The 115,622-nt window shown below is 40.7% G+C and overlaps 5 protein-coding genes across 9 annotated transcripts; 3 read left to right on the top strand and 2 right to left on the bottom strand.

Annotated features, from left to right (window-relative positions):
• The first annotated feature begins 3,103 nt into the window (after positions 1-3,103).
• On the top strand, positions 3,104-5,669 carry LOC111227272 (sphingosine 1-phosphate receptor 4-like). Its single transcript, XM_022752736.1, has 2 exons — positions 3,104-3,172; positions 3,846-5,669. The coding sequence occupies exon 2, from the start codon at positions 4,003-4,005 to the stop codon at positions 5,245-5,247; it is 1,245 nt and encodes a 414-aa protein (XP_022608457.1). The 5' UTR covers positions 3,104-3,172; positions 3,846-4,002; the 3' UTR covers positions 5,248-5,669.
• A 37,255-nt stretch (positions 5,670-42,924) lies between these two features.
• On the top strand, positions 42,925-56,179 carry ncln (nicalin). Of its 4 annotated transcripts, none has more exons than XM_022738033.1 (15): positions 42,925-43,222; positions 43,975-44,165; positions 44,916-45,060; positions 45,280-45,374; positions 46,806-46,886; positions 47,122-47,225; positions 48,506-48,594; positions 49,042-49,181; positions 49,596-49,774; positions 51,101-51,188; positions 51,279-51,317; positions 52,036-52,196; positions 52,405-52,458; positions 52,708-52,786; positions 53,655-56,179. In XM_022738033.1, the coding sequence occupies exons 1-15, from the start codon at positions 43,048-43,050 to the stop codon at positions 53,715-53,717; spliced, it is 1,683 nt and encodes a 560-aa protein (XP_022593754.1). In that variant the 5' UTR covers positions 42,925-43,047; the 3' UTR covers positions 53,718-56,179. The 4 variants fall into 4 exon arrangements, with proteins under 4 accessions (XP_022593754.1, XP_022593746.1, XP_022593739.1 ...); XM_022738025.1 differs by having other exon boundaries at positions 52,033-52,196; XM_022738018.1 differs by having other exon boundaries at positions 49,596-49,822.
• On the bottom strand, positions 45,086-86,919 carry cers1 (ceramide synthase 1). 2 transcript variants are annotated; one of them, XR_002664920.1, is made up of 8 exons: positions 85,786-86,919; positions 67,317-67,476; positions 64,020-64,200; positions 63,130-63,291; positions 62,778-62,925; positions 62,464-62,624; positions 60,194-60,372; positions 45,086-45,108 (listed from the first exon to the last, which is right to left on the bottom strand). XR_002664920.1 is itself a non-coding variant. In XM_022738040.1 (7 exons), the coding sequence occupies exons 1-7, from the start codon at positions 86,032-86,034 to the stop codon at positions 60,330-60,332; spliced, it is 1,104 nt and encodes a 367-aa protein (XP_022593761.1). In that variant the 5' UTR covers positions 86,035-86,919; the 3' UTR covers positions 58,955-60,329. The 2 variants fall into 2 exon arrangements, 1 of the variants encoding a protein (XP_022593761.1); XM_022738040.1 differs by lacking the exon at positions 45,086-45,108 and having other exon boundaries at positions 58,955-60,372.
• A 1,240-nt stretch (positions 86,920-88,159) lies between these two features.
• Positions 88,160-95,396, bottom strand: cope (coatomer protein complex subunit epsilon). The gene is made up of 10 exons (XM_022752635.1): positions 95,279-95,396; positions 95,034-95,096; positions 94,785-94,885; positions 94,250-94,402; positions 93,681-93,734; positions 93,309-93,390; positions 92,644-92,799; positions 90,315-90,383; positions 89,045-89,119; positions 88,160-88,505 (listed from the first exon to the last, which is right to left on the bottom strand). The coding sequence occupies exons 1-10, from the start codon at positions 95,378-95,380 to the stop codon at positions 88,452-88,454; spliced, it is 909 nt and encodes a 302-aa protein (XP_022608356.1). The 5' UTR covers positions 95,381-95,396; the 3' UTR covers positions 88,160-88,451.
• A 1,648-nt stretch (positions 95,397-97,044) lies between these two features.
• Positions 97,045-112,417, top strand: LOC111217258 (tumor necrosis factor alpha-induced protein 8-like protein 1). The gene is made up of 3 exons (XM_022739038.1): positions 97,045-97,344; positions 108,204-108,483; positions 109,508-112,417. Exons 2-3 carry the CDS (start codon positions 108,212-108,214, stop codon positions 109,794-109,796), a joined length of 561 nt encoding a protein of 186 aa, XP_022594759.1. The 5' UTR covers positions 97,045-97,344; positions 108,204-108,211; the 3' UTR covers positions 109,797-112,417.
• Positions 112,418-115,622: the final 3,205 nt, after the last annotated feature.

The raw sequence follows: 115,622 nt of genomic DNA, 5'->3' as shown, positions 1-115,622 counted from the left end.
GCTGAATGCGATCCTCTTGACAGGAAAATGGCTGTAATACTGCTTGGTGGCCACCAGATGTTGACTGCTCACTGCCAAGCAGGTCAGTCATTGTTACTTCATAGACTGTAAGTTTAGACTCGTACAACCCCCAAATATCAAACCAAATAGGTTGGTTTATAAATTGCACCAATTGGCCAGATGGTGTCATTGTATATTCATATATCATATATTGTTACCAGTAAACTCAACCATGATATTTGAATCACCATTTTTCCATTCAGGTCGCATCAAGTCAGTTTTTCAACAAATTGCACATAATTGCAATCACATTTTTACACAGACCATTTTAACTGTCTTATTTATCCCTTTACTACGCAGTTCTGATATTAGTTTGTTGCCTACAACACACAATAGGAGTTGAAAGATCCACAACAGGAAGGGTGGTGTCCCCAAATGTTTAAAGTTCAACTAATCAATGTTTTTATATTAACAATGAATCAAGTGGCTGTGTGTATTGTGAAAGGGCTGATGGTGCAGTGGATGCAAGTGAGAAATTTGTTTGCAAATTCAAACCATAACAGCTTATCAGTTATTGGAAGTTTTGGTTGCAATGAAAACCTGTAGACTGTTGTTTCTCCATGAAACATGTGCTTGGACCTAAGCAGCAACTATCAAAGCTGTACTCGAAGGCAGATATGAATCTCGCAGATTTCTTGATTGCTTTATGCATAATTTTCATAAGTCTGCAACGCTGCAGACATATGGATGTATTGTTTGACATATTACTATACCCACAATTTATAGTATTTTTGTGTTAAAAATAGGGAAGTCTGAAAATAAACAAAGTGCTGGAAAGAATACAGTTCCACATACACACAGTGGCAACATTTTGTCTAGTTCTTTACTCTGTGAAAGCAAGATCATCTAAATTTTTCATCTGATCAATCAAACATTGCTGAATATATATTGTAATATGATTCTATTAAAAACAACCACCGAAGCTACTAGTTACGCAGCCACCTAGTTTTATTAAATTATACATCAATAAACTTTCTGAGCCCCCACACCCCTCTGCATTCATACATTTCACGGGGGGGGGGGTTTGAGTGGAGTTTGCATGATGGCATATGTTCCCTCCCTCTGTCCAAAGACATGCAGTGCAGCTAAATTGCCTGTATGTTGGGTGACCTGTCTTCATGCTCTCTCACCGAGAGCACACCGGTATAGGCTAAGTCAATATAAAAGACAATGGTGACAGTAACTTGGTGGATGTGACTGGACTGACTTGAGGGCACAAGCACAATATGGTTCATAGCCCCTACAGCAAAAGCATACAAGGCCTGCTTATCACTTTAAACACCAACACACACACACGCACACGACACACACACACACACACACACACACACACACACACAGACATTTGTGGCTTAGAGTACGTATTTTGTGGTTACAATTTCATTTGAAGTTATATTTTCAGTGTAAGGGCGTTTTCAACAGTCATGGGTGTTGTTAACACCTCCTTGCAAGAGCTTGTTTTTCTTTTTTATTGTATTTGTCTTTTTCCCCATTTCATTTACAAAAGGCGTCACTAGATTTAGATAAATATCATACCTGTATCAAAATGTTTACTATGTATATGATTTATTGATGCATGAATGCTTTTTTATTTCAAGACTGAAAAGGAGAAGTTGTGTTAGAATTAGCTACTCTGTCTTCATGGGGGAGGCACTTGAATGTTATGCCCTCAGTACAGCCACACACAATGTAGGTCAAGTGTCTCAGTTTTATCGGCTATGCAATGTTTCTGTAAATTTACATGCAAAGCCTTGTCTTGCTCTTGAACGGAGTCACCATGCAAACTGGAAAACTGTTGAGTAAAACCACAGAAATATATTTGTGATGGACATATATGGATGATGATAGATAATACCCACATGCAATTTTTCTTATTACTACAATAATATTTGCCATGAGCATGAAAAGCATTATTTTCTTATGAAAACATTTGGGGCACTGGCATGATTACAGTTATATTTTCTCAAAGGTTTCATTTGACCTTTTTCAGACCACACTAGCATACTTTTGAAGTGAAATGATAATTATAGTGCAGTGATACAATTAGAGCCTACTTTGCTGAAAGCTTGAAATATATAATCATATCTCTTTGAAAACTGTACTCTGAAGGGCCAATGTGTTCAGCCACGAGCTCTGGTTTTGCTCATATTTGAAAAGTGGTTTCTTGATTTTGGGGTCTGCGCTGGTACTCTGTATATTATGTGTTTATGGTTGACTTGAAAGTGGTTACGGGCTCAGTCACACTGCCTATATGGCATGTGGTTAGGGTCTGCTGGCACATGGTTGGAGGTTTGTTGAAGTCAAGGTTGCCACATATGGTGACTATAAGAGCACGGAGTGGATAGTGTAACTGTGTCCTCTCTATACCTAAACCCACAACCACAGCTGTGTGATGAGGCGTATGAAACCTGTATCTGTAGGGAGGGGTTGCCTTCCATCTCATTGGGAGTTCCTGTTTTTCTGTTGTAGTCTGCGAAATATTGAGAAAAAAATAAATTGTAATTTGAAGCTTTTGTAATAAGGTGGCATGGTCTCGTAAGTCCAAGTGAAAATTCTTGCCACATATCCTTCAAAATATTGAGTCACGTTGCATTTACAACTGGCTTAGTGTGCCACATGTCTTGAAAGAGCCTTTCCCGTATAAGTTATCATAGGGCAACTTGAGCAATACCATTTAATGTGCAGTAGTAGTACAATTTGCATGGAGTTCCTGGAAATGTACCAGAAAAATTATGAAAAATTTTGTTTTGATGTTTCAATTAGAATAAGAAGAGATGTTCTCATATAACTAGCAAATAATCATCAAACAACATTTGACGTCTTCGACTGTGAAATTCTAAAATTGTAGACAACTGTGAAATTGTCACAGTTGTTTTTTCTTCTTTACAAGGTGATGGAACAAATGTGATGGCAATCTTCTATGTTGCACATCACATGTGTGTGATGTGTGTGTGTGTGTGTGTGTGTGTGTGTGTGTGTGTGTGTGTATGTGTTTATGTGAGTGTTTGGGTGTGGTGTGACTACCTAACCCTTACTTCCCTATCTAAAATGTGCAGTAAAATCTGTTGTCAGTCATCTCCTCACATGCTCAGCATCACCATCAGCAGCCAGAGTAAGTACTCTCCAAAGAACTGCATTCACTTCACTCTACAGCTCAGATAAAAACTACATTTTTTAAAGAACATAAAATTAGAATAAAATGTATTCTAATTTGAAATTTAGAAATTTTACACAGATTTCAGAATTTCCACTTAATTCCTGTGTTACGGCATGCACTGCTCAATGTGCAAACATGAATGTGTTTTTTAACCTTTACATCAGTTTTCATTAAATTTTACTTTATATACTTTAATTTACTTTATAAACCTTGTAAAAAAAACCTTTATGTTTCTCAAGTCTGTTTTGATCTGAATTGATTTTGATTGATTTCACTGAAGAGAATTAACTTTTGCTATTTTGCAATTATTTATCATAATGCAGTTGATATCGCTGCCTAGGAATTTTAAGAAAGAAGTTTCCAGCTTTCTTATCATATGGATATTTCTATCATGTGGTGTTTTAAATGCCCTTGGCAGCTGCTCACTCATCCTGTGTTAACCACAGCTGGGTGGAGTTTTGTAGTACACGAGGGAGGCATTTAAATGATGCCTTTTAAATTGATCGAAGCACCGTAATGAGCATGCACACAGTGCAGTTATGAGAGGGGACTTTTCTTTTATTGTTTTTGTTTTCATATAGATGCCATATTGAAATTGTCCTTATTTCTTCTTCCTTTGTCTACCCAGGTGTGTGTTGAGCACAGGCAGAGAGCTCCAGTGGTTAGAGTGTGATGTTAGCCTGTTTAAACTCAGGAGTGCCACACTAATTCCCGTGCAGCTCATACCAGCTCAGCTCATCCTGTTTGCACCCAAAGCCTTGATCTTGACCATCCCAGACATTGCTATGAATGTCATCTCCTCCCTCACCTCCTCCTCCTCCTGCCCCCATTTGTACCACTCACCCAGTTACCCCAGCAACGCCACCATATCAGATGCCACCACCACAGTCAGTGGGATCAGCCAAGTGATTCTGAGGCATTATAACCACACTGGCCGCCTGCAGAACAGGACCATCTCAAACACCCAGAACCACATCAGTGTCTCCATCGCTTTCTTCCTCTTCTTCAGCGTTTTCATCATTCTGGAGAATTTCCTGGTGCTGGTGGCCGTCATCTCCCGCATCCGCCACAGCCGGCGGTGGGTTTACGTCTGCATTGCCAACATCACACTCAGTGATCTCCTCACAGGTGCTGCCTACCTGGTCAACATCTGTATGTCTGGCAGCCAGACATTCCGCCTCACCCCTGCTCTGTGGCTCTTCAGGGAAGGGATGCTGTTTGTGGCCCTGGCAGCATCCATATTCAGTTTGCTGCTGATTGCTGTGGAGCGTTACACCACTATGATGAAGCCACTCCCCCAGAAGTCAGCCAGGAAGACCTACTATAGGATCTATGGCTTGGTGGCACTCTGCTGGGTTTTTGCGCTAGTGATTGGCTTCCTCCCCTTGCTGGGCTGGAACTGTGTGTGCAGCCTGAGCGGATGCTCCACCCTCCTCCCTCTCTACTCCAAGACCTACATCCTTTTCTCTCTCCTCATCTTCTTCCTCATCCTGCTTGCTATTGGGGTGCTCTATGGAGCCATCTACTGCCACGTGCACAAGAGTGCACAGCTGGGCCCCCATCGCAGTCGCAAGCGCTCCTTGGCTCTGCTTAAAACTGTGATCACTATCGTTGGGGTCTTTATGCTCTGCTGGGGGCCACTGTTCCTGCTGTTACTGGTGGATTTCTTCTGTGTCTCCCGTCAATGTGCACTGCTGTTCAGCGCTGACTATTTCATCTCCTTGGCTGTCCTAAACTCCGGCCTGAACCCCATTATCTATGCCCTGGGCAGCAGTGATATGAGGAAGGCTATTGCTGAGTTGTTGTTCTGCTGCTGCCTGAAGGCCGGCCTGTGTAACCCGGACACATTCACATCCAAGGACACCAGCAGCACCTCCGAGAGCAGGCGGGACAGTCTGAGGAACAGCTTTAACAAGGTCAGAAATCTTAGCGTGGCCTCCCCTCCATCAACCCCAAGCAAGCCTCGCAGGGCCCCCAAAAAATACAGGCTGAGTTCCACCACCAGCTGCCTGTCAGTTTCAAGTGGTTAAACCACAACGTGCTCCCCTCCCAAGCAAACAAGACCTGTGTGCACTGATACACATCTAACCGTTTCCTCTTAGTTTTGTTTTGAATGTTTACTGCTTTGCCAGCAGGTATTGGACTGATTATTATGCATTGTCAGAAAATCTGATAAAAAAAATAAAGTTATCCTTGCGAAAGTATCACAATAGGGATTTTTTTTTTTTTTGCATTTCCAGATGTTCATCTATGCATTTTACACATTTACTGTATTAACGCGTTGTTGCACTGTACTTATTTACCTTTACCAAGATATATGTATTTTTGAGCATTTTAAGGAAGATTATTTACTTAGATTAAGATTAATGTATATCGCATTGCATTGTAACATTTTGTATTGAATTGTATACAGTCAAGTGATGAAAATATGAATAAAGTTTATTTTGCCTTATGTATGTGCGTGCTGTTTTCATTAAGTATAGTACCCTGGCTTTCCTCTGGAGGGAGACACGTCACTGAAGCGTTGACTGGCTGCTGCAGATGGATCAGGTGATTCAAAATGCTTTAGTTTTCCCCAGCCTGAAAATATACACTGAACGAGCCTCGACACAAATGCTTACTAGTTTTCTAGATTTACCATGTTTCAACATTACATATCCCACCACATTAAAATTATGTATTCCTTATGTAATCCTTGCTAAAAACAAGATCCGTGTTCATTCATCAGTTTAATGCAGAAAACATGAAGCTGTACATGAGAGAAAATATTTCTTATAGTTTTATTGAAGATTTGTCTTCTTTGTTGGACCTAACAGACTTATCAAAAGGCCTTTTCAAGACTGCTATTCCCTCTTTGCTGTTCTGACAGGATGACTGATTGAAGTTCAGTGCAGAGGAGGTGAGGGCTGGGACTGCAGCCCCAAGGGCACACACAGCCCGGGCTAATTGATAAATTCATTATGACTGTCTGGCAGGCTAGATAGATAAGGTTTAGCAGATAGTATGCACCCATAAGCTATACAGGCTACTGTACTGTACTTCTACTGCTGCACACCAGAACTACTTGTTTTGCTGTGATAATAGGGGGTATGGTCACAAACCAAAGGTTTGACACTCTGCAAAGGCAGAGTATGTAAAGCGAGTGTCTCTGTCAGTTTCACTATGTCTTTCATGAAACTGTGACTGGAATAGATCATAGCCATAAGGTGTAGTCTCACTAACTGTGAGAACTCATTACTACTGTATGTATGCTATTTAAAGGTTAGAAGAAGAAGTAAAAGTTCCCACTTTCAGAATAATGTGTTTGCCTAACTTTCTTGAGTATCTGTTCTCACACTGAGGCAGCGGCTTAGTTCATAAAAAAACATCCACAATTTTTTTTTTTTTTTTAAGCTTTTAGTTCCAAAAAACTCACCTAATTAGTTGCAGGGTGGGGTGATCAGATTTTATTGACCGTGACAATGTGAGCAAACACCCCACCAACTGTCACCACGTTCAGATTCAAATGATGCTAAATGCTGATTGGTGCTTAGAAATGAGTGACATCACCACAACTTAATGCCTACCCACTAAAACAGTGGGGAAAAGGCACAGGCAAAAACACAAAAAACTGAAATCGCTCATGTAAGAAAAAGTGTGTTCATGGCGCCACAAATCACTAAAGTTAGGTAAAAGCTGATTGAGAAAGTAGGTTTCAGGTCCTTTAACCTTGAAGAACCTATTTTGTCCCATCAATATGTTTTTTTTTGTTTTTTTTACTTAACTAACCATTAAAATCCTACATGGTTTACTTCCTACGTGGGTAGAATGAAAACCTTAAAATAATAATGTGCCAGTGGACATTTTGAAAAATAATTGATGCATTATGAATGATTTTTACAAATTACAGTTGACAGATACAGATAAGAGTGTTTGTGTGTGTGAATGAGTCATGTTCACAAACCTATGCTGACGATAAAACAGATTAAGCAAGATGGTAAAATGGTGGAAATATCCTTAATCCTTTTCCTCAGCCACAATTTGAAGAACATTGCTTTAAATACCTTAAATTGTCCCCGTGGACCAGAACACTGAAGCCCCATCACCTCTTCAAGTTCCATTAGCCTCCCCAGGAAGTGTATTTTCTCATAGAGGGGTTTTTTAAAAGCTCAAACATGATACTGGGATTTTCTGTCCATTGTCTCATGAGTATTTATTTACTCCTGTACCAGCTAGTGTATTGTAATTTTCAACACCTTTCATTTTAGCAGAGATAAGAAAAAGCCAATATCTCATAAAACAACATATCCCATGAGCCTTAGTGACAAACCTCATATTAAGTTTCCATTTTTCAGAAAGGACAGTGAAAAAAGAAATTACACTGCAGTGTATGAAAGAAAGTGCAACAGAAGCTAATCTGGAAGTTAGGTGGAACTTAAGATCTACAATAAACTGTGACAAGCAGGCAAGACATAATAACGTCTATTAGAAATATAATGCAATTCAACTTGGTCCCAAACAAAACAACAATTGCAGGTCATCTTAACTTTAAAAACAATTGACTTGCTTATCAATAATGACTTTTGAGATGTTTTACTATCCTGCCAGCCTGCCACGTAGGCATTCCTGTTCATGACGTGTGTGAGCTGCACGGGCTCGTCAGTGACGAGTGGAAAAGGGAAATGAGGCGTTGAGGTGAGAAAGGAAGAACTCTCCTTTTGAGCTTTTACCTGAAATGGCCGCCCACGCAGCGTCTGAGGTGATTGCACCCTGCCATAGCAGCAGGAAAGCGCACACACACACACACACACACACACACACACACACACACACACACACACACACACACACACACACACACACACACACACACACACACACACATTTATTGCATATAACAGTGAAGCAACTCCAAACTCCAAACTTAGGAACATATAAATACAGACTAGAAATGTACATCCATAACCTATGGGCCCACACATACAGTACATGCATTCACAGTAAGATGCATGTGCACACACTCAAAGACAAACATGCCCATAAACACACACACACACACACACACACACACACACACACACACACACACACACACACACACACACACACACACACACACACACACACACACTCTCTCTCTAAAGCCGGTCCTTGCAGTTGTTTATGAGATTTCTTAGAAGCAAGGATCTCCGAAGGTGGTTCACCTCAAAATCTTTTCCTGTTTTTTGTGGCTATGGAAGCAAACAAGTCATTGCTGGTTGTGTGTGTGTGTTTGTGTGAGTTCCCCTCTTAAGAATTCCTGCATCTTTACGGTTAAGAGTAGGGGATAAGCCTCCCTCATCCTTGGTCCTGGCACATCTCCAGGTCCGGTGCCTGATGAAAAAGCAACAGCAAATTCCAGGCTTTATTAGCTCTTGGCTCAGAGACATTCGTTGTATCATATTTGACATGTCAGGGGTTGATCACCAATCCACATTGCTCCCTCTCCTTCTCCCCTTACAACAACAAGGTCTTTTCTCTGTTCTAAATGAGGTACGATGGGTTAATGATGGTTGCGTGCAGACGTGGCTATGCCCTCAATAATTACCTCGCTGGCTTTGCCTCCAGGTGTTCAGCAGACAGCTAATGATGTACTGTCTGAGGAGAGGGGAAGGCAGCGGGTGAGGCACAGAGTAGCTACAGGGGGAGAGTGTGATACTTTGCCATCAGCACTGCGACAACTCGATGGCACATGTGCTGCACAAGTACTCAATGCACCATAACAGCCTGGAAAAAGGAAAAAAATGTTAATGTCTTAACAGATAAGTGAGATTTTTTGTTTTAAGCCTGTTCAAAAACTGTAGTCATCAGTTCAAAGCATTTTTTTATTTGTAAAAGTAAAATTTGATTTTTTTGGGTGTGTGTGCGTGTGTGTGTGTGGAAATAACCCAGATCTAATCTAATTTTGTATTTTTGGCCATCATTCCCATCAGTTAACATTTTACAAGCTTCATTGTGGAGATACACTGACAGACACAATTTAAAGATATACTCCACGCAAAACCTTGTGAGTATCAAGTGCGTCGTCAGGGCGGAGGCCAACATATTTTCAGGCCAGTTACAATATGACCTATCTATCTATCTATCTATCTATCTATCTATCTATCTATCTATCTATCTATCTATCTATCTATCTATCTAACCACTATATAAACCAACTAACCCACTCCTTTAGCCTAATCTACATCTATGCAGTCTAACCACATGCTTACTAAATAAAATAAAATAAAATAAAATAAGATAAATAAAACAATGGGAAACTACACAGCTTCTGCTTCCAGTGCTCATACACAACCCTCTCCAGTAAGTGCGCACATTAGAGTGATTCCTCTGATTTCTTTAATCCCTTCACCTCAGCAGCGTCCACCAGTGTTTCACAGAGTGTGGAATTAAGATCAACTGTGAAAAAAAGTGATGTATGTGCAACAAAGGTGAGCTAAGACAAAGGTGAGGTTGAATTAAAGGAATTAGCTGAATATTTCTCCAAACCCCTCATTATAAATGTCCCCTCCATCAGCTCTTGAGGAGTTTACTGAGTGTGTTTGGGATTTAAAATAGTCCAGCCTTAGCCATTCTTTCATCCCAGCAAAAAACTCAGACTACAGGATATATTCAAATATGGATTAAACACAATTTTGCTAGGCTTAAACTGCGGAATCAGCTACATTAAATTTGAAGATTAAAAAAACTTAATGCTATTTTGTTTGGACACAAATGTTTCCAGTATTATGTCTATGGCTCTTAAGTCTTTGTGGAAAGGGTGATCACAAACCACTTGAGTCTGTTATGAAAAATCCCTTGCAGTAACAGCACCGCAGAAGCTGCAGAAATTGGTCCCTCACCCACAGCAAAGAATGAACACTCTGACTCTGACTCTGTGACCCAGACAGTAGCCAAAGAGAAGGTATGAACATAGTGTATATAAGCTCCATAACCATGAGCGACACCACACTTAAAGAAATCAGACTGGGAGTGATGAAAGATACAGCTCATAGCATTGACAGAAATGACAAAAATTTGGGGTGGGGGTTAAAAAAAAAAACAACAGTCCCACAATGAAATAAACATCTGAACTTACAGGAATGTATTGACTCAGATGAGTGACACTGTATTCAGTGGGGGAAAGATTATCATTCCTGTTGTGCTGACATGTTGACACACACAGATGCAGATCACATGGGAGTGGAAAAATGCAGTAGAGAGAGCTTGTGACATATTGTTCAGGTTTCTTCTGTACCTCCTGTGGCACACGGAAAAGAGGAGGGAAAACATGTAAGAGCAACATCTAGTTGGAGACAGTCTAACTGTCAAGCCATTTGAGTTTGCTCTGCCGTGTTGCAGTCCACAGCAAAATATGTAGGTAACTGAAAAATAATGACTTGCCTAGATTCCTAAAACTGTAAAATTGATAATATTGTGGGACTTAGGAACTTGTCTGCAAAATTACCTGCACCTTAATGGATTTAATGGAATGAAAATAAATTTTGTTTGCATAGTGGACATGTTATATCTATCACAATCATCATCTATTTACACAGAGCTGTTGTCCTTTCCGTTTATATTTTCCACATGACAGGAAAAAAACACAATAATTGCACACGTGCACCCGAAAAGTCTGTCAGCCTGTGTATATGGTGTATGTATTCAAGTGTGTGTGTGTTATCTGTGCGCTTTCATTGATGTACAGTAACAGTGATCCCACAACAGAGCTGATATAACCCAGACAGTAACTGCCAGGTGTCCGTTGGGGCATGCAGTCATTATCTGGTCTTTCTCATTCACAGAGAGGATGATTTCATGAACTGGCAACATCAGGAAACTCTATTTAACCCAGCCGGCCCGCTCCCTGGGAAGAACTCCCCAAGAATATATTGCATTTATTTGGCTACCTTACAGCATCCCAGTCCACATTCAGACATCAATAATGGCTGTGCAAATACTCAGTGTTGTCGTTATAGTTATACCCAATCAATCAATGCGTTTGCCATTTTCCTTTGGGCAGCTTACATCATGCTCTTGCCAACAAGGAGAACAAAAGAACAGGAAGGGCGTACCCGCTTCATGTCCACACGAACAAATCAAAGATTTTCAGCTAAGACCCTGTCTTCCTCACGTGTCGGTTTCTGTCGACTGCACCTGGTTGAGGAATCCTCTCTGAAAAAGCCAGCAGCACTGTTGGATCTTATTTAGGATTTATGTTCTCTCGGCTACAGTTATGCTTGTCTCTATAGCTGTGCATAAACACATATCAAACATGTCTGTTATACAACGAATATACATTGGGTTTTTAAACTGAAGACTTCAGGAGGAGAATAAATGAAAGTGGAAAAATGAAGGATGAGAAAAAAAAAGGGCAATTCTGTTCAGTTTTTTTTTTTTTTTTCATCTTTAATTTCTGTATCCCAGAGGTAAACCCAAGAACCCCTTCCTGGTGACATTTACTCCAATGCCAGTTTGAGTACATGTAGATGAGGCAGGGCTCCTAAAATCTACGCCATCTCTGGGCCCAGCTGTTTCCTCTTTCTCCGATTCTAGATAGTGGAACAGCGGAAACAAAGGAGAACAGGCCAGCGGTGTTCGAGGCAGACACTGTCAACACAAATTCTCGTATGATAACCTTTTTTAAAATAAAAATTGATAAATAGTCTTACATTTTCCAACAAGTTGAAAAATTGCCACAAGCACACAAACATGTTTTTCATCCCTCTTTCATTGTGAGCGTAGAACATAATTATCAAAGACAACACAAGTTTTCTCTTGAGGGCTGGATGTCAGCCATCTGCAGTGACTTAGCTCTCAACCTTGGGAATGTATGTGAGCATGTTTTCTCTCTTTTCTTAATCCCCTCTCTCATTCTTGCTGTGCTTTGGCTGAGCGGCGTGACCACTTAACTAATTGTGTTGTGAAAGATGTTCCAAGGGTGATGATTTGGCTTTGGTTTCCAAAAGTTTCCAAAGTGAGGATGCAGGTTTTCTTGAAGATGGAATCTGCAGGGTACAAGGCTAAGAATCAACAGGTATGCTAGCTGCTCTGTGCTCAGGTGCTGTTTTGTAAGCTAAATGCTAACATCAGTATCATCATAATCGTGCTCACATGTGACCGTTCAGCAGGTAAAATGTTTACCATGTTCACCATCTTAGTTTAGCAAGTTAGCATGCTAATATTTGCTAATTAGCAAGAAACACAATAAGTAGGCCTACAGCTGAGGCAGATGGGAATGTTAAAATAGCAAACATTTTGCAAGTATTTAGTCCTAAAACAAAAGTATAAGACAAATTGAAATTCTGACATGATGATGAGGCTAGAAGAAAAGTCAAAGGATCACCAAAGTTATCACAGGTCATCTGGTCATTAATGATACTCATAAGTATTAATAATACGTGAAAATCTTTTTCATGATAATACATTTGTTTTTAAAATTAGTGTTCAGTCAAAATGAATGACAGAACACTAACAATATTTAATGTCATAACTGTACATAGTCTGTATTCACATCATAAATCTGTTCTATGGGAGTGGGCTGACTGAATGAAACACTTTGTCCCAGTTTAATCCTCCTACTGTACATATGAAATCAATTAAGCATAGTCTTAATCACTGTCACTTCACAAATTTGAACTCTGCTTTTCCATTAGCTGTCACTCTTCTTCTGTCACTGCTGAGATTATTACTGAGAGGGTTTGGACTCGAGGTTGTGACTCGCAGGTTTGGAGGACCTGTGCTGCAGCAGTGGCCTCACCGCCAGCCTCGGTTTTTTTCCATGAGGCCTGAGGAACGGAAGGAGCTGAGGCTTTGTAGAACAGATGTTCCCGCTCAGCTCTAAACCAAATTACGCACGCAAGCTCACAGCCACGGGCCAGAACCACATGGATGCTGATTGAATGGCAGAGGGGGCAACAAAAGCAGATCAGGCTCAATAAAGCAGCCGCATCATGAAATCTGGTCAGCCTTTGAGGCCTGAAGATGAAAGGGACATTGACATCGCTATGGTGACTAAAAGGAGAACTGGAGGCTTTGGTCTGGGTATCCATCTCTGGCTCTGTGGATGTGTGAGTGTTTTTTCATGAAAACTAGAGACTGTGTTTTGTCAGTATTGATTTCACTGTATATAACAGACAACCGGATGTAACTCAAATAGAAAGTTGAGGTTTGGACTTTTTGCAGTTAACTGCCAGTCGTTTGCTGCAACAGTGACAATAAGCAGCAATGAGGTCAAAAGTCCAAGTCCCCAGTTACAGGTTCAATTTTGGATTTTTCTTAAAACATTTTATTTTTTTTCCAGTTAACTGGTCATTTATATTGTCTGTAAATTTTATTTTCCACCATTTAAGCCCAGAAAAACAAAACCATGTATTGCCACAATATCAACATTTCTTAGGGTTAAAAGTCCTATTTTAGGGGCTTTTTTTCAAACCAGTGGGGTTTTATAATGGCTTAAAGGACCTTTAAGTAGGAAAATATTCTCAACCCATAAACAACATTTTGTCATTAAAAGGGCAGTACACCAATTTTATACAATAAAGTCTTTTCATAGGTCTTGGGGAGTTCTACAGCATGTATGAAAAATACTTGAGTTGGGTCTGAGGACTACAAGTTTGAATTTCAAGTTGCATTGTGGGTAATGTAGGTGACAGTTTCTGACAAGGAAGAAGAAATGGCTGCTGCATCAATTTTGATCCCTTTTTTTTCAGCTGTCCATAAAATTCAGATTGGGAATAACGAATCTTTTATTTATGAATTGGCTTAATAGCAGTCAAAACTGAATACACTGAGAATAATCTTATCAAATATCCCCCCAGTGACAAACATGAACTTGCGGTTTCTTAAACCACCTCAACTGACCTCATGACCTCAGCCTCCTCAAGACTGAGGTCACTCTTTTAAAGACACAGCAACCCAAAAACACAACATTGTGGTAATTATGTGTAATTAAAACCATCTTTTCTTAGTTTCTCAGCACCACAGAGATGTTCTCACACTTTGATGACCTTTTTTGTTTTTGTCTCCACCTTTGGTCTTTCCTGTTGCAACATGTTTGCCTCTTGGGGATAAATGATGTTATCTTACGGTACTGAATAAAAAACAATGCTACTTCTTTGTCAGGCTCACTCAAACTTTATTGCATTAAATTGTAGCTAGATTAGTAATGGAATGAAATATTGGTTACACTGGTATATTCAAAATAAATCATACTCCAAACGGTTGGAAGTAGTTAGAAACCTACTGACATTTAGAATTACTCACTTCATGCACCGTTGTCCTCCTCATTCAATTTTAATCAAATGCTTACACAAATCATAGGGAACTTTTCAGTGGCACCACCTGGCTGAACAATGACCTGAAGACAATATCACACCGCTGACACAATGAAAAAAACAACTTTCTAACAATTCTTGGGGTAATCTCCTCAAGGGTTTGCGTGGAACATTTATCTGCAGAAATTCAAAGTAACAGAAATATAATTTTGTGGTGCCAACCACGATCAGTGGAGTTGCTGGATAAGAGCAGATTCATCATGCTTGCTAACGAGCTTCCATTTTCCTGTGGGTATGAATATCTTCAAGATGAAGCACTTCTCCTTTGGTGGCTGAGTTATCTGGAGAGTGGGGAGGAAGGAGCATTGCACACATTCCCAATCACTGATAATGGGGACTGCTGGGTGACATCAATTACACAGGCATAGCAGACATTTCACTGGGATTACCTCACAATGAACTCCAGTCTCAGTCTGGCCTTTGACAACATAGAAAGACAGAACCGGAGAGGGAGTCAGAGAGAGAGAGAGAGACATAAGCGTGAGAGAGTGAGAGACGTGTTTGTAGCCTTGTTGAAGGAAGAATGCTGAAATAAACATGAAGGCTGAGCAGAATAAGATTGACTGCATCAGTATGTAACAGTATTCACACAAAGGCTCAGGACGCCAGGACCTACCTATTACGCAAAAAATGGTAAATCTGCTTATGAAACATTCATATTTTAGCAAAAGAAGGGACAGTCATCGCACTCAAGCTGCTCTGCTTTGCATACACTTCAGGGCTCAGTGGCGTCGTCTGACAGGTTTGAAGGCTCGGGTTTGATTTTCATCAGGGCCAGTGGCTTGAGGCTAACATCCCATGCAGCTCTGTGTTGGGTGTGGTCAATTGAATACAGCAACCGAAATGCTGAATCTGGGCTGGGCTGTCTTGCCACGTGCTCACTGGGAGTTGGTGAGAGAACACGGGACAGGATCTTGCTAGAAAGAGGGCTCCACTCCTGTTCCTGCTGAACTGAGCCAGTTTTCAGGTAAAACACTGATACCAGTTCAGTAGGCACGGGAGGGCTCAGCCCAGACATCATTTGACAATGCAGGGTGCCGTCTGCATGCTAAAATAGAAGGCATTTTTTAATCCAACAAAAAAGATTACATGGTATGTAACATGCAGTGTAAGAACTGTGACAACAAACAAGACAACAACCTCTGGCAGAGTAAATTGACCGTTATGCCCCGTCTTCCCTTCAATTACTGCTGCTAGACCTTGCACTGCACAGAAACGGCTTACAATGAGAATCGTGACAAACTTGAAATTCTTAGTAATTTTTATAACAATGGTTCCTTGATTTCAGACAGAGACTTACAAAAGCAGACTTATAATTTCTTGCTGACAACCAGATGACAACTGCCACAGGGCAGATTTGATCAACTTAATTAGCCACCTAGCTAATTAAGCTAAACATTAGTTCCATTTCAAACTGGTTTTCAGCTGACTTGTGTCCATGTGACTCCTTTTAAAACTATAATCTTGTAAAAAAAAAAAAAGAAGTTTATCCATTTGTCCATTTATTGGCAACTTAGTATATTGTACTAATTGGCTAAGGTTACTGTCCAAGTGTATGCAGGGTTCTTCTATAACACGTGAGTCCAGGCTACAGTATGGCACTGATATACTGGTCCTGAGCTAACATAGTTTGGATATAAACTGGGCATGCTCATGCAGAGCTGACATTTAGCACCACATTCCTAAAATCTCGGTGCAACCTGTGGCATTTTTAAGTCCACATTAAACCTGGGTCAAACTGTCTCATTAAAATGCTTTCAAATATATTTGGCATGCATGATAATTCTTTCCAGATGCATAAGGTTAGATAAGACAGTTGTTGCTTCAGGCAAACAAAAAAAAATACGCAGCTCGTCTCACGTATGAACTGTATTGCACAATCAAGACCTACATTTGGTACACAGAAACACATTTAACTCCACGTAGGACCTTCAGTCTCTCTGTCCTCTCACCTCCCAGCCTCCCTCCCTCTTTCTCCACCTAATGTCTCGTCACTTTTCTCACCCTCCTTCTCCCTCCTCCTTTCTTCATATCCGAGATCATCAGGTTCTTTCCATTCACCGGAACAAATCCCCTCCGTCGAATCAACTATTTCACCTCAGGCACTGAACTTAGCCACTGTGAACAACACATAGCAGGGATCAATGCTCACCAATTAGCTAAGCTCTGTGCCTTTAGCAAGTGGGTGGCTGGCTTTTGAGGAAACAGAGACTCATGCAGACCTTTACGTGACTGCTCAGTGGTGAAGTTTGGTGGGTTACAAAGTCTGCAATGCTTATGTTGCTGAGGATTGCTTCGCCCTCAATAGGGCTCACTCCTATGGCGTGTCAATGTGCTGCCAGCGGAGGATCCTAGTCTTAATTGTAAACATCAAAATTGTCTCCTTGTTTATAAATTTAAAATCCTAGAGCTGAAACGTGATCTCCCTGCAAAAATGTGCTCTATCGTGTGATGCTGTGTGGCTCTCATATGCATTTACATTGACTCCCTGGCTGATTTAAAAGGAGAGAACAGTGAAGACAGTATTAATTCCAGACAGCTGCGCATTTAACTGCAGCCTCAAATGCATTTTGACACTTTTTAAGGGAGACGTATTCTTTCGCAGTTTTCCGTGTGACAGTCTGATCCCACAACTTAACCTCTTGAAGTCCACTGAGAGAGTTGATCACAATATCCGTCTAACCTCTCCAATATTTATTCCTTTGACTCCATAGCAACATCCCGAATCAGATATCAACTGAAAAAACAGAACAGCGAAGGAGACTAAAGACAAAAGCATCCCACAGTGGAAATATAACGATGCGGCCGGGTCATCTGCTGAGCTGTGAAGGAGTGGAAATCCCTGGCAATGTGATTTTTGTTTCTCTTTGTGCATCAAATCACGGTGCCAGGAACCCTCCCCACCACAGCCGGTGCAGAGGCTGGATCCACTCTGCACCTCTCCTGCCCTTCCCTGCCCGCTGTATCTTCTCCGACATCCTCCTGGATTTCAGATGCTTTCTTCCATAGCAGCTGTGAAGCACCTGTGACCTGAGAGAAAGAGAAAGAGAGAGACATGTGGGGTACATTACTCCTCAGAGAGCCTAAACAAAACCTTTACATTCAAACTTGAACTGATCTGATAATAATCTGTATCCCTGGGATGAAAGATGATACAATTTATCTGTGTAACAAAAAAAAAAAAGAAGGAATTTGTGGGATGTGAAGAATGACTGCAGACTTTTCTGTTTCACAGATCAGCAGGATGCAGCAGATGTGGAGTCTAGTTGGAACATGCAGAGCCAGCTACCTGGTCAGTTTGTTTAAAGCAACTCAGGGGCAAAAAGAAAACACTGCTTGTTTGAAATGGCAAGAGCAATGCAAACTGTCTGTTGCTCCTGGACGTCAATACTCTCACTATGAAATGTCAGCCGAGGAGAACGGGCACCACAAAGAGATCTTTGTTCCTTTTAGCAAATAATGAGCAAGCTATGACAAATGTACATGGGTCTGTTTTGTCTCTGTCTCCCATTAAAGGAACGGTTTGCAGGTCTGTTTCGTTCGTTTTCCCACTGTAAATGGCTTGATGCTGCTGGGTGGATCACAAGGGGAGACATAGAGAAAACAAACTCCTGCTCTTTTTTTACAACTTCCTTCTTGCAAAATTAGAACGTCACCGTGTATTATTATCTTTTGTTGTTGTTGTTTTGTTCTGTTTTGCAGGGAAAATTCCAGGCCCACCATGGTGGGGAAGGAATAATGACAGGATTGTTGAGCGGTGAGGAGGAGGTTAGGGCTGAGTCTCAACAGTCTATCCTTGATCACTTTTCATACATGGTCAGCGTCCCCCTCTCCCTTAATTTGAGAGTCAAAATGTTTGGAGAACCATATATTTTGGTTTGTTTGTTTTGTTTTGGAGTAACTTAGGAAGTTTTTGAATATGTTTTTCCATTTCAAGTTTTTGAAACACCATGATCAGATGTTCTATTGCTACATGCAATTGTTGTCTCAAATTTCTGGAATAGAGACATTTTCATTTGTTTTCTGACAGAGAGTTAGATGAGAGGAGTGATATCACGCTCAAGCTGCAGCCAGCAGCCGGGTAGCTTAGCTTAGCACAAAGACTGGAAACAGGGGCAAACAGCTAGCCTGGCTCTGTCCAAAGGGAACAAAATCCTTCTAATTGACCTGAACTCTCTGATTACGATGTCACAAAAAACTCACAAAACAGTGGCAGACCATATCGTGGCAGGGAGCAGTGACTTCCTGTACGGTCCCCTGGTTGACTAAGGAAATAGTGCAGCACATAATCCCTTGTAAAATGGTGAATTGTCATTTTTGCTCTTTGCGTTTTTGTACAAAATGTTTTATACAAATGTTAAAAATTAGATATAAATCGTTAATAAGTGAACTTTAAAGATGCAGGTTCGCAGGTTTTCTCACCTTAGAGAGAGCCAGAGTAGCTGTTTCCCCCTGTACTCAGTCATTGTGCTAAGATAAGCTAAGTCAGAAGATTGGCATTAATCTTCTCATATAACTCTCTCTCTTCTCTCTCTCTCTCTCTCTCTCTCTCTCTCTCTCTCTCTCTCTCTCTCTCTCTTGTGTGTTAATTGTGTGTGTCAACTGTGTGTTTTTTGCTGTATTTCTTATTAGTGTATGTGTTTAAGATTACCTAACAACGTGTGTGCCAATTCCAGTGAGAAGTTGACGAATGAGAGTGAAGGACACACTGTAGAGCTCCGTCTATAATCAACACTGCAGACACACTGAAAGCACTATCATTTTGAAATCTTGATAATTACAAAGAAAATACACAGAGACTGTCTTTTCAAGTCACAGCCCTCTTCTTGTCTACACTTGAATGTACGTAAAATCATTACAATGTCTGCTGACAGGATGTCATTGGCATCCGAACATCATTTTATAAAGGAACTGGGCGTCTACAAAAGCCCTGGTGTTTATGGGCAGAGCCACAGTACATGTTGTACAACCGAACGCAGGCGTGCACAATCCATCCAGACACAGAAATATGCCTGTCCTGTCAAGCAGCGTTAGCAGTCTGCCCCTCCCTGCTCAGGAATCATGAATAAATATGTTTGTCTAGGTTGTGAGATGTGGAACTTAAAGTTGTGCTTCACTGAGCAGTTGTAGGAAAGTGCAATGAGGGATAGCCTGCTTGTGTGTGTGTGTGTGTGTGTGTGTGTGTGTGTGTGTGTGTGTGTGTGTGTGTGTGTGTGTGTGTGTGTGTGTGCGCGCGCGTGTGTGTGTCTGCCAACGTTGGTGTTGTTCATGTGCATGCATGAGTTGATCTGCTTTGTGTGAAAGAAAAGAAGAAAATGGTGAGAGTGAATCAAAGGGAGTGGTCAGCGTTTGTTTGCAGGGTGTGGAGGCTCAATATGGGAAATAATTGACATTATTGTAAGGTTGTCACACATCCAAGCAACAATCAAACAAAAATGATTTTCAAAATAATTGCAAAAGATTCAAGTTAGTCCAATAACTGTTCAACTCTACATTAGATACTGCAGATATCTACTGCATAATGAGGAAGTATAAGGATAATACTTTCTCTAGTACTATTTTAAAAGAACAAAACTGATATTCTAACCTGCTGGAGGTTAAGTATTCATTTGACATCATTTCCATATGTCCATAGCAACTAAGCTTGACTCTCACTGTCATTTGTTTGTGGTTTGTGGAAGCATAATGTCATGTCTCCAGTTTGTGTGAGTCCAGATGAACATATTTTACAGCCTGATGAAACTTATTGTTGTACACACGGCTGAAGGTGCGAACAAGTCTCCACATTTAGAAAGCGCATGGTTTGCACTCTCAGCCGAATAAAATGACCTCATTCACGCAGCCTAGAGGAACTGCTTGTTGGGCAAAGGGCCGAAGGAGAGCTAGAGTGGAAATAACACAGAGCTCAAGTGGCATTCAGTGCCCTAAAAACTCAAAGCGGCAGCTACAAAATTAACTTCATAAACCTTTCTATGTAAAGATAAAAATCCACAAACGTTCCTTGCCTCTCTCATCATTTTCTTACAAAGATGACAAAAAACACACATCATTTGCTGATAAGCAGTTTCTCATGTAATTCTGCTCCTGGCAGCTGGCAGGAGATGTTGTGATATATGTGGTGTTGACCTCGGGCGTAAGATTCACATCTGAACCCAGACGTTCAGCGCTGACGTCACCCTGCATCTCACACATCGGTGCCACTGCGATTTGTTACCCTGCTCTCACAAAACACAGGCAAAGTGTTGAGAGAGAGAAGGAGAAACAAGAGGTGGAGAGAAATGTAAGTGTGTGAGAACGTGTGTGTTTGTGTGTGGGAAAGAGAGAGCAGTATCCAGCCTAAGTGCATTCAAAAAGCCTCGGTTTATCAATGCCATACCATCACGCTGTTCCAGTCTTTAAGTGCGCAAAGCTCTTATGAAATATGAAAATCTTTTCAATCCACAACCTTTGGAGGAAAGGCTTTGAATGTTTGCGCCAGTATGCTCCAGTGCATGTTGGGTAGTTGAACAGCAAATTGAACCCGCCGTTCGACAATTTCTGTGAATTTACAAAACCGCCAATCACGCCCAGTTCACGCAGTGATCGGTCAGGTGTGTGGAGGTGAAAAAGAACGCAGGGTTTTAACTTCTTTTCTCTCTCTCTCTTTTTTTATTCTTCACCAAAAAGGAAAACACTGGCCGTGCCTTCTGAATATGTTGCTAAGCTGTTTTCAACTACACAAGTATGTAACGACAACTAAAACCTCTTCCACCCGTACATACGTACGTTGAGGGGCTGCAGCTGACAATTTCTGTAACTTCCAGTAACTGACAATCTGACAATCTGACAATCTGACATAATCACATAGTGAGCTGTGCAAAAACAAGCCGGGGTTTGAACTTCCCTTTTAAGATCACTTTTTTCATTCTTCATGAAATTTTTTTCTGTGGCTTTTTGTGTATACAAACGTGCAAGATTGTGAATGCCTCTGAGGAAAGATAGTCCAAAAATGTGCACCATTATTATTATCATTATGTTCCCAGCTATAAACATTTTTGCCATCCAACGTGTTTGGAGCACCCCACCTTTACACCGTCATCAAAAAGAGATGGCCCGGAGATGTTATGTACAACCATTTCCTACAAATAAGCCACACTTGATCAGAGAGATAAAACATGGACCAATCTCGACCAATCACACCTCTGTAGGTAACTAAAGATCCCATGAGCATTAAAAAGTCATTACCAGTGTTTGTTGGGTCTGGGCTTCATTATTTAGCTCATTAGATCACTCAGTCTCGATAAACCAGACCTCACATGTGACTGATGAAGGGAGCAGGCATCAAGCAGGAGCTTTTTCACATGTCCCATTAACAATAATCCACTTTGCATAGCGTTAATGCAATTTGGTGGGGATGTAATTTCATGCAAAATCAATCATTACCAATCTTTTCTTAGAAATGAACCAATGAATGAGACATATGAGACTAAAGGGATCTGGGAATTTTATATCAAAAAGTACTTCATCATGTGATTCATATGAATGTTACCTTTATGGAAGCACTGACTCACCTCTTATAGGAACAATGAAATGAAAAAAATGATCTGGCTCTCTGCTCTGACAGGAATATGATCGATTATAATGCATGAGGGGAAATGGCACAGCTGCATTAAAGCCTGGCATAGGCTATCTCTGAATCTGATAGTTGTAGCTATCTCAGCTATTAGCTAATAGCTGGGGCTATGCTGATAACATTTTGTCTAGAAGGGAAAGACTCTCAGCAAGAACCTGGGATAAGCTGATGAACAGGAAGACGGAACAGACTGCCAGGTTCATCTGAGGACACAGGGATGTATCAGCACTGCTATTAGCAAACCTAACTCCAATAAAGTCTTATACCAGACTCGACTAAACCAACCGCTTTTTATATTTGTGACACACCCTGAACACAGCGTTCCTGCAGTTTAAGCCACCACCTATAAGAACAAAAGCCAGCTAGGGGGCATTTCCTAGTTGCCTTTATTTGATCTGCATTATCCTTCTTTTTAAAAAAAATTTTAAAACAACAGGTGATACGTGCAGCAGAGGCTGGAGCTACAAATTCCCACTTAATTCATTTAAAGATGAGGAAGGAGTGAAGGAGGTTTGGGAGGGATTCCTGACTGACTATTGAGATGCATCCGTCAGCATGGCGTGTGAGAAGGCCAGGAGGAGTTGGCGTGTTCGGATCGTGACCTCTGTAACCGGCAGGCTCCCTCCCACTCCAAGCATGCAATCTCTCCACAAACTGAGGCCTGTTTTTCCACCACACATGGCTTCAATTGGAGGCTACTGCTGCTGCTGCTGCTGCTGCTGCTGCTGTGTCTGCAGCTCAGAAAAAAAAAACCAAAACAAAAAAAAAAACAGCACAGGCATAGCTCGACAAACCTGATTATGAAATCAGTGACTGGCAAACAGAGCTGGCAGTGTCACTAAGTACGAGGGTATTTCTGTGGTGTTCACTGACTTGGCAGAAGAAGAAATGGATGTGGACTTTTCTTTTTATTTCTTGAAAAGTCTTTGTCCATTTGTGTGTGTGTGTGTGTGTGCTTTCATGCATGTGTGTGTGTGTGTGTTTATTTGCATGTTTGTGTGTGAACAGGCCTATATTTAAAGTCTCACTCCAGCGCCAACAAGGCAAGCTGTTTACTACTTGGTTGGTCGTAAAAAGTAAATATGCATCAGTCGGGGCCTATCAAAGGCTCCTTCATTTGGTTCCTGGCTACGATGGCTTTGGATGTGTGCTGTAATTGCCACGGCTCAGACAGAAATTCTCTGTGGTAGACGCATGGCCGGGCTGAAAGAGCCGAGGGAAACCATGCTGTCCTGTACACTTAGACACCCGGCAGCTGATCTGAGGGGAACCAGTGATCACACAAAGTGCAGGGAAACCATGAGAGAGGAGGAGGCAACATGGCTGCACACAGGACACACACACGGCACACACAAGAAACTACGGTGGAGTCACTCAGGTGCACGTCTTGCAGGGGAACACGCAACACACAATGAGACATGCGCTCACGCTCACGTAAATGAGATTGATGACAGCAAAATTAGCAGCCAAACCTAAATAACAAACATCTGTTCACTGTACTCGAGACAACGCCCATGTCAACATCTGCCACAGATAGCGAGTACGCAGAGTTTGGCCTTTTCGGAAGAGTTTAGATTTAAATCTGAATCACATGATCTTTGACCACTAGAGGGCAGAAAGATTCACGCACGAACTAAGAGAAAAACAGCATTAACACACCGTAAGTTTATTAAGTTGTTATGGCTAATACGTTAAGAATATTTAGTAAACTTCTAGAAGAAAGTAAACAACATCGGAGTCAAATTTCTTGCAAACCAACAAATCTAATTTACCTCTCATTGGCTCTGGTTTGACTTTCTTACTCCAGGTTATCTTCCTACATGCTAAAGATCTCCATTTATTTTGCTTCTGCGTCTTGTTTACATTTGTGCATTGTAAATGGCTGCTCATGGTTTTATACTGGGAAGTTGATGAGAGCTGTGGGACTCAACTACAAAGTTTCTGTGCCACAACAAAGAAGCAGAAGAAGAAGAAGATGTATAGAGCTGCCTAGTTGGGTGTGGATTCTTGGTCTGCTTGTAATAACGATGAACCCTTTTCACATTACACAGTTATTTGAGTGTTAATACCAAAATATCACTAAATGCAGCTTCAAGCTCGCATATAGAATCCTCCTTGTCATTTACACTGCTGCATCTAATGCCCACAAGTATAAAAGCTCTCCTGAAAGCATTCGCCTGTCCTTGTGTAACATGTCTCTTATACATGGGAACAACTTACTGATTTAGCAGACCCAGATAAAGCCTTGGAGCACGCTCAAATATTTGAACTATTTGTCCAAAAATGTTCTGTTGCACTTGACTTTAGGGTTAGTTTATCAAACCAAACTCCTTTTCCAAACAGTGGTGAGATTATGGCGTTCTACAAAACCCCCCACAGTCATGAGTTTGCTGAGAAAAAGTGCTGGTACAGCAGCCAAAAGTCATGCAGGTGTGTGTGTGTGTTGTGTCGTGTGGTGTGTGTGTTGGTGCTGTGTGTGTGTGTGTGTGTGTGTGTGTGTGTGTGTGTGTGTGTGTGAAATGCTATCTGTTTTTCTGTTCACAGAGATCAAAACCAAATACGGGTTTATTCAACTTTTATGAGGTTTTATTGATATGGCACTACAAAAATCACAATGTGAAGTAGCCTCGAGTGAATAAAGATTTGACCCTCATGAACAACAAGATTAAACCACCCATGTGAAATATCTTTGGAGAGCCAATGATGGCTGTTAAACCGACTACTTGTTTGTCATACAATCAGATGCACTGTCTTCCCAAGTGCCATCACCAAAAGATCAAAGCGAGTCTATGACAACTGGATAAACTCCGTAACATCACACTGATGCTTTGATCAAATCTGTTATCTTGAGGTTGTGACAAGTCAGCTGCCAGCAGAAGAAAGGATGGAGAAATAAGGAGACACAACGGAGCAAAACTAATAAAATTTGGAAATGAAATGCTACACCCACATAAGGAGAAGACTCAAGGGAAAAAATGTGTGTGAAAAAGCATGTGAGAGACAGAGAGAGAGGGTTTGCCACTCACCATGCCCACAGGTCCGCTTTTGCTACTCGGGAGGTCTGAGTCACCTCAGAGTTCGGATGAGGATATGCACAAAGTGGAAGAGTTGACCCTTTGGGAAGGACCCCGCTGACCGATCTGCTGGCTGACTAACTAACCATCTGACTGCCTAATGACTGACTTGACAACTGCATGGCTGCCATGACTGGCAACCAGACCATTTCACTGTGCCATTTCAGATCCAAGAATCAGTCGGCAGTGCAATCCTCAGAGCCGAGGTCTCCCGCTGAGGTCTCCCTGCCAAAGCTGTCCTGTCCTGTCATGTCCTGCTCTGTTCAGGGTTGGTTCCCTGAGCTCGACAGCCCAGCGAGAAGCCGAGTGAAGGGTAAAAATGAAGATCTGTCCACCCTTGTTCCCACAGCCTGCCAGGAGGAGAGGAGTGGAGGCTGCTCTGTTCCCATAGAGGTCAGCTGTGGAGTTAACACACCCAGCCAGCTGGCTGGTAACTGCTGCCTGCCTGCTACCGGAGTTGTCTCCCCCTCTCTCCCCCTGTCTCTCCTCCCTGCAAACCTGACAAATCACTCTGGAGACACAGCAGAGCAGCGACCCACTCAGCCACTCACACACAGCCAAGAGTAACAGTAGAGACAGAGAGAGACTTTCAGCCAGTTGTCCCAAGAGATCCACTGTCCATATGAGAGTCTAAAGGCAGAGCTGCCAGTTCTACTTCTTCCCTCCCTCCCTCCTCTCTATCCCTCCCTCCATTCCCCCCCCCCCCCCTCTTCCCTCACCCCCCCCCTGCCTCTCCTCCTTTCACTCCCCTCTTGCTAGTTTTTTTTTTTTTTGCAGCCTCCGCTGAGACACTCTTATTGTGGCAATTGCATTAGCCTTTAGCGAGTGAGGAATGGCTCTTAGTGCCTAATGCAATGTTGTGTCTCTCCGTCTTTGTCTTTCTTTCTCCTTATCTCTCTTTCCTCTCTCTCTCTGTCTTTCTCAGTCTCTCTCCCAAGTGTCTATCAGTTTGACATGTACACGTACACATACACACCTCCTCTCCTTCCTTCTTTGCAGCTTTTCTTCTTCCTCTGCGAGTTATCCCTTAAAGGGACACTGTCTCTCTTTTTGCATATTCGTGGAGGTGCTGAGGTTCTTTGAAGGAGTCCAGGTGCAGGATCACGTTTCTTGAGGCTGAGAGGCATCGATTGTGTTTCTCTGTTTGCCTTGTGACTGTCTCAAATGTTCACCTGCCATTACAGAACTAATGGTCTACTGTACCACTGCGGGAGATGTGTATGTAGAATCAATGAAACAGCAGAAAACACATTTAGCCACTTAGTATATGACTGTAATAACAGTAAGAAGCATATTATCACAACATATCATGATTTCAACACATAGCATGTTTGTTCTAAAGCAGGTTTCAGTGGATTAAAGCACATTAAGATGTTACACTTTTTTATTTCAAACCGAGGCAGAAGCCCCACCGCTCTTAGCTTTCTGTGCTTGAACATAATCAGCCGGACGTCATCATCTTACAAAATTGTTTTATACATTTTGTAGCAAAGAAATGTATGAAAGTAAATGTTAGAGGTTACAAAGTCCCATCCACTCAAAAGCCTAGACGTCAATATGTTCAACACAGAAAATCACTCTGTCAACAAAGCCAGTGGAGGGGTGGCAGTGTTTCAGCAGCAGGCACGTTGCAACAGCTTTGGACTTGGCCTTTAAATCTGACACTGGAGAGTGACAGGAGGCCCAGCGGAGAGACTGTCCTGTAAAGCCACAGATTTTATCCCCACAACAAAACAGCTTTTCTGTCCTGCTGAGGTCTTTGAAAATGCTGAACCCTCAAACTCAATGTACAAAATAAATCAGTCTGAATAAAATAACTCCAGTCGGTTAAAAAAAAAAAGGAACAGAATATGTGAATAAAAAGTAAAGAAAACACTCAGCAGGGACATCCTAATGATGTCCCTCTGAGGTAGCAACATGGCTCCCGGTGGCTCCAACTGCTCCCTGCTGTAAATCTAAAATGATTAGAGGGCAGCAGCAAAGATTAGACTGTATTTCAAAGAGTATTACATGTCCAGACATAACATTCATTAATTAAACTCTTGTGTTCTCTTTGAAGTTAGATAATATCTTACAAAAGCAGTTTGGGGGGACAAGAACTGCAGCCCCTGCAATGTTCTTGGAGCCGTCTGTCCGTCTCATAACTCACAGCTACTTTATCAGTGCAATCTATCATTTCACTGCACAAAATTAGACTTCACTGTCTTTTTCCAGGCTTGGTTTTCTCTGTTTCTGAGCTCATAGCAAAGGAAGCTAATGATGTTTCTCTCAACAAATGGCCTGAGTGTGATAGACACCTCAAACTACAAAAAAAAACCCATATTTTCTCAAAAGCTGCTAATGGTATCTGGCCAGGCTGATAGCTCAGGTGTTGCAGGCTTTAAAATATCCATCTCTAAGAGTGCTGCCTCTACCCCCCATGCAATGAAGGTGAGTGGAATTAGGTTTGTGGTGCTTAAAGCTGCATTAATTAATATTTTTATATGATAGTAACATCTGATTAATTGACTGTGAAGTCACGAAACCATGGAGAATTATCAGCTGATTTGGCAGTTTCCTTCAAAGTGCTTCAGCGTCTTTCAGCTCAGAGTTTTGGGGTTACGACCCGCAACTTTGCTGTTTTGGTTCACTCTCGCTACTCTCATCAATCCCATTTCCATTTGTACACTAACTAAACACCAAAGAGCAGACAGACAACATTAATGACTGGTGAACATAGTGGAGCACTCAGCAGCTAAAGAGAGCCAGATATTTCCCCCAGGAGTTGGTGGAGACCAAAAACAGAGTTAAAAGGAGAGTGAAACATGGCTCCGACCAAATGTGCATGATGCTCTGTAACGGCTGAATGTGTAAAGAGGGAAATGTTTGATAAAAACAACAGCTTCATAGTTGATAATGCCAGTGTTGTGGTGTTCTTGCTTTTCAGCTGTTTCCCTAACCAAGGAAACAGCCTCCAACAGGCACAATATCAGATATATTTCAAACAGAAAAAAAATCTAAGATTGGAGCAACGCTTCTGACAGTTTATTCAGTGGATTATCCAGAATAATATAGGAGCGATATTTCTGGAAAGAGGTGTAAAAGTAATTTTTCAGCGCTTTGATCACCATAAATAAAAATCCATTCACCTCCACTGTATTGGCGAAGGAGGCAGAAATCTTAGAGCAGGATATCTCACACCCCGGGAAAATAAACCTGACTGTAAGAAATTACTGCTCACTCACTTATGAGAGAAAAGCTTCACGGGATGAAAACAGTCGTGGTATGACAACATTAATCATAGATCATCTGGGCCTAGGTGATGCTGTCTCAGCGCAAAACAAGCCATCTTTCAAGACAGTAATGGGTGCTCATTACTCAAGCCAGGGTGCTGATGTTTGCCTGTATTTCTCATATTTTCCCTCTGGGGTTATTTGTTTGTTTAAACTAGTCTGAAGCGTTCAGATTTTCCAGCAGACTGAGCCAGGATAAAGCAAAGAGGCAGGGTGACCGACTGGGATCATACCCTCATTTTCAGTGACTAAGACCAAACATTCACAAAATACCAAGCAGAGTGGTTTCTCCGCATGCAATGTGTTTTGCTCTGTTTCACATTTGTATGTCGAAGCTTATACACAATGTCACTTACTGTTTGTATGATGTGGCCTTGTTTGAAGAAAGAACATACCGGTATATTAATATTTTCCTTTTACACCATAAACCAACATTATTGAGACATTGTGCCATGCAATGAAGTTTTCTTGCTTCCAGTGTGACGTGAAGTGGCATCATCTTCATCCTAGAAAAGAGGTCAGCCTCTTTAAAGGTAATGTCGGCACATTGATTTTTCAGTCAGTACTGTGTTTACCCACTTCTCAGTCCCTTCAGATGCACATCATTCAGTTGCCTGCTGCAAGCCTTTTTTTTGTCCTCGGATGGTGAAGGCATGACAGGCCCTACTCTGCCTCTGATTGGCTAGTACTTTTATCCTTCATTGGTTGGGTTCATTATGTTTAGGCACGAGGAGTGAAAAGTTCTCCAATTTCCACGTGTGGCTAGACTAATGAATAAGGAATAGTTCACTCAAAATGCATAATTAAGTAGTTCTCTCACCCTATAGTCTGTGGGCCAGTATTGATTGCAAAATCTGCATGTCTTCTATGGCAAATGTCAATTCCATAGTGATCCGTACTCCCTGAAGTCAAGCAGCAGATGTTAAGTGACAGTGTGTGAATGCTACCGGCCCATTGTGGGTGAATTAAATAGGCACATGTCACTGATTATAACACAGAACTTTTACCCTTTGCGGTCAGCTTTAAAAATAATAATTGGGTATACCCACTTCTCCTGGCACAACTATACTGCTCCCGACCATTAAGAGGAGACTTGACTCCAAGCCCAAGAAGGTCACGAGTGTTTTCTAATGTATTTTATGGCTTAAATAGAGATTTTTGAGATGACAGCAAATTAAAGGGACAGAGAATGACATGCAACAAGGTCGCTGGCTGGACTTGAAATGGAGAGATTGCAGTTCAAGGTGAGTGCTTTAACCATTATAACACAATGACAAAAACAGAGCAGCAGCAGCTTGAGTCCTCCATCAAACTGCAGGTCTTCTTCAGATCCCTAAATGCTGACACATAAATAAAATGAACATTTTTTTTGTTCTGTTATGTTCTATTAACAAAAGTGTTTTTTGTTGTTTGTACACACAGTAGATGTGTATGTGTAGTAGATGATTAAATAATCAAAGGGTAAGGCTTGAAAAAATGTTTTGATTTTAAATGAACTTTAAATCTTAAGTCACTCACAACAGTCGAGCCCAGGTCTCATGTCCTAATTTTTGTAGGTCTGTCTGGAGTCCCGATCTCTTATCTTCAGTTCTGTAATCAAATGGGTTGTTGTGTTTTTCTGCCAGTCGTTGCTGAACGGGTTGTTTTCATTACAAGACATATGATGCTTGCAAGTCTCAGAACAAGATTTATGCACTTGTTAGGGTAAATATTTTTGCTGCATGTTGCTCCTGTCCTGACCGTCGTGTTCATGTTTTGATATTGAACCGCACGCTGCCAGAGCGGAAAGATCATGAGGTGAGGCTGATGACAGACTGAAGGAGACAGACAGCCTGGCTGCCTGTCTTTGACTTTTCCAGGGTGGGCTGAAGACAGTGCCAGCGGGGATGCCATGCATGGTGCTGTGCCGGGAAAAGAAGCCTACGCAAGAAATGGGGGAGGGAACACACACAGACACACATTTATGCACGCACACAACAAACACTTGTTATATACAAGCATTTCACTAAACAGGGGCATGAACCCAGAATTTACAAGCGCACACACACACACGCACAAACTGACAATAACACAGACGCACATGCACACAAGGATTTCCATGGACACCCAGCCACAAACTAAACTCTTATGCAAACACTCACACACATGCACATACATAACCTATGCAAATGAGCTCCAGAGGCTCCATGGCATGTGGCAGATGCCCAGTTCTCCTGCCCACATCCTGTTTCCAGACTGAACCAGCGTTCGCCTCTTCACACAGGGCGGCATCATGGCCACAGATGAAAAATGACACTGATGATTGAAAGTTCTTGAACGTTTATCTATTTGTTTTCCTCTCTAAATATAAAAACTTTGATGACTTCCAATTCCTTGTAACTCATGCGTGGCTCTTCTACCAGACTGAAAGATACTTTTTTCTCTTCTCCCTGTAGGTGAGAGAGCCTGGTTAAGTTTGATGCTCAAGGGCACTTTAAGCATGGCAGAGGTTTGCTGAGACAGGACTTACATCATATAGCTACAGGCTGGTTTCTGGAGGTCCAGTTTTTACAGTGCTGAACCTTTTGGTTGCATCAATAGCTTCAGTGACCGTTAGAGCACCCTCTCTGCAGCTGCCCTCAATTGTTGGCCAGATATAACGAGAAAAAGTAACTCAAATAAGAGCCAACAGACACACACACACAGACACACACACACACACACACACACACACACACAGATGCACACACACACACACACACACACACGCTCACACTCTTGAGTGAAAATAGACACATATGTTCCCTAAAGCTCAGGCACTTCTTGCTGTAAGCCGTTAAAGAGAGGGATTGTGTGTGATGCATGCTGCCTGGAGGGCTCTCTGTTAGAGTTCTCACTCTGTTCTTTCCCATACTTCTCAAGCACAAGGTCATCTGTAGCTCGGCTTATAACAGCCACATGCGTGTTCATTTTCACCTCTCCAGTCTGTCTAATGCGATGGATTACACACCTTTTTTCAATTTCATGAGATCATTTTTTGTTTGATTCAGTTGTTTTTTTTTCCACAACAGACATTTTGATTTGTCATAGTAGGAGAAGCACAGGTGTAAGTAATAACATTAACAATGGCTCAGTTACATTTGTGAGCCATGACAGTGAGCCAGCGTGCACAATACCACAGCCCTGGGCATTATAAATGTTTTTAATTAGACCTGTGCTTCTCCTGCTATGACACGAAAAAAAAGAGCTGCTAAAAAAAGGGGCAGGAAATTGATATAAATTGATGTTGATATAATGAATGTTGACTTCAAAATAGGACAAAAAGAAAGACACAGTTAAGTGAAGCAAATTAGCCACAGGAGAGAATCCTGAAGGTTTTGCTACCCCTAATCCAGTAGATTAGATCTTCATATGATAACAAATTGCAAATCAGCTGCAGTCGGGATGAAAAAGAAGGGAACAGCAGGTACGATGAAGGAGTAGCAGAACGTGGAGGTGGGAAGTAGAGTTGCAGAAGAGAGAGTCATACAAGAGTGAAAGGGTAAAGAGAGGGAGATGGGGGAGATGGGGGAGATGGAGGAGCGGTAAGGAGCAGTAAGCCAGTGAAGACACACACACATATGTCAGCTGTATGGCTCATCCCAGCGGCCCTGCCTGTGCGAGGGGCTCAGGGGGGAAAATCCCCAGGGACTAACTGAACTCTTCGCTCCTCTGCCGCCACATCTGGATGACACACCACCGCCCAGCATCAAAGGAAACAACGCAGCAGACAGACAGATAGGTGGCTGGGCAGTACAACTGGGACACACACATACTGTATATATCCATATGAAAACATTATGCAAAGACCTCCAGACACATTTTACACACCTGTGACACAAAAACATGCATGCACCGATACTATCAACAAGAGTTCAGCTCTTTTAAACCTTATGGACTGGCATCAAATACAAATTAAAAATGCACATAAGAACAGGTGGATAGAAACCCACCAACCGAGAGGGGCAGGATGCAATAATTGTTCTAATGGTGGCGCACACTGTTGGATATTGTAAGGAAGAGAAATGGTCTGAAGCAGCCCCCCCCCCAGTTGATTCAGGAAGGCGGGGTGGGAGGGGGCTTCGGATACTGCCTGAACATTTTTTGAATTAATACTTTCAACAAAAGGTTTGGTGATAAATAATATCGGAGGGGAACCACATTACCTGACAATAATAATAAATCAAACAAGATTGTTGGAACTGCTGTATTGACAAACCGAACTTCTCCCTGCGACTGATCTCTCTTAGAAAACAGAAGCTCCTCACCTGAGGCCTCCTCCACTTCTTCTCTCTTTTTTTTTTAATCTTCTAATTTTACCTCATTTCATTTCTTAGATCAAAAGGTAGCAAAGTTAGATAATCAAAACACAGACTGAAACTCAATCATACTCAACTCAGTCCTATAAACTGTAACTGTCTGATTCATTTCTCCCACCCTGGATTCATACTGCACCTTTCTGCCTGTGAGATGACATTAATAGATCATGCTGTAACCGCTGCCTATTTTCTCTTTTTTAACCAGTCTATCACCTCAACACGTGGACATGACACAGGCTGAACTAATCACTGCACCACAGGAAGCTCTCTGAAGCACATGTTGGACTGCAGCACCCAGTGGGGCACTCGGAGCAGAGTCCGGAGCTTTCACCCAGCCCAGCGCCTGCCGCTGGTGATGGATGACCTGTGAGGGATGATGAATCGACTCCTGTCAGGTCCTCAGCACATCCTCATCTGGGATTCAGCCGTACGGAGAGAGGAGCTTCACCTTCGGCCCGCATTGTACTTTTAAATACAACTTATATCTCCTGAGGCGAGGTGATTATCACAGTAACACAGGGAAAGATTTCTGCTCCTATCATGTTGTATTATGCACTGTTATGTAGTACAGTATGAATGTTGTGGGATTATCATAGGAGGGTTCCTGGTTACTGGTTTCTTCAAGCCTGTGAAATGATTCTACTAAAATCACAAAATGTGGACATTAAGTGCATCTAAATGAAGGCAAATATATATTTTTTCTCAGAATCTGACCTCTACTTATGGGAGAAGGATAACTTTCCTAGATGCAGTTCAGCCACTCTACATCCTAGGGGTTTAAATGTGGATTTTAATATGAGCATTAAATGGAGTTTGCTGATGGGTTTTGTAGATACTGCACTTTATGGCCGCTTTCCTGGTTCTTGTGCAATATTAACAATATTTCCTTCTCTTTTATTACTCTGGATATATCTTTCCATTATTTAGATTTCCTTCCGTTGTATTGATTTATCTTCAGTTTTTGTATTATGTTGTCTTTGTGGAGTACGCAAAGGATGTAGCCAAAGCACGGCTGGCACCGTGCCCCCGTGAACTGGTTGGTTTCCATCTCAATTCTGTACACAAAATGGCATATGCAGCTTACTGTATGCCAGCTCGAATTGACAGTTCTACGTGGCACGTACAAAAAAAAAAACTACCACATGTAATGACAGCATCATGAATGATATAATTAAAACATATTTTACATGGCTTGTAGTGGCTGAATCCAATCAGAAAGGCATTGCACTGTCTCTGCCGGCACTTAAAGACACAGTGAAAAGATCTCCACCACCTGCTGCTGTTTTGATTATCATCTGAGAGAGATTCAGCCTCATCTGCCACCTGCACTCCATCTTACCAGGTACTCCCACCCTCGTCACTGCATCTCCCATGTGTAGTTGTGGAGTGCTGTATTTGTTGTCATTTTTTTTTTTGATCGATTTGTTTGATTTTTTGAGATTCTGTTTTCTGAAATATTTGCCCCGATGAAGATCTATTGACTGAAAGCTTAATGGCTTCATCATCACAGTAAAAACCTGCATTTAGCTGAACTGTAGAGAGCCTTCTTTTCTCTATATGTGATGTTTTTAATCATCTTGCACCTCGGCATAGCGTTGTGACTGTAGAAGACCTTATCTGTGTATTCCTGAAGTGAAACAACATTTCCAGTTCTGTAAGCTAACACTTAAGCAAACTCTCATATGCTGTAGATTCACTGTGGTAAAATGAGTCATCACTCCACATCAGTCCACAGCTCACACAAACCCTGTTCATACACCAGGTCAGCTCTGGTTTTAACTGTTTGAAATTCACACTCTTTGCTTTCCTCACTCATTTCATCACGTTTTCTTCATTTCCTGTGTGCAGCAAGCAGATGGATCTGAGTTTTTGGCTAAGGTCTGAGTGTTATCTGTGCTGAGTGAGAGAAGGGCTTCCTGGTAGCTTCAAAGCCAGCAGATTTATTTCAGCTCCTTCTCTGCTTTCTTGAATATACAGTTTCTCACTGAGGTGGTCAGTCAGCTTTATGAGAGTCAGCAGCACAGATGTTTTGTGTTTGTGTGGAGAGATCAGGTTAACGCCCCGTGCTGATATCGTGTAAGCAGCTGGATCGATAAGCTGTGGGTCAGTACTGAGATATCCACAGAGACAGATACAGAAAAAAGTGTGGGCCATGTGGCAAAAAAGTCTCATTTCACACAAATCTCAGTGCAAACAGAAGCAGACGGAAACCATTCGCTCTCTCCTGCGTGCCCTGGTCCAGATTACTTCCTGAAGGTTCACTAGAATTTCAATCATGTCCCCCCTCCTCCTTCCTCCCTCACTTGTGCATCTGGCAAATGCCAGCCAATATTTATATTCATAACAAACAAAGAATCCACACGGAAAAGAGAGAATGATATAGAATAACTCAGGCAGTGCGGCTCAGAAGGCAGATACCACGCTGTAACCATGCTGTGATGGGCCGCTGGCAGATATTGGACTTCCCTCATAAACCTCCACCAGCAGGCTGCATGGAAGACAACAAAGCCTTCAACCCTCTGCATCATCCTTAGCAGCACGGCCAATTACAAACCAGATGTGGTGAAAGCCGAGGGATCAGGCCTTCCTGATTGGACCTGATCAACATCTCATGTTTGATACTGTCTCTTGATTTGAGCTTTGCTCTTCAACAGAGAATAACTCTATAAGTGTCATCCTGTTGTATGGTTGCGCTCTTATGTTGCTCAAAAACATCTTGAAGGAATAGTTTGATGTTTTGGTAAATACATTTATTGTATTGTTGTATTGTACTTGCTTTGTTGGGGAGAGTTAGATGAGAAGATTGATATTGCTCTCTATGGTAAATATGAAGCTGGAGCCAGCAGCTGGTTAGCGTAGCTTAGCTTAGCACAAAGACTGGGAATGAGGGGAAACAGCTTGGCTTGCTCAGTCCAAATGCAACAAAATCCACCTACCAGCACCTCTCAAGTTCATTCATTAACTTGTTATATTTTGTTTGTTTGAAACAACATTTGTACATTTCGTTTCTTCATTTTGATTTTGATTAAACAAACAAAATATAACAAATGGTGGGCTATAGAGGAGCTGTAGGTTACAAAGCCAGGCTAGCTGTTCTCTGTTTCCAGTCTTCACTGTATGTAAGCTACGCTAACTGGCTTCTGGCTGTGGCTTCAAATCGAACGTACAGGCATGAGAGTGGTACCACTTTTAATCAAGTACATTCCTTTAAACAGAATAATTAGGATGACAAATACTGCATATATGTCGATGCAAAATATTTGTATCTATTTTGTCCAACACTTTGAGATTACTATTTACCCCTTTCAAACTCATATATATTATCAAATTGTGAGGTTTAATACATTACAGAACTTACTGGAATTAGAAGGAAAGTAGTATAATTTACTTTTGTTGCACCTTTCTTTCAATTTGCCAAATCATACTCCAGAAAGTGAAGTCCTACATGTCCCAGAGTGCCTTTCAAACGTTCAGTTGTTGGTTTTATGATCACCTTGAGGCAGCAAGGAGAACAGTAAATGAGATGAGGTGGCATTATAAAGTGTTTTTCTTTCATCAGATGGAAGAAGATTGATCACAGAGCAATCTTTTTGCAAGGAGAGGCGACAGCCTACTGTACTAACAATGTATGACCAGCTTTAAACACAAAGAGCACAAAGCGACATTAAACCCCCTCTTGATTCCTGTTTCTCTCTCGCCTTCTGAACGACCTAAACCTGGCTGGCAATCAGTCAGCAATCAGGCCAATCAGGGCGGCAAACAACCAAAACAAACAGCAGGAGGGTGAGCGATGGTCGAACGGTGCTCCTGTGGGCCCGACGTGACCTCTGGACGAGGCAGCCTCATGACTAATTGGTGTTTAAGCTCAATCACAGTCAGCACACTTCCTACTCCTGCGAGCCTGCTAAATGGTTCTATTCTCTCTGTCAACCCCCCCAATTCTCTCTCTCTCTCTCTCTCTCTTTCTCCTTTACCTCCCTGCTCTCTCTCCCTATCTCTCCCTCCTGGGTCTTTAACACCCCCCCTTCAGTCTGCCTGTCTAGGCCAAAGGGAGGCACCGTGGGAGTTTAATTGCCTCGTATTTCCATGAAGCCAAGTTCATTACATTAACAGCTCGGGCCCACGCTGCATACTTCTAACCTGCTGCAATTTGTTTTTTGTATTTATTAGGCTGGCAGAGAGGCAGCTTCCCACTCAGCTGGGAGAGAGAGAGAGCTGGGTGAGGGAGAAGGTCAGAGGGGAGCCCGGCAGGCACAGGCATCCATTGTGATGCACCAGCCGGGCAGATGAAAACTTGACAGGGAGGTACAGACGAGGAGCGCAAGGCCTACCCCGGTCTAGGAGAAATCAGGGTCGCTCGGGTGTGGATGCAAAGGAAGGAGGCGGTGAAGGAACGACGGAGGGGAAGGTCGGACGCGGTGTTGACTCAAGATGTGAACATCACTTTAAGAAGGATGGAGGAAACTTTTAGAATAATTTGTCACCAATACACCCTGATAAGCAAGACAGAATATCTCGTTGTTTGGTAAGGATAGGTCAGGATCAGCCACAAAGTAACTTCATTATTTTGTGTCTTATAGTGGCTGACATAGTCTTGAAGCTGGATCAGTCAATATCTTTATATTAGAAATGAATCAAATCAGTGTAATGCAATATGAAAGATGTTGCTCGTAGCCCTGGAGAATTATCACCAGACTCTGCAGTCACCCTCAGCTCCGCAGAGCATTTTAGCATCTTTCTGCTCATTGTTTTGCAACTTCACTGTGTTGGTTCTCTCACTCACTGCTCTCATCAACCTGCCCAGCACCAAACGCCTAACAGACAAAGTTGCTGGTAAATATTGCGGAGCATTTTAAAAAGCCAGATGTGTCCCTCAGAGCTAAGAGCTAACTAGAGACTAACCTTTTCTCGAGTGACCGCAAAGAAACACCGAATGAATCATAATGTTGTTGTTTGTGAACACATTTTCCACAACAAGTTTATAAGGTGATAATATGTCAGTGTTGTGTTCACATTCTTGTTCTACTGCCCCAAAGTTTCCAGAAAATAAAATATCAAAGCCTCTTTATCCAGTGGATATCAAAGTAAGAACAACTGAACATATGGTGGTAATTGTTTAAATCTCAACCAGATATGAGCTACTGGTGACCTGGAGCCTCCCCTCCACTAGATAGATAGATGGATAGATAGATAGATAGATAGATAGCCATTAGGCAAGATCCTTCCCCCTCATGATACTTACATTCCCAGCATTATGCGAAAAGCGATTGCCACATACAGTACATACACACACAAGCACACACCCATGACTCCATTCATGAATTTCTTTATGTCCCACCCACTAAATGTACAGTTCACTCTGTACTCACACATGCACCTCTTTCACAAGCCTGAAGTTCCCAGTTTGCCACACATGCTGCACTGACATGCTCGTACAGCATTGGAGTAGCACACAGGTTTAAAAATAAGCTTCTAAGAATTCCGTATTGCAAAAGTGTGAATCCACCGCAAATCCCTCTGCGTAATAATTCAGAGACGATGTGTACCTATGACTCTTATGCAAGGACTGTGATGACACTGCAAGAAAACCACCAGCTAATCTAAAACAGCAACACTAAGTGGATCTTCTCAAAACCTCCCAAGCATCATGGGACAAAGGGGAGAGGAATGAAGACAGAAAGAGGGAGAAGGCAGGAGAGAAAAGGATAGAGAGAATAGTGTAGAAAAACAATAAGAAACAGATGTAAAGCATAAGAGGAAGTTAAGAGTCAAAAGCAAGACAATAGAGAGAGCAAAAGGAAGAGCGAGAGATAGGCTGAATCCAGCGGCCAGCATGAGTGAGCGTCTCTGAAAGTGGATATGAAGGCGGATGAGCCACGCCAACCTCCTCTGACCGCATTAACAAAACCTAATGGAACGGCTGGCTCCACGAGGCCTCGTCATCCATTATCTGACGGTTGCCCTGCGCAACCAAATAGGTTCACGGTCTCAGTGGCTGCAGCTCAGCTGTCATACACTATGTTCTCCCCTTTTCTTTGTCTTATTTCCACCGGCCCTAATGAAAAAGACTGGTAAATCAATTGCCTGGTACGTAAAGAAGCCAGGGTAATATTGCCTCCACAGGGCCTGTGGCCACAAATCACTGTAAATCAGCAGGAGAAGAAAGGAAAAGGATGGTCATACTTCGTATTGAGAGGCAGCTGCCATCTCAGGACACACGCCAGATCCATCGTTACCAGGTCATGTTGAGAGAACATGTACAGTTCAAACCCTCAGACTGAATCTTCCGGTGTGATTTAACAACTCACAAATAATATTTTCTTAATCTTGCATATTCTTTTATGAAGTGAGTAGCAGCTATCCACTAAAACACAGAGACGTTCCAGGTTGTGCCTTCCTCGGTGTGTTGATATATTGATGATTATAGAGTGGTGGTAACTGAACACATTTACTAACACTCTGGACTAAAGTTCACTTTTGAGGTGTTTGTATTTTACTTGGGTATTTTAATTTTATGTGATTTCACACTCGACTTCACTACAACTCACACAGACATATTACACTTATTACTCCACTGCATTATATTTACCTGGTTACTAGTTACTTTATACGTTTATATATTTTATATATAAAAAATAAGACGAGCTCATAAATATGACAATTACCCTTCTACAAATACAGTGGGATAAATTAGCTCCATTTTGACCAGCTACAAAATTAAATGAGTGCTCTTTTTTAATTTCAACGATAATAGTTCAACACTTTTACTTGAGTAACATTTTGAATGCAGGAGTTTTGCCATATTTCTTTTGTGGTTTTGGCACAACTTAGCCCATCAAGAACATGTAATACACACTGTTTAAACACATAACACACAAAACCTGTATATCCTGTATACCTGATGAGGACACAATGTAATGAGGCCAAGATCCAAGCGACTGTTCATATGATTTACAAGCTCAAAAAGTGGATTTAGTGTGAAATTACTCTCTTCAAACTCTCATATTGAAATGACTCACACAGTGTATTGTCTGACCGCTCTGTCACCCCATCGCTTGTTCATAGATCTATCCATCAAGCAGGGTTTAGTTGTTTTTCAAGCTTCTGCTCATTATCAAGGGTGGGTGGTGTTTTAAGGAGTGAATGACTCGGTAGACCTGCTCCATAGGTCTTAGTTAGAAAGACCACCATTGTGTGGTGACAGTGGTGTCAGTGTGGAGAGCTCAGGCCGGAGAGCACTCCCTCTTACAGTACATGTTTGGTATTCTGTGATTCTGACCGTGTCGCTGAGCGGTTTGAGCACTTCAGTGTGGCCAGTGTTTGAGCAACCTGCCAGTGTGGTGAGAAAATGACAGCATCCTCTAAGAATGGGAAGGGGCAATAAACCGAGGAGGAGGGCGGGGGGGGCTGCTTACATAGGCATGCTACACAGAAATTGCTTACTTACTGCTAGGTAGCTAATCTCTCGTTAATCCATGGTACTTACCCACAAACACACTGACTGCACCTTTTGTGTGGTGGCACAGAGAAAGTGTTTTTCTGTGGCCGCGGGTCAGGAGCAAAGGCTGGTCTGATTCAGGACATTCCCAGGAGCACTGGAAAGAAATGAGGACACTGAACAGCTCATGCATTGTGTGTGTATGTGTGTGTGTGTGTGTGTGTGTGTGTGTGTGTGTGTGTGTGTGTGTGTGTGTGTGATTGTCTTTGACTGTTTTTGCATCACATAGTCGTCAGTGTGTCATACACACAGTCATGTTTAGTAAAGATGTTAATGTTTTCGGACATCAAGTGAAAAACGTGACACGCTTTCTTGTGAGCCACTATGTTGGAAGATCCTGTGATAACAGGATGTTATGAATTTTGAGGAATTAGATTCATGTGACACGACTGCTGCCGTGCCGCTCATGTGCACCATCCACACAAGAACATTATTTTCCTGTTGAAACAATTATTCTTTTCTACTTGTGTCTTTATGTTGAGCAGTATGCTTCCCTCAGACCAGACAGGGAGTCATCTGAGCGGATCTCCAAATGATCTCAATAATGTGTAATCATTACAATGAGTTTCAACGTCCACGCTAAATTGGTTTTGTGCTTTGTGTGCTGCTTGCCCTCTCACCAGCCTGGGCATGGATTACTCATACAACAGGAAATAATGACGCCAAGGTCCATTAAGTGGGATGGCAGGACATCATATCAGCATTAATCTCCTACTTAGCAGAGCAGCCCCAGGAGAGAGACGGGGAGGGAGGAGAGGAGAGAGAATATGATTTTCAGCTCTTCCCAACTGGACTCAGGCTTTTAATTTTTATTATTTTTTTTTTTACTATATAAAACTTTTGTCAGAAGGTGTGCTGGTGATCTCGTTACTTTTCTTCTAGCGCCACAATGAGGCCAAATTTTCCTTTTTCAAATCTCTTCATCTGGTAGTTCTAAACAAACTAATTTTAATATAGACATTAATGCTCCCAAAAAGAGAAGAAGAGCCTTTTGGATCTTTTAATAATCCTGCTACCTTTCCCTCAAAGTAACACAATTATTCAATTTGATTCGATGAGTTAATCTACATGCCCCCAAGAGCAAGATGAGTCAGCAAAAAATATTTTACGAGATGGGAAAGAGACTATTTATATGTATAAATAGTTTCAATGTTTTTTTCATACTTAATTGACATATGCCAAGAGACAGCAGGACACTTAAGACACAGACACTGATGGAAAATAGTCTAAAGAACCTAATCTGGAACAAAATATCTCTTCTCTTGTTTGAGATTGATGTTTTTGGACATGGTCTCTGCCAAAATAAATAAATAACATTGAATGTGTTTTGTTTTCCACTTTGCCTTCAATGCCATCATTGAGCCAAAATGCCATTGCCACAGACTGCGCTGCCATACTTAGTTCAGTAATGACAAACCAGAGAACTGAATTTAAACTCTCTGTGCTCATGGCTGTAACTACCACTGGGGTCATTTGCTTGTTTTTTGGGGGAATGTGAGGGTTTCAACAACTTGTTAGCATGTGTAACTTACAATTCTTGTGGACATAATCCTCCTGGGAAATGATGAGCTTCAGATTTTAAAATTTTGGCTTTGGCTCCAACGTCAGCTCCTGATGGGCAAACAGAAGGACAGAAAACAGAACAACTGAATTAGGGCTGCAAACAACAATTATTTCCAGAAAATAGTGTAAATTTCCCACAGCCTGATTCAATTCTTCAGATGTCTCATTTTGTCTGACCAACAGTCCAAAATCCCCAAAAATAAGATTAACATGATATAGAATAATATATTGGTTCAAGGGTCCTGCTTTTTTGTTTCTATACACACTTTTTTGGATTTATTTTAAAAAATGACATTTAAAAAAAAAAAACTAAAATAAAAATCGTAAGCCTGTTGTTGGTCATTGGTGTGACCTAACATGCAGGCCACAGTATTTCTAAAATTGTGGTTATGGCCCTGTATGTGCTTCACCTGAGTGCTTTTGTGTGTGAAAAAGACACTGAAATTATCCAGAGCAATTAACTTTACATGAGGAGATTTATGGTTGTAAATGCTGCCAGCAGTTTTAACAAAATACCAGTTCATTATAATCCAGTCCACTTCCACAATCCTAAGAGAAAATGGACTGACTACAAACCAAATCATGGACACTTCATGACACAGAAGTAGTCTACTTCAATTTGGCACCACGACTGACTAGCCTTTTAGCCTATATGTATATATTTTAATTTATTTATTTGCATAATGTTTTGACAGTTTATTAACAATAATAATAATAATAATAATAATAATAATAATAATAATTCAGCCGATATTAATACATGTGTGGTGTACTGCGCCATCTAGTGACCATAAAGGAATACATGTCCCTGTATTTATAGCTGTCCTGTAAGATCCCTGGAGGACCGTCGGTTATTCAGCTTAGAAATATTTGATTTTCATACTAATAGTTTAAATAAATACGTACCTTTAAATACACAATAAAATGTGCTGATCTATTTTCAAAAACTAGCAATAGTGTTGATTTTGTTGGTGTCCCAGTCCAGAGTAAGAGATGGTCCAGTTTATTCGCCTGATCAGAATCATGCAGCTGTAGCTCTGGTCGGTTAGCTGAACTCGGTCCCCGGCTGTCAGTTACTGAGAGCAGTGACAGCCAAGTATATTGTTTCATCCCGAGCTGTGCGTTGAATACAATCGCCAAAATGTTCGAGGAGGCCAGCGAGGTGTTCGACAACATGTTTAAATCTTCGTTTCCCCTAACCTTTATCGTGTTTATCCCCGCGGTGCTGATCCTTGTGTCACCGCTCCCGGCTGAGGCGGCACATGAGTTCACGGTGTACCGCATGCAGCAGTACGACCTGCAGGGACAGCCGTACGGTGAGTCGGCTCTTTCTCCAGTTTGTCACCCGGGAGTTAATCTAAGCCTCACTACTATGACTTGGCCAGTGATTAGATCGGTCTCCAACAGCTAACTGAAGCTAGCCTCGCTAGCTAACGCGTCAAATGACAGCAGTGAAAGGTAGCTACAGCTAACTAGCTCCTAATGTAGCTTAGCATTAAGGACCAAATCAGGATCATTGCTCCTTAAAATGAAGTCCGTGTGCAGTGCTAAAGCGTGTGTCCCCCATGGATGTTCCATAAGATAATACATCCATGGTGTCCCCACAATAAATTGTAACTGTAAGTATTAATTCACCATTAGCCTAGCAAAACTGAAAAATCTAACTTACATTGGAGAGGGACATAACATAAGCTAACAAATGTGTTTACTCCGCTTCCTTTTAGAGTTGTACTCTGAAAGGACGTGATAGTTTACCTTTTCTTATTTGACAGTTTAAATGCTTTCTAGTCTGAAGCACAGTGGGGAAAGCAGTATCTCTTCCTCTCTCCCCACTTCACACAGTGTGACAATGTAGGTCACATTTTGTCCAGTGTTTGTGATGAAAATGAATGGAAACTATTACATTTGATAAATAGATAAATAACCCCAACCTTTCGTTTATGATCTTTGTCTAGCAAGATGGTGTGATTCAATTTATGTTACTATTTTTTTTTTGCCAGTTCCTGTTGACTTTAATATCAGGAGTCCATGTTTGAGAAGTGATGATCAGTGTATGTGGTATCCTCAGGTACCAGGAATGCCATCCTGAACACTGAGGCCCGTACTGTGGAGGCAGAGGTACTAAGTCGTCGCTGTGTGATCATGCGGCTGGCAGACTTCTCCTACGATAAGTACCAGAAAGCCCTGCGCCAGTCAGCGGGAGCTGTGGTCATCACCCTTCCCAAGAACATGTCTGCTGTGCCCCAGGACATAGTACAGGTATTGACACAAACGCCATTGTCGCAAATAAAATGTTTTTTTTTTTATCTCTTTAACCCTTGACCGTTTCCACTCTCCACTATATGTTAGGTGGTATCGCGGTACAAAATGTAGCTCTTCCTCTCTACCGTCAAGAAAAAGTAAGACACAGTATTGAGGGAATACCTGTGACACGTGAATAAGAAAAAGGCCACAAAGAATGCTGGTGATTCAACATTTAAGTGGATGTGATCTACAGATATAAAACATGAGAAGAAATATAACAGCCATCCACATTTTTTGTACAGGTCACGAGTAGCATCCCCAGTTTGATTGCTGAGCGGTGCCCTGAACCACAGTCACAGTCAGCCGTGAGCTTATCTGCTTTGAGATGATTTGTATGGGATAAGTGTCTGGTTCAAAGGCACATCCACAGTGGTAAGAACGAAAAGATGAGTGGTGTCTCAGGTCACAATTGGTAACCCATAGTCCTATCTCAGTGAACCACATTGCACAAGTTGTGACTAATGAGACTTCCCACTCTGAGTGGGATTAGTAATCTCTCTGGAAAGCAGCAGTAGTAGGCATTTGATGAGTTACTCATTTGGTTACACAAGTTAAAACCATGTTTGGCGCATTTCAAATTCCACTCAAAACAAGTATGTGCAACACTGAACTCCAATTTTAATCTTTCTGTTTCTAGATCAAACAAATGGAGCTGTGTGATTTATGTTGTTAAACATGATGTTCCCCTCTGTTCACCCTGTGTAGCAGTTCATGGAGCTTGAACCGGAGATGTTGGCCACTGAGACCATCGTCCCTGTGTACTTTGCCATGGAGGATGATGAGCTGCTGTCCATCTACACCCAAACCCTGACCTCCTCCTCCTCGCAGGGCTCCTTGTCAGCAGCTGAAGGTAGCGACTAATCCCGCTAGACTGCACCTGCTGGTGTGATCCATTTGTCTGCATAGTAAACACAAAACCAAGTGCTTGTTAGTATTAAAAGTCTTCCGATGATAGAGAGGATAGGACGTGTGGGATCGGCATTCTGCTTGACATGAAAATACACCGTTAGTCCATTCGATCAACATTTAAGATAAGTGTCATTGTTTTTTTGTTTGTTTTTTTCTGTAGTGCTGCTGCACACGGCCACAGCCAACGGCTTCCAGATGGTGACCAGTGGAGCTCAGAGCAAAGCCATCAGTGACTGGGCCATCACCAGTTTAGAGGTGAGAGACTCGAGTGTAAGATTAGGAAGGCTTTCCAAGTTGGTGGTTGATTCAACACACTGATTCCAATACTGTAAATGAAAAAAAACTTTAAATATTTATCTTATGTATATGGGTATTTAAAGTTTGTTTTCCTCTGGGTGCTTGATCCAGATCCTCCCATAGTCAGACTGTGTATTATGATTCATAATCATTTGCCAAACTTTGAAACGTTGCTCTTTGTTCGCAGTTTCGAACGGCTTCAGTGTTTAATTACATTTCTGTATTTAATTAAATAAAAGATCAGGTTTTTAGTAGATTTTGCTTGTTGCATTTGCTCTAAGACACTGATAAAAATGCAAGTGTTACCTATCATTCGTGTCTGTAGCCTAAACTGTGTAGCATGCAGTCTCTACTAGCCCCAGTTTGTGCCTCTCATGAATCACCATTACATTCGAGTCACGGAGCTCAGCATCTGATTTCTGGCAGTCATTGAAAACCCCCAGAAGGTCAGTTCACAGGATTTAACGCTGTTCTGAAGGTGTTGTCTTAATCCTTAAAGACCCGTTTTTCATGTCGGATGTTTTAGAGAGGGGTTAAAAGGCTCTGTGACTCGACTGTAATGGTAAGATATTCAAGCACAAACCTCCACTCGTTGTCAAGGCAAGTAATGTAAATTTGGACATTGATAACTAGACCTTCAGGCCAATTCTGTGGTTTAAACCTCAGGCAATGTACAACTAATACTTGACATTTTGGGTTGGCTTTGCTTAAGAAAATGGTTTCACAAATGAGTCATGTGTCTAAATTAGGAAGTATGCACTTGTGAGGTGGAGGAAGAGAGAGTAAAGAAAGTCTTGAGGTTTGAAATCTCAGATGAATTCAGGAAGGCCTACTACACCAGTTTTATTTAGTGTTTATTCAGTGTTTGTGTTGTTACACAGTGAAGAATTAAATCAACTGCAGTGTAACATTTTTCAGATTAAATTGAGACTATATTTGCAGTTTTTATTTATATGCGCAAACATTTACACACGTTCTGTAGCCTAGTGGCTGACAGCCTTCTCTCATAATGCTTCGTGAAGGGATTTGAATGGCATTGCTCACAGTTTTCACATGGATTTAAATCAGTCAGTTTGAGTGAGAAAATAAAGCAGCAGAGAAGTGTCAGTTCAGGACTTTCTAATCTGAGCTTTGTGTTGAAACCAGAAGGAGAAAGTGGTTTAGTCATACTGCAGAGGATTAGGAGACAGACTGAGGTTTTTCTCGGAGGTCTGTGGTCAGGAGGTCGACTGTGACTGTAACCCACTTCAGCTCTGCACAGTCATGCTGCCAGACAGTTTAATACACGCAGCGGTGTTGGTTTAGCTGAATCCAAAGCTACAGATTTTCTCTTTCTGCTCTGTTTTTATTTCTGCCCAGTCTAATGGCTCCGTTGTTGTTATTCACCAGGGTCGTCTGGCTGGAGTTGGAGGAGAGGACCTGCCCACTATTGTCGTGGTGGCTCACTACGACTCCTTTGGTGTTGCTCCAGTATGTTCACTGCTCCTTCTTTCCTACAAATCCTCAATGACATCTTCAAATTATTCTGGAAATTTAGCAGCAGAAATATATTTGTAGGACTTTGGATAACTTATTTAGCCGCCACACGAGTCCAAAAACTCAACCCTCCATAAAATAACATCTCAGGAAGTAACATTTACACACAGCTGTCATTAACAAGAGAGCAGACCAGGAAAGTAATCTGACTCTATGTTGTTGTGTCCAGTGGCTGTCTTATGGAGCCGATTCGAACGGTAGCGGAGTGTCCATGTTACTAGAGCTGGCTCGTCTCTTCTCGAAACTCTACACCTACAAGAGAACTCACGCTGGGTGAGTAATGACGCCAACACTCGCATTCAGATTGTTTTTTGGATCATTTTGTGTCTCATGAATCTCAAACAGCTCTCCCAGCAGTTTTTATTGTGTTGTAGCTGAATCAAAAGCACCATATCGTAATTTTTCACTCATTCATGTTAACACAGACACCTCAGCGAAGCTCTTTTCAGTTTACCTATTGCATACATGATGAAACAGTAGAAGCAGTATTGATTGCTGACCCCAGCGGTTCATCTTAGCGTAAGTCTATTTGTTATGTCTATCACATTTGTTATAGTAAGTGTCCCGCTCTTAATGCTTTTTGAGAACTATGTTGAACATTATCTGTGCACTTTGCTGGCTAGAATGATCACATCCGACTGTGTTAAACACTGGAAGCGGTCAGTAATGAGGTACAGGCTCATTCTTATGTCTAGATGTACTTCACCGTAGTTGAGTGGGAGGAAACACTTCGTTCAGAGACGGAAAGCGGTTACTAAAAGAGTAATGGATTTTACTGTAACTGCACTGAATCAGATAAAGTTTGTATGGGATCTAAGTCAGCACTACTCACTTGACATGTCCATCATTTCAAAGTATGCCTGGTCATTTATTTGTCCACAAACACAGAGACAATCCCTATGCCTGTTTATCCTAAGCCGTTTTCTCATTTGAACTCCAGACAGTGTCCAGAGAATTATGTCCTGACATTGTCCAGAGTTGCCCTCTTTAAACGTGAAGCACACAACAGGAGATTGTCCTTTTCAGACCCGTTGTCACCCGCTGGAAATACTCGGTCCTCTCTCAACATTCATTTTGGTTTCTTATCGATATCTACTTTAGGTAATTTCTTTACCTAAAGTTTGGTTTAGGCGATGGGTGGGGCCTGGGTAGAGCATGCAGGAGTGTTTCACAATGTTTACATCATAAACAACAGAGTGTCTTCACTCTCAGATGTTTGTATTCTTCTTTTTTCACACCGGTCACATAATAGAAATGTCATCCACCCCTCACTGTGAGTTCTCCTGACAATTACTGGCTCTATTCACACATCAGCCCAATTAGACATTACACAGACTTTGTATTAGGGCGCTGGCAGGGTAAAGTCTGTTTTAATGTCTGGTTCCAACTCATTCGGACACTTGTGTTCTGACATACAGCCTCTTCAGGAGTTCAGGGTTGCAGTGCATGTCTGAAAGCAGCAGCTCTACTATCACATATTCTCCTCTACCAGCTTCTCTCAGGGGATTTCCCTTGCAGCGTTGCCTCATTTGAGCATCCTGTTGTGTTTTCAGATACAACCTGCTGTTTTTTGTGTCTGGTGGAGGGAAGTTTAACTACCAGGGCACCAAACGTTGGCTGGAGGAGAATCTGGACCATACAGGTACCGTTCAGTATTCATACACAGAACCTGCAGAAGAGTATATACATATTCATGAAGCTGGATTTTGTTCAATATTCAATTTTGGGTCCATGATTCAGTTTTAATGAAATACTCATAGTCTGAATTGGTATGGTCTTAAAAAGTCAAAAAAATAAATAAATGGATACATTAAAATACATCTGTTAACCGTATATATAGTAGACCAAACAGTTGCATGTTGAGGCTTCTTGTTGAAGCAGATCAGAACAAAATGACACCATGGCTTTAGTGTACTGGGCTGTTTGTGCCAGACCTAGTTTTTTTTTTTCGGTATACAATATTTAATTATATGCTTGTTTTTAAATGTGTTATGTGCCCTTTCTTTTCTTTCCCTATATCTTTTTTTTTTTTTTTAATTAATTTATTAACTTACTCCTCTGTTATACGTCTCCCTGTCTTTGGTAATAGACTCCAGTTTGCTACAAGACAACGTAGCCTTCGTGTTGTGTCTGGACACTCTCGGGAATGGAGACTCTCTGCACCTCCATGTGTCCAAACCACCTAAAGAGGGAACTCCTCAATACTCTCTGCTTAAGGAGCTGGAGATGGTAAGTATTGTGAGGCCTGATACACTTGAGTCTGATTTCCCACTTTCCTGTCAGTGAGTCACTTGTATAATTAGACTTTGATCTCTCACTAGAACCTAAAACAGCAACAAAAATTCCCTCTTATTTGGCAGCATATAAGACAATCCTACATAGAAATGTAAATGGCCATGCAAACTCAGAATATGCCCCTTTAAAGTTGCAGATATTTCTGTAACACAACAGCAGTTTTACTTCTTTCTTAAGTCACATCATGTGAGTTGTGAACCAGAGCACATGTGCTGCTCAGCTTTTGCCCGGTACGACCTCTTTGAATGATTATCAAAGTTTCAGGCAAATCATCACACCTGTAGGATAAACTGAGCGTATACTGTTTAACCGCCACTATGTTTTTCTGTCCCTCTTACTTCCTCCCAGGTGGTGAGTAGTCAGTACCCGGAGGTCAAATTCTCCATGGTCCACAAGAAAATCAACCTGGCCGACGACATGCTGGCCTGGGAGCACGAGCGCTTCGGGATCCGCCGGCTGCCGGCCTTCACTCTGTCCCATCTGCCCTCGCACCGCCTGGCTCAGCGCTCCAGCATCATGGACGTGCGGTCAGTGTCCCCCTCCTCTCGCCACGGAGCGGGAGAGCCCCCTGCTGGGTGGGTTCATTACTGCAAGTCTCTGAATCACCAAAAGAAAAGAGTTTCCATTCTAGCTGCTTTCATTCATGTCTGAGGTGTTATTGACCTGTTTGTACCCCTCCCGTGACAGAGCTGAAGTGTTTTAGGGGCCTGACCAGTTCATAATTTCCATCATCAATGACAGTTTTTATGTCACTTTTTGTCAGTGTTGCAGTGTTGGGGGTTTTGTTTGGCATATGAGGTTTACATTTGAAGCCTCTTCGGTGTGGTAGTAAAACGTTTGTCCTCTCTTTTCTACTATCCATTCTTTAATCCTCCTCTGCTTCTGTACTGTGTCTGTTAGTAAAGCACTTATCTGTTCTGTGTGAGTATTCTACACTTGATCTGTAAGCAGTGTTTCCCATACATCGGTTTATTTGTGGCGGCCCGACACAATATCAACATTGACTGCCACATTGATTTTTTTTTTTTCTCCATTATTTCAAATGAGTAAAATCTGAAATCTGATGTCGCTGTAGAGCTGTGCGCAGCGATTTCTCCCCCCCCCTCTCTCTTTCTCTCTCTCTCTCTCTCTCTCTCTCTCTCTCTCTCTCTCAAACACATAAACACTTAACTGTGATGCTGAATGTTTGCTGCCTCAAACCTCAAAGGCACATGAATATTGAAAAAATATTTACAGACTCAAAAAGGCTCTACCTGAGGATGTGGAAAGACAGTCTGGACCAGAGGTATTAGCAAAACGGAGTACATAAAAACTTAAGAAAACCAAGGTGGGAAAGCTCGAGAGTTCGACCAGTGTGATTATATAAATAAATAATTTGTTTAGAATATTTCCGGGCTTCACCTAGTGCTGCTGAAGAAGAGAAGGTCAGGAAGAGATAGCTGTAGATAATTAAGAGAGAGGTGTAGGAAGAGAAGAGGAGGACATCAGCTAACATGCTGCTGTGAGAAAGCCACCTGGGGCAGAAGCAACAGGCGAGGTTAGAGTTAGAATTAGAAAGCCTTTATTGTCATCGTAAGCTCTGCATACAACCAAATTAGGAGCGCTGCTTCTCAATTGGTGCATAGGAAAAGCAACGTCAAAAAAACACAAGACACATTTGGCAAAGAGCTCCTGCACTTGTGACAGCAAGCACAGAGATAGATTTAATTATTAATTTAAGAAAGTCCCCCTCAGGCCTGTGTGGCTTTGGATGCTCTTGTGATGCGTCTCTCTTCGGGGTTTCTGGTTTCTCCTCTGACGATGAGCTTCTCTGTTTCTCTAACTGTCTGCAAACTTGTGTTTGTGTCTTACAGGCCTCACGTTGATGTAAAGAAACTCGGTAGGAACACCAAGGTGGTAGCAGAAGCACTGGCCAGGGTCATCTACAACCTCACAGAGAAGGTATAAAACGGATGGAGAAAATCTATCAACACTACATGCAGTTCCTTTTTTTTCCTGCCTGTGATGTGTGATATTTTTGTTCCTGTACAGGGCGCCCCTGGAGACCTGCAGATCTTCACTGAACAAATGGTAAGTCACTAAACTTACATGCACGTGTCATGAGTCTGAGTGATGCAGTGATGGAGGTTTAATCACTGGCAGTTGTGATTCTAAGGTTTTAGCAGTAGCAGAATCAACTCTCTGTGAATGACGACGACCAGAGATTAATCCATGTCAGCTGATTCATCTGAATGCATCACAGCTGAACTGAAAACAAAGTTCACTAGACCTGTGTCATATGTGCGTGTCCTGTATATTAACAGAAAAAGATGCCATCGTATTATGCTCTTTACTTCTTCTTCTTCCCCATGGGTCGGTGCCAACGGTTGACACTTTGTTGGCGCCTATTTGCTCAATCGCTGGAATCAGTGAAAGATATTCTGTGCCAAGGTTTTGTGCAATCAATGCTCAGTCTTCCATCATCTTTCATGTAATCACCATATTTTTTTGTCAATCACAAACTCATCTTAGTATCACTGAAACAACAATTGGGTTTTTTTTCAGGACATAATTTGCGTTGCCATTCAAAATATTTATAATTTGGTTAGTTGTGAAATCTGAACACAAATGGACCAGGTTACTCCAAAAAAAAAAAAAGAGTATTGCTCAATCTAATAATTATTTCCAATTTATTTATCTGTATGTAACGCTTTCCACCACAGGCTGATGGTGAATCTGTGCAGCTGTACAAGTGGCTGTGTTCATTCTGTATGCTGTTGTTGTAATATGGTTGGCGTCACATCAGCAGGTCCAGGAGGAGCAGTTATCAGCGGTGGTGGACTGGCTCACAGCGCAGCCGCGAGCCGCCCAGCTGGTGGACAAAGACAGCAGCGTGGTATCCACTCTGGAGTATCACCTCGGACGCTACCTCAAGGATGTAAAGAGACACTACGTCAAAGCTGACAAAAGGTAATTACATGAGTTTTAAATTTGACTGTAACATCAGCCCGTTCTTGATCATCATGAATTAAACCAGTGACGCTGGTTGAAATATGTTGTCACAAAACTGCAACTAGTAATAAGTCTTTCCAGTATATTCCCAGAAATGACAGATCTAATAAAACTTGTAGATTGTGATCTGGTTTCTTGACAGTTTTTTACCGTTTCTCCTCCTCAGGGATCCAGAGTTTGTATTCTACGACCAGCTCAAGCAGACTATGAACGCTTACAGGTATGCTTTAATGAGTTCCTCTTCCTTCCTCTGAGAGGCTTTAGTGTAGCTCATGCTGATTTACAATAGCTTTGTGAAAGCTCTCCAGCTCACGGCTATCTGTAAAGTCATGAGGCCGTCTCCTCTGGTTTCAATTAATCCTCAGTTTTCTAAATTTCAGAGTAAAAACAGCCATCACATATAGAGAAAGATCATCTTTGACTTTCTTTTCTCTTTTGATAATCACTCCGGCGATTTTCTCTCCCTCAGAGTGAAGCCTGCTATTTTTGACCTGCTACTGGCTGTCTGCATCGCAGCCTACTTAGGGATGATGTATCTGGCTATCCAGGTAAGTCACTGTATTCATGCAGCAGTTGTTAGCTCCTTTCAGACACGCACCGTGTTAATGCACCACATAAATGCACAAATGTGTTTTCCAGTTCTACATGCCTGCTCGATTTGAAGTGCTCAAGTCTCTTTTATGTAAAAGTCATGATGGCAGATTAAACGAATGAATGCTGTCAGATTAAAGTAACGAGAGAAAGGTCCAATGCACATCTTGTTCCACCACTGTCATAAATTCATAATTTGATTATCACCTCCTGTTCACAAAGAAAATAAATTCACTTTAATAAAAGACGAAGTGAATGTGAATGAGCTGCTTTGATGTTGCAATGGGGATCTTCTCATGTCAGCCACAATAACCAGAATTCTCCCCCTTTAAACTTTAATTCATACAGTCGGTTAAAAGAACTTCCTGTACAATGATTTACATGCAGCACGTGGGCACATGCGAATTAAATGAAGAGTAGGGACTTAATTTGCAGTCATTCTGGGCACCGTTGGACATTATTTATTGCAATTTATATTAATAATAAACTTAATGAGGAAGTTAAAAAGGGGGTTTGCAAGAGGTCAGAGAACGTGAACATCCCTTCCGCTCACAATGATCATTAATTGAGGCTTCAGTGTCTAAATACGTTTTAAAATCTATCCCTGATGTAGCCTGTTACTTTACAACTCAGTGCTCCCTCTCACAAATGGCACACATCATGTAGGCATCGCGGTCTCTAACTGTCCTGTCAGCATTATGTTTGAGCACAAAACATTATTATGTGGCCGGTATTAGAGAAGAGCTTGTAAATGTGCAGATGTTTTGTTTTCTTGTTTGGAAATATGAAATGAACACCGTCTCTGGTCTTGTGGTCTCTCTACAGAACTTCGGGGTCCTCTACAGTGTTGTCCGTAGAATCACCCAACCCAAGGCGAAGGTCCACTAAACCAACCACCAACACCTTCTCTTTTCCGGACTCTGCTGTTGTCATGATGGTTTTCAAACCAGCAGAATCGCTTCCATTTCCTTCATCCTGATCCACAAACTATGATGTCAGATCCTGTCCTGCTGCCAACTTAATCCATTTGGTCTCAGCGACCAGAATAATCAGGAATCATTCTTCTCTCCACAGATGTCTTTGTCTTTCATTTCTGATAATCCCTCGGATTGGAAATACTTCATTATTTGACTCTGGTGATTGATTTTAAACCATTTGTCCACACCTCAGAGGTCTAGACGAGATTAAGTGAGTTTGTGATGTTGCTGTGCCACTGATCGCTTCATTCCTCTCCTCAGTATACTGTACAAGTGATCATTCAGCTAAACTGACGTCACATGTTTTCTCGGGCAGCTAGAGGGAGAAACTGACCAGACAGAGTTTAGCCCAGAATTTATTTTGTTGAGAGACGTGTTCGCCAACCGTGTGGTAAAAAGGACAGGTTCGCATTTTGTCAAGTCTGTCTTAATACAATACTAACGCTCCCTAAAGTTCAGCTGAAGATGAAATGAAGCTTCAGCAGAGTTACAAGTATAAGTCGCAGTTCCCTCCTTGTGCTGATATCCCTGCTCCGCAGCTCATCAAAGAAACACTGTCCATGGAAACACAGAGAGAATGCCACATTAAAAAGACTGTAATATCAGACGATATCCACTGGGCTGACTCAAACTGCTGAAGCCTCACCAACTTCAGAGAGGACAGTGGCCTTTTGTCTTTTGGACCTTTAGGGCTGCAACTTACAATTATTTTAATTACTAAATCATTTGTCGATTAACTTCTCAACTAAAACATGTCAACTAGTGCACGAACGCCCACCGCAGGTTGTCAGAGCCAAAAGTGACATCCTCACATATCCTTTTCTGTCAACAGTCCGATGTTCAATTTACAACAGTATAATTGTAGAAAAATCCTCACAAAGCTCGAACCAGCAAATATTTGTCCTATGACTTCAATGATTAATTGGCGTTTAATTTTCTGTTAATTAAGTGTAGTCATGCAAGGAAGGGAGCACTTCATATTCCAGTATGGACATGAGGAATGATCGCAGCGGCCAATAACTGTGTGCAGATATGAGTATGTGAGTGTTGTGTTGAGGCAGACTTGAAAAATTCTGAACTCGTCCTTTAAATGCTGAAAGAAAATGACTCCTCAAACACAAATACAGTTTACGGAAATGACAAGTTGTCTAAATACAATGTGAAGTAGTGTGTGTATAATCCTGATGTCAGTGAATTTATTAGAAGAAACATTGAGCTGAATGGGACAAAAATCCTTGCCAAATAATTAGTGTATGTATGAAATTCCCCCTTTCTCCACATTTAATATATATAGTTCTATAAATCTAAGCAGATTCCACCTTGAAATGTTTCCTCCTTGCTCTTTGAGTCACCTTTTTAAAGGTTTGTTTCTCTGTCGCTGTGTGACTTGATGTCTTATTTTCATCGCTCAAGTCTTTTTAAACCCTGATTTGATTAAACAAAAAAGTCATGTCCGTGAAGTGCTTTCATCTGAAAGCTCGTTACAAAAGGTCACATGCAAAAAACATGTTTTCTTGTCTAATCGGAGCATGTACGTGTCTAGTGTGTAAAGAGTACAACGCCAACACATCATGACAAGATAAAACTCCCCCTTTACTCCTTTTTTATCAGTAGAAAACATGTTGTGCTCTGCGTGGACTTTTGCTGACTGCGGCAAAACTGTGACCTAATCAGAAATTCTTAAAGCCGTGTTAAGATATTGGTCAAGCCAGCACTGCAGCATTGGATGTCTTAAAATGGGCAGCAACACAAAAGGTGTTGGATTAAATGGGAAAAATATCTTAGACACATCCAGAATATTAGTTCAGTGAGAATTTGCTGTGAAAATTACCGTAGTGTTTCCTTGACCTTTCTGTCTTAGTCTTGCCTTGTTGTGGGTGAATGGTGGTTTTTTTTTGTTTGTTTTTTTTTCCCCCCACAGTTTTGTATTTTCCAAACGTTGCTGCATGACCAGTAGCCTCCCCATCACCGTGGTAACATCGACAGGACATTTTATTTACCGACACGAGGGAAATACTGTGTGGTACATATGAATTTTTAATTTATTGAAGCAGTTTTTGTTTGTGCACTGAGATGAACTCTCCTCTGGTCTGAACTCTGTTTCGCCTCATCCACAACACTTGATCTTTGCAATGAAAATGATATCAGTTGTGATTAAAAAAATTAAAATAAATAAATGATGAAAAGAAAATACAAGGAACACGTGTCTTGTTTACTGACATGTTTTATTTTATGGGGAAAATAATGAAACGATAACATTGGCTGAATGGTATTAAAATTGTATTACAAAAGAGCAAGTCTTTATCAAGTGGTCTGAATTTAGAAAGTGATCAAATTTTAAAAGAGCTTGGAAAAAAAAAAATGGGGCAATTTGTACAGCTTACAGTTTATATCAGTGGTCCAAAAAATATGTATCATTAAAATACACTTTTAATGAAAGATTTGGTTAATGATTCTTCCCAGAAAGTCATAAAAATTCCCAAATTCTCCCTTCCCTTTTCTAAATTTGATCTACTAATGAACAATAAAAATAATACTAATAAATTACAGTGCAATTTATAAGAAATACCTGCAGGGCTTTTTCGCCCGTCAGTCTCTGCTAGCTCTCCTCTTCACTCATCACCAGCTCCCACAAACACTTGCTTCTTAATTTGGGTGGACATTTTGGCACAATCGACACACTGATGGGAGATATTTTGTGTCATAATGGTGTGGAGCCTGCGAGCCGGTTCAGACAGACAACTTCGTCACATTTAGTACAAAACATCCAACACAGCCTTTTCAATAAAGTTGCTGCTTAGTTTTATCGTCACTCCCTGATCTTTTCTGTGCTGATTTTAGTGTATGCAAATGGGAGTGACAAGGTCAGAGCCTGGACACCAACTACATCATACTCTACTCACTGCTACACGAATCCACTACAGCTTTTGCATTAAGGTGTTCCTATCAGTTGAACTAGTTTACTGATGCGTTCACAAAAACTGTCACTTTTTACAGTCACTCCCTGATTTTCTCAGCGCTGAGCTTAGTGTATGCTAACAGGGAGTGACGAGGTCAGAACCTGGACACCAAATGTATGATATTCTACACACTGCGACACAAATCCACTGCAGACTTTGCAGTCAGGTGGTCCGGTGATCGCTGCTGTTTTACTACTCGGTTTGCAAACATATCGCCACTCCCTGATTCTCTGTGCTGAGCTTAGTGTATGCAAATGGAGAGTGACATCAAATATCAACTCTGAAGAATACATTCCCAGAATAAATCTTCCCCAGGTGAGTTGTCTGACTGAGTGAGCTTCACAGGCAACATCCTTCCAACAACTTAAACCAAAGACAACCTGAACTGTCAAACTGCCAATGTCAAACATTTTAATAAGAATTAGCCAAATCCAGTCAGAAAGAAAAATAAACTGACAATCTCTAAATCTTCCTTCAATTTCCAGATAGTTTTGTCAGTTCTGGATAAAAGTTAGGGGTGAGCAATATGGATAAATTCCCCTTCACAATACATGTAACTTCATGTAATATTTATACACAGGGTAATATAACAAATTTCAGTTGCATCACCTGTAGACAGGTGTGTAGGAAATACTTTCATGTGAAAGAAAAGGTTGAATTCATACACACTGAGGTTATTAGAGATACATTTTAGTCATGGACATTGTGGGGCATCCATCAAGACACATATCTCCAATAAACTCAGTGCTGACAGTGTGTGGGAATTCAAAGTTTTCTCTTGCATCGAAAATCGAATGAGAAATGCTAAAATTTGCAAAGATACAAAAACAAATCTTGCCAGAAAAGCAGCTGATTGATTTAAAACACTGTTCATAAAAGCTGAATACAGCCTGAGATGTTTAAATATGTTATAGCAGAAACTGATTGTAGGCTTTACATTATCATATTGCCCACCCCTAGTAGTAGTTACTCACACATCACGTTTATAGTACGACACAGTGGGAGAGAGGTGGAGAAATTGTAGGTGCACCTTTTGCACATAGTACCATACCAGATTTTTGGGATGAGTTGCACCTAATCCAGATCACAGTTCTTTGTGGGGTTACTGCAAACTTCACTCACCTGTCACCTGTCATCATATAACAAAAGATATCAGCAAACTATGGATGCTCTAGTCTCACAGTTGAGCAGGCAGGACCTCAGAGGTCACAGAACACCATGCTAGTAAAGTCAGTCAGCCACGGGACTCTGAACATCTGATATATTACACACAGCAACATGTTTGATAAAGCATGTTACTTACAGTACAGATGTGTAAAGACTACAGTAAAACGGGCGTGAGCCAGCATTCAGATTAAAAGGAAGAGATCTGACACTAAATCTAGATGTTCGTAATGTAGATGAACAAACAGCTCTCCCTGGTCCCTGGAAATATCTGATCTGAACAGACTATCAGCGATTCATACACAGCAGAAAAACAACAACTGGAATACAAGCAGTGCTCTCAGAGAAAAAAAAAAAAAACAGCAGCAATTCCAAAACAAATCAACAATTATAAATTGGACTACAGCAATAATAATGATAGCTGAATGTAAAATAAAAAGTTAGTTTCAACTCCCCAAGTTGCTGATGTTGGGATCATGGAAGACAAAAATAAACTAAAACAGAACGGACGCTTCTCCTAAGGACAGACGTCATCTGCGGCCTGCTCCAGCAGTACAAGCATGCTGTTCATCGAAACAAGCTTGAATTTGATCGAGAAGGTAGGAAGAAATAGAAATATCCCTTATTTTCTACAGGTGCAGCAGCTGTTTTCCACTAAACACACGTATAGTAAAGCAGTGGGATACAGGTAAAGCAGTCAAATGAAATAGTTCCCTTTCAGTGTAGTTTTAACATCCTCCCATATGTGGGTTTTCTTAGGACAAAATAGACTTCGGTATCATTCCTTCCTCACATTTAAATGCCACAAGAAGGTTTTGTCACCCACTGGTTTGTATGTATTTGTCTGCCAACACTATGTGTGTTCAGTGGTCACTGCTGCTTCAAAAAATATCACTTTTAGGATGAATTTTAGACATTTATAAAGACATTATGATTACATAGTTAGTTTTTTTCTTCATTGTTTGTTTGTAAGACAATTTCATAGCATATTTCCAAAATCATTCCGATGTCATGCATTCCTGAATACCATAATGTGTGCATACATATTGTTTTTTTTTTTAAATCATACTGATTTTTATCTTTACACAAATTCTGGGCTATTGTTCTGATTTTCTGTGAACCTGATAGCCGCCACCACCCATGAACTGGTTATAAAGGTAATTCAGATCCATATCGGTTTTTAACAAATTAAATCATGAGGATGACACTTAAACCCAGTCAATCAATTCTAGCTAGTTGCTGTCATTAAACCAGCAATCAGCTTGTATGCCTTCATGTCAGTGCAGCAACAGATGCTTTGCAACACACACTGGGGAAGGGCCAATAAAAGAAAACAAAAAAAAAAGAAAAAGAAAAGAAAACCTTTTCCGTACAGGAATGCCAAGTGAATATTGAAATGTCTGTTGATCATCAGTAAAAGAGAAACTGAGAGGTGAAATGTTGTGAGTTTAAAAGACTCGGCTACATCCATACTCTCCCCATCCTGAAACACCTAACACACACACACACAAACACACACACACACATACACACACACACACACACACACGCACACACACATACCTACACACATCAATGTGGCTGTTCAATTCAAACTAATGGACGCAGGGGGGCCACAGCTATGCGGTCGCCACCACTGACTTGTGCAATGATATGAAAATCAATACATGTGGTGAAACAGCACCAGACAATGCTAGACAAGCTCTCCGGCATCACTGCAGCCCGAAGAGCAGTACTCGGAACAATGTAATGTTTCCCTCTGATTCGATTTTTTTATTTCATTTATTTATTTTTATTTTATTTTTTTATCCTCTTCTCCTCATGTCTTGAATCAGAGAGAATGGACGGAGTTTGAAGAGGGGTGAGGAGGAAAGGAATTGATTATATTTGACTGATGGCAAACGCAGCTCACCCCTACTGAATCAGCATAATGTCTGTTACTGCAGGTTACTGCAGGTCTAAATGTCTACAGACCCACAGGTCTAAACCTTTTTCTTGTCTGGGTGTTGTGCTGCTGTTAAGGGTGATAGTGATGAATATGACACCCTGCACTACTGTACGTGACAATCACAGTCCAAGTCTCACTCAAACTGGTTTGTTTCTACTGAATCTATCGAATGTAAAGTTATCAACAATAAGACAAAAGTCACCTGAAATAACATTCACAGTGCTCTAATAAAAACAAGACCGAAAACAAAATGACAGCGATGAAATGAAATGTTCTAAAACAAATAAAAGGAATAAAAACTCATTGCGCCCTAACTTTGTATTTTCTTTCCTTTTCTTTTTGTGACACTCTTCCCTTCAGAGCCACGTTTTGAGCGCGAGCCATCCCAGGAAGGCGTCTTGTCTTGCTTGTACTTGTAGCCTAGTGCCTGGTGGTGGCGACGGAGAGCCCGTTATAGATGTTTCTCCTTGGTGACCCCGTTTTGCACGTGCTTCCTGCAGAGAGAGAGAGAGAGAGAGAGAGACAATGGAGAGTGAAGCTAAGGAGTCTCGGGAACGGAGGAGAGAAGGAATAAGCTTGTCTGGTGAGGTGATCAGCAGATGTGAGGCATTAGCAGGCAGAGGGGATATCAGCAGTGTTCAAGGCCAGGCAGATAAGGAGCGCCACATAATCACATCTCCATATGGTCTCAGGCTCTTTGATCCCATCTGTCTATGAGCGCTGCGTGTTGCACAAGCTCAGTGGGCGATCTGCTCTTTCCGCATCTATACCCGCCTTGAGGAGGGGAGGGAGAGCCGAAAGGGATGAACTCTTAACCTGCTCGAGTTATCACATCTTTGGACTGTACCACAATAGGACAAGTTTTTTTTTTTTTTTTTCTGTGACTATTCTGACACTAAGAGGAGAGACTGGGGTATAAAGTCGTCAGCAGTTTCAGGGTCTTCAGAGCTGGTCAAAGGCTACTATGATAATGATCAGAAGACGATAGGGGGTACACATGACGGGAAGATACAAGGCTAAAGGCAGCTCCACAGATAAAAACAGATGAATCCACAACTTCAGATAAAAGGCGCAAACAGATACACTTTGGTTTTAGTCAAGTTAGCATTTTCTGGTTTAAAGCTCACTATTGAAAAGTGCTGAGTACTCATTCACACATTAGTAGAGACCTCTGTATTACACAATGCAGTGGCTTCATTGGTAAAAAAAAATAAAAAATAATAATAATTGCAGTGCCCCATAATATTCTACTGCCTGCCCTCTCATAGAGCAATGATAATTATCCACCGACTGCAATGACTGGCAGGCTCCAATGTTGATCACATCCACCATTTTTTAGGAGTGCTACATGCACCATTTTCCAACATCAATGTTTAATTGTACATTTAACTGTAACTGTTACTGTGAGCACATGAGACCAAGTTAAAGAGGCTCTGACACATGCCACTGGCACTCAACGTCTATTCCTAAATGAGTACCGCAGTTCCCCATTAAGGCCACAGCTTCCTGTCATGTTAAGGATAAATTCAAATGTGATTTCAGCTAGAAAATAGCACAGTATTTAGTTGTGCTCGTCCTTTGGCTCCTGTGCTAGAGCTCTGTATGTCTTTGTAAGCAAGTGTTTGATATTTTAAACAAATTCAAATTTTTCTAAGGCCTGCGTTTGTTATTTTTACAGGCATACACTGTAAAATAATGCAATGCACAGTTGCATTATGTTGATAGACCATATAAATGCAGAGTCGTTTGTGTTGGCCAGTGGTAGTGGCTAATGACAGCTGTACTTTTTGTTCAGTGCTGTTTAGCAAAAGTTATCATGCCAAACTAAGATGTGAACATTACACCTGCTGTTACATCAGAATGTGTGGTATTAGCTTACCACAGGTTCACACGGTAAACTAGACTTTATACTACACCGTTTTACACTTGCACAACAGGAAATGAAACAATATGTGTCAACTGTCAATCAAACTGCGATTTTGCAACTGGCATTTTAATTTCTCAAATAGACATCTTTTGTTTTCCAATATTTGGGTCACCACCACCACGAACAATTTATTTAATTTTTGTTTTGTTTTGTTTAGCATTCAGTATACTCTCTGCAGCTTCTTACATTTAAGAGCATTTTTCAATTTTTTTCAAATGAAGTTTGATAAATAGTTTTTATTCCTAAGTTTGTGATTAAGAGTAAAAGTGAAAGATTTTCTATTTTTATCTTTCACTAAAGTCCAAAATTTAACTTTCAGCAGTTTGATAAATACAGGCCCTGGTTCTCCGTCTCATAGCATTAGTTCAACCATAAGTACAAGGCAGTGCTCTGGGAGAACTTAACACTGGTGTGAAAACCTTTCACTGCAACCGTCCTGCTCGTTACATGTAAATGACCTCTCGAGTAATAATGCAGTGATGTGGAAACTCTACAAATACCACCTCAAAATGCTGGGTTTGGTTTCCTGCCAAACTGCCTGCTACTCGAAACAAACTCACCATTTACAGTGAGAACCTGCCAACAGTTGGCTGATGGTACTTTTCTACCCTGAGCTGTAGCCTCTTAAACATCAACAGCATCTGAAGGTGTCGCTCACCCCTGGGCAGAGTTGTGATGTCCAGCATCATCTTCGTTGTTTGCTGCCTGAGGGTTTCTGTGCAGGCCTGCTGCTGTCTTGTTGCCATCCTCATCCTCGTACTCTCTGACGTCATTCACCTCCTTCATCTTTAGCACCTTCACTACGAAAATAACAATGAACTGAAAAAGAGAGGGAGGAAAATTGGAAACAGAAAAGGATCAGATTGTGTCATTGTTTCATTAAGACAAACAAACACTGGCCATAAATGCTTTGCAAGTTTTCAATAAACTTAAAATCCTTTTTTGTATTTGTGTATCTGTGTGTTTCCTCACCAGGAACCAGTAGATATTCATGAGCAGCAGGGCGAGGAGAAGAGCATTAAAGAAGAAGTAGAAGGGGATGTTGGGCACAGACTGAAGGCTGGACACACATGTGGCATACAGCACTTTGAGAGGGAACCAGTAGAGACGGAACCAGAACCTGACAGACAGAAACACAGTGGAGACCAGAAATAGAAATATTATACATATCTATTCATCTTCAGTATGTTCATGAGTGAGTAAGAGGCAGACGGAAAAACACTCAGCTGTGATACTGAATGAATGGGGCGAGAAGAGACGGAGAGAGACAGTAGATTAGTCAGTGTATGTGTGTGTGTGTGTGTGCGTGTGTGTGGAGCCTCACCAAGTGATGCTGAAGCTGACGGAGCCCATGTTGGACAAAATATCATTGAGCAGGTAATAGCCTCCACCTCTGGACTTCAGGTAAACGTTGAGCTTGGTGAACTCCAGCTGGATGTCATTGATATCGTGGAGGAACAACACCAGGATCCCTACGTTGTGGTACCTGAGGGGCAGGAACATACAGCACACTATTTGTACATTTCATCTTATTTCTAATAGAAGAAAAAAAGTGTTAAGGCCTTTGTAGTGGCTGTAATTTTAAATTAGATATTATAAATGAGATATTATACAGTCAGCAAAAACACAACCAGTAGTGGTGTCTCACTTCCCACATTTAACAATCAATTTCCTTTCAGTTGCTCTGCATTTTATTTTTATTTAATGAATGTAAATGAACACACTGAAGCATTTTTGATTTTGGCTTTATCAGTTTACCTGCTTCTATTCTAGTTCTCACTGAACTCTGTCAACTGTGGCTCTTATCTAATTTTTTTCTGTAAAACCCCTGTATTTGCAGGCAGAAAGCCGAAAACCCCACGTGCACACGCTGTTGTGTATTATATTCAGTTCTAAAATAAATTAAAAAAATCAGCCAACCAGATAAGTTTCTGTTCTACATTTTCTTGGGTGCAATAATGCATGAAGCAAGATTTAATGCTGCCAGGTGCTGACAGCGTGTTAATGAACTACAATGACCAGAGTGTAATTCATCACTATATGACGCATCTGTGCCCCTTTCTCAGTGATAGGACACTTTGAACAGCTGCTGCTTTACATTCCTTTGTTTTGTGATTAACAGTTTTATGCCCATCCAACAACTATAAAAGTCAAAAGTATGTTGTTTTTTTTTTCGTGACTTGACAAGCACAAGAGTAAACTGAACAAAAATACCTGAAAGCGTAGGAGAAGCAAATGAGTGCCAGTGTGATGATGTGGTGCACCACCATGACAGCAGAGTCCTTCCTCCATGCGTCCATGTAGACTGTAGCATAGATGGAGTGGCCATAGAAGCTGCCCTGGATCAGGTAGGCGATGGCGATATCTGTAGGCACTGGCATACCGCTCTTCCAGTCTGTGGAAGACATGGGGAGCGGTTAGGAACAGATTCATAACATTAAGCATCTCAGCTTTCACTTTAAAATCAACTGATAAAGCAGCTCCAGGAGAGATTCCTTCCTGTGATGTTTGAGGTTTTTGTTTTTGAGGCATATCCTGATACAGTGCTGCATGCTACTATGTGGACATTTGTAAGCCACTTTATTTTAGCTGGGAACTGCTAGACTGCAAAGCAAAGATTTTATCTAGATTTCTGGGATTAAGACAAATATATCTGTACAGGCCATGCCATGATTTTTTTTTCTTTATGTTGTAATCATGGCGCATTTCATTTTAAGATCCATAAATAAATGTAACAGCATGCTGTCTATAGGGGGCACTGCAGCAACATGATAAAGTTAGGCTCGAAGTCTGTTAAGTCTTACTCATTTTGCAGTCCTTCAGCCAGACACCATAAATTGCAATCAATATGTGCATTTTAATACAGATCTGCTTCCAGATTCAGATTACAAATGAAAAAGTTTTTGTCATAATAAATTTAAGGAATTGCAGAGGTATGAACTCTCTTAGAGCTTTCGGGAACAGACTGTAACTGTGTTACCCTCGTTTCCTGTTGGGGATCTCAGACTATTGTTCACACTGTACATTGGGATTATCACAGAGTTGGAAACAGGCATGCCAACAGGACTTTTTACTTCAGACTCACTGCGTATTAGCACACGCTGAAGCAGAGGAGGCACTTTCTGTCTCTGCCAAAATGTGGTGTACTGGGTTGTCTCCCTCTTTCTCACGTAAGATCAGTTTTTGCAGTGAGGTTAAAATCCCCAAAAATCTTAGATATGCACTAAATCAAACATTAAGTATTAAAATGACACCACTCAATGTCTCAAAGCTAAGCCTGATTCAGCAACTGTATGGCCTATTTGTAATAAATTACATATTGCAAATGACTGTGGAGGCTACAGAATAATGTTAATGATCATTTTTAAGGCTAGTAAATCTGATGCAATTCAAAAACCTACTGAGTGTTTTATGTGAAGTTTTGATATCCAAAGGAAGATATATTTGCGGTTTTAACTACCGTCTTTAAAACCATCTCAACATAGTTTTACATCTCCTCCCTCACGCTTCTTCCCGGAGCTCCTGACATCTCAATTTAAGATTGTTCTGATGAAGGGCTGTGACTGGGTCTGCTTTATAATCAAAACAGGCATGGAAATGTCTATCATGTGGGATCTTTAAGTTATAAACTGATTAAATGTTAAACATCCAAATGAATTCATTATTATTATTGTTCAGTGATTTAATAATAGGCCATTGAATTTTGAAGTGGATTTGAAAAAAATAACTTAAAAATATTCAGTTTTACAATGAATGTGTCTCCTGCTCTATCATTTAGTCTTTCAGTTTTGTCCACATTTGAATTCAAATATGGTTGCATATGGATACATGCAGTTTATGTGCCACAAGAAAAAGCTCCATCACATAGTGATGTAACAGAGTATTCATCTCACACAGACGAATATCTTGTATATACAGCAGTATCCTTGTTATATACACCCATTTGGACACAAATACAGTATAACCATTATCTCCAGATACTGAACTATATACAATGACTTCCGGTGGGTGGTGGTGGTGGTGGTGGGGGTTAGTATGGGAGGAGGCTGGACGGATTGGGTTTACCCTCGAGAGAATCAGAGCAGGTTTCTGAGGTACCACAGGCGAAACAGGCCAAATGTATGTTAAGGCTGCTAGGCCAGCTCACTTCTCTGAAACCTATCAGATGTTGGATGGAAACTTTCTCCTCCGATGTTTGAGTAAGGGTTGTCTCTTGTGGGATGGGGTTACGTTTGGGCTGCGTGTAATGTTTATTGATTGGTCCTTCCGTCATTAAACATTGAGAAGAAGGCTGCTAGATGGATCACAACAGAAGAGCTGCCAAGGGGAGGCATGGGAACTCAAGCCCCTTCTTTTCTCCTGGAGACTTAGGCTTTTTTTTTTTCTCCCCCTCTTTTCTCTTCAGGACACACTAACCCTCCTCACTTATGCCACACTGTTACTTTGATTTCTCCTCCTTTTCCACATTCTCACCTTCTCTTTGTAGCTTCACATCTCTCTCTCCCTCTCTCTCTCTCCCTCGCTCCCTAACAGTCCAGCCACATTACACTGCTTCTGTACAGATCTCAGGCTGACTGCAGCTATGAAAGATGAACCTGGCAGCGTTGCTAGCTCCACTCGGAGCAGTGGAGCTAGATGGGAGCCCTGACACCTCCATGTCTGATGGGAGAGGCAGAGAAACTATAAAAGACATCCCTGGATTATAAGTGGAATCCCCATTACACATCTATCCTCCATTATCAATGCAATGAGAGTCATCAGAAAAACATTCTAATAGTGACTATTCTCCATTAGGCACAATTATACAGATCATTCTGTCTTAATGTATAATGTATAATTATAAACCGTTGCTTTACTGTTGGGTTGATCATTCCTATGCCTTTCCATGACTACAAAAACAACATAACACAACTGCAAATTTCCCCAGTGTGGGACTACTAAAGGACTATCTTATCTTATCTTATCTTATCTAATTGACACTTTCTTCTCTAAATGTTGGATTCAATTTGGTGAATAAAAGTTTTTGTATCAATAACCACGTCACTGATTAGTGTATGACAGACAAACGGGATCAACTCAAGGCTCAAAACATATATGAACCACCTGTTATAAATATCTATCCATTTGAATAGTCAAAGTGACATTTCACCCCCCACAGAGTCTCTATAGGATTAGGCTGTGCTGCCTGCTGCTTCATTATAAATAAAATGACTTCAGCTTCTTATCTACCCTTAAAGGTTAGGTGAGAGACCTATTCTGTTAGAGTGCTATAAAATATGCTTTTCCTGATTATGGTATTTATCTAATATGGACCAACTTCAAACAATGAATTGAATACATACAATCAATTTCTATTCAACATGTTCAGAAAATAGATTTAGTTTTATTTCTTTCATTTTAAGTGATGAAGAGGAGCAACAATTTAACAGGTCCAAAAGATGAATGGTGCACAAACTGCTAAATAAATGAACTACAAATGACATTACTTTATCTGTTTGTTGTGTATCTTACTGTAGAAGACAGAGGGCGGGTCATGGAAAAAGGAGTAGGAGGTGAAGAAGAGCAGGTAGGTGCTGTAGGACCATGACATGGTGTAGAAGACCAGCTTCCACGTGCTCTCCGGCATCTTGGCAGCATCTTTGGGCAGCAGCCTGCACCACTGTGCTAGAGGCTGCAGCAACAGAACAGAGAGAAGGACACGAGTCAGACAGGGGATAGGAAGTGTGAGGAAGTCACACTCAGAATACATTTAGCTGTTTCTACAGGCCTGCAGCTGGGGGAACTGCAGGGAGGTCTCTGGACAGAGTAACTGATTAATTTAGATGGTGTTCTTTCTCACTATTGTAGATTCAATATGAGGCCCTCAATTCAATATGTGTGCTGAAGCAAACAATTCACTGTGCATATTGCTCACAGTCTGTTAATGCACTTTTGTGGATTCTGAGCTGAGAGGAATAGTTGTTTTCTGTTGTATTGGAAAGAGCTGCCTTTGTTTTTTGCTGTAGTGCCAAGCCTAAAACAAACACATTTTTATAGATTTTCTTTTTTTCATATATAGTTTTTAGAAGTTTCATCTTATGAAATGGAGATGAGGACGGACATTTAGAGAGAGGTCTGAGAGCGAAGGCTGGTTGGAGAACAGATGTTTTTTTTAAAGAGTTGTAACAATTCTAGGGCACATTTTTCTGAACTAATAAACACTGGCAACAGAAAACTAATGGGCCTAAATGGGAGCTGAAATCACAAGAGCACTGTTAACATATTAAAATACCACAATTTAATCACGGAGTATTCAAGACAGAAAGAAGAGAGCTGACAAAAAAACATGAAGTGATACAAACAGAATGGAGCAGCGAAACTAATACCACTTTTGGGCTTTTAGTCTTGTCAACTCAAACAACAATCCTCACACTCTAGTAGTATTATGAATAATCTTCATTCATTTTATAGTGGTTTATATTGAGATGTCAATAGAAAGTGTAAGATGATCCACTATTTGGCCACCTGCTGCCAGTACTACTAACATTGTCAGGATGTTGTTTAAACATATATATTAGTATTTATCATGTATCACAACATTCGCACATACTCTCCATTATCCTCTGTATGTGGTTCTCTCCCTGACACACACGTGTGCATGCGCTAATCATCAGTAAGCTATAGTATATTACAAACATGTGACTGCCCAAAGACGAATGTCTTTCACAAGTCTGCTATAGTTTGCTATGCAAGCAAAAATGGAGGAAGTTGGAGAGAAGACGTGCTGATGTCGCCTGATAACTTGACCCCACCCACTTTCTTGCTATGGGTCTGTGTTATATTCCTCCTTCCCCTCCCCAGTCTTACTGCCTCTTCCTCCCACCTTTTTCCATTTTTACTTTTCCCTCAGATTCTCTCACAGCTGTGCCAGCAGATACTCTGACTGACAATCATTCACTTTAAAGAAATGAGAAAAAAAACAACTAATAATCAAGGAAATGCTGAGGATGTGACATTTATAATTGATTTCAAACACAGGCAGACATGTAAAGTAAACACACATAGACACACACAGAGGTTAACAGATAAGACCAGCAGGCAGACAGGTAAAATAAGTAAGATAGGTACATCCGTTGGGTTGTGAGACAGGCAGGTGTTCAGTGTTTCAAAGCTGTGCCAGACAGGAAACCCAAACCCAGCTCACCGCCTCATAAACAAAATGACACAGACACACACACACACACACACACACACACACACACACACACACACATGCCCTTGGAAAGCAATGAAACCATGTAACTGGAGGCATGAAAGTGAAAGTGGCCTGTGTCAGTGATACAGTCCATCTCAATCACTTGTTACTAAGCAGCTAGTCTACAGGACATGATCCGACAAGGCTCAGTGACCAAATACATGACAAATTAATCGAGGGAGTGCGACTACGGCTAAATGTAAACCATGTAGACTTACAGTCACTCTCACAGGAATTCTGTTTGATACTTTTCCTGTCTGTGTGATAAAAAACATGACACCAGTACTCTGTCCTGTCTTTGATCTGTTGCTTCTGGCCTAACTTTTATTTCTTTTGCTTCCTTTTTTTTCTTTTTTTCCCTCTTTGTTTTCTGGATTTGATGAGCTCCCTGCGTCACACACAAAGGATTCAAAACAAGACACGGAAGGAAGCTGACAGGGCAACACTGATGTGAGTTAAAATGTACCAGCAATACACTCTGCAGTTCTCAGTCGTTGACACATTTAGAGAAAGAGAGGCAACATGCAGGGAGCACATGACCCCACTGGGGGCTGCTGATTGGTTGAGACTGTGGGGACATGTGCTGCATGTTGAGTAAGTCAAGACTGGAGTGCAGGACACTCACCACAGTCTTTTAAGTCCTTCAGTACATCTGTATCAGTCTCTCTCTATCAGCCCCCCCATCCTCTGTCTTCTCCCTCTGTCCCCCGTCCTCCCCCCTCCCTCCCCTTTATGTCTCATTCTTCCCAGCTCCCTCCTTCCTTCTCTCTCTCTCTCCGCGCTCATGCCCCACCCCCCTGCCTGCGACATTTATTTATAGAGGCCAGCTGTCAGTACACAGCCATACCCCCCCCCCCAAGTCTTCCACCACATCATCTGCCCCCCCAACACACAAAAACATAAGCCTACGCACACTCATGCACGCTCGCACAGACTGAAATACAACAGAGGCTGATAGAGGTTTCTGCAAACACCAGCCATGCCTCTGCAGCTCATGTCTTTACTGCCATCTCGCTGCTGTTACATGTCTTACTAATGCTCACATATCCGCATCCTATCGTTTCCATCTACCTCATTATTCTTCTACCCACTGTTTCTCTCTGTTCTGTTTGCTTCTGACATCACATCCATGCTATTTCCTGTATCTATCTAAAGTATCTCTGTGGCAACGTCTACACTGCATATGAACTTGCATGAGAAGTGACAGTTTGTTTATGAAAGAGTTTCAAACATGTTTTACAGCTAAATAGGTAATCCAGAATTTTGGTCTGACCAACAGTCCAAAATTGTCACTATTTAATGTAAGAAAAAGAAAAGGAGCAAATCCTCATTTTTGAGAACTTGCCTGGCATTTCCGTTTTGAAACATGGCTTAAACAATTAATAATAACTCAGCTCCACTCCAGACTGTACTAGAACTTGACAACTTGCAGTTTGCAACATCATCATTGTGTGACATTTACCATGCTGGCTATTGCTAATTATTGCTTTCTTTGTGTAGGGAAGGGATTTCAAAAGTAGTGTTTTAAAATACTGGTAATGAAACTAGTAAACTGTACTATGGTTACAGCCATTTTTCATGGCAACTGAAAGTTTAGCCAAAGAAACAACTGTGTTTATTAATCTGCTTAAACTCATTTCAGATCAGCATGAGTTGATATTGTCTCACATTAGTAATCATAGCTGAAAGTCACAGACACCAACACTACAGATGCAGCCTGTAAGGCCATGTTCAGACTGACATTAGCACTATGTAGAAAAAACTCTGCACCCCGCTTACCCATTTCTATGGACCCACAGCATTCATGCAGTGAGTGTGCCAACATAGAGGGTCAAAAGAAACGAAAACAACTAAACATTTTTAATTCAGGAAAAAGGTGAACCCAGCTCAACTTTTGCCACAAACCCATGGCAAAAGTTTGGACGTCATTCCTACAAAGAACTGCATTGGCCAATCGAATACATACAAGTGCAGTCGTGCTAAATTACTTTGAAAAATGAATGGAAAATTCTACAGTTTACTCTGTCGTGATAACTTTCAGAGTTTTGAAATCCCTCCTCACAGTGTTACACTGTGCAATGTTTTAGTTTCTGATTATCTGTAGAACTCATGAACCCATTACAATCTATCCATATATATATATACGTCTATATATATATATGTATATATATACGTCTATATATACATACATACATATATATACATACATATATATACATACATACATATATACTGTATATATAAAATCTGTATATAAAATCTATATATAATTTCTTCTTGATTGTCCATTCTGTAAATGTACTCTAATTTGTACTCTTTACTGCTACTTCTGTACCACACCACCATTCTGATATGGCATCCATGTCATAAAGTTTTTCCTTATCAGAATCGAGGTGCTAAGGACAAAGGGTGCTGTATGCTGTAAAGATTGTAAAGCCCCAAGAGGCAAGTTTGTGATTTGTTACATATGGTTTTATAAAAAAAAAAAACTGGTTTACTTTTCAGTTACTAACTGGCACTGGATTGTATTTTATGTGCTGATCAGTACCTGTTGCAACCCGTCCACAGCAAAGCAGCCCCTTGCATTTCTTAATGCAGTGCTGGTTCTGGAATAACATTTAACATTTCAATCACAATAACACTTGTTTTTGAAGAATAGATAAAAAGTCAAAGTCAAATCTGAGCAAAGGATGATATTCACAGGCAAATACTTGGACGCTAAATTTAAATATTAAAATATTTGTTGCTGGCTGGCCTTCATTGCCAGGTGATATCACTCTGACTGATGTGAGTGATATGACCTGGTACTAAGGAGAGCAGATTTGTGTTTTAGGTTTAGTTACTCAAGGTGTTTATTGGTGAAATGTGTTGTTTTTTAAACTCCCAGTTCTGAATAGAGTTGGTCTCTCTATATTCCAGTCCCGGCCCAAAGACCACAGCAGGGACAAATTCTTTGTTTCAAATGCAGATTCTGAGATTATATAACAGCCTGCCATCCATTCTTGTCTCTGTGTGCCACACAGCCCACCATCTCTCTGGGTCCTATCCACCCACTCCATCCATATACCCTTTAGTTTTCTATGCCAGCATTACAGAGTGGGGGTATAGTGGGTCAAGGACACTGAGATAATCCACTTGTCCTCTGTTGGATAAATGACAGGGCCTTGAATTACACTCAGCTGGGACCTACGACCATTCAGCGCCTCCCCTGCTCTCTTCCTTTCTCTCTCTGACAGACAGACGCTGGCTGAACTCATTCTCTAGCTCAGGGCATCACTAGCTTTCATTTCACTGTCCGCTACCATCTCTTTCTCCCTGCTAAGGAGAAAGAAGCAGCCTTAAAAGAGGAGAAAATAAGAAAATGGAAGAGAAACAGTAAAGTAATTACAGAGTCAGTGTGAAAGAGACTTGACGACAAATAAGTGGTTCCCTTAGCAACCATGCAGGGATGCTGGCAAAGCTCTATGTGGCTCTGTTCCACTTCAGTCCTACCTCATCTGTCCTTTCCCCTCTTTCCTCTCTTTCCCTGCTAATCTGCAGCTGCACCAACACTGCTCTCCCTTTCACCCTCCACTCTCTAAAAAGTTCTGTTTCTCCCCCTCCTCTGCCCTTCCTGGAAGCAAGTGACGAGCGAGGAGAGAATGGACTCCATTGGCCTGTTGCGTAAGAAGATAAACTGGGCCAGTGAGTCAGGATGCTGGCTCATGTGTGGATCTGTTCAATAAGGCTCGATCTCTCACTAACCTTCTTTCATTCCTTTAGCTCTGTCTAGCTTCGAGCTTTCTTATTGGTTCTGACATCACTCTGTCCGTCTTGGCGTCACGTTTAAACCAAGTTCTGATATGGATGCTCTCTTCGCATGTTTTTCCAGACTAGGGGAAAATAAGCTTGGCTCTCCAATGGATGGCCTGTATATATGTATATAAATAAATACAGCCTATTTGTCTGTGACAACAGTCTGTGACAACAGTGTATTGAAACACTATTTGAGGTGTCTTCTTCTGCTCTTAATTAGGTTATAATCAACTGTTTTTACCTTAGTCTGCTATTTTTCCTTCCTAACCAAATATCCTCGTCATTACACTTGTATTTTACCTCAACCTGAACAGAATATCTGCCACTATATAAATAAAAGGATCTCACCCACCCCACCCATCTACCCCCTTGTTCTTAACAAGCGGACAGCTGTCATTGGGGATGAAGATCTTGCTCCAGACGGAGGCGGAACGATCCAGAGGATCCTTTGGCGACTGTCTATATCTTTGGGAACCCTGACTTGTGCTCCTTTTCCATATGGTAGGAATGATATTGTGATAGGTGATCTCTGTCTTAATTATGTGATGCAGGAAGTGTCTTTTCCCTTTGTTTTCCTATTTCAGTTTTTATTTTCAACGATATCCAAATGTTGCTCAACACAGAAACACAGGACTCTTTATGTTATGGCCACCAGTTTCAATCATTTCAGCTTTGTTTCTGAGAAACTGTGTTTTATCCATCATTTTGCCATGGCAAATGGCTCTACAATACTTCAATACCCAAGAGCCTCATGTTGCCATGGAGAAAAAGCTGTCCAGAGGTGCAAACCTGAGTGGTCATAGTTGTTAACAAAATGCAGTGCAATGGTTACTGAATTCAACCACAATAGACCCAAAAATTAAAAGTGTACCGTTTTAATCTGCCGATCGTAAAATCAGTTTTCTGAGTATTGTAATCCTCAGCATTAGCAGTGCACGTAACATAGCTAGAAGTCTGATGTTTTTCACTGAAGTGCATCTTGAAAGTCTTGGGAGTTATCTTCAGGCCTTTAATTTCTATTTACACAACTTGTACCTTTTTATCAAAGGACTTATATTAACTCAGTTGTTAATATTTGGGACTAATGCATTCAACCAGTTTCATGATGATGCAAGCTGTAGAAGAACTTCAACTGTCATGTAGGCCCAAAATTTTCTATGGGAAAAATAAATGTGACTTTTCCAGAACCAGGTGCACATGAAAAAGCATTATAGTGTTGATATAAAAACTATTTCTGTATGTGGACCTTAAAAAAAACTCATCCACACTTGTCCCCATTTTTCTGCCACTATTCTTTATGGATGTACCACGGTAGCCAGATAGCCATATAGGAAAGTGACACGTCCATACATGCAGTGATTCTCAGGTCTGGAACCAGACTACATAATTAGCAGTCAGTCACTAAAGTTTTCATAAGAAATTGTTTATAAGTTCGTTCACTAGTGAAAGGCTTTTAATGTGAAGCAGCAACAATAAACAATAATGTCGCAGCGAAGTCACATGAAGAAGCATTAAAAGCATGAGACACATTAACCAGAGCCAAGGACTGTGAAAAATCAAGTATTCTCCTCTCTGTCTCTCTGAGATGAGTCCGCTGTTAATTTGTATGTGGCTCAAAGAAAAAAGAAAAAAGAAAAAAGAAGAAATGGACTACAGGTAAAAGATGTCCTGTGAGGGCCTCCGACCAATCAGAGGAGAAACGCAAACTCACTCACTAATCTAATAACATTGAGGAACACACACACACACACACACACACACACACACACACGACATGTGCCAGTCAGATCAGGGACACCAGATGGTTTACAACCAGTTTTTTCATTTAAATATATTTGATGTAGCTACATAGCTGCAGGTGAATGAACTTGATGAAGTCTGGAAATGAAATATTTTTGCAGGGTGAACTGAAAAGCAAGAAACAAGCATATATAGGCCCTCTCTTTTGCACCTATATTGCAGGTAATAGCCACAGCTGATCTTTATCATCAGGGTGAAGCTTGTGTGCCTTCACCACAGGAAATTCAAGTTTAACAGTTATGTGGTGAAGTTTACTATCTTATATGGTATATGGGAGGAAAACCCCTACAGTCCCCACATGTTCATTTGACAAGGTAACATTTAATGTACAATTTATTATCAGCTTGGAAAGTGAAAGGTAAAACACACCGTCATGAAGTTTGCAGCTAAGTTAAGAAACTAAGAAATTAGCCCCATCATATAGACCTTGAGGGAAAAACTTTTGTTTCCAGAGGATCATGGGATTTGATGAATTTATAAAGCACATCTGGATAAAGCTATTCTAATACATGATCAAAAACGTGTGATATTTTTTGTCTTTCCATATGGATGTTGCTGGCTGAAAACTCTCATGACTCAGGTGGCCAGTCCAACACTGAAGGAATACTGATGTTGAATCATGAGTCTGGCTGAACATTTGAACCTGATTTGATTAAAAACACAATTATACTAGCCACTCTTGCCACTGAGCAAACTAATTTGCACATAAGTAGTTGAGTGGACAGGCACCGGTGACCTGCCCAGCCTCCACAAGTGAGTAAGTGAACACAGTTTATGCTTGAACATCTATTGCAGCAGCCTGTAATGGTGTGAGAAAAACACTCTCTGAAATATTTGAATTTGCTGACTTTACCTCACTGGTTGCAACTGACCATCACCGATTAAGTAAATTTTCAAGCCCACTTTCTTTTTCAAAAGTGATCAAACATAGCTACTTAACAGACCACACCGCACTACAAATGACAATAAATTCGGGGTATTTAACCTGAGGTTCTCAAAATATCTTCAATAATGAAAAAGAGCATTTAAATCTTTGAATCTGTTTTAAAGCCTGTTGATTGGTGTAGCAAATGCAACTAACACACATATTCACGTCTTTATCTGGCTCTCATAGCAAGAGATGCACCAAAGACCTAAGCTACACCTGCAATGGTTTCAGTTCCTGCCGCATAAATACATTACTTATTCAAATAAGGAAAAGCTTTGAAGCTTTTCTGTCTTTAGTGTGTGGGAATGTCTGTGATTTCCCAGCATTTATGTCAGAACTGTGTGTGTGTGTGTGTGTGTGTGTGTGTGGGGCAGAGAGAAAGAGCAGCTGCACCTGGTCTAGCCTATTAGTTGATCCCAGTGGAGGCATTAACGCCACACTTGGTTCTCAAATTAACTCCTGGAGCATCAAAGATAATGAACATGAACGTCACAGCAAAAGACTTTTCACTGGATGAAGTGTAAACATACATTTACTTCCACTACAACAATTTCACATTCATTTTTTGTTGATTATTTCACAGATTAGCAGCTTTGTTCATTGTGTCATAGCTTTGGAAGAGGACTATTAATGTCCACATTTGGACATTAGACATAAGACAGAGTTTTTAAAAAAAAATTGCTGGCCTTGGTTAGAATCAGCTACAGCACATTTTACCATCTAAGTCAAAATAGAACAGAGACCTGTTAAGCAATCACATACTGTGCAACACTAACCCTCATCTACCATAGTGTCATAAGGAATTGTACATAATGACATAACAGCCTCTTCAGCTCTTAATATTTCATTCCACTCTTTAGTTTTATTTTCATTATTTCTTCATTCCCTTATCTTGTTTACCTGTGGTTGCATATACTGTAGTGAATACAAAAAAAATCAACATGAATTTTTGGAGCTAATAAGAAAATGTATCCCTTACAATTTATAATGTTAATATTAATTATCATGACTATTAATTCGTTAAACATGCTGTGAGATTTTGGCTGAAGATTGTACAGTTGTCCATTCTGCACAGACAAAAAGTCCTTTTCTACCCTGCTATATTTATTCCACACAGAGCAGAAATGGTGTACAGACACACTGGAGCAAATAAGTAGCATCAAATACCCTTTATTTGATGCAGTTGCACATCTACTGTCTGTTCACATCAAGCTTGTGATGTGCAGTCATGTGGTTTTTATTTGTGTCTGATTACCACCATACTGAAATATATAAAAACTATAGTGGTGTCTCAGTCTTCATCTCTGCCATTATATATATGTTGCTACTCTCCGCAGGGAACAAAACTAACATGTGAGCAGTAAAAGCAACAGAAAGAGAGTAGGAAAAATAAGATACTCAGGTTCCGTCTCAGTGAAGTGTGAAGATATTCACTCAAGCTGCTCCCTGTCCAAACTGACAGCTAGAAGACATATGGCTGTCATTCATAATGCAGTATCTTTGCCATAGGCAACACACAGAGAATGAGGACTGACTGTGTGCATGAGTATAAATGCATGTGTGCATCTTCAACAGGCCAATCTACTGTACTATGCAACAACAGACGCGGGTTCGTGAACTCACCATAATTATTCACCCACAGATAATTTAAAGCTGTCTTAAAACACACACAGACACACACACATACACATAACTCTATAACTAATACTTTTAGTCTGTGTATTTAAGTCATGTTGTTTTTGCTTTTAGTTCAAAGTGGGTAAAATGAAGCTGACTCTTTCTTTGTTTACGAGTACAAACACATGGGATGGAAAGTGAAAACAAATGTTCCGCTTCAAGCAGCAACTGACTTCGCTGAATCCGAGCTCTTAATAATCAGAGCTGTTTTGAAACCTTGTCATCACAAAGTCATATATTTCTGCAATATAAACACCACAGTATCTGGCTTCACACCATATGGAGCTGAATAATCCGGAAACCTGCCCATAAATTCCATCTTTTCCCTTTCTTTCCGATGATATTGATTCTCATTGACGGTATCAATCAACACTTCCACATCAAAGATCAAAAAAGTAGAAATCATAAAAGTGGTGATACTGAATTTCAATGATAAATATACACACTGTACATCAAATGTATGTTTATATCTCAATATAGTATCATACTGACAGATCCCTCTTGATGCCTCTCCCTGCTGATCACTAATACTATTAACACTGCTTACTAGGCCACATGACACTACAGGTGATACCTTGTGTGTGTGCACTAGCCAGAAACTTCTACGGGTTAGAGAAGCTGAGCTCAGGCTGATGATTATAGCTCCTATATTGCAGTTAGGCCTCATTACAGTAACAGTGTAATGAAGTTAAATGGTGATCAGATGTCTGGATTAAGGTTAGATTATTGGTTCAGGTTTGGGAAACACCTAGAATAAGGCAGACGCACAGCCCTGGGTTCTGTGGTGTGGTCATACAGTGGGACTATAAACCGGAGCAGCTAATCAAACAATGTCATCCTGTATCAACTTTAGCTTTCATTCACTTTGACAATCAAAACATTTGAATCTAACAATTACCTTTAGAATGACTAAAAAAAGAAAAAACCTAAGTAAAACATAAACATACACATTCTGTATAAAATGTATTATAACAATTTAATTCTAATGTCCTTAAATTTATATAATTAAATATTACCTGCCTTTCACAGACTTTCAAATACTGTATATACTGCACTATGTGTCTGATCTTTGCCTCTAACTAAATTTCAAGGGATTTTAACAGGTTGGAAGTTTTGCACATTAATCATCTCCACTGGAAGATATTTGTCATTCTCTGCCAAGACTCCATGTGTTGGAGGGAAAAGTCAGCAGTCTGTGTAGTCTCTCACTAGTCATTTTGTGACGAGTTAGCCTCTGGTTCTACTCTCATCCTTCAGGTCTGGGCTAACTAGCTATGTGGCTTTGCAAACCCAATACCACATTGTGGGTGGGGACAAGACAGAGAAGAAGAAATGAGAGGGCAAAGCACAACTGATAAAAATTAGGTCAAGCCTAAGAGAAAGAAATATACAGGAGAAAGAAAGAAAGAGGAGAACGAAAGAAAGGTGAGATAAGGTGAATTTAGGAAAGAGGACAAAGAAGAAAGCCAGAGGCAACTATTCTGATCACATTTAGTATAGGAAAGTGCTCCCTTTCTGATTGTGAGACCATGCGGATCTAACAGTCTCTTCCAAAGACAGACAGAGAGAGAGACAGAGACAGACAGGGAGAGAGACTGGGACAAAAACTGATCTAATTGCATCCCAAGAATGCTTCTGATATCCTGTCCATAACTAAAGTAAACAGAAGCATCCTCGTCATTACCAACACCGTGGACATCAATGAATCACACAGGCAAGCCTGCAAAGACATACACGCACACTCACAAACAGATATGAAATATGATGGGTTATCTTTGCAGACAAAAATGAGCTTTGGTTTCCTCTGACACACACACTGTTACAGAGCAGCCTTGTTAGAACAGAGACAGCTGCCAAGTGTGAAGCCTACAGTGACAGTGTGTTCTTGTCTTATCACAGCCTGTCCACTGTGTCTATCTGGAGGAAAATAAGTGAGACAGAAAGAGAGAGGAAGAGGGAAAAGATTGAGAGGCCGGCCGCAGTGGTTCTGTAGCAGTGAAGGCCTCACAGCACATTCCTGTTGACCAGCAGAGTCTGACTGTCACAGCCCGCAAACAGAGCTGATTCATGATCCTGCTTTGTAGCTGGTGGTATACATGGCTGTTTCAGCTATGATTCACCATGTTAAAGAGTGCTCAACCATTCTCCAGTCTCTTCTTTTAGTGTTAGTTTTATGTTCAGGATTACAAGCCCAGGCACATACTACATTAGGGTGTGTGAAAGAGGCTTCATAAACTATTTAATTACTTAGTTTTTGTGTCTTTGTTTAGTCTATGAAATGTCAAACAGAAGTGAAAAAATGCCTGTCACAGCATAAAAGAACAGCTGTCATCACACAATTTGTTTGTATACATGGCACCAGCAGATGACATGATGTGTATCATACTCATGCTAAAAATCTGTATATGCTACTTCTTCACAAAAGAAATGTGGTGTATTATTCCTAATTTTACATGGATTACAGAAAACAAGACTTTAATTTAGCCTCTACAGTTAGCCATGATAATCGTCATCTCACACACATTAGCATGGAAAGAACAAAGAAGAGCTCATCTGGCTGCTCTGTTCTGTGCACTTTGAAGTTTTCTTAAGATGTTTCTCAGCAGCGCTTGACCAAATAACTGGGCAGTACTCCACGTGTGACAAAACAAGTGACTGAACAACATCAATCATGACCGGGAATTAAAGAACTTTTTTATGCGAACATTTCTTTGAAACTGCAATACCCTTTTCCATCATCGACCCATAGACTTATTGATGTATATTAACTGTCTACTCTCTTGACAAATAAAATTTAATTTGCTGATGTTGCAACATGTTTGTTCAACTAACATATAAAATGCACAAAATGGCAAAATAGTTAACACAAAGGGTCCAGAGGCTTCAAAAAGGCTGCATCTCTATCAAAGTTTCCTAAAATCCTGTGTGTTTTCATCAAATTGCTTGTTTTGTATTAACAGTCAAAAGCCAAAACCACAAAAGATAATGGCTTAAATGACTTAAACGGTCAATCATCATATCAGTTGCCTATTTCTGTTCATTGACCAATCGATTAATAGAGTAATGGTTTCAGCCCTTGGCAAGTATAGGGAAAACAGCACGCCACCAATTACATCATTGAGAAATTTGAACTGGTCAGCTTGATCCTGAGTGCATTACAAGCTGGAACAACCCTGCAGGCAGCCAATCCCACAAGTGCACAAAGCCCAGCATCAGTGCAGAAAGGCATCAGACATTCAACTTTCTGCAGACCCGCAAGGTCAGGAACAGAATGTGGTGCTGGCTTTAGGCATAGTATAATATAAATATAATCAAAAATGCTGTATGTATACAGTATATGATGCTACAAATATGATACAATTACACTTACAAAGCTGCATCTATCAAGGCGACAAATTATGATTAATAGCAGTGCAAGCTGTCAGAAGCAGCAGGGCTGACAGTTTTGTGGACCCTTATGTGCTCTGTATTTATGATGTATGACAGGTTGAAGGACATAGAGCCATAGATCACATATCAGGTGATAGTGAAAGTGCTGCTTGCTTAAAGGCCATGTGATGATGAATTAGATAGCTGAGTCACAGGAGGAGAGGAAAAGAGAGAGGTGAGTGTTTTACAATAACCAAAGCTTATTGCAATCAGCGTCAAAATTACAAGCAAGTATCACCTGAGTGGGCACTATTGGCTGAATGGATAACACTTCCCCTTAACCACAAATCCAGTATCAGGTTTCTCTCTCTGGCTCTAATGCACAACAATGAGCAGGAGCTTAGTGGAAGGTGATCTGGGATCTGTGGTTGGGGACCTTGTCAAACCTCAGGCTGCTTTCACATTTAGAACAACAGCAGTGGATGAGGTGCTGCTCAGTTCTCTGCAGGGAGATAAGCTCTGCAACACGGCAGGAGCTGGCAAGCACACTGCTGTTCTCCTCTTTGAGTGACTGCTTCAGTGTGTGCAAGTGTGTGTGTTTGAAGGGGGTATGGGAGGCATTTATGAGGGCAGTTATAAACTGCTGCTACTGAGAGGGTTTGACCACTGCCTGCCTTGTTTGTCTGTACTGAGCAGATAGCGTGTTGCCTCTTTCATATGTGCCTTGATGGTGCTGGATATATAAGTTTGGCAGTTGACAGAAGTTGCTCGTGTGTTTGAGACAAACCACATGTCCTTTTACCAACAAATACACATATGTGGTGTGTGAGTGTGTGCAAATTGTGATGTGAGGATTGGGTGCTGAATGCTGAGTCAGCAGGCTTGGGCCAAGAAAGACAACCCATTAGCCCACTTCTCTCCTCAGCTCCTTCCTTTCTCTGACTCCCCCTTCCTTATTTGCTCCTTCATCCTCTCTGATTACACCATCTCCTCTTTTTCCACCTTCCTGCTCTCACCCCAGTGGCATTATTTTGTCTCAGTTCTTTTTAAACTCTCTTTTTCTCACTACTGTCCCATTGCCTTCTCCATACTGATGCCCTCTCTCATCCTCTGAGGCCCTGCACTGCTAAAGAAGGAAGTGGCACATGTATGCTTTTGACTGACAAAATATAAGCACACAAACATATGATGTATCAGAAACCTCACACACACATGCATATAAATGCAATTTACAACTCATAAACCACCAGATGAACACCCATTTAAATCATGCAGGCAAACAGACAAAAATCCGCACACACTCTTATAGGCATGTTTGTGCAGAGAGAAGTTAAAAAGAAAATGAGGAACGAGTACAGCTACTTTCACAGTTTCCTATGTTTTGACATAACATTTTTAGAAGATTACTAGGTACCATTTACAACAGCAAAGAATTTCAAAATTTCTCAATCCAATTTCCTGAGATGAATGGTAAGCTTTTCAACACTTAGCTTAAAAGGACACATTTACCTTTGTTTAAATGTTAAAAGCGCCAATGGATAAGTCAGGACATTATGATGCACCACAGTGTATTTATGTAACAGCAGAGCTCAAGTGGCTTATCAACAAGTTGTGTTTATTTTAACCTGAATAGGTTCTGCTGTAATACATTCAATCACACATCAAAATGAATGTGAAATGAAATGAAAACCATTCCCTCAACCACACAGGGCTGTGCATAGGGGTTATCCCCACCCCCAACACTCGCATTACTTCATTCTACAGCATGCTCACTGACATGTGAAATGATGCTGCCATGTGGAATCTGGTTTCCCTTCTTTGGGTAACATAAATAGATAAAGGTTGAAAAACATATAGAGCCCAATTCGGACCAAAAGAAGATCCGTCCAACCCCCAGGTTTGCAATGTTGACCTCATTTCTTAGATCTTGGACAGCCTTTTTCATGGACCAAGTTAAATCACCACAAAGGCAAGTGTCCATATATATCTTCATCATATGTCCCAAAGTGTGCTTGAGAGCTTTAGATGTGATTGGATTTGTCACCTGTATTTTTTCTAAAGATAAAGCTCCCAAAATGAAGAAGAATGTATATCTCTTGCAGAAGGTCCAGCAAAGAGGCTCTACCAAGAGTCACATGTCTCAAACCACAGTTCAGCTACTGTCACTGTGGTGAAACTGACATAACACACAAAGTCTAAAAAGGCAGGTATCACTTGGGCTTCTTCCACAACTGGGATCTGTACAGTGGAAAATGCAGACCAGAGTAAGAGATTTTAAGTGGGTCAACTTTCATTCTTCAAACGTGACTGCGAGTCCTGTAAGTAACAAAACAGGAAACTAATTATTTTTATCCATCAGCTCTCGTGGCAGACAGATTCTTAATTGCCCCAGCAACTTCTGCTAGTAGAGCTTGGTTTTAGACAAGAAACAACTTTGTAAAAGAGCCAAAGTTTACCATGATCTGACAAATATCCATCTCTTTAACTGACAGACCTATTGATGTATAAATAATTTCTTTGTTACACCATTCTTTCAAGTCCTTAAATGGTGTTTTTATAGCATGTCAGAGGAACAAACATTCGTTTCTCACATTTCAGATCACACCAGTCTACACAAAATCACAAAAGGATAGGATTACACAGTACTTTGTCCACTGGTATCTACACAAACATTTAACATTAAAGGGTCTCATCAGCCCTGAATCTATTTAAGTATGTGTGCTTTTGATTGTGTTTGCTGTTATTTATTGTCCTCTAATTGCCAATTTACTGCAAATCTGAGCCCAAAGCAATTGTTTCCCTCAACACTGAAAACCACACACTCAGTCATTACTGACACAATATTAATTGCACTGTAGTTTACTTAACATTAGACTTGACAAGTGACAAAGCATCCTATTGTGTCCAGGTCAGTGGTACACGCTGTACTCAAATAAGACTTCAAATACTGTGGTTGTACACTTCTGACAAGCCACCCCAGCTTTTGTGATGTATAACAACAATAGTCATATTGCATTAACTTAGCTTGGCTGACCTTACACTGAACTCATCCCCTTTATCCATAATGTAAGCACTGTAAAGGTGGAATTACACATGCACTAAATAACCACGGGCATGCTGGCTGATTCTTAATTGGCATAGATTTAAAAAACTCAAATCGTCTTTCACAGGCCTTCAACAGGGTCCATTCCATACTGTTCTATAGGCGTCAGTGCATCTCACACACACACACAAATATAACGTAAAGGGGGAAACAGGCCTCATTCTTTGCATTCTCGGGCCACATCTGGCTTCACACATGGGGCCCTGAGCTACAGCAGGCTGCTATAGCATCATCATAGCATGTACCACGTGTAGACACTCCACCCCCACCCACGATGATGGCAGAATAACAAGCCTGAGGCCACATCCTGGCTATGTGTGGAGAAAGGGCCCCTCCCTAAGAGCACCAACTGGGTGGAGGTACTCAGGAGTTGGATGGATGATGGGAATATAGGAGACCTGGGCATAGGGCCAATCTGTCAGAGCATAGCCTGAGCATCTGCCCTTTCAGTGACATATTGTGGTTAGAAACAATATAGTGATGCTGCTTTTAGAGACACTGCAGTTTTGTAAGTGCACTCTTAAGGTCCTTTGTAACTTAAAGAATGTCATTATTTTTCTTTACCCTTGCATTAGCAGCATATTTCAAAGGTTTCAGAGTCTCATTTCTGAAAATAAATGTAGTAAAATGAAAATAATGTAGATGCAATAAATGCATATTTGTAAATCATTGGCCAATATGACATTGATACTGTGGGATGCTATAAAATTGTTTAGCAACAACAATGGTAACTAAGATTTTCCTAACTATTTAAACCAAAGTAACCATCCCTTGACGCAATATCGCTGTGTAAGAAGCTGTTGGAGGAAATGTTGCAAATCAATGCACAAAAGTGATTGATGGCAATAATTTACTTCTATATTATTTTTGCATAAATGTGATGAAACACTTTGATTTCTCAGGTATTTCATTTAGGCCTACTTGGCCAAAATCACATGCTTGTCTAGTTGTATTACAGTTTATCTATAAATTTTTCCACAAAAAAATATTGTTTTACAATATACTGATGTTGTGATATCAGATTATATACACCGGATTTATGATGGACATCTGCATCAGTTGCAATTTGACATAACTGCAATTAATGATTTAGCTGCCATGTCTCAAAAAGCACCTGAAAGCACTAACAGAAATCTATAAGCTTCGATATTATTTTGACTGTTAAGAAGGGATAAGATGGAAAAGAATATAGAAAGGCATATTTGGATAATATTCAGTATTTATCATAATAAAAAAAGCATACACAAGAAATAGATGCTGCTTTAATATATAAAATTTATGTGGGGAATTAAGCTAGTTCAATTACATGTACTACAGAATATTGTTCCAAAGTATCCACACCAAAAATGTGAATACTATATAAAAGATTTTTTTACTTTCATTTTTATTTGTTACACCTTATCAGTTCAAATGTTTGCCTAATATAGGTTTAGAACAGGGTGTTGTCCAACATGCACACATTTCTTCCCCTAGGAGTCCCCTGTCATCCTTGTCAGCCCCCTCCACACACACAGACAGACAGAGAGAGAGGGAGAGAACATGTCCATGGTATCTGCCTTGAACCTCATGGCTGCTACCGTACACAGTATATTTGTTAGAGCTGAGTGGGTTACATTTGAACACTTCCTTACCCTACTTGAACCTGCCACCATCTTGAATGACTCACAAGACCCAAATGAGAACCTATCGGAAACTGTGTGTGTGTGTGTGTGTGTGTGTAGCAGCTGTTTGTGCTAGACTCTGGGTCAGGTTAATATTTTCTGACAGTGGTTGTGGTTAGGCTGTCTGACTGCTCCTCCTGACTTTTTCTTTATCTTAAACCTACAGCTGGATCCATTGCTAACCAATGTTATACCCACTCACCAGCTTACACTCACTGCCTCACATTCAGACTGCTGTGCACAGAGCATGTGCCTTCAGTAACAAGTCCTGAGAGATGGGAGGCACAGAGGCCACACGTCTACAGGGGCTCTAATTGGAGAAATTAGCTACTAAACCCATTGATTAAGGATGCAATTAAATTACCCTTGTGGTACTGGGGAATCTGTATGTGTTGTGATTCTGTGTCACCCACCTTAAACAGACTTTCTGTCAGTCCCCGCCTGACCTGCGTCCACAAAAAGGCGCAAAAAAAGAACAGGGCGATTTCCGTCCAGGTAATGTAAGCGTTATCCAGGAGAGTCCGTTTGGAGAGCTCCAGACCGCAAGTGCTACAGTCCCTCCATGCGCGCAGCATGACTGAGGAGGCTCTGGTGATGAGGTCCAAGTACCCCGGCATGGGCTCCACTTCAAGCGACCCGGCGTCTCCGGTTTGACTGCTCATTGTGGTGCGGCGCAGAGACAAGAAAAACGTGGAAACCGGGGGGGGAAATAACTCCAACCGAGGGACAGAGCGAGTCCGGGGAGCAGTTCAGTCCAGGCTGTGTGACTAATCCGTCAACCAGCTTGCTAGCTCACCTAAAAACGATAAAACAAGCTTATCTAACCAGCTTACTCTCTTCAGTAGCCTAATTCTTTGTTTTCCACACTACGACATGGGCCCATTCTTCGCGTTAAGGATAGTTTTATGAATGATAGCAGGGCCCACCAGGTCTAACCAGACACACCGCCTTTGTGGCGAGATTTGATAATCATACAAACCAATTACTAAATTGACAATTAATCTGAGCCATTAGCGCCTGTCTGTTGGAGGTTTCTTCTGACCATCATTCCGCTACGCACACGGGATCGTCAGCGGCAGAAGCGCGTCCTGGTTAGCCGCCTTGCTAAGTTAAATCAAACGCACACAATAGTGAATGGACCAGCATTGGCAGCAGCTCCCCAAGCTAGCTCGCTTCTTGAATAAATTAACACAAAACGTGATGAAGCACACATACATCACCGAATTCAAGTGAAGGTCTGACGGTTTCTGTCGCCCTTAAGCGCCAAGCCCAGTCAGCACATGCGGTTATTGTGCCGCTATGCTGTAACGTACGGTCTCATCTCTGTCCGTTATTCGCCTTATATAACGTCTCTGTGCCGCCTCATGAGTTAGAGCGGCAGATTCTAGACAAGACAAGTTATTCCAGCGGAAAGAAAGAAATTCATGTGAAGAATATTATCCTCTGAAGAAGGTTCTCTCCGTCGCTTCTCCCCCTCCTCCGCCGTTGCCGCTGTTCCTGGCTGGTCAACGTATTTAAGGCTGCGTATTGACAAGCCGCTCTCTGCGTTCAATAGGAATCAACTGGTCCGTTGAAACGGGGACAGCGCACGTTTATGAGAAAGGAAGGGAAAAAAGCCGAGGGGGCGTGACATAATTAAGACCGCTATCTTCTTTTTGAACCCCCTGCTGAAGCATTGAGGATTATAGAGGATGACTTAAAGAGACAGTACCGACGACCACTGAACAGAAGACTACGCACATCATCATACAAATGTGTCAGAGAGCACAAAAAAAAAACAACATTAATGGCTTATTATTCATTATTGGCTTAAATCATGATTTACCTCCTGAGGGGTCCTAAAGCAAAAATCTGCTGTTGACTCCAACTATTACATTGTAGTATCATTATTTCTCCGGGCACCCAGGAGCCAGCCAGTACTCTTAAGCTGAAATGAAATTAGTCATTTGACAGAAAATGAATTGGCAACATTTTTCGATAATTGAATAGTTGTTTAAGTCATTTTTAAGCAAAACATGGTACCAGCTTTTGAAATGTGAATATTTGTTAGTTTGCTTTAACAGAAAATATCTTTGGGTTTTTGACTGCTAGTCAGACATTAAGGATTAATGATAGGAATGTCTTTCTCTATTTTCTGACATTATATACACTAAGCAATCAATCAGTTAATAAAAAAAATTGTCAGATATATTGACAATTAAAATAATTATCAGTTGCAGCCTTATAGTACTTCTATGATAGACTAATACGACCTTACGCAAGGGTTTCTGAGTGACACACAGAAAGAATGAAAGCAACTTCTTAAAATACAACTACACAATATATACTAATACAATATGACAATATAAACGAAAACAATTAATGTCTTAAAACTTGATTTGCACACAGTTTTTTCAAAAAAAGGCTACAAGACAGAGGATGAAGGAACTGTTATAATTAATAGTGCACAATAGCACCATTTGAAGTGGACTTCAAGGAGTAAACCAGGGACTTCTGGGGCCCCTGGGCAGTTTGCCTTGCCCAGTTGGTAATCTAGTTTTGGGTACCATATTCTCAAATGTGAATATTTGCCAGTTGTCACAGTTTTCTATGACAGGAAACACAGCATCTCTTGGTTTTTGACTGTTGGTCACACAAACAAGAATATGTTCACTTGGACTTGGACTCTGTGGATCTAGGGTCCCTGGGCAGCTGTCCATTTTGCCCAGTTGGGAAATCCAGCCTTGACTTAAAATCGTGATGTCTGCATGTACAGCCGTTCTGTTTGTTCACAAACCCACAATTCGAAGACATGTATTAAACATTTATTATTTTTCAAAGGAATGCTTACATTAAACAGATGTGTTGATTTCCATAAGAGAAATGCAAATTTATAAAGAATGGATATCAAATCAGACATGTTTGATCTATGCCCAAGGGAAACAATGACCTGTAGTCTGGTTTAAATAATACAACCAAAGTTTTAATTAAGCACATTTTTTCTAGTAAAAATATCAAAACAACTATAGTTATGTGTGTGTGAGAGAGACAGAGAGTGTTTTAAGTCCATTGTTGACACATCTGAGCAGAAGCAGGTGTCTTAGGCTGTAGCAGTGGGAGCATACTGCATGGATAGTCTGTCAAACTCATTCTCCTGAAGAAAAACAAAGAACAGAGGAAACAGTTGAACACCAGGAAAAACATCTGACTATAGGAACAGCTGTGCATCGCATGGTTTGTTTGGTAACAGCATAACCCTGTTTCAGCATGTTTATGTACATCTGCACACTTGTATACTTTTGACACAATGTGTAACAAAGGCTAACTATAGTTTAATGCTCTAATTGGCTTTTCTCCAAGGTCACCTCAGCTTGACCATCAAAACAACCAAGCCTGGTAGTAAAATTATAAACAGAGTAAAGGTTATGAAGGCTTGTTAACAACTGTGAGTGGTTTTTGTGAACCCAAATAGCACTGGCCACCGGTCAGAGGTGTCCTCATATATTTTTTGAATTTGTGTTGTTTTTTTAATCAGTAATCACTCTACTCTATCAAAAGTTCAAAAGCAATAATGGCAGTACAGTTGCACAGCAGTCATGAATGGATGGTTAAAAGAGAGCAATTAGGAAAGTCTACCACAATTACAGTGTAACAAAGCACACTGAATAACACATCCTGACATAAGCAAGTTACCTTGGCTAAATAGTCCTTGAGGAATGGGTGAGCTCTGTGTGCATCTTTCAGCTGGGAGAGGTACCGATTGGTTACCTGAGGATAGAAGTAAATAGATCACACAAAAGGTATACAGTGACAACAGTAAACAACACCAAAAAAAAAACTCCTAAACAAGGTTTTAAAGATTTTCAGGGTATTTAAAACTGCAGAACAAAGTAAAGGTAATGAAAGCTTGTCAACAACAAAACCTGTTTTTCAGTGCCTGAAGCACACGTTTCTGCCATTTTGTTTGTTTTTGTGTGTTTGTTTCACATGAGAAATTTTTGCAGTTGTGTTATTGCCTGTGCTCTACTCTCTAGTTTGAAATGAATGAGGCTCGTTTATATAAAAAAAAAAAAAAAAGGGGATGTTTCACTCAAAATCCAAAGGTTGTTTGCATCTGTTGGCCGGCCACTGTCAATAAAATAAGATCAAACCACAACGAAACTCTCCTGTCTCAGCCTCTTGGCTAAGGCCATGATGTACTTCAGATACTGCTGATCTTTGTATAGTTGTGTTAAAATTGTTCAAACTGCTTTTGTGAGATTTCTATAATGATGGGAGTGAGTGGAGACAGAGAACAAACCCTATTGCATTAACAGAGCACAAAAGTAGCTGACTAAGACAATTAACAATATTTGAACTTCCACCATCGTCCGGAAGCCATTTAATACGAGGACTGACAAACTTTAACATTGGTTAGTTTACATTACACCATTTAAAACTCCTTTCAAAGATAACTCTTTTCTAACATACCTGAGGATTAGGCTTGTTTGTAAAAAAAAATGTCTACATAGTTCCAGTTAACCTTGGGTGAGGTGTGCTAATCAGTGGTTATCACAGTTGGAAACTTTTTAATGATGGCTTTGAGTCAATGGTCAGCATTATACTGCATTACTATCAAGTCCATCAAAACTAAGGAAGATAATTGAGTCTTTATCTCATGAACTCTGAGTTCCAGGGTATATAACTCACACACAGCACTAAACCAGCAAATATGCATAGATGACACTTTTTTATGATAGAAAAACAAACACAATCAAGAAATTGCCTGACCGCATTTGCCTGGTTTAATCAATGCTGCATAAAATTTCTGAGAAGTGAATCTTGCACTCATAAGAAGAGTGTTATTGGACAAAGATTTTCCAAGACTTCTTTGAACAAGGGTGAGTTTGTCTATAGGAAACTGCAAAACGGATGGCTGTTAAAGCAAGTGCTCTCCTTAACAACTTTGGGTCTAAAGTCTCACCTCGGGAGCTTTGCCCAGGTGCTGAGTCAGCACTATGAGGTTGATCAACGTCTCAGGGTGGCTGCTGTCCTAAAAGGGGGAAGACAGAAAGACAAAGATGACTAGGAAGTCAGAGAATTATTCTCACAAAGCTAAATAGTCAAGTGGGAACTAGACAGTGAAAGTGAGCAGTACATTCTGTTTAGCAGAAATGATTCATTTCTTCTGTCACAAGTACAGCAGACAACAATGTGGTGCAGGTTGCTCTTGTGCAGTGATCCAGTCTAACACTAATCTGCCATGAAAGTGGAAGTAGCAGAAAATTATGTGTTGCTCTAAAAGTGTATATTTCTGTATGCATGAATCAAACACTAAAACTTATTTTTATTCATTCCATCTGTCACCATAAAATCATTTGTATGGTTTAGCTAGGCAGAACGTGAGCACTGACGTTATTAATGTATAGTCACATTACAGTTCTGTTATGTTCTGTGTGTTTAGTGAGAGATAAAATCAATGGAAAACTAATTCTTTGTAAATATTTAACCAGTTAATACTGCAGTATGACTCCCACTCAAAGCATCATTAACCTGGGGCCTACCTCATGAAGCAGGATTACTAAATTATCAAAGTTATCTAGATAACCGACATGAGGTATTCCAAAACGGGAGCTCAGAAAGTTGACATAAACAGCTGATTTAGTTTTAAGCCCTTTCACAAAGTCATCTCACAATTCACGTTGTCTTGCTAACATTGTTAGTGTTAACAGAAAACATGTTGCAGAAAGCTGCAACATTTACAACCACAGAGCAGAGATTCAACACATTCAACAGTGTTTAGAATGAAAATACATAAAAAAGGAAAAAAAAAAAAACAACCAAAAATTCAATAATTAGTTCTATATTGTGAATTGTGCACACTGGTCAAACCGTAACCATGCCATCTGCTGTTACAATGCAGGCAGTTGATTTATCTTTTTTCATGTCGAAGTGCACTACGGCTGCACAAAGAATTGAAATATAATTGAAATCGCAATATGGCATAGTGCAATGTCCAACTTGCAGGAGCTGCAATTTTTTGTTAAAAGTACAATGTGTCATAACATACCATAAATAAGCCCTGTGTTGCTACAAAGACGCCCCAAGCTACAAATCATAATCTCCATACATAACGGAACATGCTTGTTTGGTACAAGCCCAAGCAAAAATCACATCATCATTCAAAAAATTTTTTCAGTGGAAATGAAATTCAAAAATGACCATTCCAATTGAAACCATGACTCATATTGCAAAATCTGCCAAAAATAATCACAGTATGATTTTTTTTTTTTTTTTTTACAAAAAAATGGCAGTGAGGAATATCATCTTCGTGGTTGAACCACACTTAAATAATATTTCTAACAGCAAAATCTCCCACTATATATATCATGTGACGACAGAAGAACGTCTATCGCTTCATATTATGCTTTATTGTTTATTTCACTGTATCACAAATCACACTCTTCAATATAGAACGGAGTAATTCTGAACAGGAGAAGGACTCGGACAAAGCGAGGTGCTCGTACGAAAAGGAGTTGCTTCCGTCACATGGAGGTGGTTTGGTTATCAAAAGTCTTACATGGACCAGAAAACCATACTGGGAATTATGCCACAGATGGTCCCCACAACAGACTCAAACACCACTAACCTCTTTTACCACCTACACAAGAATCGTGTCAAACAGAACGGATGAGAGCCACAGAGTGCTAAAACAAACCACAGGTTTAGACTCTGCAAGATGCTTTTGCCTGCAGCACACCAAAAAGCAAAGATTCATAAAGATGGAAGGATGTAATAGCTGCTGTTACAACTTACATCAGCAAAGACATGGCCACAATTTACACTGTCGAGAAATGGGGTTTTGGTGAGTTGGATGCTATTACATGACTCTAACCAGGATACACAGTTTACAGAAAACGTGCTATATCATGATGATCATGACGTTATCTGGAAATGAAAAGACCTATATTGAGATGAGATTTTACGTTATATTGCACAGTCCTAGACATTTTTTGTTTTCCATGATAACCCATCTTTAATATTCCCTTACTTTAAACTCATTTTAATGCATCTTGTGATGAGGTTCAACCCTGTACCTATATTTCCTCTGGCACAAGTCCCCTGTTTAGCAGCCATTTAATCATGAAGGATATGAATGTGATACCAGCCTCTGAAACAAGCCATCAAGATGGTTAACTGAATAAAAAACTGCCCATGTATTTACACCACAGTGTGTTCACTGTCAGTTAATATTTAAGAGAGAAGGAGACAAAACAACAGAGACAAAAACAAAGCCTCAACTGTCATCTAACCTTGTCAAGTGCCTCCTGTAGCACCCCCTCAGCCTCCTCCCACTTATTCTGAGCCATGTAACAGGCTGCCTGCCCATTGAGAAGCAGCAGTGTAGATGAGTACTTGTCTGACATCTCCTGGAAAATGTAGTAGGCATCCTGCAGCTTTTCTCCACCCTGCAACAACAAGCAGAATGCAATAAAATGTAGGCAAGAAGAGATAATCTGAGTGTTAGTCAGTGACCATGCTGAAAAGTGCTTAATCCCAGGTGTTTGATTGTTTTTGTTTTGCTGTTTAATGGTGTAGGGGTTACCCACTGCTACAGAGTTGTAAGCACTATAGTTTGAGCAATAACATGAGCAATTTCAAAGGAACAAAGTCCTTCTTACACTGGTCATACTTTTCTATAGCCATATACTACTCCAAGAAATACTACACACCCCCCTGCCTGCCAAATATCTCAAACCTGATTGCAACTTCAGTCAATCACAGTTCAACATGGATATTGATAATGTGATTAATTGGAATTTAATGTACTTGGTATATACACACAGACACATTATGCGATCACTCCATTATGTATGGGGGTGGGGGGGTGCAAATAATTAATGATAGAGAATTTATTCATAAATGAATTATAAATTTTGGTGCTGTTATACAAATGAATGGATGTTTGTCTCCTCACCACAGCAATATTAACCCAGGCTGTGGCCAGCTGTGTGAGAGTAGCATCCTCATCCTGCTCCTGCATCTTCTTCAGCTCTTTCCTGAAAATGAGAAAGAGACCAATGCCATCATTATTTGAGAAACACAGTCCCAATTCAAAAATAAAGTACATAACTTTGTGTGAGAAAACCCTCTTTTGATTATATAGGCTCAGACTTAACCTTATACACAGTAGATTTCCGGTTAGTTTACAATGAAGAATACATCCATTTTCATCATGAAATTGCTTAACACAGTCAGAAAATACCAGGATGTTTTCAGTGAGCCTTCAGATAAAAGAAGCTGACCTAACAATGCAATGCTAATCTACTGTTTATGAGCTTAGCCATACCTTGCCAGGTCAACACGATCCAGACTCAGCAACACCTGAATGGTCATGGCCATGCTGAAAAACAAACAAATGATTATGTCAGTTTGCTCAGTTTAATGCTCCTGTCTTCAAAATTAAAACAACCTCACAAAATCCAGTGATCCATCAGAGAGCTCTGTGGAGCAGGTGTGGTAGCTGAAACTAGAATTTACAAAATTCTTTGTGTTTTATCTTTTGTGGTAAAATACAAAGATGGTGCAGTTCTGTGGCTGGAGAAACCTTCTATATAATCTTTTTTGAAAATGTCAACCTGTTTAGTCTGAATGCACCATTGTGCATTGACAATGATGATGCAGTTTTTATATTCATGTACCTGGGTGATTTGATGACCGCTAAATGCAAGGAACAAAGATGACACAAATTTACTATGTGATCTTTGTTGCAATTCCAATAGAAGTAGGTTGTACCTTGAACAAGGTAACAGTCTTATTTTCTTTTTTTCAATTTTTTATGTATTTATTTGAAATCAGTTTGGATTGCAAACAAAATTTGCAGACACTTTTTAAAGTAAACTCTTGATCCCTTCTTACCACTCCAGGCTTTCTCCTTGGTGCAGAGTCCTGAGAGCAGCATCGGTGTTCATCTCATGGTAGTAGATGGAGCCAGCCATGAGGAGGAAGGTGGTGTTAGCGACATCCACACTCTTAGCCATCTTCTTGTCTAGATCAGCAACAATAGCATCCCTGCACAAAAAAGGAAAATAGCAGCAGAAATTATCCAGACAATAAGACTTTAAACTCCAAACTAAACAAAAAGCTGAGACAATCAGCTAATACAAAATTGAATTTAACCTTATAAAGGCTGTTGCTGGGTGATATATTGAGCATTTAAGAGATACAGTATATTCTATAATTTGTAATAATATTAATTACCTGGGGTAGGTAATAATTTACGTGTTATCTGGTGCTTAGTCGAATTTTGATATCGAGTAAAATAATTCCTCTGCTAAAACTATGAATGGATGTGTAGAGTTTTACTGTTTGTACAGTATACTGACAAAGTGCCTATGTTTTAGGCATATCGTTCAGCTCCAAGTTGAACTAAATGTCAAATGCAAGATCTTACCTTTTGCTTTCACTGGACAGATATTCTGCAAACATCTTGACAGCTTGAAGCTCAGGCGGAGAATTAGCCTTGATGTCATCCAGGACAACAGCATACTTCCTCTGAAATAGCAGAGAACACAGCAGGTGAGGGTGAGCATGTTTTTAATTAGTGATGGTGAAATATACACAAACTCTCGGCTAATGACAAGACACTGAGATCAGTGTGATACATACGTTTTCTACTTGCGAACATCGCACTCAGGCTTACCTGGGCAATGTATGCTCTGTACAAAAACATGTCCCTTTCAGTCTCCTTCTCTGGTGACGACGGCTTCAAAGAAAAAACACGAGGTGCAACAAAATTCAGAGTTTAAAAGATATATTAGGTAAAAATATATATTTTTTTGCATTGTTGCTCGCAAACGCAGTGTTGGCTGCTGTGAGCGAAAGAGGCACAAAATGGGGAAAATGAAACATTTCAAAAACATTCAGCTATTAATTCACGTTACCTACCTTCACTTTCTGAGCTTCGTTGATACACTGTTGATAACTACCGATGTAATAAGCATTTTTCACATCGAAGAGTTCATCAACATCACCCTGCTGCGCCGCCATGTTGACTACAGACAACTTCCTGACACGTAGCAAAAATGCGTCACCTAACTGCTTGGTACTGAGGATTGTGGGAAGTGGAGTTAAACAAGAAAAACGCCGACGCATATGAAGACACTCTGTCAGGGGGTTATTATGGGATGGGTTAAAAGTATAACAATTTAAAATATACCACATTGTGTTGTTTTGCCGTAAAAATATCTCCATATAGGTACCACTGCACTGTTATGTATCCATTTTGTTTTTATATCAACCATGAATGTACTATTTAGGGCCATGCTAGGCTTTTTATGAAAGGTGAACTGAAGGCTACTGGGCTCGGTGCATTATCTGAGGAATGGCGAGTTTAATCTCTACCCCTCCAATAGCAAATTCTCATACATGCAGATGTACATTATTATGGCCAAACTGTAATCCTAAAAGGAAAGGCAGCTAGGCTGACAAGTCAGACTTGTTACAAGGCATGGCCAGGATAACCTATTCACAGACTAGATGTGGTATACTTAACGATACAATAATTAGTCAACTACTATCTGCAACATTTGATGGTTATTAATCACTCTCACTTTTAGATACATTTGAAAAAACTGAATAGTTTTGAAATTTTGGACTGTTGGTCAGACAAAACAATGAATGAAAAACAATTGTAAAAAATAATTAAATAAAAACAATTGTATGTACATGTATATGTTTTAAAATATTTGACAATACTTTAATCTATAAGTCTTTATTTGTTCATGTATTTGATAAAGGCATGCAGAATTTTTTCACTCACTCACTTTTTGCATATTCAGTATCCCCACTAGTGAGACTTCAGTACACTTAGCCTACTCTATTTCCCCCGCTCATCATATTATACCACTAGAGGACGCACCAGATCCATTTCACCACTACAGGTGTTTTACAGTAGTCTGTTTTATTACGACAGAGACCTGCAGCTAATACTTAGATATACAATACGAAGAGTATGGGGTAGTACCACAGTTGCTGACCGTGGGTTTCTGACAATGTAGGGCTAAAACTCGTAGTGCATAGTATCCATACAATAACATTACCTCAGCGTTCAATAACAATGCATTGCAAGGTTATTTTGACCACGGGAATTCCGGTGTCCTCATTAGACAGATGAGGAAAAACTTCCCCTGTCCAGAAAACATCCGCTGACAAAATCTCTCTCTCTCTCTCTCTCTCTCTCTCTTTCTCTTTCTCTTTCTCTCTCTCTCTCTCTCTCTCTCTCTCTCTCTCTCTGCTACCCTAGGTAGTAATTAATATAATTACTCATTATTGTTAGAAAATCACATGCAAATTATGAAATAAAAAAAATAATTTCAGTATTGTATTTCAGTGATGTGTAATTTAACGAGCCAGTAAATCATTTTGGCCATGACAGAAAAACTGCTCCCCACAGTTCCTGCTCATTGTTCCCTTAACACCATTTCCTCTGGGAAATTTTCAGCCTTGGGACTGTGAACTGGACAAGGATAATTACTGGAAACCCTAATGGGGGCAGGGAATGTGCTGGCTGTAAAACGCTCCTTTCTTTTGGCTTGATTGGGCCGGTGCCCTCCCCCTTGTTGCGCCCTCATTGGCCCAAGCCCCCATCAATCTGTTGATTTCCAAGTCCCCTCAAGTTTGAAACTTTTTTTTTTTTTTACAAGGAGGTGGAATCGGGTTACAACAAACTCTTGTAAACGATCTCACAGCAGCTGAGACAAGGAAACACTCTTTCAATAATTTACACATCTGTGCCTGATACACCGCTACAGAACAAAAACGGAGTTACGAGAGGAGGAAGGGTTTTTTTTTTATCGAGGAGATCCAACAAAACAAGCTAACAAACAACAAAACATGCTGTGAAGAGACTTTTCCCTGCGCTGCCAGGATGAAGACTTGAGAGATTTTGTTCAGATTAACTTGTCATCTTGTTGACTGACCACTCTTGTGTCCCACTGAGCTGAAAGAGGAAGGTGAGTCCACCTTGTCGCTGCTTAAACCTAACGCTCGACCAGTTTTTAATGAAACATCTAATCAACGGACAATAACGGCCACAGCAACAGCCACATCTCTTTATTAGAGGCCTGTGGTCAAATCACTCCTGAGTCAATTGACCGCTAAAGTTAACCTGTGTCAATTTGGAACAGCCTTTTCAAAGATGGAGCAGACAAAATGAAGTTAATAAGAAGCAGTCTTGTTTGCTAGGTCAGTTATCTTTCTTTCACAGGCTGTATTTTTAATACTAAGTTAGCGGAAGTAACGGTCAGTCTTGTTTCGAGCAAATATCAGTTGGGACGTGATTCAAATATAGCATTATGATGATGAAGCTAGCAGCAACAGGCAACAGACACGCTTTCAATATGTATGGTGAACAGGGCCATTACAGTGGGCGATTATTTTAATAATAAAACTGATTTATGAGATATTGACATAATGCAGCACACACTGGAAATATTAGAATTCAGTGACCTACAATTAAGTTTGTTTAAATTAGAAACTGATTACCGTTCAGCAGCTAGCATATAAAGTGATGAGAGGATAAAAAGAGCATTCATAAACTGAGTTTTAGGTTTTTCAAATCATGTGGTTGACCACATTTAACACATAGGCTTGTAAGGCACTGATAAGTATCCTGATATCTTGTCAGGTGGTACACCCATTTGCACCAATGTAATTTTAGTTTGGATTGAACCAAGTTCCTCATATTTGGTGGATATTGCACTGAAAAATTTGGACATGCTTTGTTCTTTGTTTTGTTTTTTGTATAAAACGATTTTTTTTTTTGCCACACAGAGACTGTGCATATTAAGTGGTCAATAAAGACAGTATTTGTAAAGAAGCTTACGTTTTGCATTCATTATGATTGCACAATGCTTCCACTATGGAGGAAGTGTAGGAGAACAAGAAAATAAGGATAGATAAAGAAGGTGGATTTATCCCGGCTTGTTTGAAAGCACAGTAAGCCTCCTTGTTGTTTCAGTGTAATCCACTGCAAACTAAGAGAAAAGGGTGACAACATATGTTTTGCAAACAGTGATATGTTTTATAACACATTGCTGTGTTTACATTGTAAAGCTCCTCTCCAGAACAAGGCTTGAGTGTGGATGAATAGCTTCACTGTGCAGTCTGGGCTCTGGCAGGTAGTAGCACACATTATCATGCATAGCCTCAACAGACATGTCAAATGAATTATGGCCTTGCATTAGCACTTGGAGTTGCTTCTCTCCTTGCATTAGCAGTGTCAGTGGTGAAATAATTTGGCGTATTTCAACCCACTGTGTTTTAGTTGCCAGGGCTTCCTTTGTGTCTTTTGTTGTTGGTAGCACCAGCTGAAAAGCAGAGAGCTGACACAAGGCAAAAATGAATATCACGGAATAACTGTGGGTCTAGTAGAATATCTACCAGTATAACATACATATAGGCTTAATAATCTAGATCTGAAATGGTTAGTTGATTGGCAGAATTAGTTGCCAGCTAATTTGATAATTGATTCATTGTAAAATATACTCTAGCTGATTCTCAGTTGTGAGTGTTTGCTGCCTTTCTCTGTTGTATATCCTTGTATATTGCATATCTTTTGATTTTGGACTGCTGGTTTGATAATTAGATATTTGAAGGTGTCTCCTTGGAAATTGTGATGGGCATTGCTTGCACTATTTTTTTCTGACATTTTATGGGCTAACCCAGTTGCTCCCAACCTTTTTTGGCATCTGATTGCTTCAAAAAGAAGGAATGTCAGCATAGTAAATTGAATATCTTTGAGTTTTTGGACTGTTGGTTGGACAAACTAAACTATCTTAAGTTACCATCTAGAGCATGTGATGGCCATTTTTACTATTTTCTGAACATTTATTGTATCAAAGGTGAATTGGTTAATCATTATGATGATTGATAACAAGAATAATAATTGTCATTTACAGCCCTAAAATAATGGTGGTGTCGATTGCCCTGGGCAGCATGGAAGTATAGTGAAAGTGCAACATAGTACAATAGAAGTCCATTTGTTTTAGATTTCATCCATGACTGGTTTTAATGAGTATTTGCTTTTCTTCATTAATCATAGCTTTGTGCTTCACAATGGCTTTATAATTGTTTCAGCACAATATGACTCTGAAAGACAATAAATAATATAATAATATACAATAACTGCCCAGCAGGATTAAGCAGAGGCTTCTGGGCCTCATCTATGTAGTTTTCAGTGTAACTGTATCTGTGCAGATCCCCTCTGTGAGTCTTTTAGAATAGGACAATACAGTCACATTGCCAGACATTCCCAATGCAGTGTTATTAGGGGCAGAGCTTGAAATTGCAGCAATAGTGGTAGAGACTCTGTTGTTCCTGCAGAGGAGAATCCATGGTAACTCATTGACAAGACAAGAGGAGTGTTTGACCTGCTTTTACTAGGCTGCAAAGTTCAGCTGAGCACGCAGGTGGCCTGCAGTTTCCCTGGAAACCCGAAACACTCGGAGCATGTGGCCTTGTCTGAAAGAGCAGAGCCACATGACCTGCAAATATCATGGCATTGTTTGAAATAGAGAGAGTGAGGGACAGTGTCATCTGCCAATAGACTGGACTCATTTGAGATCCCACTTGAGTCATGTATTAGTCACAGTCATGTCCTCTCATATTGGCCCCCCTCTGTTTTCACTCTCCATCTCCATCCCTGCTGCTCTTGCAGCCAAGCACACTGGTATTTGCCACTCCATTAACATACCAAGTTAACAAATTATGCTCTCTAGGCTCGAAGTAAGGAAAATTAGTCATAATGTGCCCTGCTCTTATGGTGGCCTTAATTAAAATGTCATTGGCCCAGACATCAGTCATAGCTCAAGCACCGGTTAGCACCTTGATTATGTCTTGCCTTGTTTGCAGTGCTGTTAAGATGCTAATTATATTGTAAATAATATGTAATTAAAACTTGGACATGGCAGTCAAAGTGAGGTCACGTGAGAGTGGAATGGCCTTTTTACTCTTTGTTCTATATTATTCTTTCTCCGTTCACAGATATGTTATTTAAAATCAGCTCAGTTGTAACCATAAAACAACGCACACATGAATTTTAATGCTAGAACAAATGTTGTCAGTGAGTGTTGTGTTGGCCCCTGGGCAGAGCAGCAGTTACTGTATTCCCAGCCTTATTATACATGCGTAACTCTGACTGATGTTCTTAAATTAACGTTATCAGCTTGCAGCCACTGTCTCTTAATGTACTGATAGTCCACCCTTTATCCCTCTCTCACATCTCTGCCCCAACCTGTTGCACTGTAGCAGACTCCTCTTAGCCTCGGGTCTATTTTAGTCCAAATCGGCAGGCTGAATTATTTATCCCCGATCCATTATATGCCGATGTGTTAATTATTAATTGTTCAGCGGGCTCTGGCAGATCTGAGAAAACTGTTAAAAAAGGGTAGGACGGGGCACGGTGTCTGAGCGAAAGCCGCTGATTGCCTCCTTTCTCAGCAGATCTGCACACATCTTCACAGATGATGACTGTGTGGGAAGATTAGAACGCAAACGCACACAACCATCATACAAAAATCGACTGCATTTGAAAGCCTGTATGTAGCATGTGCTCCTATGTGTGTTGCATCTGTTCTGGACACAATTATGGCTCTTGTGTCAGAACTGCTGGACTAGATGGGTGTGTGTACAAAGAGAGACCATTACACAGACGCCTGCCATATACAATTGTTAACACACACAATGTTGCCTGCACTGCCTCTGTTATTAGCAGTCAGCACCTCCTCTGTTATGCAACATCTCAAGAGAAGAGTGAAACAAACACTATAAAACTTGATGAAAGATGAAATTGCAGCATTCAGTTGTCCTGAAATCCTGCTGTTGATTCCCTAACAGTGAAGTGGTTCCAGTAGTACAGCTCATTTGAGTGGTTACTTGTCCTCTCTGAACACAAAGCACGGATGTACCTTATATAACAACCAGGACTGTCTATTGTTTCTCAAATCAGTGACGGATTATATCATAGCCTACAGCACATGAGAATCTGTGGAGGAAGAAGTTTTCTCATTCAAGATTCCCTGATATGAATTCATTATAATGACATATGGTTTTTTTTTTTTTTTTTTTTTTTTTTTTTTTTTTTCAAACTTCCTCTCAACAACCCACAATTTTGTTGTCATTTTGTTTTTTTTCTGGCAACTGTGCAATGTTGTGTGAGACTTTATTGTAATTGGCAGTGGAAAAGGTAGGACAGTAGTACCGTAGACTCTCCATTTTCACACGTTGGCTGTTTCTTATTTACATTTTACTTGTGGGAGTTCTACCAAAAGGCAGCAAAGCAAATAGAATATGTACAGAGTGTGTAAACAGTCTTTTGTCATCCAATCCAGTTCAACAGCCTTGCAATAAACATTTGTCATGTTTAGTTTTTGCTGGCACCATGTCAGAGAGGTGTTGATTCATCTTATTGTTATTGCGTGTTATATTGTGTTGGAAAGTGTTAATATTATTTTGCCGTCCTCACAAGTGCTGGATTATATATAATATGATATTGATTGTTTTTTTGTTTGTTTTTTTCAAACAAAAATGGCAAAAACTTCATAGTTCCAGCTCCTCAAATATGATGATTTGCTCCTGTTTTTTTTTTTGTCTCGATTTTTTAAATGATTAGTTGGTGGACATAAAACCAATCTGCAGTGATAGTCGATTTTTTTTTTGTTTTATTAAAGAGAGCCTTACAAATGTGAATAGTTGTTGGTTTTCTTAGTCTTCTGTGACATTGGACAGAATATCTTTGGGTTTTGGACAAAACAAGCAGATTAAATATGTCACCTTATGGGAAATCTGTTCAGTTTTTTAACTGTTTTGAGCCTTTAAAATATTCTATTTATGGTGTTTTTCATCTATTGGACAGTCGACAGCAGCAGGAAACAGCAGGAGGGATGGTATGGGTAGGGAAAGAGGGGGAAGGACATACAGTAAAGGTCATCGACTGGACTCAAACTGGGGACGTCTCAGCTACATGGTATGTGTCTCAGATCTCTGGATCACCAAGGATTGTGCTTTTGAGAATGTGAAGGACTTGAATCAAAAAAGAAAATAGAAAGAAAGAAAGAAAATATGAATAAAGCCTTAACATAGTCTTTTGATTAGACCACAGAATACAGAGCTGTTCTCAGTTATTTTATTTTATTATCTCAGTTTTTTGTCTGTAGCAGTGAAGATTTTGTCTGCTGATGGAGTCCTCTCTTTAAGGTCAGAGTGCCCCAATCCATGTGACTGGTGATCCCTGAAGAGCACAAAAGTCGTGACATTTTCTGCTGCCATCAACCAATCACTTGTAATATGAAGTGTCATGGAAAGTTCTGCAATCTCTGCCAAAGCTCTTTTAGCAACTTGTGGTGTCCAAGCAGTGCAGAAACACATTCTTCACTGGTTTTCCCTTTGTGCTGGCTGTTATCAGTATCCACCAAGCTGTTTGAATTGGCAGCAGGTATTAGAGTGGTGATATTTTGGGTGCTGTGGCCTCTTCTTCCTTATGAGGCATGATGGCATGGTCTAGAGTGGGCGGAAGCTACAGGTGTATCCAATTTCTGGCCCTTTCTCACCTGTCACACCTCAGCTTTACTTTGACTGACAAGTGAATATAGTCAAAGCAGAGGCTGCATCCTGGATTCAGCTCAATACCCCTCTTGGAAAACCAATGCCACGCTCACATCATGTTGGATCTACCCTAAATATGAGTAGGCCAAAGGCAAATGCATTTTGCGGTTCATATCAAGTATCATTGAATGTTTATGTTGTATCTCTTGGTTTTATGAATTGGTGAGCCAATACAGGCGACAAAAACCACAGCAAGTTCACCGATTTCAGATGTCACAGAAAATATCAAATAGTACTGAAACAATTGATAAGTTGATCAATTAATGATCAATTTCATTAAAGGTATTCATCAAGGAAAAATGTAAAGAATTTGCTGTTTCCAGCTTTTCAAATGTCGGGAATTTCAGCTTTTCTCTGTTTTAGATTGTTAAATTATAATTTGCATAGCTTTGGTTTCTGGACTGTTGTGTGGACAAAACAAAGCAATTTGAAGTTGTTTTCCGAGGTCTGTGACACTATTTCCATTTTCTTCTGACATTTTAAAGGGTGAGCTAGAGGTTTTCAGCTTTTCTTTTTCTTTTTTTTTTTTGTGTATGACCACTTAAAACGAAACTCAAGACCTCAAGAGACATACGTTGCAAGCCAAAGATGGATTTTTCCTTGTCAGATTGTTTTGTTCAAAGCTGTAGTTTGACATTTTGGGAAATTCGCTGATTCACTTTCTTGCGTTTAGATGAGAAGATTGATACCATTATCATATTTGTCCAGTAAATATAAGGGTAGCATAAGCAGCTGGTTAGTTTAGCTTTCGTGCTGGACTATGTCTTTAACATCACTGCTTCTGGCCAAGAAATAGCCCAGCACAAAAGCTCTTAAAAACCACATTTTTTTTTTAAGGGTGAAACAAACAAGGTATAAAGTTTCAATTAATGAGCTTCAGAGGTGCTGGTAGTTGGATTTTGTTACCTTTGGACAGAGCCAGGCTAGCTGTTTTCCCTCTGTTTCCAGTCTTTGTGCTAAACCAAGCTAACCAGCTGCTGGCTGTAGCCTTATGTTTGTTGTTAGTGTGTTTAGTGTTCTCAATCTTTTTGTATAACATTTGGGAAGAAAACAATTGAGTGAACTTCCCAAAATGTCGGACCATTCTTTTTAAAGTATTTTAGAGGCACAAAGACATGAAAGTATCTGCTATTTCACAAGAAAATAGAAAATATTAGAGATAAGTCAGAAATAATAAACTCTTTCTCATCCTTTTAATCATTCTTGGGACCCTTCTTGGGTCCCGATCCACAGGTCGATTAATGAAAATAATCATTATTTGCAGCCTTAATGTATAAATTAGTAATAATGTAATATATTTTTCATTACCGCACAATCACCTTGAAGAAAAGTGAATAGTGTTTATTGATAGGTTTTTTTTTTCATAAATACAATTCAAATAGTGGCATTTAGCTAAATTACACAATGTGTCTAGTTTGTAGGTTTTAAGTTATGAAATTCTTCAACTCAAATTTTTTCAGACCTTATTCACTGCGTCAGTCTCAAAGGTCTTGACAGTGGCCACATTATAGAAATACTAAATGAAAATGACAGACAGTAGGAGTTGTCATCCCACTCTTTCCCTTTTCTCCAAATGAATTTTGAAAAGCTTTCGGCTGAAGCGTCCCCAATCCTGACATCAGCTTTACCTGCCCTGAAGCCCAAAGAGGCAAGGCAAATGAAACGTGGATAATAAAGGGCCTCTCCAGCTTCATCTGACCCTACTTCATTAATCCTCAAAGGACTAGAGAGGACGAGGAGGTTATTTCTTCATCATCACAACCTCTTTTTACCTCGGCCATGCTGGGATACAGACTTGACAGTGCTGTCTACACCTGCAGGAGGGTGAGAGAGTCCTAGGGTACATTACCCAGGGACTCTCTCACTGTCACAAGACATCTATCCAATACTGTGCAGGGTCTGGTTTCATTTCCATGAGTCATGTTTGCTGAGCTTTGGTCCTTGTGAATGCATGCTGGCTTGTTTTGAGTGAGTTGATGAGTTTGTAGCTCGTCTAACTGCTGTAATTACGCTGAGTTATTATGCTGCAGTCTGTCTTTGTTTTTCATTTCATTTTCAGCTGCTCGGCAAACCAGGCCTGTCAGTAATGTGTATGCATGTATGTGTGCATATGTTTATTCTTGTGTGATTTGTGTGTGCTGTGATGACTGTGGCTTGTATATTTTTGCAGCAACTCTCAGCAGTGTTTGCTGCTGACATGTCTCGTTCTGCCTTAAATTGGTTACATTATTGCCTCTGTATACTATGGGGACATTGTGTCAGGGTTGGCCAGGGTGTCGCTGGGCACTGGACTTCACAGGCTATTTAGATTTGACACTAACCACTCTCATGCTGCAAAGTTAACAAAAAAATTATTCCTTGATCAAAAACCTTTTCATCAGTCTGAGCACTTTTCCCTTGAGGATTTTTTTTTTTTTTTCATGAAGCCTTTAGTTTTCCTGCCTTGGGGAGATGAAGGGGAGGAAGCAAGAGCCACAGTGAGGATTTCCCTCCATCCTCGAGATAAGAGTGGTACGGGGCTGTTATGTCAGGCTTCAGTTTTAAGTGAAATATCAGACAGTGCAACCGTGTTTAAAATGTTTGTTTTCATGGGTATGAAAGACAATCACTCCTCCCTATCTCATTCTTTTTCTCTCTTTCTGTTGTTCATGCGAGTTGACAGCTATGATGGCTGTGGTCCCAGGCGAGAGTGGATTTTAATGAGCACTATGAAATCACCACCCCACCCCCCCACCCCCCAAATCTGAGAAAGAGGTTGCTTTTCTTAATGTGCCCATTACCCATTTGCACTTTCCTAAACTCTTGTACATCCATCAGCAGAGGCGTGAAGAGGCAAGAGAGGGAGGTAAATGTAGACTCGCCCTGTTGCTGTAAGTGATTCTCTTCTTGAGGACTGTTGTGATTAGAGGGTGACAGCAGGACTAAGCGATTGTTTTCAGTTGCTCCTCATATAGAAATAAATATTTAGAGTTCTGTGTATTTCTTTCTTTCTTTTTTTTAGCCTGATCATTAGCGTCTCTCCTTGTTATCCATTTCACACACATTGCATCAGAGCAGGGTTTTCTGTAACAAGTGCAGCTTGGCAAGTTTAGAGTTACAATCACGCTGAAACGGTCGATGGGATCTGCTAGTCATCCTTGATCAGCACAGCGAGAGGCCCGATTTAACATCCAGCACCTGCAACGAGAGAGGGAATAAAACTAGATTCAGCACGAGGCAGTATATAAATGACCTCTCATTCAGCACCTACATTTCCCCAACGTTTCAGGTATTGATATATAACACACCCCCGTCCCTTTTTTTCTCTCTGCCTCGGTCTTTGCTCTCTTTCTCCTCATGTGTCTCCTCCCTGGGAAGCATCCTGCTGACACTCTCCAAGGAGTCTTATTGATATTCTTAGAGAGGCATTGCGACGAGAGAGAGAGAAAGAGCAGAATGAAAGTCAGACACTATACTAGCACTGCCTTCTAGTACCAACAACAGTAAAAGTCACAAGTCACCCAGCAGGGATATGTCACCACTCATTTTTTCTGCTGCACTTTTATTATTCTCCAGCACATGGATAGGCAGTTTACCAGTCAAATGGATTTGCAGTGAAGCTTTAGTGTTGAAAGGATATTGTATTAAGATTAATCCCCTATTGTGATGTGAAGGGGACACGTTGCTTAAACATCATTATTTTGTTTTCACTGTGGCAATCGCCTATTAGGCTACAGTTAGCGTTTCAGTGACAGGGAGATGTACGAAGGAAATAAGATCTGACTGGTGAGACTGTTTTTATGCTTATTTTTTTTCCTCCTGAGGTGAAGAAGGCTTTTTAGATATTTGCATGTGTATTTCCTTGGTTCCTCTGAATCATCACAATAACATTAGGTATCATTTTTCATACAGGTGCCTATGAGTTGGAGTATGACACAAAAATAATACTTTTATCCAGTAGCTTACTTTGAGAAATACAAACATGTTTTTCTTCAAAACCCTTTTTTCGTCTAACAAATGAAGCAGAACCTTTCAAATATTAAAGGAGGCTTAGGTCCTTCCCCAGACTGTGACTTTCACTTCTCTCCTGCTTCCTGTTTTTTTGTGAAGTGGAATGATCAGTTTTTGTCAACATCTGTATGTGTAGGACATACAGTATAGTATGGACACCATGAGGATCTGTACCACATTTTGTGCCAGTCCACCCAGTAAACACTGAGATATATCACTGGTTAAGCAAAAACTTTGACCTGATGGTGGCACTATAGGGAGAAGTCAGAGGATCACTGTGGTCATTAGAATTCGTCCTGTAGAGACCTTGAATATCTGTAGCAAATTCCATTGCTTTTTGTTGCCTGTTTATTCTCCTCTACTCCCAGGTTATCCTTGGAGACGCGTGAAGGTGAGAGACGGGGTGTACGGGGAAATGGATTCGTTTTTTATTTTTCAAAAACAGAAAGTATAAACCTGTAGAAGTGACCTGCACAACGCATTGAGATGCGACTGCTGAAATGATGTGGTACGCTGCGGACCTGACCCCCACTATTCATGAGCCTCCATCATGGGCGCAGCTTTTCACTGAGTCACCCTGCATTACCTCACAAACATCAACACAGACACACAAACACACGGCATCATACATAAATCAAGCCGTACGCGTGCAGTGAATGAGTTGCCGCTGTCTGTCTACTGCTTACTTTTTCACACACGCATGCACACCTTGTTCTCTGAATGCATTCAGGAAATGAGATGTCCAGATTGCGTTGTCTGCTCTGCGTGGTCGTGCTGTAACTGACTTTTACTCCTACACGCGTAATGACACATTCTTCGCTAACTACCTTGTAGGCTCTGAGCCAGAGGGTTTCTGGGACTAATTTGACAGCTGCCACGGCTCATTATCTGATAAAGGGGACAGTTCTTGGCCCTGCAGTTTAAACAGTATTAGTGAAGATGTTATTTGCAATAACCTCACACATTGCAGTGCTGTCAGTGTAATATGTTTGGCCCTTTTTGCTTTCAGGATGAGAAAGTTTAAACGGATTTTTAAGGAAAGGTTCCTCTCATTTTCATTTCTAGTTAGATGTTAACTGTAGAACACCAGCAAACAAACATGTTTGCACACATCATTTCAAAAGGTTTCTGCAGGAAGAAAATGTCTGCTGCAATGCATAAGCATTTAACAAGACTGACTTCCTCTTTTCTCTCTTGTCTCTATCTCATCTTGACTCAGACTTGACCATGGACTCTTTCAGCACCAAGAGCTTAGCCCTGCAGGCGCAGAAGAAGCTGATGAGCAAGATGGCAACCAAGAGCGTGGCCAACCTTTTCATCGACGACACCAGCAGCGAGGTGCTGGACGAGCTGTACCGCGTCACCAAGGAGTACACCCGCAACCGTAAAGAGTCCCAGAAGATCATCAAGAACTTGATCAAGATGGTGGTGAAGCTGGGAGTGCTCTATAGAAACAACCAGTTCAACAGCGAGGAGCTGATCCTGGTGGAGAATTTCAGGTACGCAGGAAAAGTCATTAAAGGATTAGTCTGACATGTTGGAAAAAGTGCTTATTTGCTTTCCTCCCAAGAGTTACATGAGCAGATTGAAACCAGTTAGAGCTGGGAGGCAATTTGCTTAGCTTAGCATAAAGACTGGTTCCAAAATCCACCTACCAACACTTGTAGAGTCACATGACAACATTCAGGAAGTCACCGCCCCCAGCTGGTGTTTGTCAAGAAATAGTTACATTTCCCATAAAACCATGATATAGGCCGTATATCTCCAGACTGATATATCTCAGCAACTATTGGATGTATTTCCACACAGCTTACTACAGACACTCATGGTGCCCAGACGGCAAAGTTCAAGGTAACTGTGACCTCACAAGGTCATGGTGGCTTGACGTTCTAATGAATGACATATATAAGGATATAAGGCACAAACATTTGCTTCCACTCAAGTATGAACTGATTAGAATTTAGTGATCAAAGGTCAAAGTTCAAGGTCACTCCATTGTTAAAACACAAACATGAGAGATATTTCATCAATCTCTTGGAAAAGAGGCAGATACATGTATTTTCCAAAATGTTTTCTTTTAAAGGGATTTAAATGAAGAGCTCCTACCATAAAATTAAATAAAGTTAAATTAATGAAATAATGAAACAAAAAGGACTTAGTCCTGTTTGAGAGCTTAAAGTGGAGAGGACTGCAGTTCAAGAACATTTTTTGCCTGCTGATGGAAGCAAATTAAGGAAATTGGTTTTTACATCAGTTTATATATTTTCCACTAAAAGAGTAAAACTGAGCTTGGAGGCATGTGAAGCTGACATAAGTGCACAGTATGGAGAATGGTGATTATATTAGCATGGAGATGTATCGCTGTGAAGGACAATACTATAACTGATATATGGGGGTTGTAAAACTTTTCTAAAGAAAATCATAAGACAGCAGTTTCTATTTTTACATACTTCTGCTGCTCCAGTCAGAATTAGAAACTGACAGCCTCTCCTCTCTCTCTCTCTCTCTCTCGTCGTCTCACAGGAAGAAAGTCCACACTCTGGCCATGACGGCAGTCAGTTTCCACCAGATCGAGTTCACCTTTGACCGCCGCGTCATGAGCGCCATTTTGAATGAGTGTCGTGAACTGCTACACCAGGCCATCAAACGCCACCTGACAGCCAAGAGCCACTCGAGAGTCAACCACGTCTTCAATCATTTCGCCGACTGTGACTTCCTGGCCACTCTCTACGGGCCCTCGGAGGTTTATCGCGCTCACCTGCAGAGGATCTGTAACGGTGTCAACAAGATGCTCGACGACGGGAACCTCTGACCTCTGTTTGCCTCGCCATCAGGCGCCTTTACCTCTAGTCACCCTTCTTATACCATCTTGTAGGTTTTATTCTTTTAAGGTGACAATCATGAACATTTTATTTTTAATTTGTTGGTTTGTGTTTGTGTGTGCCTTTCAGATATATTACTGTAACACTGAAATTCTCTTGGCTAGTTAGTCCAAAGTCTTTTTCTTCTCCAGCCTGACTTTCTGTTATTTCACAGGAAAACAAAACCCAGCAGATGCTCTTTTTTTAATGAATGTAAAACTCCATGCTCTAATCAGTATATGCAGGGGTTTGAGTCTTGACAACTGTGCCTTGGAAAAAAAGACAACAACAAAAAAAGATTTTCTTCAATCCAGGAGCATTATCATTGCTCTCTTACTTAATCAAAAAGACATGAATCCAGGCACAGGCCTCCAGTTATATCTCTGTCAGGTGCCTTTTTAATGGACGAAAATGTTTCTGGGAGCACCAGGAGAGGAAGCGAATTTCCGTCTTTTCCAAATACCCAAAGACATAAAGAAGTGATTTTTTTTTTTTTTTTTGGTTTGTTTGTTTTGTTTTTTTCTAAAAGTAGTATTGCACTCAATCCTGAACAAGCGCTGTACTGTACTTTTGTGCAACAGTGAAACCATGTGAAGCATGGCAGTCGAGTAATCCTGCTTAGCCTGCATTTTACAGCTCTCACCATCATGCACTGAACTCCACTTTGTAGAGAGGCCAGGCTTTTGTTTAGAAGGCGCTATAAACCCAGTTTTCCTTTAATAGTCTGGTTTGCAGCTAACACAGTAAAGATGAAGTATTTGGGTCATAATGGGACCGTAAACATGAAGGAATTTGATTGTGCTGTATATTATTAATTGGCTCTGCGCTGACTGGAAGGTCTCATCTGTTCAGAAAAACTTCTAGTTTGTGACTGTAAATGTCATAATCACAGCAAGGAAGCAGCACAATGTGGCACCAGGTGCAAAGGTTGCTCTGGCATTTTATCAGATGGGAATAAAGCACTAGAGCTGGCAAACCTCTCGTCATAATAGATGTTGGAGCCCCGGGTCAGCTGTGTTTCAGATTTATTGGCATTGCCTCAGGTTTATCCTAAAAGCACAAAAACTCTGGTTCGAATTCTGACAGATATGAACTAAAAAGACTCCCCATGAGCAGTCAGATGAAAGGCCGGACGAAAACGGCAGCTTGGTGTGTATGAAAGGGGCCAGGCAGGATATAGAGATTAGAGCAGAGACAAACACAGCACCTGATTGTACTCTCCCACTGCAATTATAGCTCCACGCTCTGGGGTGGTATAATGGCATGGAGCCTGCCTCTGTCAGGCAGCCACTCCATTTCACCACACAGCAGCCTCATGTAATGTGATGGAGATAACCATCTCTGTTTGTGCGACGCATGTCCTTTAATGGAGTGAAAGATGTTGTTGTTTCTTCCTTTATAAAGGAGCATATGAATAGTTACTACTATCCCTCTCCAACCTCGCATAATAGCTGTCTCTCCTTTTTGTCTATGTGTTTTTGTATCACTGAGCCTGTCTGGGAGATTGTTTTGTGCTGCGGCCTCATTTTGTATTCTGTGTGTGTGTGTGTGTGTGTATGTGTGCGCGCGTGCGTGCGTGCGTGTGTGTGGTGTGTGTGTGTTTGTGTGTGTGTGTGTTTGTGTACCTGTGAGAGAATTGGAAATTGAGCTGTGTAATAAGCGCTGTGCTTTTCCAGATAGGATTGCTGAAACTTTAACTTCATCCACAGCAGCTAGACCAAAGAAAAGAAGACTGATGTTATTTAAAATGCGGTCTTTTATCAGAGGAACACTTCAGAAAACAGTATGCACTTGATCATTGTGACCCTGCTTATGGTGATAATGAAGACAAAGGTGGTGGCTGTTGTGGTTTCAGTCCTTTTTTTTAAATTACTATTATTCACCTTTTTAATTCTTAGACGAGTTCCCTGAGTATATTCCTGTTTGTTAAACCCATTTGATTCTGACTGCATCATTGTGGGAGGCTTTGAAGTAAATCCTTTTCTTTAAGTCCTCCAAAACAGTTGACTTTAATTGTCTTTGGATGCCATTTTCTCCAATCCCTCCACATCTCAGGGTTAGTTTAAATCTCTCTCAGTTTAAAATCCATGACGATTGAAAGATTAGGAACCTCTGCAACAGCCTCACTTATTTTACTAAAGCTCTCAAATGAAGCATACTTTTCACATTGCATTTTTACTATTGTGAATTGTGAAATGTTTTTTTTTTTTCACTTATGTACATATGATTGTTTTTCTGTCTCTATATTGTATCCTGACACAACAAATATAATACAGTTTACTTTTTTTAAAACAATACATTTCTTGTCCTTTTTTTTTTTCTCTTGATCAAGCGCTGAGAGACTTCCCATTTGTATGTTGGATGTTGGTATTTTCTGGCCAGATCAGGGGGGTAATCTGACTATGTCTGACCTGGATTTAGTCAGCAAAATCCCTTCCTCCATGCTTCCGGCATTGTTACGAAGCCATGAAAGCAACCACAAACCCATCCGACTGACAAATAATACAAGTCTGGGTCTTTTTTTTCTTTTTTTTTTCTTTTTCAAAAAGCCCACACAGCGGTCAAAGGTTGAACAGGAAATTAGTAAGACGGAAAGACTTCTTGCTTCTGTTTTTAGAAATTTTAGACATTCAACTCAGCTGTAGTTTAATTTCAAGTGTAGCCATATGGAGTAACACTCGGTGTTAATTCAGTTTGAGTTTAATCTGTCATTGACTTTGTGCCGCTTCTCAGACTTTAGAATGATAATTTGCCCTGTAGCACGTCTGCAGATCCTCCCTGCAGCACACTTGAAAGGCTACTGCAGTACCAAGTGCCCAATTATCCTCTAATGGTCATTATCTCAACATGCATTTTTTTCTTTCCTTTTTTTTTTTTTTCTTTCTTTTTTTTCTTAAGTGAATGCACCCTCAGGCTCAGAGAGCTCTGACTAAACTGAGATGTGAGTTCAGCTCAGTCTCATCTTGTTTTCTCTCTGTGTGCTACCTCCTCTTCTTATTTGACTTAACTGTGATGTCAAATAAAGTAAAAACATCCTGACATCAACTTGAATGATTCATTTGTGCCCGCCTTCTATTTTAGGGCAGTTGTGTAAGTGGTAAAAGTATTTTTTGGGAGAGGGGGGGGGGTAAAAGTTGAGTTTTATTATTTTTGATTACTTTACTCTGTGTGTGAGTGTCTTGCTCAAACAATTTCAGAAAATTAAAATTTCAAAATGACAGTCACGACTTGATTATCAGTGGATGTGAATGAGGGCTCTAATACATTTTGGTGAAGCTAGCTTCCACTGGGGCATAATTATCATTTCTACATAATGAAGTGACTACAAAGGAGCTGTCCTGCATCCTAAGAAGGATGGAGCAGAAAAGATGAAGTGTACAGAGGACCCATTACTCTTTCCACTCGTGTTCAAGCACAGATTACTGAGTTATGATTTGTGGCGAAGACTCCCAACCTGAACTAAACAGTTGAGCCGAGCAGTTGTACTTTTCTCCAGGATCAAATATGACAAAGGGATGAGTCTCTAGCTTGGCTGTGCTCATGTGCGACGCTGCTAGAAAGGACAAACCAAGCCTGATTTTCACGGTCTATCCCTGCAAGGATACAGGCAGTTAGTTTTGGCATAACACTGCAAAGTCTGGCTGCCTGTCAGTGCGGGCACAAACACCCTAATGTTTGAGTTCTGGGTGGTGCAGCAAAACAAACCACAGGGCATTGTGTTGAAACAGCAGGCAACGCTCCACATTCATACAACACCACACAGTAATATTTCTAGATTTTCTTTACCATGGATGCAAGTGATAAATGCCTTTCAGGCCCTAATGAGTGAAACAGGACTGGGATTGCTGCCAAAATATGAGTGGCACTACAGAAGAAACTGCAAAATGATGCAGCTGTTTCTGTGATGATATCTTTATTATACTTTTCAAACAAATCCAGCAGAGAAATATATGTTTGTTGATTTATGCTGCAGCATAAATGTGCGGTGGGTTTATATTCCTCAACAGCAGATGTACCTGAAGCAGAGACAAGTGAATTATTGTCTGAATAAAAATGAGGTTACATACAGTATGTAAAATATTTTGTCACGTTTTGATTTAGACACTACATCGTCTGTTTTTTGTTCCTCATTTCCATTGGAAATCCATGTGTTGGGGGTTTGACATCCCAATCTCACAGTGACATCCATACTTTCTAAATCTTATCGCAGTGCGTGCAGAGTGTTAACGCGGAGGAGCCTATCACACGAGGCTTTCGCTGACCTTTTGAGCACTTTCGTACACACACACACACACCAATCTCATGTAGGTTAGCTGGCAGGGCAGAGCAGAGTGAGCGCTGCTTATTATGTATTACTTTGCTTTTGTAGTCCCTGTACATCGTTACTCATCCAGTATGCTTAAAGGTGCTCTCCCCTCTGGCAAGCACAGCTATGACAGTCAGCTTCGAAGTTAGAAGTCTTTCAAAACTCTCCCCCCTCCCCCCCTCCTCCCTGTCTTCCTCCCCTTTTCTCTGTCTCTCTTTTACTCTTTCTTGGTGTCCCCACGCCTCTCTCTTCTCCTCACTCTCTCTAGTCCTCAGAGAGCACCTGACTGACGTGTTGTTCAAGGATGAAAAGCACGGCGGAGGGGAATCCAAAAGCAAACAACACAAAAATATACATGAGAGGCTGGGAAAGACGGTGTTGTACACACACACACACACACACACACACACACACACACACACACACATACACATAGAACTCACTGGCGAAGCCCTGAGGATTATCACCAGCATGACACTGGACACTTCAGGGAAGACAGCATCTGCTCGCTTCCATATTTGATGCCGCAATAAAAGAACATTGTCTTCTCAGGAAAACTTCTCATTTTCACTTTTTGTAAGTACAGTGTCAAATACAATGAGCGCACATAATCACTTCCAAACAACACGTTTTCTCTGTCCAGGTGGCTGCAGAAAGTTCCCAAAGTGCCCTGAGGCGTTCACACCGTGACTAAAAGCCATTTTGTGCAGAAAATTCTGACAGACACGAGGCCTTTTGCCTTTCAAAGCACTGCTTTTACATCTGTCCTTTCAACCAAGTTATGTAAGGTGTTCAGTGGTGTGCTCTCTCTCTCTCTCTCTCTCTCTCTCTCTCTCTCTCTCTCTCTCTCTCTCTCTCTGTCTGTCTCCCTCTCTTTGGGTCTCCTTGAAGAAATTCGACCAGGAAACTGTTACAAATCTGCAGTGGCAGTTGAGTTCAGCAAACACACGTGCATGCATCTGAAGTGTCCCAGCCTACATGCTCTGCTGCCTCTCAATGGGCAGTCGGCCTGTTACACGACTCAAAACAAGCGAGGCAGCACTACAGGAGGCAGTGGACAAGGTTATAATGAGGCCATATGCTCTGTCTGTCTTTCCCCAGCACCCGACCGTTGCACCTATATTGAAAACTGCGTGACAAAAAAGGCCTCCTGTTTGAAAAGCAGAGTTTGCGTAAGAAGGAGATTTATTCCCCCCTCTCTGTCCGTTTTTGTCCTTCAATCACTGGCACACATATTCAGCACAATAATATAATGGATGGAATAAAGGCGACCAGACTCAGAAAAGGCTGCCCAGCCAGCCTTAAATGGACAGCTGTGACAGCTACTTATTATTCCACAATGACTTTAAAATGAGCTGTGATTGTGTGTCTCGCTGCCATGTTATTTATGGACCTCACAAAGTGGGTGGCTGATTGGAGGAAAAGTGAGACTTTTAAGAGACATGAATTCAAGGTCTTTGACACACACACA

This window comes from Seriola dumerili, unplaced genomic scaffold (genome assembly GCF_002260705.1).
Source record: "Seriola dumerili isolate Sdu_G_001 unplaced genomic scaffold, Sdu_1.0 BDQW01000002.1, whole genome shotgun sequence".
Lineage (NCBI taxonomy): Eukaryota > Metazoa > Chordata > Actinopteri > Carangiformes > Carangidae > Seriola > Seriola dumerili.
Note: the sequence above shows the minus strand (reverse complement) of the source record. Positions and strands in the feature narration are given on the sequence as shown.

Coding starts and splice junctions, on each gene's coding strand:
- LOC111217258 (XM_022739038.1), top strand. CDS start 108,212: ATGGACTCTTTCAGCACCAAGAGCTTAGCCCTGCAGGCGCAGAAGAAG. Junction 108,484..109,507: donor ATCCTGGTGGAGAATTTCAG/GTACGCAGGAAA, acceptor GTCGTCTCACAG/GAAGAAAGTCCACACTCTGG.
- ncln (XM_022738009.1), top strand. CDS start 43,048: ATGTTCGAGGAGGCCAGCGAGGTGTTCGACAACATGTTTAAATCTTCG. Junction 44,166..44,915: donor TGCCCCAGGACATAGTACAG/GTATTGACACAA, acceptor CACCCTGTGTAG/CAGTTCATGGAGCTTGAACC. Junction 51,318..52,032: donor AGATCTTCACTGAACAAATG/GTAAGTCACTAA, acceptor GCGTCACATCAG/CAGGTCCAGGAGGAGCAGTT.
- cers1 (XM_022738040.1), bottom strand. CDS start 86,034: ATGAGCAGTCAAACCGGAGACGCCGGGTCGCTTGAAGTGGAGCCCATG. Junction 67,477..85,785: donor TGACAGAAAGTCTGTTTAAG/GTGGGTGACACA, acceptor CTGTTGCTGCAG/CCTCTAGCACAGTGGTGCAG. Junction 62,926..63,129: donor GTCAGCTTCAGCATCACTTG/GTGAGGCTCCAC, acceptor TCTGTCTGTCAG/GTTCTGGTTCCGTCTCTACT.
- LOC111227272 (XM_022752736.1), top strand. CDS start 4,003: ATGAATGTCATCTCCTCCCTCACCTCCTCCTCCTCCTGCCCCCATTTG.
- cope (XM_022752635.1), bottom strand. CDS start 95,380: ATGGCGGCGCAGCAGGGTGATGTTGATGAACTCTTCGATGTGAAAAAT. Junction 93,735..94,249: donor CAAGGAGAAAGCCTGGAGTG/GTAAGAAGGGAT, acceptor TTTGTTTTTCAG/CATGGCCATGACCATTCAGG. Junction 93,391..93,680: donor GATCGTGTTGACCTGGCAAG/GTATGGCTAAGC, acceptor TCTCATTTTCAG/GAAAGAGCTGAAGAAGATGC.